The sequence below is a fragment of the Mastigoproctus giganteus genome, chromosome 2 (genome assembly GCF_048544385.1).
Source record: "Mastigoproctus giganteus isolate SK-2022 chromosome 2, ASM4854438v1, whole genome shotgun sequence".
Taxonomy (NCBI): domain Eukaryota; kingdom Metazoa; phylum Arthropoda; class Arachnida; order Uropygi; family Thelyphonidae; genus Mastigoproctus; species Mastigoproctus giganteus.
In genome coordinates this window covers 145,954,488-146,089,322 of record NC_143576.1, presented here as the reverse complement: position 1 = coordinate 146,089,322, position 134,835 = coordinate 145,954,488, and the positions used below count along the sequence as shown (strand labels likewise).

Genomic DNA, 134,835 nt, shown 5'->3' with positions numbered 1-134,835 from the left:
AGCTGCCATGAGGATTAGAAACAAGAAGTCTCCTGTATCTGATCTTTGGAGCCATAGATTGTCAAGAAAGCAGTCGAAACCATTCCAGAGGTGTTTCTTAACCTATGCAACTACTGCCTCAAAGAAGGCCTGTTCCCCCATACCAGGAAAACTGCAAACTTGTGCATCATCCCCAAAAGTCCCAAGAAACAACTGGACCTTCCAGGGTCGTACAGACCCATAGCACTCTTATCAGTCCCGAGCAAGCTCTTTGAGCAACAATTAAGAAACAGAATAAAAATCCATTACACTGCAGCTGACCTCCAGTCGCCCCTACAATATGGATTTAGGAAGGGATGCTCAACCATGAACGTCCTTGAAAACATTACTGGTGATGCAACTACCTCAGATAGATCAGAAATACTTTCTAGTCATAGCAATAGATTTTGCCGGGGAATTTGATACTTTATGGTGGCCAAGCGTCCTGGCCCAACACCGGAGGGTCAACCTATCGTCAAATGTGTACCAAGTCATAAAATCCTACCTGTCGAATAGGTGCGTGACAGTCAGAGCACCTGATTCTTCAGTAACAAGAGAAGTGTTCAGAGGATGCCAAAAGGGCTCAGTACTGGGTCCACTCCTATGGAAACTGGTTTTAGACGGCATTTTGACCCAGGAATTTGGCTAAGTCGTCCCCCTAGCCTATGTGGATGATTTGGTCCTGATGCTGCCTGGGGGATCTAGGGTGCAACTGGAGAACACCGCGACCAGAGCAATAGAAACTGTAGGGGGCTGGGCTAACAGCAATAACTTGAAGATCTCATCCTCGAATACAAGATCTATATTATTAAAAGGAACCCTAGATACCAGACGATCCCCTCAAATCAAGATATAATGTAACACAGTTAAGCTTACCACTGAATTAAAGCACCCTGGAGTCATATTAGACAAGAACCTGAGCTTACCAGGAGGTAAATGTGCAGTGAAATATGAAGTTCGCTGGTCAGTGCAGACGGGCTGCCAGGACAAATCATGGAGTCTTGTCAATAATATATAGGAATTTTGCTAGCAGGGACAGGAAGGTGATTATCCCGTTATACAAGGCAATGGTGAAGCCACACCTAGAGTACAGTGCACAGGACTGGAGGCCTAATTTTAGGAAGGATGCCGAGTTGCTAGAACGAGTGCAAAGAAGGGCAACAAGATTGGTGAGGGGAACAGAGGGGTGCTCTTTCCAAGAAAGACTTAAGTCCTGCAAATTGCAGCGCCTGGAGAGTAGGCACCTGTGAGATGATCTGATTGAGGTGTATAAGGCCTTGAATGGGTTGAGCAAGCTGAATGCTGATGGGGTTCTTCCTCTAGCTCAGACTAAGAACCTGAGGGCTCACAGTTTCAAATTGAGGAAAGAAAGTTGTAGAATAAACATGCAGAAATTTGCGTTTAGTCAACGGGTAGTTGATTGGTGAAACAGGCTTCCAACTTTTGTTGTGGAAGCTAATAGCCTAAATAAATTTAAGGCTGAGCTGGACAGGCATTTGGAACGAATGGAGGGGTGAAATGTGCTTTATTGCATCGTATACCTCTACTAATGCTAATGCTTTTGCGCGAATCACACACAAGGAATAGAACTTGAGGAAGAAAACACTTAGCCTCTATTATAAAGCTATTGTTGCGCAGGACGTTTTCTCCGTTATAGTATAAACTTGCTAGGGTTCCAACAATTCTCAGTTATGGTGTGATGTGTCAGTTAGGAATAAATGTTCTTTGCAAGAGTTACACTAATATTTACCTCCGGAGAAACCTGGCTTTCATGTAATCGTCTAGCAGTTAGTTAGGACAAATCCCGTGTTCTAAAAACTTACTCAGATGGACGTTGAGCAAATCTGCAACATCAAGATTGCGTTGTGATTTTCACCTTTGATTCCTTTCTATTTGACTAGAATCAAAAGCGCCGCCTTAACAAAGTTCTTAATAAGTAATCCATTCAAGGAATCATGTGTCATCAGAGAGTAATCATGAGGCAAAGGTTGTTAAACAAAACATGGTTTATTAAGCAAGACAAGTAAAATATACACTCAGTAAGCAAGTATAGTTTTTAGAATAGGGCATGTAACATTAGGCTTACTCCTCTTTACGTTAATACACAATTAGCCTCTTAATGTAAATTGACTAGCTGAATAGTAGTGGTAGTGTTGTTCTTCGTGTAGTTTCGTGCTTGCTGTCTGTTATAGAAAAAATTCCAAGTACGTCCCGTCGAGGCAAAATCATCTCAGTGGTTCATGTAAGACACTAATGACGTTTGTAGCATAACAATTATAGAGATCATAATGTTAAACTTATAATGTGATGTGTGTTCCTTAAGTTCAAAATATCGCTTATTCTCTATACTTAACAAGATAAGTTATTATGAGGAGAGAAGTCTATGTAAGGGTAAATAGGATCGCCTTTTACAATATCTAGTTCAGTTGTTTAATGGGACATGGAAAGTTGACTTGCCAGACTCAATCTGCATATCTTCAGGAGTTGATACTCTGGGAAGATCGTCAATCTTGGTCATTTCTGCTACTCTTTTATCCGTGGTTAGATCTGCTTTCTCTCGAACAGGATTCTGTATTTTCTCAGGAGCTCAGACACCTTCTCTCTTTTTCTCTCGTTCACACTTTCTCTTCTACTTTCAGACTTCGCTTCAACAAAACCAAACTCAGAACTGCCGAACTGTTAACTCCGAACTGCCAACTCTAAACTCGTCACGACCTGAACTCTCTGTGCTTTTCCCTAGGTTCGTATATATATCTCCCCCTTATCTTTTGCTTTCCCCTGCGTATTTGTTCTGGTTAATTTCAACGGTTCAACAACAACTCTGGGACTGTCGATTTTGGAGCTCTGCTCACATAAAATATTGGATTTATGGAGGTGGTGTGGAGGAGACTTTATTTTGGTAGGGTTTGTGCCTTCAGACTGGACAAAGGCCTGATGGCCACAAATTCGTTCACTTCCTCACACCAGACTTTCAAAAAACACAAACCTCCAGTGGATGTCTTATTCTGTTTATCCCAAAAGTGTCATTTGGAAGATGTAGCCTCGCATCTCCACACGAGAATCACGTTCTTTTGCTGTTTTGTCAACAAATGCGCCAGGACGCCTGTCCACTCCGCTCGGACAAACGACCTCCGGCTGTTAGATAGCAGGCGACCGGCGGAGGGCTGACGCTCCACGGGGTGACTTTCACTGCACGTGCGGGGACCAGAAATATTTCCGCCTTCTCCCCGCGAGCAGGTGTTGCTCTAAATATACAGCATAGCCACAAAAGTATGGGCACTTGTTCTCCTCATGAACGTCCCGTCATAAGTGAAAATGGTTGCATTTTCATACTATTTTCCTGCCAACGATTACATATGCTGCTGGAATATGGTATCGCAAGACCACCACTGCAGTGAACCGGAAAAACTGGAGACTACGCAGCGACCATACTCATAACCATGGCCAGTTTGAGAGTATATCAATGGATGGACACGTTATTTCGCACTCCTAATTTTTAGTTCTAAAATGTGTATTTTTTCCAGTATAAAGTTTTCTGCACACAGCAAGTTATCAACAGGTGGAACATTGTGGTTAGCATAGTTTTGTGAAATTCCTTGGGTATTTACCAGATTTCAACGTTTTTCTCTATTTCCTTTGTTTGTGAGACCGCATGGCCACCATGAGGCTCACAATGAGAACATAGGGAAGTGCACCAATATAACGCGGCTGCCGCGTTGAAGTCTGGACCTTGACTGGGGTGCTTCCGAACTGTGAGTAACTTTTGACCAAGTCAGAGTCCCATTTTTCACCGATTTAGATGCAAAATTTCCAAATAATGACGATGCTTGTGTTTCCCCCCCCCACACCATAATAAACCTTCTATGGTGTTATGCAAACTTTTCCCCAGTACAATACAGCATATTAGATGTCACCATTGTTTCTTGCCACCCCTAGAAACATCACAGGGAATTAGTCCCCTCCTTTAGGTGAATTTTAACTATCGGTTGCCGCCCTTCCAATCTGAACACAGTGGGAGTCAGCCCAAATTTTTGCTGACGAACTGCTCAGCCCCTATTTCACTTAGAAATACGCAACAGGTGTCAATCTCTACCGAGCTACGGGCTCTATAACAGGAAACCCACGAAACCTCGCTAAACTGGACAGTCTCGAAAATCCAGATTTTACTCAACATGGGGGAAAGTTTGAAAACACTCAGGACATTACGTACTGAGTTACCCCATTACCCCAGTACAATACAGCATATTAGATGTCACCATTGTTTCTTGCCACCCCTAGAAACATCACAGGGAATTAGTCCCCTCCTTTAGGTGAATTTTAACTATCGGTTGCCGCCCTCCCAATCTGAACACAGTGGGAGTCAGCCCAAATTTTTGCTGACGAACTGCTCAGCCCCTATTTCACTTAGAAATACGCAACAGGTGTCAATCTCTACCGAGCTACGGGCTCTATAACAGGAAACCCACGAAACCTCGCTAAACTGGACAGTCTCGAAAATCCAGATTTTACTCAACATGGGGGAAAGTTTGAAAACACTCAGGACATTACGTACCTGAATCCCAACGATGACCCCCCCCCCCATCATCACAGAAAACCAGGATGAAGCGGCGGACTCTCGCACTGGAGCCCCACATATTGGGAGGAGGAAATATATAAAGCTAACAGTGCTCAAGTTGGAGCGGGTGACGCGCTCGCAATCCGAATTGAAAGAACCGAAAGAAATCCAAGATAACCAGCTAAGCCAGAGAGATGCCAGCGACGAAAAACAACCTGAACCCCCCTCTCTACCCCTCCCTGCCGGAGGGCACCGTTCCCGAGAAGGCGATGTTCCTCAAGGCCGCCCTTGAAACCCTGTTCAAGGAACAGACCAACAGGATAACTACAGCTCTCAGAGGTTTTTTTTTTTTTTTTGATTTGGTAGTTGTTGGCGCATCAGCTTCTGTGGCCATATTGCACCTTCCAAGGTTTTTGCAGTACTTTGATCCAAGCCCGAGGTGGGAATCGAACCCGCGACCTTTGGGTTGCCGGGCAGGTACTTTACCCACTCGGCTAGCCCGGTCGGCCAGCTCTCAGAGGGCAAATTGTCAATCTCTGGAACAAGCTAGATACACTCCTAGCCGAAACATACATTGAGAGCGTAAGAGGAACAGCCAAGCTCCAGGCATATATTGAATGTGGTGCGAAACAAATGCAACAGCGTGCACCCACGTATGCAGAAACGCTGAGGAACTCCTCCAATGTACCCGACAATATACAAACCAAAAATCAACCTGCCAAAAGAAAAACTCTTCTGCCAACTCCCAATATTGTTGTGCTGAGACTACTCAACGCTGACGACACCACCTCCAGTGAAAGTATAAAGACCCACTTTATACAAGAATTATCTGATGATCTGAAATCGACAAGAATAAAAACGATCAGAAAAATGAGGAATGCGGGAATCGTCATAGAGACGGAAACCATCGAAGAAGCCAGCCAGATTATGACTAACCCCAAAATAAGAACTATAGGATTGAAGGCGGAATCACCGAAGGAAAAAGGACCCTCCATCAAAATATACGACCTGAATAGCAATATTATGCCAGAAGAACTGACTTCTGAGATATACTTCAGAAACCTGCAGAGGTCCCTCCGAAATACCAACATGAAATAACTGGTCACACCGAGATATGCTATTAAACCCATGACAGGAAACTCCAAGAACTGGGTCGTGGAACTTAGCCCCACGGCATGGCAAGTCCTTGCCAAGCAAACAAGGATATTTGTAAACTGGAGCACTCACAGATTTCATGAACACATCGTGGTCTCCAAATGTTATAGGTGCTACAAGTTTAGCCACACCACCCATACTTGCATAGTGTGACATAGTGTTTTTTGACAAGCGGCACCGGTGCTTTCGCACAACTCCGCATTTGAATATCTTGTGAAGTAAGACAGTACAGTACTGTCAAGGCCAGATATCATATGTTAGTGTATGTTCATGTTTGCTTAGTGCGGGTTATGTTGTTCATCTGGCCGCTTAGCCTAGGGTCTGTGGAACACCACAGACTGCTAGTTACCGTCAGTGGCACTGGGAGCCGGACCAGGTATGTGGAAAGAGAACTCTGGCTGGCCGACCCTGGGGTTAGCCTGAGCTTCCCAGGGAGGGCCGAAAAAAATAAAATAAAATAAAAAAAATAATAAATAAAATAAAAAATAAAATAAAAAATAATAATAATAAAAAAAATAAAAAAATAATAATAAAATAAAAAAATAATAAAAAATAAAAAAATAAATAAATAAATAAATAATAAAAAATAAAATAAAATAATAATAAAAATAAATAAATAAATAAAAATATAAAATAAATAAAAAAATAATAATAAAAATAAAAAAATTAATAAAAAAATTAATAATAATAAAAAAAATAAAATAATAAAAAAATAAAAATAATAATAAAATAAAATAAATAAAAATAAAAAATTAATAAATAAAAAATATATATATATATATATTTTTTTTTTTTTTTGAAATAGGAGAAGGGGTGAGAGATTGAGGAGAAGAAAGAAGGTAAGCAGAGCCCACCCTACCTCAGGAAGAAGAGAAAAGGTTGTGAGGTCAAGTGACCCACAAAGTCAGATTGCCTAATAGCATGATCCTGCATTTGATAAGTCAAATGCCAGTCCCACTCCCAGAGGAGTATTTATATGCGTTCCTGCACAAGTAGGAAAATCAGATATCGTCATACACCTTGAAGAGAAGAGGTGCCAGCAAGTGAGTGGGTCCCACAATGGGCAAGGGGCCCAGTGTCAAGCAATTTAATCTTCTTCATCCAAGGGTGACTTGTAGGCAATGAGCAGTGTCCCACACTGGGACTTGGATAATCTTCTCTTAGGGGATGAGAGGAGGCACATGGATTCATGAAGCTCAAGGATTGCTTGGAGTTCTTGTGGCTATTGTAGAAATGTCCTTTTTGGGTTCGTGGGTTTGTCAGATAGCTACCTTTGTGAACGTCGAGAGATTCCTGTTAGGTCATGACAAAGATCAATATTCTATTTGTGTTTTCTTGATTCCATTCAGGATATGTTCTGTGAATTGAGTTTTGGGTTCATTATAAGATGGGGTGCGTTGAACAGTTTGCTGTAGGTGAATTTGACGCATTTCAAATACAGTCTGGGCAAAAGTAGTGAAGGCTTTGTAGTTGGTTTCGTCAATTATGTAGAGGTGTTCCTGCCCACTGGGTATATTTCCAGTTTTGGTGATTAGGAGACTTCTGGGTAAATCATAAAGAGGGCAATTATACATGAGGTGAATCCAGTCTTCATTGTCACCGCATGTGCAGAGAGGAGAATCGGAGAGACCCAGGGCATGCAGCTTGGCCCGAAACGATCCATGACCAGTGAGGAAGAAGGAGACGTGAAGGCCTGGTGAGTACCACGGAGGAGGTTTTGGTGCAGTTATCATAACTTGTGGAAGAAATCTTTTAGTTGTTTCACCTTTGGTTGTTTGCTCCCAAGATCTTTGCCAATGCTGGAAGAGCTTAGAGTAAATCTGTTTCATTTCGTTTTTTGGATCGTTAGCTAGATCGAGTGTTATATCCAGAATGGTGGTGGGAATTCCTCTCTTTATGCGGTATGCAAGGCCGCGACGAATAACCTCCAGGTCCAGAGGAAGAGTGCCTGCTAAGACATGCAGGGCAGGATTACTGACTGTGCGGCATGCTCTAGTCACAGTGAGTAGGATATTGCGTTGAATTGTATGTAGCTTTGCTTTATTACGTGCAATGATGGCACGAGGGAACCATATGGCTGCATCATAGCACACAGCTGGTAAGAAGATGGTTTTATAATTTGCAACCAAACAATCCAGACATGTGGCCAGTGTGTCGAAAAAGGCCACGAATACAAGGACTGCCTAAGAAAGATGAACAACCAATGTGCGCCAACCGCAAAGGCGAAAAACTCGACGCGGCGCACTCAGTACGAGATAATAAAAGACCCATCGACATAAAAATCAAGAGTTTGAACCAATCCAGAATCGACTATGGCAGCACACCCTAAGCAATACAACACCACAATTGTCAAATTCTTCCAACACGATGAACAAAGGGAAAGGGCCGTAACAAACCAAATCAGACTCAAAGCTGATGAAGTAAATTCTGACATCATCATCCTGCAGGAACCGTATACCCACTCCAAACTCGTCAGGGATATCCCTTAAAATACTAAATAATACAGACAGAGGAAACAACTCCATGGGTTGCAATTCTCATAAGGAACCCCGATATAACAGCCATCAAAGTCTCCCGTCTATGCACAGCCTAGGCGGCCTGCGCCCAAGTTATAACTGCAATCTGAGCCTTCTACATAGTCTCACTGTACTGCAGGCCTGGAGAAGACATCACTACAGCCACCAGATACCTGGACCACGTCACCAACACGCTCCAAGGAGAAAAAATTATCATCGGAGCTGATGCTAATTGCAGATCCCCGGCCTGGTATAGCCACACACCTGACAGGCAGGACACAAGTAATGGACAACGACTGGAGGAGTTCATTGCGAGCGCTTCCATTGCTGTACTAAACAGGCCAAATCAGTTTCCAACATTTTGTAATCTAAGATGGGAAGCGACCATCGATGTCTCCCTCGCCACTCGAAATATAGGAGGTAACATTTCTGATTGGACAGTGTAGAATGCCTGGACCACAGAGTTCTCACCTTCCAACTCAATAGGAACCTCCACAGGCAGCCAACAGCTGGACGGATGCTCCATCGCTACGCGCTGCATACTGCAAACTGGGATCTATTTAAGGAGACCCTAACTGTTAACAAAAACAGAAGAACAATGCATCTAGAAAACGCCAGAAGCTCAGACGAATTGCAAAGGACAATCACAGATATCATCACTGACACTGCCAACACTGCAATAAAAAGAAAACGACATACATTTGGCGCTATGCCGTGGTGGACCCATGAGTTGCAACGACTCCGGAAAGAAGTCCAAAACAGGAGGAAAAACTTACAAAGAGCGAGATGGACTTGGCCCGCACAGGAAGTGGAGACACTCAGGGAACTCTATAGAGAGGAACGGAACTCATACACTGCTCTCATATGGAAAAACAAACAAGAATCATGAGAACGACTTGTGACTAACACGGAGAATACTGACCCCTGGCGCACCATTTATAAAATCGTCACGAACAAACTCCCCAGGGGAAGGTAATAACAACCACGATCACACCAGAAGGATACTGCCTTCTGCCCTCATGTGTACCCACAAACAGAGAAACAGATTAGGACATGTCAGGAAAACGACTCTTATCAAACTGAGGATGTGGACTCACAATTTTCTAAAGAGGAGTTTTTTCAGGCTGCGTCATATATAACTGCTAGAAAATGCCCGGGCCCGGACCTCCTGGAGCCGGAGATCATTAAGAAGGTCACTGAAATTGACCCTGATGTATTGCTCCAACTATTCAACCGATGCATGCTAAACGGGTCCTTCCCACTCGACTGGAATATAGCCAATGTAAAATTAATAATCAAAAATCCGAACAAACCACCTGAACAGCCATCTTCATACAGACCAATTGCCATTCTCACCATCTGCAGTAAACTCTGAAAGATTACTACTAGCAAGAATCCAACACTACTACCAACTAGAAAATCTACCTTCACCCAACCAATATGGATTCCCACAAGGTCGCTCCATTGTTGATGACCTTAAAAGCCTAATCACACAAGCACAGGAGACAGATAAAAAATACCTACAGGCTATTTACATTGATTTTGCCAGGGCGTTCGACACCCTATGGTGGCCGAGCGTCCTCGGCCGGCTCGGAGGGGCCAGGGTCCCCGGCAACCTATACAACGTTATCCAGAGCTACCTCGCCGACAGAACGATCATCGTCAACACCCCCTACAAGCAATACAGAGACCAATCTACAGAGGCTGCCCAAAAGGCTCAGTGCTGGGGCCAACTATGTGGAACTTGCTGATGGACGATTTCCTGAACAAGGCCCTGGAGGAAGTTCGTTCACAGGCTTTCGCAGACGAACTTGTCTTGACAATTGCAGCCAACTGCAGACTACAGATGGAGACCCAGGCAAACCACGCCATACAAACCCTTCAAAACTGGGTTGGACTTCACTTGCTCCAAATCTCACCCACTAAAACTAACTCCATACTTCTCAATTGAACGCTGGATATACGCAGACCTCCCCAGAATAAAATAAGAAATACAGCCATCCAATTCAGCAAAGAACTCAAATATCTGGGAGTCATCCTCGACACGCAACTGTCGTTCAAACCACACCTCAACCACCCGAGAAGGAAGATATGCTTCTGCGCTGCCCTGGTCAAAAGAATCACCCGACGAGGCTGTAGATAAAACCAACGCACAATGAAGCTGTATTACAAGGCAGCACTTCTACCAATAGCAACATATGCAGCGGGTGCATGGTATAAAAAAGCTGGCACCACTGTCAACCAAAGGATCCTGGATTCCACCCACAGAACTATGCTATTGTCCGCAACCCACGCCTGCAGCACGGTGAGCACACACGCACTACAGATTATCGCAGGAACCCTCCCCCTCGATCTTGAAGTGGTCAAAAGAGGCATGCTCTATGAGCTCACAAGGGGTACAGACTGCAAACACCAGGATTTCAATGCAAACCCTGCAATCGACCATGCTGCAGAAAAAAAGGAGGCTTCAGACTCACTGGCTGCGGGTGTTTTATTATTTTTTATTTATTTATTTATTTATTTTAGGCTGGTGAAATTTCAGGAAAGTAGGCAGCAGGACCTGCCAGAGTTCCTACTTAAAATATTGGTGTACCTGGTGTGCCTCCATGGGGTGAAGTGTGGGCAACGTTGGGCCTCAGTAGGGGTCCAGCAGCTAAATGGCTAGAAGAACAATGGTACATGACATTACACATTTATAATATCCGTACACTTTTAAATCTCTGGCCCTCCCCATGAACTGATTCACCTACAATGAAAGCAACGCAGAGATGGGGGGAAATCCCTGGTGCCGTTTGACATCAATATACTTTACACTTTACTCATAACCATCTCGAGAGCATGTAACACTGTAAGTACCCATGCATTTCAGGCGCTAACGGGATCCCTCCCTCTGGACCTGGAGATTGTTAAGCATGGGCTACTCTATTAATCGATCAAAGGCAGAATGACAACCTGCCTCGACTACACCACAGACCTGTCAAATGATCCCAAAGTAGAAAGGAACCGTCTCTCCGCTTACCTCCATGGCAGGCCTGCTGTGAGACCTCCAGCAAAGGTGCAATAACTAGAAGATTTCTACCAACATACGGCTGGTATATCTGGATTATCCACCATGGCTCTCACCATGACTCTACACCACCTACATGCTGATGGGACACGGGACCATTAGAGACAAACTACGAGGATTTGGACTGAGTGATACGCCACCTTGCCTCTGTGGTGAACGTGAAACGTGGGAGCACCTAATGTACAGTTGCCCACTATATGAGGACCCTGTTGCAGGTTCATCAGTAGAACACATCTTAACCTGCGTAATCAAGAAGACCTCGTCATAACTGAAGTCGACACATGGACATGTGGACATGTGTATATGTAAGTGCGGCACCTAGAACGTTTGTTCAACTCCGCCTCCTATCTCTATGAAGAACAGTATCACTACAATTGGGCCAGATGTGTGTGACGTCGGTTTGTGTGTATTATGTGTGTGTTCTCTTGTTCTGTTCTGGCTACCCAGAAGCATCAGTCACCTGGACAAATGATTCTGGGTACTTGTCCATACCACGGGAAGGTGGGCCAGTCCCAATAAAACATGTACCACCTCTAAAGAGACTCTGACCCACCTGGTGTTGTCAGCAGGTGGGCCAGGAACCTCTGGGGGCCAGAGGCAAGAGAGGAGAAAAAAAAAAAAAAACTACCCGTGGTGCAGGTTATAAAAAAAAATAAATAAATAAATAATAATAATAATAATAAAAATAAAATAAAAAATAATAAAAAAGCTAGTGATACCTGCAGGTAATATATTATAATAAAGGTAATACATTGTAATATATTATAATAATAAAGTGATATATTTATGTATGAGAAATAAAAATAAAATAAAAATTGATAGTGTGGCAAATTGAGCAAAAAAAAACCTAATAATAATTATATTAATAATAAAATAAAAAAATAATAATAATTATATTAATAATAAAATAAAAAATAATAATAATTATATTAATAATAAAATAAAAAAATAATAAAAATAAAAATAATAAAAATTAAAATAAAAAAAATAAATAAATAAAAATAAAAAATAATAATAATAAATAAAAATAAATAAAAAGTTGAATTTAGCCTTCCCCTTCACAAGTGTGAAATCTAAGCTGTAGAATTGTTTATCTGGTTTTCGTTTGCATTGACATACATGGTCTTTCGCCTGGTAAAAATGCCAGATGCAAAGGCCTGCAGGGAGCAAAGATTGTCTGGAGTCTGGATTAGTTGATCCACATTGGTTGGGGAGAAGTTCAGAATGTTTCCCCGAAGTTGATCTCTGAGATCCTCGTACAAGTCACAGTCAAAAAGAAGGTGGTACCAGTTTTCCTTACCTCCACAAAAGCATAGGTCGGTAGCGAGAAGCCCCAGTTGGTACAGCTTTTCATTCAGGGAGCCGTGGCCGGTCACCAAGAAGGACGTTTCAAGGCTGAGAGAGAACCAGGATCTTGCAGTTTTGGTTATCGCAAACTTTACCTCGGGGAGGAATCTTTTGGTTACTGTGCCTTGTGGCGACGTATTCCACCTGGTTTGCCAGATATTCACCAGTTGGCTGTAACATCTTGTTTTTTCCCACTTATCATCTGCAGTGAGATTAAGCTCAATACCCAGAATACAGGTTGGTATTTTCTTTCTGATTCTGAAGCAGAGCCCACGGAAGATCGTAAACAAATCAAGCGGGAGAGTTCCCGCAATTACCTGAATAGCTGCCGTGGAGACAGTCCTGCATATACGGTGGGTGGCCAGGATCGTTCCTCTTTGAATGGAGTTCAGTTTGTTTCTCATTTTTATAATAACTGCACGGTGGAACCACACACCGGCAGAATAAGTTACAATGGGTAGGAATACTGCTTTGTAGTATAGCGATAACGTTCTCTTACACAAACCCCAATCACTTCGAGAGACTCTGAGGTTGGAGGCAGAAAAACCTTTAACTTTGGTGCTGAGGTGTTGGAGGTGTGGGAAGAAGCAGAGTTTGTGGTCTATAGTAACCCCTAAGACCCTTGCTCACGTAACTAAAGGCAGTTGCACACCAGAGATCTTGATTTGCGGGGGTCTCCGCAGGTCAAGTTTGTTCTTGAAGATCATCATTGGAAGTTGACACATACAAAGCATTCGCGCAGCTGGCCCAGGACCTCTTCACAAAAAGAAGGACGCTCCCACAGCCTCAACCACTGCAGTAAACAACCACGCCGTGCAGACTAACAGAAAGCCTACACAACCATGGAAACCTACCCAGATGAACTGGACATGGCCAGGGGGAAAAAATCACACTGTGACAACTCGATTAGACAACCTCATCTAGCACAGGCATTTGACAACCTGATCAAGACAAGACCCCCATGCAAGGACTCAGAGAAATAACTGCAGCACATTGCTATCTATCTCTATCTATCTATCTGTGTATGTTCTTTTTCAGTGGCCCCAAAACTCTCGTCCAAATTCACCTCCAATCCTATCTACAACAAACTCTGAGTAGAGGCCCGAATACATGCCAAGCATGCTGCACCCAGGCGACACCACCACCACGAAGCAGCCAACACCCAGGCAGCTGACTCCCGGTGACCGTCGCCGACAAGTAGAGCCAGACGTGGGTTCACTATAGGCCTCACTGTGCAAATTAGCACCAACTCCACACCCACCTGAGGCAGTGCTAAACAGGTGGGTGCCAGCATCCTGCACTCAGGCTGCCCATACCTGATCTAGGTGACAGCACATTGCTACACCACCTAACCATATGGGGATCTGAGCTGGACACCATTACCAGCATGCTTTCACTCCTATTCCTTGGCAGGGGGAAGACGGTTCGCCGTCTTCTCCCCTCTCCTGCCACCCTTCTTTCCCTCTGGTGGGGCATGGGCATGCCCCATTGACTGCAGGGGCCATCTACCCTATCGGCCCCTTACTTCTCTTTCTTCCCCCAGCCTTCAGTCTCCCTACTCTTCTCTTGATTATACACCGAGAAAGCCCCACACATCCAAATTTAAATTAACACCAACATTATTGCCTGACTCATTAGGCCTCTAGAACTTGTCATCTTTGCGTTTTAATACCACCGCGACTATCAGATTTTTTTTTTAGGACCCAGCCACTGAAATCCCAGGAAATTAGGCGGCGGGACCTGCCAGAGTACCATATATTAGAGGTTACACCTGGCCAGCCTCCTCGTTGGCATAGTATGGACAACGTCGGGTCCCATCAGGGGTCCGATGGGCAATAGACCAGAAGAACAATGGGCACAACACATGATCCTCACACTTCTAAATCTCTGGCCTGACAGAGTAGTGTACTGTCCCTCGATACAGCGAACACTCGCGGAGATGGGAGAAATCCCTGGTGCCGTTTGACACTCAATACACTTTATACTTTGTACTTTGTTCCTAAACATCAGGGCTGACCAGGTACACCCTTTCATGACAATGGTCTTCCCCTCTGGCAGTGCCGTCTTTCAGCAGGATAATGCGCCATGCCACACCGCCCAGATTGTTCGAGACTGGTTCCCGGAACATGAGGAAGACTTCCAGGTATTGCCCTGGTCTCCAAATTCCACAGACATCAATCCCATCGAGCATCTGTGGTTTGGGTTGGAACAGCAACTCCGATCTGCGGCGTCTCAACCACGGGCCTTACAAGAGTTAAAGGATCTGCTGGTTACGTCGTGTTGGTACCAGATACCGGAGGCGCCTCCGTAGCCAGATGGGAAGGAGCAGCAGTGCGTAGCACACGCTTCTTGATTAGACCGGGGTTCTAGCCTGTCACCACTAAATACGGAGGATGCGGAAAGGTCAGGGAATGGCTACCGCATATTACCGGAGCAATATAGCCTTAGTTGCTAATGCTCCTAAAAACCAAAATAAATAAATAAAATAAACCAGATACCACATTTATAAATCTTGTAGTGTCCATGCCTCGTTGGGTACGAGCTGTTTTGGCTGCATGTGGAGGACCAACATCATATTAGGTAGGTGGTCATAATGTTTTGGCTCATTGATGTATATGCGAGAGAGAGAGAGAGAGAGAGAGAGACCTTTACATGCATTAAAAAACTAGTACTGTATTACATATGCGTCTATGCATAATACTAGGTTAGTGTGTGTTGTGTACAAAGCAACCGAGCCATGAAACAACAGTAAATAACTAATGTAATATTATGTATTCATCGCTCCGTTTACGTGTTTGCTGGATCAAAAAAACAAACGAATTTTTCGAAGATTCAACCATGCAACGGTCACCCGAGAGCGATTATCTTGATTATGAGGCCTCCAGACCTGTACGCAGTACTCAAGGTCAAATGCCTTTCCAAATTCTGTGGAATTATAGCAATCATAACTATTGCACTAATAGTGGGCTCCATTCGTGTGTACTCCAAAGAGGAATTGGGCAAGCATTTAAATATTCAGATATTAATTAACTAAACTCACACGCCAGCATTACAGTAACATATCATTGAACGGGTCAGTGTTTTTGCACCATGTTATCGACTTGGATAGTTCACTACGAACAAAACATGGTACAAAGGCACTGACCCGTTTAATAGAGAATTTAAAGCGTAGTCCCATTGCTTCATGCAAAATAATTGCCTTAGTTTATACTATTACACACCATCAGGCATCTCTCGTATTGTGGACTTATACTTCATAACTGGATTGTCACTATTGCAAGAACTGGGTACCTGCCCACCCGCCGATGAGTAAGCCAACAAGCTTTGAAACGGTGCCATCTGGGTGGTGGTACCCGCCGAGAATAAGAAACATTAGCCTTCTCCAGTGGTGAAGCGTTACTTATTCAAAGCAGTGCAATACCTCGGCTACATTTGAGAGTAGGAGTGTGCTATAGGCCTAATGACTCTGATGAGTATAATAAGAAACTGTACAGGGAAATAGAGTGGGCCAGTAAATCAGAGAGTCTTATAATGGGAGATTTTAAAGAGAGAGAGAGAGAGAGAGAGAGATAATCTTTATTACCCTTCACGGCCATAAAGTCAGGGGCTTTATGGCCGTGAAGAAATTAATTTCCCAGATATTGACTGGAATTTGGGGGCTGGTCACTCACACACTAGCAGGGCTTTTGTGGATTTATTGGATGATTGTTTTCTACATCAGCATGTTCGGGAGGCAACTAGAGGGAATACTACTCTTGATTTGATTATCAGCAGTGATTCTTCATGCATTAAGAATCTGCAGATAAATGAACCACTAGGTGGCAGTGATCACAGTGTGCTGAAGTCGGATTTACTCAAAGAGGTAACTATCATTAGGGGTAAAGGGAAGGGTTATTGCTTCCGTAAAGGCGACTACGATGGACTGAGACAGTATTTAAATTCTATACAGTGGGACCAACTGATGATGTTATCAACAGCAAATTCAAAATGTAAAGCATTCAAAGAACTTATCTTGGAAGCTACTAGGCTTTACATACCAACTAAGAAATATTGTTCAAGGTTTAGGCCAAAATGGATGTCAGATGAAGTAATGAAGCATATGGCAGAGAAGAAAAACGCATGGGATACTTACAAATTAACACATGACACAGAAGCCTATGATAGATACAAGTTGATATGCAACCAAGTTACAAAGGAGGTTAGGCAGGCGAAGGCAGATTACGAGAAATCCTTGGCAAGGGATGCAAAGAAAAACAGCAAAGAGTTCTTTACTTATGTAAACTCTAGAAGGAAGGGGATGAATCAGATTGGTCCACTTGATATTGATGGGTCAACTGTTGATGATCCTGCTCAGGTAGCTAACAAACTAAATGAATATTTTGCATCGACATTCACACATGAGGAGTTATTCAGCGAGGGAAATGCCAGAGGTGTATTCAACTCTAGCAGTTAGCTACAGAATCTTGAAATAACTGAGTAAAGTGGAGGAGAAATTGTTGAAGATAAACACAAGAAAGGCACCCGGGGTGGATGGGATCTATCCAGTTATATTAAAGGAGGCAGCAAAGGAAGTAAGCAAACCCTTAGCCATAATTATGAGAGCTTCCTTGGACTCAGGGGAGGTACCCATAGACTGGAAATGTGCAAATGTGACCCCAATTCACAAAGGAGGATCAAAGGCTGACACAAATAATTATAGACCTGTGAGCTTAACTTCTGTTCCAGGAAAATTAATGGAGGCACTGGTTAAAGAAGCACTGCAGGATCATTCAGACAAGACTTCAGTTATAGCTCGGAGACAGCATGGTTTTGTTAAGGGGAAGTCTTGCCTGACCAATTTGATTGGATACTATGATGCAGTCACAAAAGAACTGGATGCAGGGAATAGCTTTGATATTATATACTTGGATCTTAGAAAGGCTTTTGATACTGTTGCACATGGAAGACTGCTACACAAATTGGAGCAGTGTGACATTGGAGGCAAATTGCTGCTATGGATAAAGGGGTGGTTGAGGGGGAGAAGACAGAGAGTGGTAATCAATGGACACTGCTCATCGTGGACTAATGTTATTAGTGGAGTCCCTCAGGGCTCAGTGTTGGGTCCATTATTGTTTTCTGTATTTATAAATGATATTGATGATGGTATATCAAGCTTAATGTCCAAGTTTGCAGACGATACAAAGGTTGGCAGGGTTGTCAAGGACACTACTGACACTATGCTGCTGCAACAGGATCTGGAAAGGTTGAGCAGATGGGCTGAGAGGTGGCAAATGAAGTTTAACATTGACAAATGTAAAGTACTACACATGGGAAATAGCAACCCCAGAACAACGTATCAACTCTGTGGTACTACACTGACAGTGGTAGAGAATGAAAGGGACTTGGGGGTGGTTGTGCAGGCAGACATGAAGTTCTCAGAGCAGTGCAGACGGGCTGCAAGAGTAGCTCATGGAGTATTGTCAATGATATACAGGAATTTTTCCAGCAGGGATAAGGAGGTGATTATTCCATTGTATAAGGCAATGGTCAGGCCACACCTAGAGTACTGTATACAGATCTGGAGGCCTCATTTCAAGAAGGATGTAGAGCTGCTGGAACGAGTACAGAGAAGGGCAACAAGATTAGTGAATGGAACAAAGGGGTGCTCTTACGAAGAAAGGCTTAAGTTTTGCAAATTACAGTGTCTGGAGACTAGGCACCAGCGAGGTGATCTGATAGAGGTGTATAAAGCCTTGAATGGTTTAAGCATGCTCAATGCTGATGGGATTCTTCCTCTAGCTCAGAAAAATCACCTGAGAGGGCATAAATTCAAATTGAGGAAAGACAGATGTAGGATAGACGTGCGGAAATTTGCCTTTAGCCAGCGGGTGGTTGGTTGGTGGAACAGACTTCCATCCCTTGTGGTGGAGGTTGATAGCCTAAATAAGTTTAAGGCTCAGCCGGATAGGTATTTTGAACGAACAGAGGGGTGAAGTGGAAGTGAGTTTTTTTTTTTTTTTTTGGCTGATGCTGCATAAGCTTGCTTTCTTGCATCACATGCCTCTACTAATGCTAATGCTAATGCTAATCTTCTTTATATGTAACTATTTACCATTATTTTCATATTGGTTTAACACTTAACTTCTAAAAGTTAATAACACTTCAGGTCTCACAACAAACATTTAAGGATTACCACTTTGATATGACTGAGTCATTATACCATTTTCTTTTTAAGTAAATTCTCAAATTTCAAATTATTTGAAATTTTTTGGGCTCTTCTTTGTAAGTCTATCCTTAGTGTGCGGATATTTTGTCTAGGCCTCGCAAATTTATTACAAGTGCACCCCTGCATTAACACAAGTGCCTTCTCTGTATCATCTAGTTGTAGAAGTTATTGAGACTCAACAATATCATATGAAAATACAGGCTTGGCTGTTTTTTTTTAATGGTTAAACAAATATACGTTAAATATTTTTTCCAGTTCTACTATATGGAAGCAAACTGTATTTTCAGATATAATATTAAAAACCTGATGCAAGATTTTGCTTCTTAAAAATCAAGAAGATGGCGTACGACAAATAAGTTTTTTTTTTGTACTATTTGAATTAAAAAATATTGAATTAAAAAATCACATATTTAAAAATTTTCTAAAGTTATATGCTTTAATAAATCCAAAATATTATTTTCTATATAAAATATTTCTGCAGAATGGTCAAGTCTGCCTGCAGATTTGACCATTCATCCGCCGAGACATTTATCAGCTGCTGTATTGTGGTCTGTAGAGAACTGGGAAGCCGAAATTCTCTTTCCAATATGTCCTAGACATTTTAATTGAATACAGATCTGGAAAATTATTAGACCAGGTGAAATATTGCAAATCTTGGATATTCCTCGAGGCATAAAGATAAATTTTTTGCACAGTGGATAATTGAGTTTTCCTCTTGAAATCGCAATCAGGGTAAAAATGAAATATTTCAGGGTGACGTTGGTTCGATACGGCAGAAAGATATTCATTGGAGACCACTACCAACCAACGGCATGAGCGAACTAACAGAACATACTTAATACCATGATACCACCTCCTGCCGCTTGATTTGGACAAGAGACAGTCTGGATGCATAGCTTCACGAAGTTTACACCACGCCTTTACCCTACCATTAGTGCAAAAAAAAAAAAGAAGTGTAAATAGAGACTCGTTAGACCACATGATCTTTTCCCCTCTTCCACAGCACAGCCTCAGAGTTGGAAGCACCAATCCACTAGTATCTTCCGATCTTTTAAAGAAAGAAGTGGCTTTCGTATAGGAACACAACTAACAAATTCCTAATTAAACTCCCGTTGCATAGTTCGGTTGCAAATGGGTCTTTCTTTGACGAAATTGAAATTTTCAGTCAATTTCTGAACACTCGATCTACTGTTCTGACGCACAATTCCTTTTTAATTCCTACGGTATCATTCTTGGAAAACCGACTTTCTGCCATGATTTGCCCCTTTTAGCTCTACGTTCTCCTTTCATCTTCCACTCATTGCATACTTTTGAGAAGGTTGCTTTCGACACACCAATGATTTCCTTTCTCAATTGTGGCTCCTGCTAAACGTGCTCCAACAATAACACCTTTGTGAAAATCGGAAAGCTTACCTTTCTTCCATATGACCGGATCGACTAAGATGCCCACGAAAGCGTACAGTACCAAGGAATTTGTGATCACACAATGTGACAACTTATATTCTCTGTTGATAAAGTTGAAAAAGGTTTCTAATTTTTTGGCCTGTCAATGTATTTTCTTTCAAAGATTGTTTAGAAGGCCACAGTAGCTGAGTGGTCAGGCGCCCATGTGCATAAATACACGTGCCTTGAGTGACCAGTGTTCAAGCCCGTGACAGCTAAATACGGTGCTGTTTCTTATATTATGTCAATCTTGTGAACTCCTCTGACCGTTTGGTCGTCCCGGAGTATAAACGGAAAATTTATTATTTTATTTATATAATTAGAAATATTTAGGGTGAGACGCCTAGTCTTAGTCATGGTTATCTTTTAAGAGGGAAGATACCCCCTCAGTGTGATCACTGTAACACTGTGCTTTCAATTAAAAATATTCTTGTCGAATGCACAAAATATACAAGAGAACGCCAGAATCTTGATACTCCAGTCACAACAGAAGAACCGCTTACACTTACTTCACTTTTAGATAATAAAGCAAAGGTCTCGAGCATTTTTACATTTCTCAAATGATTAATGTATACCACCTCATTTAACTAGTTAAAAATAAATCTACTAGTACTAGTTTTGCAATTAACTCTATCCAAGAAGAAATAGCATGCACACTAACCACACGTATGGCGCACTATGGCCACAGATACCGATGCGCCTAATAAATCCCCAAACAAACAAACGCCTAATGTTAGTTTCCTAGGAACCTGCCTACTATGCTTATCAAATGTAATTGTACATGTGTATATATATGTGTGTGCATCGTCACTAACCTAACCTAACGGATTTTTTTATTTATATATTTTTTTTTTCTTTGTTTTTTTTAGGTCCTAGCCGCTGAAATCTCAGGAAAGTAAGCGGCAGGACCTGCCAGAGTAAAACTGGGTCTACTGGGTTCCTGGTCTGCCTCCACGGGGCGTAAGTGGGGAAACGTTGGACCTCAGCAGGGGTCTAGCGGCTAAATGACCAGATGTACAACGGTACACGACACTACACATGAACAAGTCCCTCACACTTTTAAATCTCTGGCATTTCCCAGCGAACTGGTTCACCCACAATGAAAGCAACGCGGAGATGGGGGAAACCCCTGGTGTCGTATGACAATAACACGCTTATCAAGTAATCGGCACAGGAATATAGTCTTCTGCTCCCCCACCCCACCAAATCTGAGGCAGCACTATAGTTTAGAATATTGGTTTATGAGTTAGTTAAATTAGGTTGCAAGAAAACTTTCGGGCCCGGAGGCAAGAACATGTTCGGGCCCCTACTTAATTAATGAAAACTGCAAAAACAGGAGACAGCCAAAGACGCCGGCCCCTAAAGTACCGGAGCCCGGAAGCAATTGCCTTGCCTGCCTACATGGTAGCTACGCCACTGTCTCTGACTATCCTACAGGCGTTCTGGACTGCGACTTTCTGGAGTTCCTTGTTCTCTGGGAGACCTATTGCCGCTAGGCTGTTATTTAGGGTTTTTGGCAGCATACCGGTGGTTGACGTGATGATCGTTACTTGTTGCATATGCCACATCTCTTTGATCTCCTGTCTTAGGTTCGTGTACTTCCTGATTTTTGTAATGGGTTTTCTGTAGGTTGCCAGTGTTGGGTACCGCTATGTCAATCAGATAGGTAGCATTTTCCTTCTTGTTCACAAGGGTTATGTCCGGTCTGTTGTGCGGGATTGTTTTATCCGTTATTATTGCGCGGTCCCAGTGCAGCTTGTGGGTTGGGGTATTTATTACTGCCTGGGGTTCGTACTTGTAGTACGGTACACTTTCTTAATCAACTGGTATTTCCTTGCTAGCTTCTGATGCATTATTATTATTATTAGCCATATTGCTGCACCAACTAAAAAAAGATTTCTGAGTTATCCTGAGAGAGAGAGAGAGAGAGAGAGAGAGAGAGAGAGAGAGAGAGAGAGAGAGAGAGAGAGAGAGAGAGAGAGAGAGTCGGAAGTAAAAGGGGAATCACCAAGAATGAGAAGAATGGTGATATCCAGCTCAAAACCCTGGGTGTGCCAAGCCCATACTCACCAGTTATATATGAATCCCTGGGGTTAAATTTAGATTTATCACATTATACATGTATTATATCAAGTAGTCAAATTTTCATTCCTAGAAAAATTTTTAGTGAAAATTTCCTGTAAATTTTTCTCAAATTAAATTACGTTTAAAAATTTTTACTTCCTGCTTTCTTCTTCCATAAATTAGTAAACAGCATGATCTGTACTGATTCATGCTGTTTTCAGGCTGGGACGGCTAGGCGGCGATTGTCGCCAATATCAATCGCCGTTGTACCGTGTTATCACTGCAAAAAAAAAAAAAACAATTAATTATAATTGTTAATTATAAAATTATAAAACAGTTAATTATAAAATGTATATATATAAAGAATAAAAGAAAATAAATAACACTTAATACACGATATATTTCAATATTATTTCTGGTTTTTAGTGAGAAATATCCTTAAAATTAGGTAGACTGCGTTATTTTTAAAAGGTTATAAAAAGGTTCTTTATTTAAAAAAAATTCAGGACCATGGCGTGACTTGACTTCGTTTTCTGGCGACGAATGATCATCAGAAGTTTATTCGAGTGCACTAATTTGCAATATTTACAAAATTAACTATTGTGATATTCCTTACTTTTCTGTTTTATAAAGTATTTAAACGTGCACAAAGAGATTGAGAGATGAACTATTTTAAGTTTTTACATCCAGCTGGCAGCAAGAGCTCTTTCAATGTTTACATAGAATTTTCGCAAATACAGAAAACTATAAAAAAAGTGTTACAATAGAATAGTACTACTTCAGGAAGTACAACTTGCCAGATAGAGGGCTAGGTTATGTTTAAAATGAATTACAGCATCGTATTCTTAACATTTTCTTTTTAAATACTGTAATAGTGTTACAGCTAAAAATAGAATCTCAAATGCTGCTTGTATCATCAAGGACAACAAACACGCACGACTCTAGTGATCATGTGACAGCAGGCACACTCACGACACACTCAACGGTGGCTAGCTATTAAGGGTAACTGGCATTTGCTCATAAAATCCCTTTCCCTAACAGAACCTTAGGGCAAAATCAGCGTACTACAACCGTGTTCAATACAGTACTAAAAATACTCCAGTTTTTTGAAGATTATATACTAACATCAATTTAGAATTAAAATAATGTATTAAATTAATACAATTTATATATAATATAATAAGTTAATTATAAAATGTATTTAAAAATAAGTCCTAAAAAATCGAAAAAAATAAGTAAAAGAAATAAAAGGATCGTTTGATTGTACACTCACTGGCAGAAAAAAAAAAAAAAAACCTTCTTGCAACTGATAATTAAAAGTAGGTATGCAAATATAAGCTGTTACACAGTACGACCACATGTTTCTTGGTATCAAATAATTATTGTGAACTTCTTAGTCGATCCGTGCATTGAGGAGACAGGTGATCTTTCGATTTTCAAAAGGTGTTAGTGTTGGAGCACGTTTAGCAGGAGCTAGACTTGAGAAAATCATTGGTGTTTCGAAAGCAACTCTCTCAAAATTAAACGATAAGTGGAAAACAAATGAAGAATGTAGAGCTAAAAGGAAGAAATGTGGCAGAAAATCAGTACTTCAAGAACGAGATTGTAGGAATTTAAAACCAACTGTGCATCAGAATACTTTTATTCTGATGTCCAGTGTGCAAAATAATTGAAAAATCCAATTTAGACAAAGAAGAACCCGTGTGGTCGTCCCAGAGTATAAACAGAAAATTAATTAATATTCTGATCAAGAAAGATAGCATTCTAGTACGAAACATTTTCCTCAAGTTTTCCCAAGATAGCTGGAAAGCGATATCGGAGATAATTCGGGGATTCTTGAAGCCAAGATTTTTGGCTTCAAGAATCCCCAAATCCCCAAGAATCCTTTGGCTTGAAGTGATTTTACGGGTGGCCTTGGTGTGAAACTTTACTTTTTTTTTTAGAGCGAACTGTTTGTTTGTTTGTTATTTGGTTTTTAGGAGCATTAACAACTAAGGCCATATTGCTCCAGGATATGCGGTGGTCATTCCCTGACCTTTCCGCATCCTTCATATTTGGTGGTGACGGGCTCGAACCCCGCTCTAATCAAGAAGCGTGTGCTACGCACTGCTGCTCCTTCTCACTTGGCTACGGAGGCGCCAGAGCGAATTGGTAGACACTTGCCACTAAGTAGCCTAATATTTTTCCAAATCAGTTTGATGTCAGGTGTCCTTGTCAACTGATGAAATAGATCGAATCCGGGAATCTTTTTTATTTTACTTTTCTGATGACCTGTCAGGCTTTTGCGCTAAGTTGTTTATAGGTTATGTGACCGATAACCTCAGTAGTGCGATATTTGCGTTACTGGTTCCATGCTTCGTTTTTATCCTTATTAGCTTCTGCACATTACTGATTCCACCAAGTGATTAGTCCATCTCCAGCGATTGATGAAGCTTGCTGCAACTATCATACATGGTTTGTTTCCGTGTCTGATCTGATTTTGTATGTGAACTGAAGATTGACCAGTTTGCCTGGACATTCAGTACGTAACACTCCTGGTTTCCTGCAGTTCGCACTCAGTTTAGGCCCGCCTCCTCGTGGCGTAGACGGGTATCAGGTGTGTCCTGATACGGGTATTCGTATCAGGACACACCTGGTGCTTGTTGCTTCCTGTTAGCAAAGTAGCCAGAAACAACTAAACAAACACATACATGACACAAACATACACTGGCGTGAAAAACTAAAGGATCAACACTATTTCTAAAGGTTACAACCACAAAATCTTTACCTAAGGTACTCTTTACTGATCAGAGTAGATTCAGTTCTGGAAGTCAGCTAATCTGGCAAGATGTTGGCACACGGTATCACCCCGCAAACATTACTGAAAGGAATCGATATGGCGGTCGAGGTGTTCTCGTCTGGGGAGGCATTATCTTGGATGGACGTACACAACTCCAGATACTGGAAGGCGGTACTGTAACCGGTGCACGCTACTGTACAGAGGTAATCCTTCCCCATGTGTGACTGTTCTGAGGTGCCAATGGCCCCGAGTTCGTGTTTATCGATGATAACGCCACACCCCATCGCACTGCAGCTGTTGATATGCTTTTGGAAAGTGAGGACATTATTCGTATGGATTGGCCTGTCCGTTTTACGATCTAAATCCCATCGAACACATATGGGACGTCCACACCCACCAACTGAAGATGGCGCTGACAGAGGAATGGACGATGTTACCGCAAGAACTTATCAACAACATTGGTCTAAGTATGGACAGGCGGTGTAAAGCCTGCATTGACATTAGGGGTGGCCATATCTCCTACTGAGGACCACCTCATCCCTTTGTTCCATCTTTGGCAGTGATGCATCTGTATGATGGCAATTTGGCAGTGATGCATCTGTATGATGGCAATTTGGCAGTGATGCATCTGTATGATGGCAATTTGGCAGTGATGCCTCTGTATAATGGCAATTTGGCAGCATGGCTATGTTGCGATTTTTGAATAACGTTTTTTTTCCGTTGTTGTGTCGGCGTTGTTTCCTTCATCGTTTCTGTACCTCACGAGGTTCCTTTTGTATGCTTTTCCCATATCCAGGCCACTCCTATGAGAAGCTATAGGTGAAAACCTAACTGGTCCTTAAATTTTGCACACCAGTGTAGCATTACACACATTCCTGGCTTTTCTGCAGAGTTTCTGTATCATCACACTGTACTACAGCAGAGTCGAACTAGCGTTTCGGAGCCGCCTTACATAAGATACAGTACTATACATGTCTACATGACCAGTTTGCCTTTATATATTGCCACTTACCGCAAGGTTCGCCATATTAGTGTTTTGTTCTTAGTAGTTTGCAGATTATTGAGAAATAATTACTATTTAATAGATCCTAGTGAACTGACTATTCGAAGTTTGCATACAGCGTGGGAGAGCAGATGGATCACCATCTGCTTTCATCAGCACATACATAACGCCTACTTAGTGGTAGCGTGCGTATGAACTGGCGCCTATATTGAGCAAGGTGAGGTGGACGTCTAATGACCTTTCAATTAGCTCCTCCTCCTCTATTTCGGAAGAATTGCATAAAGAGTAGTGTCCATTAAATTCTCCTAATATACAAATTGGGTATTGTTGTCTACATGAAAATTATCAGTCCTTTATGAACGAAGAGGTATTCGGCAGAAGGTAAATTTTAGCCAAAATGAGATCTGTGTAATAAATCACACAGATCTCACTCTAGATGGAAAATTGGAATTGATTAATATGGCAACACCACTATGAGCACATTGTTTCACTCCGTAGCTGAGTTACATGGATATTAAAGCTCCTGCACGACCAACAAGTCAGTGGAGTTTACAATAAATCAATCAATACAAATGTTAATCGTATTTAGCAGTTACGGGCTTGAACCCCGGTCCACTCAAAGAGCGTGTGCTACTGCACTTGCGCTCCTAACCATTCGGCTAAGTCAAGTTAGTCGGTCTCAGACGTAGATAGCATGGTTCCACTTCCCCACCCCCCACTCCGGAAACTCGAGTTTTAGTATTAGTAATGGCCACATGGTGAAAGTTTCTTGAATAATAAGCAGCATTAGCCTATGGCTTATGCAGCAGTCAAAAAAAAAATAAAAAAATAAAATAAAATAACAAAATATACATAAAAGAAAATAATAAGAATAAAAACAAATTAATAATAATAAGAAGAAAATTAAAAATAATAATAAGAAGAAGAAAATTAAAAAATAATAATAATAATTAATAAGAGAAAAGGAAATGGACAACCTATACATTTCCCTCCTTCCTTAGGTAATTATCCAGCTGCCCTTTGAATTTCCCCAGACTGTTAGCCTCTACCAACCATGCAGGTAACTTATTCCAGTAATTTATAAGTTTTTTTTTTTCCAGCAAAACAGGTAAATCGACCGGAGAACGCAGGCAATTTACAGACAAAACACACACAGGCAGATGAAGTGATTTTCTTAAAAAAAAAAAGAAAGACGGTTGGTATGAATTCATATCAGCTTAAATATGCGTCTCAACGATTAGTTATTTTTGATCTATAATTGTTATCTAGATTTCTATACGATTCTTTGGAATCAACAGCTGTTGTTGAGTCGTTTTTTTTTTTTTTTAATTTAGGATTTTCATTTGACGAATACCCCCTTGCCGAAGACATTGCTAAGGCGATGTTACAAGCTTACTCTGCGTTTGTTTGATTCATGAGATGTTTTTGTATCTAGATAAACATGCTGTCCAGTCAAAGACTGAGATGCTGGTTGTTGTAGGGTTTTAGGAGCATCAGTGAATGTAAATTGCACGTGTTCTGTGGTGGATTTTCTGTTTGCTGGACGAAAAACCCGAGTTTCCGGGAGAAAAACGATACTACCCTCGCCTGAGACCGACTAATTCAGCCGCGTTGTGAAAAAGGCCCACAAAAATTCCTCACGTCATCGACGGGATTCGAACTCAAGTCCTTTCAACCCGGTGTGAGGTGGACGGCCATTTTACTAACTGTGCTACCCACGAGTCGGGTGAGATGGAGAAGTCTTTCTGTTTTGCAACAGTCTACTGCTTTCTGCCCTCTTGGGTAGCACAGTTGGTAGACTCATTTGGGGGTATTTTCCTCCCCTCACCGGGCGGAAAAGACCTGAGTTACAGTCCCGTCGATGACGTGAAGAACTTTTATGGGCCTTTTCACAATGTAGCTAAGTTAGTCGGTCTCACGCGAGGGCAGAATGGTTTTTTTTTTCTCCCGGAACCTCTGGTTTTTTGTCCAGCAAATAGAAAATCGTCTTTAAAATCCCGCACATCTCAATCCCCGAGGGTGTCGGATTTTGAAGAATATAAACCTTTGACCATGTTACTGTATAAACATGTGTCCAATTCTGAACGGTTATGGCGCTATTTATGCCTGTTTGAATTTTAATAAATAGTTATGGAGTCTTAAATGACGAACAATAATAAAAATATAAAATAATAAAAGAAATAAATTTTTATTCTTTTTTAATAGACATAATAAAATTTATTATTTTTTACCACTGAAAACTCTATAGCCATTTTTTAAATTTCAAACATTAACAGCTTGTAGTTGTTCAGAATTGAACACATGTTTATGTAAAAACTGTTTTCTTTGTTTTCAGGTCCTTAATCCCTTTTTGGCTCATAGCAAGCAGGGCACAATGAAATGTCTCAAATGTCTCGAATTCTCTGATTATTGACTGCTGAAGTTCCAACAGAGACCCGTACTTGTTAAAAAATATTTATCCTTTAAGAATCTCTCAAAAGAAGTAATCTCAGGTATGCTAAATCCGGGAAGCAGAGTGGCTATTCAATTTCCAATCTATTGAGGAACTTTTCGTCTAAGAATTCGTAGGCAATTTTTGCATAATGAGCTGGTGCTCTATCCATCCTGTATAAAAAAGCAATGCTGAAAATTGATTTTGGACTGCATTAATGGAATAATTAGCCTTCTCTTTTCACGGTTCTCTAAAAGGAAACAAGAACCGAGAACATATCCTACATTTTAAATGGCAAATTGCAGCCCAGATTGCCAAACCAGGAGCATTTAAATCCTTGTTAAGGAATAAATGGGGTTGTTAAAGAGATTAATAAACAGTTTTGGCTATTAACAGTTGCATTTAGTTTAAATATAGCTTGTTCAGTATACAGGGCATTGTCATCAGTATCTGGGTTCGTAACACATGGCCAAAAACCGTTCGGATAATTTCAAACTTTATAGCAGCATGAGACTAAAAAACATGCATTTAAATTCCTTTCTTCTTTCTATTTAGCTTATTTTTGGTATTTTAAGTTCCAAACCTCTCTTTATTTGTGATTTTTGGGACTTCTTTCGATATCCTCTCTCACAAATTGGCAGATGTCTTTACGATAGAAAATCTATCAGTGTTTGGTAGATTGTACACTGTTCCCAAATTCATCAAACTTCACAACTTGCTTTCATGGCGCTTTATAACTCTGTTGTTTTTGCGCCATAAAAAAAAAAAAAAAAAAACTGTGGATGGTTTATGTCAAAAAAAAACCTTGAAGTGGCGTGAAACTCCCGCAGCATTTTCATATTTTGCATGCCACTCTACAGTTTCAATCCTCTCTTTCGTTCTAAGGCTCATGGTACTTTTCCTATGTTCAAATTAATCTGAAACAATAAAAAAATTATAAACTATTTTTCTATTAAGTTATTCATACAGTATTTACATTATTCAAAATATTTGCCTTACTTATGTACCACCATGAATATATACGCTGTCCAACCAAAAGTAGCGAAACACCCTTCTGATTACTGGAAATTTTGTGTAGCTAGGAAATATGCGAAAATTTTGGCCTCTCACGGTAAACAGCAGTTAGTCAGAAATTCGTTTCAGACGTATACACCGAACGATGGGTATACGAAAAACGCTAAGACAGTTTCAGTGGGGAAACTGGATTTATCTAAGTAAAATATCTGTACTTGCTATTTCTCTGGAATTGAACACCCCGAAATCGAAAATTGGCAATGTGCTGAAGAAACAGAACTGCAAATGTGATGCTGTACTTTGTTCAGAAAATAACAAGATAGGCGTAAAATCAGTGGCGTAGCTACCATGTAGGCAGGCAAGGCAATGGCCTCCGGGCCCTTTAGTAACCCGGCGTCTTTGGCTGTCTCCTGTTTTTGCAATTTTCATTAATGAAGTAGGGGCCCAAACATGTTCTTTGCCTCCGAGCCCGAAAAAGGGTAGATACGCTAGTGCGTAAAATACTAACTACTGTAACTTGAGACCGCTGGTTACCTATTGTCACCATTGGACAATTCGCTGAACTACAATACTGCCATTTCTGCCACTGCGGGGAGGCTTCGGCAATGAGGAGGACTGATAGCTGGTCAGGCATGGCTGTAAAAGGCATGAAAGAGCCGTTCGAGACTCTCGCGGGATGTCTAGAATTTGTAGTTTCGTCACTGCATGAGATTCTAGGCAGGGTTAGACAAACTTTTCGATCATATGATTTACAGTACGGAACAGTACTTTAAAGCAGCTAAACAAGGTCTTGTAATCGGCCTATCATAATTTTTTTGTAAATGGATCTCTATCTGAAATAAAGTACACTGTTATGTAGTTATTATATAATTTTTTAATAATTTTTACGTTAAAGCAAGTTAAAAAACACAAAATTTTGAAGTAAGCTTGAAAACCAAATTAGTCAACTAATTAATGAGATTTCAGGCGTCGGTATTCTCTAGAAGATTATGTTATGTTTTTATTTCTATGCACCGCGATCAATTAAAATATACTGTGCGATCAACCAGCCGATTGTCGTAATAGGTCATTTGATGGATCCAGGGACGTGTAAAGGGGGAATACATTGGATGTGACGCACCCGAGCCTCGATACAGAAACGTTTCTTAAATGGTGTAACATAGCTATAACAAAAGAAAGGGGGAACCCAATATCAGCCATGCGCCTGAGTTATCGGATACTTGCAAGGTCCGAGGCAGCCATACTGTGCAGATGTAAATTTTAGTTTTTCTTATTACTTTTTAAGTTTGTGTATGACCTTTCTATTGTGCTAGCATTCATTTAAAACAGTGTTGTTATTTACAGTCAAGCATGTTTCTTTACTTAAGGACCACACGGACGCACTGTCTAAATTAAAGGAAAAGTGATTATTTTAGACTTTTGCTGGGCCCAAAAAATCAATCTATAACTAATGTTAGATACATGATTATAGCTATTATATTCGTATTACAAATGGCAGCCATATGTATACTTTCAACAAGTACATGTACAGTAATGCTAAAAAAAAAAAAATGGCACCAATTTTAAAATTCACCGAATTTCTATGAAATTTGGCAATATATCATTTATGTTTTGCAACAGCATTACCCATCTCTGGCAAGCTCTCTTAGATGATGTCATGTATCATTCATGATTGTAATACCCTAGCAGCAGTATAAATACCGTGCATATGCCACAAGCCCAATATTCTGTGCTACATGTATTGCAGTGGCACGTAGGAAAAGTTTTGCGGCAGCACTGAATGCAGAGGGACGTTCTACGTATGAAATAGCTAAAAGGATTCACTGTAATCAGTCAAAAGTGGCACGTTTATTACGAAAATTAATCAGGAAACTGGCAGTCTAAACAGAAAGAAAGTGGACGTTTTCTGCAGCGAAGGATAGATTTCTTATCCATCTGTGTGTCCGAAATAGAAGATCCTCATCGACAGATCTCAAAACAGCATGAGAGGAGGATACGGAGTAAAGGCAAGTACTGCTACAGTACGTAGATGCCTTTTTTCATCGGGTTTAGTAGCACGTCGCCCAAGTAAAAAGCCACTTTTCAAGCAAAAATGAAAGCCCAGCATCTAAAGTGGGCAAAGGAGCATGCTACTTGGTTTGAGGATCAGGGGAAATGTTATTTTCTCTGATGAATCAAAATTCAACTTTCATGGTTCGGACGGCCAGTAGAATGTTAGACAAAGAAATATTTCATCCTGTCTGTATCGTCTCCACAGTGAAACATTTTGTATTTCAAATGGGCTATATTTACATAGAGGAGTTGGTTGTCTTGAATTTTTGAAAGATACAGTGAATGCTGAGGTGTATAAGGACATTGTTGAAACAAAATTACTTCCCACAATTAGAGATCACTATGGGGATGTTGAGAGTTGCAATTTTCATGTCGACTCTGTTCCACGTCATAGAGTCAATACCATAAGTTTTACTTCAAAAAATTAGCAAAAGTTTTAAATTTATGAAACGTCACTCCCTTGCTTAAATAAATGTAATTTATGTCGCTGTCTTGACTGTACACAGGTGCAAAAATGGTTGAAGGATAAATCAATTTGCACAATAACATGGCCTGGACGCAGTCCAAACTTCAATCCTCAAATGGCAATTCGACCATTTTTTTTTTTTTTTTTTTTTTATATTTCAAGGGAAAAGTTACTTCAGACAGCTATTCAACAATGTTTCAAAATTTTGCTTATCCTAAAAAATTAAAAAAAAATTTTTTTTTTAATGCAGGATGGTCAATCCGGATTTAGGCATAAGTCAAATAAGTCATGGCTTGAGCCTCCTCGTTTCTTTTTCTGTGAATAATGATTCATGATTACATATTCTGGAGCCTTTTTCACAATTTGGGACTAATTATGTCTTGCTCTTAGAAAATTCCAAAAAGAAAAATATCAAGTGGCTGGTCAGGCAGAGGAAAATACTTTATCTATTCCAGGAGTAATAAAAAAAAAAAAAAAACCCTGTATTTTTGAAATTAGGCTAAAGTACATCATTTTGAAGTTTAAAATGCCTTTATATATGTCCATAATCATGTTTTTTTTGGGAGGGAGAAGAAGTGTGAAAGAATAAAACTTTAGTTTCTATATACTTTTTCTAGGGAATTTAATCAAAATAAAAGTGTACCCTAATTTCTCGCTCACCTAATATACGTTTTAAATAATAAATTAATTCGACATAAAAGAATTTTTAGATTACTTCAGTTTATACTTATATATATATATATATATATATATATATATATATATATATATATTTACATCCTATAAAAGAAATACGAAACTGTAACTTAAAATCAGCACATACTAATTGTACCTTTTTATGTTATCCACATTATTCTTTATATGATAATCTATAGAAGACAAATATTACGGAATTATATGCAATTTTTTAACTTTTTTATTTGACCTTCTAATTTTTTCTGTTATATTGCGCATATATTTTATGATATATGCAACTTTCCAATTCTGAATTACAGCGAAAGTGATGTTGGTGTCACTCAAGCAGTGATGTGACCCTCTCTGATGATGCAAACGCAATAGAACCGGCTAGAACCGGATCCAGTAGTTCGCGCCAATTTGAAGAGCGAAGCACGTTGTTACCGTTCTCGTACTTTGTTCTGCGTCTAACCGTATCTCGTCGGCTGCTCCGCTCCCAGTGCTCTACGGTTGCTGAAATCAGAAATGGCGGCTAAGCGAGGGAAGCGTGGTCGTACTACTGCATCCAAGAAGTCAAAATCTGCAGATAAAAAAACTGCCGAAATTAAAGAAAACCAGGCGGGATCAGAAGAACAAGACAGCCCACCTGAAGGTGATACTAAAACAAAGGGTGGTAAACAGGAGAAACCGGACGCTGCTTCAGACAAAGAAGTGAAGACTGATAGCGAAGCAGGCGAAAGCGGGCAAGGGGATGCCGAGACCAAAGGCAGCCAAAGAGGGAAGCGAAAGCAAGCACAGAATGATTCCGATAAAGCAAGTGCCAAAGGAAAAAGGGCAAAGAAGGCCGCTTGAGTCGCTTGTTAACGAGAAGTTGGTTATTGGGTAAGTAATTTCGAACTATTCACTTATATACGTATATAATGTTTAAACTTATTTTTTTCCTTTTAATCGCGAAGGAAAGCCAAGTGCTCTGTTAGTTTTCTCATTACCAAATAAGTGCAGCTCTTCTGAAATAAACTTTTTATGGTTAGAGACGGATATCACGTAACAACCCAGATTAATATTGACGAAAAAGAGCAGCGGAAGAAATGGAGTTTATTTTGTACTTTGTGAAAAAGTGATACGTGTTTTCTGTTTTCGTCACCCCTTTGTAATTGGCTTGTTCAAATTTCAACATTCATGCGTGCGTATATGGCCGCTGACTATTTTTTTATTATTATTTTTTTTTTCATGAAAATGGCGTCTTTGGCATGACAGGAGGTCTTCTTGTTTTAATTAACCACAGTCAGAAAAGCGCGAAGGTAACTTTATGGTAATATATATATTTAAGTATGAGATTCTGAGATGAAGTTGCAATGATAAACCTTCCACCCCACTAGTTCCAAGTGTTTTCTCGTGATTGGCGAAAGATCGTGACGTCATCTGCATCCTTTGAGACCCTTTGAAGCCATTGGCGTTGTGAGGTCATTCACCTTATTTCTATAAATATCAGATTTGAAGAGATAAAACGTATTGTGTATTTGACAGAATAAACTTTTTAAACCTTTGAAAATTAAGTTGTGATAACATTTTCTTTGCGATTTATAGTAATAGAGAAAGCATTGTAGGTCTGATGGCACATATTGCTCCTTGTTTAGTATTCACAGTGCGTATTGAGCGGTCAGTAACCGTTTGTGGCGTTTGGATAAAATGCATTATTTTTATTTCGATTTCGTGTGGTATCATTTGAATTAATAACGGCAACAAACAAATTCTTGCAGGAATTGAAGAACTTCTAATAAATTATATTATGCTGTTTTGTGTGATTGCAAAAACTGTTTCAAGCAAATGATTCGCGCTTAGTTGTTTCTTTCCCTAAGGGTATTTTTAGACCTGTAATTTATAAGTCAGTAGCGGATCTAGGAGGAGAAACGAACTGCCCCCCCCCCCCCCCAAGCTTTATTAATTAATAAATACTGTGTATGTTTTATTATGGTATCCTTGTATGGTTACAATTCTTGTATGTATATTATTTTTAATGTAATTTGGCGCTATTCTCCAGAACATGGTGCACCTTCAGCATGCCATGGTCTTGGGGTGTTTATTCCCCCCCCCCTCCTGCTGTTTTAAAATAGGAAAACGAGTTCCCGATTTTAAAACAGCGGCAACGGTGGGATAAACACCCTAACTAATGCTAACCATAGCAGGTTAGGCACGTGATTTTCAAAGGGGCACCGTGGTCTGGAGTTTTACCCCTTATCCTAATCAGGTGGGATCTGGCAAGGATCCTGAAACATCACCTTTGTAATAAGTTTAGGAATTAGGTTAAAGCACTTAATAAAATAACTTTGCATTATCCATGTTGTATAGCAATGGTTCATTAAAAAAAAAAATCCATATATTTTTATTCAAGGTGTGTGTATACTGAGTGGTCACTTTATTAGGCACACACTTAATAGTGAGTAGGTCCCCTCTAGTCCTCGTAACAATCTGAATTCATCCTGACAAGATATCCAAAGCCTGCCATATGTAGACTTAGTGGCACCTGACAGCCGTTGCAAATGTCTATGCTGAAGAGCTCATTCCACCTCATCTACCAGGTGCTCACAAACTGGGTGACTGGGAAAGCCACTACAGTAGGCTGAATTCACTAATCCTTGGAACCAGTTCTGGCTTTGTGACATGGCACATTATCCTGTTGGAAGTATTCATATGTAGATGGATATATTGCAGCCACAAAGGGATTTGCCTGGTAAGAAACAATTTCCAGATAACCTGTGGCATCCACATGTTCTACCAGTATGAAGCGACTCCAAATGTGCACCACAGAAACAGTCCCCACACCACTACACTGCATTGTTGACACCTGGTAGAATGGGTCCTCCTCTCAGGTGTCAACAGTGTAGGATGTTTTCACTATATATCTGCTATATATATGCATGGGTTTGTTAAGGGGAAGTCTTGTCTGACCAGTTTGATTGGATACTATGATGTGGTCACAAAGGAACTGGATGGGTGAAATGAGGGATTTTTTTTTGGATAATACTGTATAAGCTTGCTTTCTTGCATCATATGCCTGTACTAAAGCTAATGTTCTGGTCCTCCCATCGGTATAAAACAGCAGGGATTTGTCAGACCAGGCAACATCTTTCTAATTCTCCATTATCAAGTGTTAGCATTCCTGAGCTCAATATAACAGCACTTGTTTTTTCCTAACAGGAGTGGAACCACGTTTGATCATCACTTATGATATCCCATTCATGCCAAGGTATGATATGCCTCTTTGGTGACCACTGTTTATGTGGTTGTTATGACTGATTGTAGGCTTTCTGTTACTCTGCACAAATCCTGTTAGTTTTTCACATTAATGAGCTGTTTCCAACTACAGGACCACTGTTTATATAATGTTATTTGATTGTTGGACCAATCTTGATACACCTGAGATATACATGAAAATACTATCAGAGTTGCAATTTCTGAGATATCTATGATGGAGCATCTGGCTCACACTACCATGGCATGATTAATCACTTATCTTTTGTTTTGCCCATTCTTTCACTGAATTGCAAGCATACAGCCTCTGGACTCCTCTTTTATATTGCATGATACCAACACTATGAGAAGGATAAGTGTACCTAATACAGTGGCCACTCAGTGGATCAAAGCTGATTAAAAATTTGAATATTTCAGATTACTGTCAATCACATATATTATCATCATCATCATTATATTTGTCTCTTGTAGAAAAATAGTCTGGATATGCCTCTGGCATGTATTGTGATAATAAAAAACTTTTAGAACTGCATCTTAAAAGAATGGTTAATGTTGAAATATTAACCTTACTAGTCGAAGTAATGGTACATGTGACAGAATTCTTTGAGATTGCATCCCAATGTATGAGGGCCCACATTTGATACGCAGGGATGTTGACATTAGTAAAAGTGGTAGTTTTTATATTGTATAACTCAATAGTAAAGCCAGTATGAAAAACTAATATTAAAGACTAGTATTAAAACTAATTTTAATTTAATAAAAATTTTAATCCAATTTAATGCACTGAGACAGTATTAAAGGCTAATTTTCAAAGAAATGTGCAGGGTAACAACTCCTCTGACTTATGTTGCTGATAGTGTCTAGAAATACAAGCCAAAACATCACCTTCCTTCTTGTCAATAAGTTAGTTAATGCCCCTTTCCTTGTCAATTACAATTATAAAAGATCAATGGGAGATGAATACAGAGGCAGTACGTTATGAATATAGGTTGATGGATGACAAACTCATGAGTAGTATGCCACCACAACATGACAAACTTTACATAGCAAAAGCCATATGACTTTATGAATAAATTTGTTAAATTGTTGGCTTATAAGTCAGTTAGCTGCCAAACTATCATAAATTCCCAAGGCTTTTGGACACATTAGATTAAATATTATTTAACTTAACTTAAATATAATCATATTTAAGTTCAAATAAGTAAGAACAGGTGCATGTACACCAATGCAAGGAGCATAGTAAATAAATTTGATGAATTTTAAGTGCTGGTAAAGATATCAAAAGCCGATATTGTTGGGATATCAGAAACATTGTGTCACACAGATATAAGGAATACGAATTGTGAATTGGGGAGTACAATGTGTATAGGAAGGAAGAGAGGAGGAGTTATGTTGTTAGTTAAGAAACACAAAATCTAAGGAGATACATCCAGTTGACATAGATGGACAGTGCAATATTCAGTCAGTTTGGTGTAACATAAGCACTGGGAAAGCAAAAATGAGGGTAGGAGTTTGTTATAGGCCTCTGATGAGTACAATGTACAATTATACAGAGAGTGGGCCAGTAAATCAGTGTATTAGAATGAGGGATTTTAACTTCCCAGATATTGACTGGAACTTGTGGGTTGGTCACTTGCACACTAGCAAGGCTTTTGTGGATTTATTGGATGATTGCTTTCTACAGCAGCATGTTTGGGAGGCAACAAGAGGGAGTAACACTCTTGATCTGATTATCAGCAGTGATTATTCATGCATTAAGAATTTACAGATAAAAGGAATCACTAATTGGCAGTGATCACTGGGTACTGATGTGGGATTTACTTAAAGATGTAACTAACATCAGGGGTAAAGGGAAGGGTTTATGCTTTCGTAAAGGTGTCTACAGTGGTCTCAGAGATTTTTTAAATTCTATACAGTGGGACCAACTGATGTTACCAACAGCAAATTCTAAATGGAAATCATTCAAGGATGTAATTTTGGAAGCTGCTAGACTTTTTGTTCCAACTGAGAAATACTGTTCAAGGCTTGGGCCCAAATGGATGTCAGGTGAACTATTGAGACTTGTGGCAGAGAAGAAAAATGCATTGGATGCATATAAATTATCAGGAACACAGAAGCCTATGGTATATATAAACTAGTTTGTAATCAAGTCACAAAGGTTAGGCAAGCGAAGGCAGATTATAAGAAATTTTGCAATGGATGCAAAGAAAAACAGCAAAGACTTCCTTACTTATATAAACTCTAAAAGGAAGGGGATTAATCAGATTGGTCCGCTTGATATCAGTGGTTTGACTACAGATGATCATTCTCAGATAGCTGCCAAACTAAATGAGTATTTTGCATCTCCATTCACACGAGGAGTTATTCAAGGAGAAGAGGGCCAGATGTTTATCATACTCTAATGGGAATTAAATGATTTTGTAATAACTGAGAGCAAAGTGGAGGAGAAATTGTTGAAGTCAGACATAAGAAAGGGGTGGAATGGGATCTATACTGTTATATTAAAGGAGGTGATCAAACCCTTAGCCATAATTATGAGAGTATCCTTGGACTTAGAAGTCCCCACGGACTGGAGATGTGCAAACGTATCTCCAATTCACAAAGGGGAATAAAAGGGTGACACGAGTAATTACAGACCTGTTAGATTGACTTCTGTTCCAGGGAAAATAATGGATTCACTGGTTAAAGAAGCATTGCAGGATCATCTAAACAAAACTTCAGTAATAATTCAGACACAGCATGGGTTTGTTAAGGGGAAGTCTTGTCTGACCAATTTGATTGAATACTATGATGTAGTCACAAAGGAACTGGATGCAAAAAATAATTTTGATATTGTATATTTAGATCTTAGAAAGGCTTTTGATACTGTTGCACATGGAAGACTGCTGTACAAATTGGAGCAGTATAGCATTAAGGGCAAGTTGCTGCAGTGGATAAAAGGATGGTTGAGTAGAAGACAGAGTGGTAATCAATGGATACTGCTCTTCATGGACTAATGTCATTAGTGATGTCCCCCAGGGTTTGGTGTTGAGACCATTGTTGTTTTGTATATTTATCAGTGATATTGATGAAGGTATATCAAACTTAATGTCAAAAGTTTGCAGATGATACAAAGATTGGTAGGGTTAGGCAGTTAACAGTTGCGGCAGCATACTGTTAATAACAGTATGCTGCCACAACATTATCTGGAAAAGTTGGGCAGATGGGCTGAAAAGTGGTAAATGAAGTTTAATGTTGACAAATGCAAAGTAATGCATATGGGTAGCAGTAATCACCAGAGAAATGTACTAACTGGGTGCTGTTACACTCAGGGTAGTGGAGAACGAAAGAGACCTGGGAGTAATTGTGCAATGTTAGTTGTCTGATGGCACCAGGGGTTTCCTCCATCTCTGTGGGGTAATTGTGCAGTCAGATATGAAGTTTTCTGAGCAGTGCAGACAGGCAGCCTGAGTAGGTCATGGGGTCTTGTCAATGATATACAGGAATTTTGTGAGCAGGGATAAGGAGTGATTATCCCCTTGTACAAAGTTTGTATAAGGCAATGGTCAGGTCACACCTTGAGTACTGCGTACAGGTCTGGAAGCCTCATTTTAGGAAGGATGTAGAATGAGTACAGAGAAGCAACAAGACAGGTGAGGGAAATAAAGGGGTGCTCTTACAAAGAAAGGCTTAAGGTCTGCAAATTGCAGCGTCTGGAGACTAGGCACCTGTGAGGCAATCTGATTGAGGTGTATAAGGCCTTGAGCGGATTGAGCAGGATTAATGCTGATTGGATTCTTGCTCAGATTACAAACTTGAGGGGGCATAAACTGAAATTGAAAAAAGACAGTTGTCGAATAGATGTGTGGAAATTTTCCTTTAGTCAGCAGGTAGTTGATTGCTGTTACAAACTTCCGTCAGTCGTTGTGGAAGTTGATATCTTAAATAAAATAAAGGAAGAACTGGACAATATGACGAACAGGTGAAGTTGGTGGTTTTTTTTTTTTTTTTTTTTTGGCTGATGCTGTATAAGCTTGCTTTCTTCGCATCATATGCCTCTACTAATGCTAATTTGGAAACTCAGTTTATCATCCAATAATGACTTAATAATAATAAAATCTTAATTGATGGTACTCACCTCAATTGATTTGCTTAGTTACATGGTATTGAAGTGGAAATGAAGTTTAGAATAAATAAAGATGGAACTAGTAATTAAAATTTGTTCAAGGAAGAAGTGCACCACCTCGTCCCTGGTTGTCATTTATAAAATATTAATGTAATATTAATATAAAAAAATAATAATTAATATTTTATAAATGACTACCAGGGACGAGATAGTGCTTCTTCTTCCTTGAGCAAATTTGCTCTTATTGCTATTATTATTATTAAGTCAATTACATAACAGTACATTAAGAAGCTCTATAAACCAGCTAAGTGTCATCCAATAATACTATTTAAGCAAGCCTTTTGAACCAAAATTAAAATGAATTGATTTTATTAAAAAAAAATTCTAATACTTCTCAATATTCTTGAAGATAAAGAATTAGATATCTTACAGTATTGGTTCTGTTAGTTCTTCTCTTATAATAATAAAAGAAGAAAGAATTGATGTATAGTGTTTGGTTAGGGAACTTGACAGGTTGACAAAGCCAGATGTAAAAAAAAAAAAACTGCGTTAGATCTCTTTATGGTTGTGAAGTTTTGGAAATGCTCTTGACAGCCAAACTAAACAAGGGCCATTGTTATAAACGCTGGCTCAATATTTTTGAAGTTGGCAGTGTCTGCAACAGTATATTTCTTGAAGCTATCTTAATCAGTTTGTCCTCACAGACAATTCCAAACAAAAATCCCCTAGATGAGCCAATATTTAAAAGCATGCTGTACTGGTAAACAATCTGATGACTGTATTTTAATACAAAATATGCCATGTTGTCAGTGAAATTTGATTTTCGGTACAGTTTTGACTTCAAGAATTCTTGTGTCCATTCCAAAAATCTCCCATTTTCCTCTTGCTTTCAGTTACCTGATCTACTGCTTTCATCTTTTCAAAAGTTGATAGCTATATGTAAGTGTAAATAAAATGTTCTAAGTTTCACTTTTAAATTATTGAATTTTTTTATGATACGGTTCTGATCAATTTATATTATTTATATGTGCAAACAAAATTTTAGTTTAATTTGGTACTTGAAATGATTTATTTTTGCTCAATAAATAACCAGTTATACCAAATAAAACTATAAAAAATAGCTATAGAAAGCATTAAATAATAATAATAAACCTGAGATAAGCAAATGCAGTCTACTCCAGAGACATCTAACATCAGTGCAGCGTACATGTACTATTGAGTTTTACATGCCTTTTCTAAATGGTTGAAGGACTGACTGATTCTAAGTAAAGCGATGGTGAACCTTTTCTGGGCTGTGTGCCAACAAATAAGTTGAAACAGAAATATAACAATTTTTGCATTCCATAAAAAAAGTCTAAAATTAGTAAAGTCTTTATTGATATTATAAAAAAAAATTAAAAATACTTTAAAATGAAAACTTTGTTGTTACATTAAATGAGAACTTAATTTTCACTGCTGCTAGACTATAAAACAAATAATGCATTCAAATAAAAACACATTTTTTTTTATCATATAAACTGTTTGTGGTTGGGAGGGGGGATTGCATGCCTGTATATTTTCTTGTGTGTTTCACTGGTTTGCCCTCTTAGTACTAGACTGATTCAGTGTTACACTGATGTTTTCCATCCATGAATCTGTATGCTTCCTGATCAGAAGCATGACTCTTCCTCTTGTCTTACTCAGATACAATGGATGTACTTGCCTTACATCCATTGTATCTGAAGTACAGGAGATGACTGATACCAAAATTCGTACTGTAATAGAGAACACATAGTAGTGAGTAGCAGAACTGTAAAAGAGGCAAGACTGAAAGACTCATGGCTATATTTCCATGAAATATACAAAAAGGAAACATTGCAAAATAAATGTAGAAGTCAATTCTTTGGTTAAAAGATTGTCAACAGTCACACTTTTTAAAGGTCATCACAGCTCTGTTTCCCTGAAACAAAGGAATGTGAAGGTTGATCAGCTGACTTCTTTTGAGTTTACACTTTGTGAACTGAGTAATGATTTGCAAAAACAATACAAAGCATATACAAGTTTCTGGGAGTATTCGCACCACAACTTAGCAAAGTGTTATTTATCAACAGATGTGCTATTTATTGGAGTACACAAAAATATTTGGTATAAATATATAAAAAGTTATAGCAAAGTATACGGCAAAGGAGGTTACGGCAAGTTGTTTGAAATTATCCTTAGGTGTGTATTATGGTCATACAGATTTGAACCACAGCCAACTCAAACACATGTACTACTGTACTTTTGCATTGACCACTTTGTAATAACATAATACTAAAACCACTACATTTCATGCAGTGGTTTTGGTGTTATGTTCCGGCTGTGTCTGGGAGATTCATGCATGAACCTCCCAGACACAGCTGGACATCATGAACCTCCCCAACACATCATATTTTGGTCCATGTTATTTTTGATGGACCAAACTATGTTGTTGAGCTGGTTTTTTTTCCCAGTTGGAACATAAAAATCTTGGTTAGGTATGGTTCCAGCCAGATGGCATGCCTATCCATTATTTCATCTTGTGCGTGCGTGCATCTGATATTACTTGTCAGAGACTCCATAATCTGAATTTTTTTTTTTTTTTTATATCTCCTTGGGCTCAAATCTCTTCACCACATGCTGTAAAATTTATTTGTTTATTGTTCACAATTCTAGGTGACTTCAGTTATCTAATTTTAAAGACTAAGAAAAAAGAACCTTCGAAGAGATAAGACTTTTGCTATTATGAATGACCTCACAATTTGTTAATTTACCAACTGGAAATGACAGAAATGTCTGTGATTTCTATTTCTTTTTTTCCTTAATTGGAATAGTATTGTGATCATAATATTGTTCAGATCATGTCACTAACCACACATCTTACATTTTTCTCAGATCATTCCTAATCATACACCTTGCATTCTTCATTCTTTTTCACCACGGTACACAGTTTAATGCTGTCTTCTGGCTTCCTGAGATCACACCTTGATGATTGTCTTTTCTCCAATGGCACCTGCTGCTGCTATGCTTAACCTTATGTCATTTGGCATTACAATAATGGATGATTTAAGTCAGAAGTTCTCAAATTTTAGTGACACAAGGACCCCCTTCTTAGCTTGAAGAATTTAACAGGTTCTATAAATTCTTTTAGTTTTTAAATACAGTATAAGAAATTTTTTTATTATTTCTGTGGAACCCCAGAAGTTGCGGTTGCCACAGATATCAGTGACAGGAATGGAAATCACAGACATTAGTTCCTCACAGTGATGTCTGTGATTTCTATTCCTCTTTTCCTTAGTTGGAGTAGTATTGTAATCATCTGATCATAGTATTGCCCAGATCATATCTCTGAATCAAGCATCCATAGCACATTTTTTGGAAAACTGGTTTTCCAAAAAATGTGCTGTGGATGCTCAGGATAAAAATATCCTTAGCAGTCATCTTTATGTAAAGATCTAGCTGACTTATTAACATCTTGCTTCTCTTCTATCTCTTGCTTGAGTGATCTTGATAAATCTCCTGCCATACTGAACATGGTCATTTAGTGGCCATGTTATTGTTGAAAGACAAAGGATGGCATTTAGTGCCTTTCGTGGTCTTTCAACAGAAGATCATTGAAAGGTTCCTGAAGAATCTCGGTGTGACAGGAAGTCCCCAGGTCATTATAGCGTTTCTTTACTTGTTCTTAAAACCACTGTTTCAGAGTTAACTCCTGTTTTGTGTCACCATTTTACATTCCCTTTTTCCTAAAAAAAAAAAGAGAGAGAGAGAGACACACAGACAGATTCCTCTTGCATCATCTTGTTTATACTCCGGCACGACCACCAGGTCAGTGGAGTTTACAATAATCAATCAATACAAATGTTAATTGTATTTAGCAGTCACCGGCTTGAACCCTAGTCCATTCAGAGCATGTGCTACTGCACTAGGTCTTCTGACCACTCAGTTATGTCAGGCTCTATTGCACATATACTGCTCTTATACTGTCTTGTTTGTTTGTTATTTGGTTTTTAGGAGCATTAGCAACTAAGGCCATATGCAGTGGTCATTCCCTGACCTTTCCATATTTGGTGGTCACGGTCTCGAACCCCAGTCTAATCAAGAAGCGCATGCTACTCACTTGAACTGCTGCTCCTGCCCACCTGGCTACGGAGGCACCTATACTGTCTTAAAATCTATCTTATTAATAACTACTTGTATGGATCCCATTTTATGGTCTGCCTTCCATAATTTGCAGAACTTGTTGCTATATGACATCAACAAGTTCTGCCCAAAATTTTGGAGAAACTGAAGAAGTTGCCTAGATAGTTCTAAGACTTTCACTCGTCTTTGGCATAAAGATCATCAATGTAAGCTTCCATTTTATGGTCTGCCTTCCATAATTTGCAGTTTGGTGGCTATTTTTTTTTCTCTACCTGCTCATATCATGACTTTATCTTCTAACTTCTCAGTTGATGCTGGAGTTCGCAAGGGTCCACCCCAATCTTTTCCTTCGTATTAACCCTGAGTTAGTTGCACAGGGGTCAATTTGTTCCTGACAGTGTTTCAGCAATTCATTCTTTATCTCTTCTGCCCACACAGTTGAAACTCTGAATAGCTGCTTCTGAGAATATTTTCTTTGAATTCTTCATTGAAAATTCCAGAAATGTCTGTAAATTATTGCACATTTAGGAAAAATTCACGATTAAGTTAAAATGAATGATAGACATGTGTTGATTGGCATCTGTCATGTCAACACATGCCTATCATTAATTGCTTTACTGCCACATGCATTCCTCCATTGAGTTATGTTCCCCAGCTTTATGATGTTGATGTACCATCTGGAATCAAACAGTTGACACGTGCACTTCATGTTTCATGCAGCAAGCACTCCTGTTACTGACAGTTAGGCGTCCAATTGTGGCATTTGTTAAAGCAGTTCTTAAATTTTCATTCACTCACCAACAGGTCTAAAGGGTTTTAATTTCAAAAATTTATTAAAAATATGTTTTTAATAAAGAACTCGGATTTTTCACAGTTGTGTTCAGAAAAGATTGAAAATAAAGGTGGCATCAAAAAAATTAACAATTTTGAATTATTTTTTGCTGATTTTTTTTTCAAAATTTTTCCATCCTTGAGGAATTTCAAATTTTTATCTGTCCAACTCAGTATTAATAACCCTTTTCCATTGACTGAAAATACTATTCATAGTTTTGCTGTTGATAATATATTTCTGAATTATGTTCTCCATTTCAATAAATCATGTTCTGCATAAACTACAACTTTTCCACCATTTCTATAGTAATGCTGGTCTCTAGATTTTTTTCTACCGGGGAGAAAGTGGCTTGGTTAACTTCAACCTTTCTAAATCCTAGTCTTGTTTTATTTCTCGTTTAAAAAAAAAAAAAAAAAAACACGAATCTGCTGCTACCATACTCATTTTCAACAACAACACATTTCCAGACAGAATCACGTATCTTTACTGGGGATGTTATTACAGTTTTTTTTTACAATTGTATCTCTGTATTAAATAAAATGCACTTCAGAATTCTTATAATTTTAAAACCCACATTAATTGGCTATGTAAAATGTTGAAGTAAACAAAGCAACTAAGCCAAAGGCAAGTAATTAATTTATGGTCAAGCATGCCAATATAAGATTTCTTATGTTGGAATATTTGACCATAAATACATTATGAACATAATGAAGTAAAAATAGTTAATGCAACTTTTAACAGTACAATTCATTACAACACTTCTTATCTTTTTAAACACAACCAACAGTGAAGAACTGTACTACAGCCAGCCAGCAAAATGTGCACTTTGGGATTCCATTAGCTGACCTGGCCAATTACACCCATTCATCTGCAGACATAGGTGTTGACGATGGTGCTTTATTGTTAGTGTTGTGCATAATATTTAATATTAATGTACAAACAAAATTTAAAATACCTACAGAAATTTAGATATTGGTTTTTGGTAGAATGTTTCTGTGTTTTTTTTTTTTTTTTTTTATGTAGCTCTGTTTTTATTTCATGCACCATGATTGAGTATATTCTGTATTTTCTCAGGATCTTTAGCACCATGATTGTTTTTTTTTTTTTTTTTTTATGTAGCTCTGTTTTTATTTTATACACCGTGTCTGAGTGTATTCTGTATTTTCTTAGGATCTTTAGCATATTAGTACCTTAGTTGCAAAATGATGTAGAAGCTTATACAATATGGGTAAAAAAAAACCCCACTTTGTTTGCCCATACCAACAAGCAAACTAAAACTTGTTGGAATAGGCCTTCTAATTTGTTAAATTCTCCCTTAAATTTACTCACCTGCCCCTGCTATAGATACATTCATGGGCACTGTTCTTCTAAATTAGCATCTGTAATTCTGCCACTTCCTTCCAGATCAATCAGAACTGCGCATCAACTAGTCCAGGAGTGGCCTACTTAATTTGTGATGTGATCTACTTGTTTCCTTCAAAATGTGCTGTGATCTACCATCTCAAAAATTACATTGCACAAGGTGCACAAATCGAGGTATGACTGTATATTTAAAATTCGTCGTGATCAACCGAAATTAAATCCGCGATCGACTCGTTGGCCACCTGAACTGGTCAATATCCATTCGTAGTTCAATTCCAAACTAATCTCTTTGTTATTGCAATGAAGTACATACAAGGAAAGATATACTGTCTGAAAATTATAGTTCACAGGAATTCTATCTTCAGTTTTTGAGCTACACTCTGTACTATCGATTACAATAACTCTCATGTATCAGTGAAAGCTCTGCAACTCTGACAAGCACTATTTGATTGGTTAGCTGGAAATCCCAGTCTCTTTTTTGTATAATTCATTCCTATTTGAATTTGTGAAAGTCTTTAAACAGCACTGTTGCACAAGAAGAACTGAGTCAGTAAAAATGGTGTTTGCATTAGCAACTAGTTGTAGAGTTGCCATCATCCCCAAGTCAAACTTCAAAATCTCTGACCCAGAGGTGATGTTGGAAGGGCAGTTATATTGAAGGGAATCATGAAATTTTTTTCATTTAAAATACACAATTTTTAGATTACTCTGTAATGCAAAAATTAATTAATTTTTTAAATGTTATTTTTATTAGGAAAAAAATTACTAGAGACTATACTTGTACAGATTCTAATTTCCAATTTAGGACCTCATTAATGCCATAGTTTAAAACATTGTAGTACATGATATAAAAACACTATTAAATTGTTTGGTAAATTCTATACATTCTAAAAAAAAAAAAACAATGTAATATCATATTTGCCTGAAAGTGGAATGGAAACTTATTTTTTCTGTCACTCTGTGACCCAGAAAAATGATGAAATACAGAAATGTAGGCATAAACCTCGAGAGATGGCAACCCTAGTTGTGTCATGCAAATATTGCAGAGGACCTGACATTAAATTATCATATGCGAAGGAGCTGATGTATCTAAAGCAGTGGTTCACAAACCGTGCACCACAAGCTTTCTGAAATTATTTTTTTGACGGATTCAATAAATGTGTGGACTTATTTTAGCAATCAGTAAAGAGAACTGCATAATTGAATTTCTGTTCATAAAAAATTACCTGAGTTGAAAGAGAAACTTTGTGGAATTTGGCCACTTGCCTCTTCAGTTCAGATAACTATCATTCTACTGTAAATGAAATTCAATAGAATTTCTTTTTCGGTAAAGCTGATTCTCTCGACTGATTTCTTCTCTGCCAAATTTATGTTCATAAATTTGGCAGAGATGAAATCAGTTGAGAGACTCTAATTTATGTTCATAAATTTGGGGCCTATGTTACCCTGAGAAAGTTATGGGCCTGTTTAAGGTGATGAGGATCATAGTGCATAATAATTTTAGGGTACCATCAGCTGAAAAAGCTTGAGAACTGCTGGGCATTCATTGTGAAATGATAGTTTCACACTGAATGATTTAGACACCTTCAAAACATGTTGCAAGTACTTCTGTTGGTATTTGTAATGAAATATATAATATCACTAATAATAATAGTGCTGACTTGTCATTTACTTGTGTCACTTGTCATTTTGTTTCTTGGAGTGACAGGAAGTCTGAGTGTATACTGTATTTTCTCAGGATCTTTAGCATATTAGTACCTTAGTTGCAAAATGATGTAGAAGCTTATACAGTATGGGTCAAAAAAAAAAAACCCCACTTTGTTTGCCCATACCAACAAGTTGTAACAAACTGTCAAGTCTTTCCTTAAATTTATTCAAAACACTCACTTCCATAACATTAGTTGGAAGTTTATTCCAACTAATGTTACGGAAGTGAGTGTTTTGATTTTCATTTTGAAAGCAGATTTTCATATATCTGACCTATAACTGTCCTTTTTCCTGTTTAGTTTATGTCCTTGAATGAGCGTTGTTCAAGAAAGAATAATGATATTGTCAGAATTTGCTTTATTCAACCCGTTTAAAGTGTTAACACTTCATTTAGGTTTCCTTGTAGATGCCTAGTTTCCTGACATTAATTTACAGAATTAGTCTTTCCTGGTAAGAGTAATCCATTGTGCTCCTGACTAGGTCTTGTTGTGCTTCTCCACACCCACTTCAGCAGACCTACATCCCTCCTAAAAATGGGGCTACCAAACCTATATGTGTTGAAGAGACAAGTGATGTATGAGAACATATTGTTAAGGTAGGAAGATATGACTGCTCAGTTCTCTCTGCCTACTTCAGTAGGGACACAGCGTGATCATGATGATGATATTTAATAATAAGTAAAAATTTAATGGGAGCATTGTGGTTGAAGCTGCTCGACAAGTTCTTTTATATCTACTTTGGTGTTTGTTGTTGCAAGTCAAAGTATGTATTCAATTGTGGTGTTTCCTTCATGCAGCTTCTGTATTTTGATTTTATGTATTTCATATTAGAAAATACTTGCATGCAGAGATATGTACTACCAAACACAGATGTTATTTGTAGTCCAGAATATTTTTTCTTTGGATAGAAGTTTAAATAATTCCATTCCAGTTTCTATACTAAATACAATAAGTGGGTCTGCCAGAAGCTTGCATAATTCTATTTGATATTGAGGACTTGCTGTTTAAATATCAGCAATAAAAAGATTATTGAATAATCTTATGCTTTCTTTAAGTACATACATAAAATTGAGCAACACTTGTTAAAATCTTCAATTAGGGCCTCTAACTTTGGAACAAATAAATTTATAATTTTATCTAGATCGATCATTTCATTGAAAATCTCTTTGCAAGATTCAAAATTAATTTTTTTTTTTTCTGCAAATTTGATTTTAACAATAGCAGTTTATTTCTGAATCCAGTGATATGGCCATAAAGATGCCAAATGTTTTATCTTTTCAAATGACAAATTAATTGTCATTTAAATAACTTGTAATATCTGTTAAGAAAGCAAGTTAACTTAGAAAAGTGACATCAGCAAGCTGTTAAAATATCATATTCCCCTTCTGTTAAAAAATATATATATGAATTTATTTTTGAAGTTTAAAAACTCTTTTTAAGCATCCAAAAAGTTGTAAATTTTCTGCATGTAAGAGCATGATTTGTGTGTGGGGAGGGGGGGATAAAATTGATAATTTTAACCTTTTCCATTGTGCTGCATTCCTCTACTGCACATTTTAATTTGCTCTAAATGTCCTCTCCTTTTGCTGGTCCATGCAATGGTGCTAATTTTAAAAGTTCTTAGAATAACTAAAATTTTCATCTATGGTCCTTATAAGCAGTTGGCTTGCATCAGATATGTCTGTGCTTTCATGCAAAACAGCAGAAAAATGGCTATATTTGTTATTAATGTTTTAAAATTTTTTACTGTTGTGCATATTTATCTCTACAATGTGTCTACTTAATGTCTGATGAGAGAGTGAAATGGCTTGAAATTTATTTTTACTATTTGTTCTTCGCTGAAAGCTTGAGCCATTTATTGGCACATTTTTTTTTATTAATTCTCCCTCAGAAAATGGCTTTTTTTTTGCTTTTGCTATTTCTAGGACAGCAAATGAAGCAGCTACTGTTGCTTCTTGTGATTTTGATACTGCATTAAAGAATGTTATTTGTTTATTCTGTTGATTTTTTTCAGCTTTTTAACCAGCACTTTCTAGCATTGGCATTAGTAGAGGCATATGATACAAGAAAGCAAGCTTATGTAGCTAGTGTCACAATGCAAGAAGAATACTGTTTTTTGATACAATGAAAGATAATGAAGCTTTAAGTTGTATTCCTTATAGCAACAGTCTGTAAACATTTCAAACACTGTGAAAGTGTTTGAAATGTTTTCAAACCTTGTGAAGAATGAACAGATATTCACTTTCCCATTCATCTTGCAATTTGTGATTTTCACTGTCAGTCTTTCCTTTTTTTATTTGCATCCATATTTTTGGGTTAATTTTATTAACCATTAAAAAAAATTTCTGCTAAAAATGTATAATGTTAACGGTACATATGGAAATTTCACAGAGCATACCACAACAAACACAAATTGTTACTGAATACTGAACATACATACACAATGAAGACAAACAACTATCAACGCCACCTATCATCCAGTAACAAAAGGTGGGATTGATGACAGTGATCTAATTCTAGCACAGACTGCCATAGCATATGCAAGTATGTGTCTGTGCACTGTTTCCTGCTTAATTAATTTAGTTAATTAAAAATATTTAATTTACCATGTTAAGAAGTTCAGTAGTAGTGTTAAATATTTCTTTTAGGAACTGTACACACTGAGTGAAGCAAAATAAGTTAACGAAAGTATTTCATTTGTTATTGAACAAAGCATCTAAACACAGATTACATAATTTCCTAAATTTTTATTAAAATTTGTTTTTGTTCACAGGCTGCGATTGGACAGTGTCTTATACAATAGGATTATCACTCTGCTCAACTTTGTATTACAGCAAACTTAGACATTCAACTTGATATGATCACATCAGTCATTAATAACTATTAAAAACAGTAAGGAGCCCCAATACAAAACTTTGAGGGACCCTATATATAATTTTAATCCATGAAGAGCAGTGACCATTAATAACCACACTCCATCTTCTGCCACTCAACTATCTCTCTATCCATGGCAGTAATGTGGCTCTAAAGCATTCCTGAAATCTAAATATACGTGTCAAAATTTTGCATCCAACTCATTTATGATTAGCTCTGTAGTAGCTAATCAGATTAGTTAGACAAGTTCTTCCCTTAATAGTCCGTGCTGTGATTGCTGGATTAGTGCATGTCTGGTGAGATGATCCTACATTACTTGCCAGTACACAGAAGTGAAACTTGGAGGTTTCTAATTATTCACTTTTCTCTTTGGTCACTCTTTTTGTATAGGTTATTGACATTTGCATAGATATACATATTTGTGCATCTTCAGTCTGTAAAGACATCCTGAATTCAAGAATGCCTTCATAATTAACAGTTTGCTTACTTTGATATAACTGAATACTAACTGCCTTTTTTACTTTTATCTTCAACAGTTTCTGTCTTTCAGTTGTCATAAATCACTTAACTCTCAGTTAAAATTAGCTATACTTCTGGTAGTCCCTTCCCTAAAAACATTTTCACATATGAATGTAGATGCAAAATATTTATTAAGCTTGTCAGCAGTCTGTACAAATCATCACTAGCTATGCCATTCATATCCATTTAACCAGTGTGGTTCATCGCTTTCCTGCTAGTGTTAACAGCAACAAAGAAACATTTGTTACCTTTTTCTGTGGTCATGGCTAAAAACTTCTCATTCTCTGCTTTAGCCTGCCTAATCCTCTTAGTAGCTGTTGATTTGGGACTAGTTTATATTTAGCATAGGTTTCTGTGTCCCGTGATAATTTCTTATTATCTCTTGCATTTATCTTCTCTGCCATTAGTCTCATCACTTCATCTGACATTCATTTGGGTCTAATTTGAACAATACTGTTTAGTTGATATAAAAAGCTTAGCAATTTCTGCTGTTACTTTTGTGAACACTTCCCATTTAGCATTTGGTAACAGCATCTGTTGAAGAAGTTTAAAAAATGTCCAAGACCTTTTTAATCACCTTTGCAAAAGCAAAATCTGTTCTTTTTATCCTTGGCAGTAGTTATATCTTTAAATTAACCACATGAATACACTAATCACTGCCACCAACTGGTTCTCTTACCCGAAGAATCTTCAGGTAATATGCTGAAAATCAGATCAAGAGTATTGCTTTCTTTGTTGCCTCTCTTAACAGTTTTCAGTTGTTTGAGCTTGCCACGAACTTGATTGTCCACTTCATTAGACCCATATTTAAAGTTTTTGTATGTTCATAAGTTTTCAACTGCAATAATTTCCTTTTGATAATCAAAAAGATCAAACCACTGCTAGATAAAATGAAATAAATATGTATAATGATATATACTATTAATAATTTAGTATTGTTGTTAAGTAATTTTTGATACCATATGTCTTATTTATTATAATTTCACTGTGTAGTGATTTTATTTCAGTTTTGTCATATGGATTCTCTGGACCTACTGATTTTAATAATTTGGCAGTTATTTATTTATTTATTTATTTATTTTTTTTGTGGTTATAGGTCTATTGTGAATGGACTACCAGCTTCTCTGTTAGTGTTTCTGTTGAAGAGTCATGCTTACATTTCATCATCTTTTATAAAGAAGCCAATTTAGCAGGAAGTGTTCTATTGTTTATGGGAATCTTAGGCTTGTTGCTTTAGATATTTCTTTAATAATGAACATCAGTTTTCAATGTTCATTCTCCATTGTCTATATCCTAGTGTAATAAAGGTTTCATGATGCTGTCCTAATTATTTTTATTTTTATCACCAGAGGGATATTCGTCATGCCTATAAATGTGTGCATTCTAGCTGCTTTGCGTGTTCTATAAAATGAAAAACTCCAACCATTCCATAGAGAAACCTTTTGACTTTGCCTGAGAATTGCTGACTGCAGTTTTCAGTGAAAAGACTTAAGAAATTCTTTCCTCCAGTCTTCAAAAGGATTTGAACCCAGGCCTTTTTAGAAACATGTTTTGGAAATAGCAGGGTATTAGCAGATTTGTTTTCTCTTCAGAGGCAATTTTGGTTACTATGGTATGATTGCTGAAAACATAAATAACCAACTAATGATACCTAGTTAAGAGGCTCTTTCCATTTTACAGGAAATGCTGCTTGTGCAAGATTCCTGTAGTGAATTCAGGAGGAATTATGTGGTAAGGAACTAACTTACTATTCAGCACTTGCTTCTACATTGTCAAGAGGGTAAGGAAATGTAAAGTACCTTTGCATTCTTCATACAGGAAACCTCATTAATTTGAAATTCAGTGGACCTAAAAATGGCAGCTTTGAAATAAAGGAGTTTGAATTGTCTACATTCACACATAAACAATGTTGAAACAGTTACTGCTTTTTATAGTAAAGAATCTCACCTTTATATTTGTTACTACAATGTAAATAAGCAAATCCTGCAGCTGAAAATTAGATTTCTCTTTATTTTTTTGAAGCATATTTATCTTTTGTTAATAGTATTGAGCATGTGAGAGTAGACAGTTAACTAAATTAAGAGAAATGTGTAGAAAATTACTTTTGTAGACTCGAATTGTATAAATCTGTGGAGAAAAAGATCCCAGACTTCTATACACAAAGTTGACCTCCCACCTTCATTAAAAAGTTCTGTGTACTGCATACTGAAGAATGATGGCTTATAAATCCCTATAATTTTCATTAATGTGTAGCTTTTTGTAGGAATGTAAATAAATTTAATAATAAATGTTAATTTTAAACTTGTTTTAACTATTTTCAGTGTAATAGATCATTTTTATATCTTTATGGATATAAATAAAATAATTTGTCTATAAAATCAGAAAAGGTTTTTCTTAATAGAGAAAAAAAAAATGACAGCTAGTAGAAGCTCGTTGTACTGTTTTGGTTATCTTTATCCGTGCATGTGGAACAACAAACAGATTGAATCACATTTTAAGTATTAAGATATATACATAGATTGGAAAAATTTACTTCATTATAGTAAAGAATCTCACTTTATATTTTGTTATGCAGGTGAGATACTTTTTATGTTTATACTACAGTTAAATAAGCAAAAATTTGATGTTGACCAGTGGAGAATTCCAAAATTTTTAACATAACTTGGTATATTTTGTACTTATTTATTTAAGACTGATTGGCAAATGTAATACACCAAGCACATGCCATGTGTGTGTCTCTTCTAGAGTTATTTTGAATGTGTGAACTGAGTGTTTATAGGTTGATCAAGACGAAGGGGAGGGAATTGGAGTTCTCCCACATGTGTACCTTCAACAGTTATACCTTAAAGCAAATTCTGGTATCTGTTTTGGTAAAATACATTATTCTTACTTTACGTTACAATGGAGACAAATATTAAATATAAAATCTCCTCTTTTTGTTATTATTATTATTATTATTATTATTTATTTTTTTTTTTTTTGAGATGAAGAAGCCTGCTTTAAGCATTTGGTTTCACCTCTGATGGCACACATTTTCTCACAAGACCTTGGAAAAACCAATGCTCTAATTTAAATCAAATCTGTACTCAGCTTTCCAAGGTGATCGAACTCGAGAAACTCTTTTCTTGTTGTTTTTGTTAAGGGTTCAGCCTACAGATCATTTGTGGGAACATGATAAATGAATTTTTCTAAAAAAAAATTTAAAAAAAAAAGGACTTAAAAAAAAATTAAATGTTAAAAAGTATATATTATAGCTATTAACCTAAATTTTATGATTTTATTGATAGAAGTAAGGGAATTTTCTCTGAAAAAATTCATGAAAATTATTAATATGTAGCTACATTATAAATGTTTGGAAAGTCCTGTTTTAAAAATTCATTTTCATAAAGCCTATAGTGTTGCTGTACTCTGTTAAAATATTTATTATGCTAAATACTTAGTGCTAACATTCCAAAGTAGCTGAGATCAGTTGATCTCACTATGATATTGGACAGTCCATTAATAATTATTTCTTTGAAAATTTAAAGCTTTTAAATTTCCTTGTGCCATTAACTTTTTATCTGTGTTAATTATAAATGATCTATTATCTGCATACTGAAGGGGGAAAAATCAAAACGGCATGCAAAATGATAAATTAATTTTACTCTTCGATTTACGGCCCCTCCATACAAGGACTAATAGATTAACAGTAGCCACTGGCAGAGGTGAAAGTGATTCTTGCACTGCTTCTATTGGAATGAGCCGCAGCCTGGAAAATAAGATGCAGGATATTTCAGAGACTGCTGGGAATCATTGGGGTACAAATAAACACATAGGTTGTGTTAGGGTAGCTAAGAAAAAGAACAGGTGCATGTATACTTGCGTGTACACCAATGCTAGGAGTTTAGTAAATAAATTTGATGAATTTGAGGTATTGCTCAAAACATCAAAGGCAGATATTGTGGGGATTTCAGAGATGTGGTGTCACACAGATATAATTAATGCAGAACTGGAATTTGGGGAGTACAATGTCTACAGAAAGGATAGACAGGGTAGGAAGGGAGGAGGGGTTATGCTATTAGTTAAGAAATACATAAAATCCAAGGAAGTGAAGCCAGTCGACATTGCTGGACAGTGCAGTGTCGAGTCAGTTTGGTGTGACATAAGCATTGGGAGATCAAAATTGAGAGTAGGAGTGTGCTATAGGCCTAATGACTCTGATGAGTATAATAAGAAACTGTATGGGGAAATAGAGTGGGCCAGTAAATCAGAGTGTCTTATAATGGGGAAATTTTAATTTCCCAGATATTGACTGGAATTTGGGGACTGGTCACTCACACAGTAACAAGGCTTTTGTGGATTTATTGGATGATTGTTTTCTACATCAGCATGTTCGAGAGGCAGCTAGAGGGAATAATACTCTTGATTTGATTATCTGTAGTGATTCTTCATGTATTAAGAATCTGCAGGTAAATGAACCACTAGGTGGCAGTTATCACAGTGTGCTGAAGTGGGATTTACTCAAAGAGGTAACTATCATTAGGGGTAAAGGGAAGGGTTATTGCTTTCGTAAAGGCGACTACGATGGACTGAGACAGTATTTAAATTCTATACAGTGGGACCAACTGATGATGCTACTACCAACAGCAAATTCAAAATGGGAAGCATTCAAAGAACTTATCTTGGAAGCTACTAGGCTTTACATACCAACTAAGAAATATTGTTCAAGGTTTAGGCCTAAATGGATGTCAGATGAACTAATGAGACATATGGCAGAGAAGAAAAATGCATGGGATACATACAAATTAACACGTGATACAGAAGCCTATGATAGATACAAGTTGATCTGTAACCAAGTTACAAAGGAGGATAGGCAGGCGAAGGCAGATTACAAGAAATCTTTGGCAAGGGATGCAAAGAAAAACAGCAAAGAGTTCTTTATTTATGCAAACTCTAGAAGGAAGGGGATGAATCAGTTTGGTCTACTTGATATCGATGGGTCAACTGTTGATGATCCTGCTCAAGTAGCTAACAAACTGAATGAATATTTTGCATCGACATTCACACATGAGGAGTTATTCAGCGAGGGGAATGCCAGAGGTGTATTCAACTCTGGCAGTAAGCTAGAGAATCTTGTAATAACTGAGAGTAAAGTGGAGGAGAAATTGTTGAAGATAAATACAAGAAAGGCACCTGGGGTGGATGGGATCTATCCAGTTATATTAAAGTAGGCAGCAAAGGAAGTAAGCAAACCCTTAGCCATAGTTATGAGAGCTTCCTTGGACTCAGGGGAAGTACCCATGGACTGGAGATGTGCAAATGTGACCCCAATTCTCAAAGGAGGATCAAAGGGCGACACAAATAATTATAGACCTGTTAGTTTAACTTCTGTTCCTGGAAAATTAATGGAGGCACTGGTTAAAGAAGCACTGCAGGATCATCTGGACAAGACTTCAGTCATAGCTCAGACACAGCATGGTTTTGTTAAGGGGAAGTCTTGCCTGACCAATTTGATTGGATACTATGATGCAGTCACAAAAGAACTGGATGCAGGGAATAACTTTGATATTATATACTTGGATCTTAGAAAGGCTTTTGATACTGTTGCACAAATTGGAGCAGTGTGGCATTGGAGGCAAATTGCTGCTATGGATAAAGGAGTGGTTGAGGGGGAGAAGACAGAGAGTGGTAATCAATGGACACTGCTCATCGTGGACTAATGTTATTAGTGGAGTCTCCCAGGGTTCAGTATTGGTCCATTATTGTTTTCTGTATTTATAAATGATATTGATGATGGTATATAAAGCTTAATGACCAAGTTTGCAGATGATACGAAGGTTGGCAGAGTTGTCAAGGACACTACTGACACTGTGCTACTGCAACAGGATCTGGAAAGGTTGAGCAGATGGGCTGAGAGGTGGCAAATGAAGTTTAACACTGACAAATGTAAAGTACTACATATGGGAAACAGCAACCCCATAGCAATGTATCAACTCTGTGGTACTACACTGACAGTGGTAGAGAATGAAAGGGACCTGGGGGTGGTTGTGCAGGCAGATATGAAGTTTTCTGAGCAGTGCAGATGGGCTGCAAGAGTTGCTCATGGTGTATTGTCGATGATATATAGGAATTTTTCTAGCAGGGATAAGGAGGTGATTATTCCCTTGTATAAGGCAATGGTCAGACCACACCTAGAGTACTGTATACAGGTCTGGAGGCCTCATTTCAAGAAGGATGTAGAGATGCTGGAACGAGTACAGAGAAGGGCAACAAGATTAGTGAATGGAACAAAGGGGTGCTCTTATGAAGAAAGGCTTAAGTTTTGCAAATTACAGTGTCTGGAGACTAGGCACCAGCGAGGTGATCTGATAGAGGTGTATAAAGCCTTGAATGGTTTAAGCATGCTCAATGCTGATGGGATTCTTCCTCTAGCTCAGAAATATCACCTGAGAGGGCATAAATTCAAATTGAGGAAAGACAGAAGTAGTAGTAGTGGTAGTAGCAGTGGCACATGATGCAAGAAAGCAAGTGTAGGAGCTTATGCAGCATCAGCCAAAAAAAAAAAAAAAAAATCACACCATTCCCTCCAAATGCCTGTCCAGTTCCTCCTTAAATTTATTTAACCTATCAACTTCCACAACGACAGATGGAAGTTTGTTCCAGCAATTAACCACCCGCTGGCTAAAGGCAAATTTCCGCACATCTATTCTACATCTGTCCTTTCTTAATTTGAACTTATGTCCCCGTAGGTTGGTAATCTGAACAAGTGGAAGGATCCCATCAGAATTCAGCGTGCTCAACCCATTCAAGGCCTTATAGACCTCAATCAGATCACCGCGCAGGTGCCTAGTCTCCAGCCACTGCAATTTGCAGAACTTAAGCCTCTCTTGGTAAGAGAATCCCTTCATTCCCCTCACCAATCGTGTTGCTCTTCTCTGTACACGCTCAAGCAAATCTACATCCTTCCTAAAATGAGGCCTCCAGACCTGTACGCAGTACTCAAGGCGTGGCCTGACCATTGCCTTATACAGAGGGACAATCACCTCCTTTTCCCTGCTAGCAAAATTCCTATATATCATTGACAAAACCCCATGACCCGCCCTAACAGCCTGTCTGCACTGCTTAGAAAACTTCATATCTGACTGCACAATTACTCCCAGGTCTTTTTCATTTTCTACCACCTTAAGTGTAGTACCACACAGTTGGTACGTTTCTCTGGGGTTACTTCTACCCATATGCAGTACTTTGCATTTGTCAAGGTTGAACTTCAGTTGCCACTTCTTAGCCCATCTGCCCAAATTTTCTAGATCCTGTTGCAGTAGCACACTGCCATTACTGTCATTAACAACCCTGCCAACCTTTGTGTCATCTGCAAACTTCGACATTAAGCCTGATATACCTTCATCAATATCATTGATAAATACACAAAACAACAGTGGACCCAACACCGAACCCTGTGGGACTCCACTAATAACATTAGTCCACGAAGAGCAGCACCCATTGATTACCACCCTCTGTCTTCTCCCACTTAACCATCCTTTTATCCATTGTAGCAACTTACCCTTAATACCATTCTGCTCCAATTTGTACAGTAGTCTTCCATGCGCAACAGTGTCAAAAGCTTTCCTGAAATCCAAGTATATGATATCAAAATTATTTTTTGCATCCAGTTCCTTTGTGACCACATCATAATAACCAATCAAATTTGTCAGACAAGACTTTCCCTTAACAAACCCATGCTGTGTTTGAATTATTGCTGCAGTCTTGTCTAGATGATCCTGCAATGCATCTTTAACCAGCGACTCCATTATTTTACCCGGAACAGAAGCAATGTAGGATAGACGTGCGGAAATTTGCCTTTAGCCAGCGGGTGGTTGGTTGGTGGAACAGACGTCCATCCCTTGTGGTGGAGGTTTATAGCCTAAATAAGTTTAAGGCTCAGCTGGACAGGTATTTTGAACGAACAGAGGGGTTAAGTGGAAGTGGTTATTTTTTATTTATTTATTTATTTATTATTTTTTTTTTTGGCTGATGCTGCATAAGCTTGCTTTCTTGCATCAAATGCCTCTACTAATGCTAAAGACATGCCATAATATAAAAATACAATGTTTTTACAAATGAAAGGTCTTTGAATATTTGTTTATTTTTAACTGATCAATTAAAAAACATCATTTGTGGTATTGATGTTGAATAAGAAACTAATTACAAAATTCTCTCCAGGTATCTTTAATTTTCATGCTTTACTTCTCTGTTTGATCAGTTACTTTTTATCTGTTTTTGTGGAGAATTATGAATGTGTGGTTATGTCCTAACAAAACTCAGATACAATCGGTTGGACTATTATTTTTTTGCTTCAACTAAATTCACTCCATAAAATAATGCTCTTGATAGTTCAGAATATATATTAAAAGCCCTTGCAGGTAGCACAGTGGTTATAATTGTCATCCTCTGATACCAGGTGTAAAAGGCCTGTGTTCAAACTGCCTTCCACACACTTTTTTTTTTTTTTTAGATCTTTTATGCCCTTAGCCAGACACCAGTGTGTGTGCTATGTAAAAATTCAAGGTGTTTTTAAAAATTTAGCACATTCAGTACCACCGTCAATCTTTGCTAATATGTGGCAACTGATCTCTTAGCCCATGATTAGCTTAGCTCAGTACAGTGCACACCACAGAATATATTTTAAAGTATTTAATTCTGGAAATCATAGAGTTCTTAATGTATTTTGTAGAGCTAGTTAACTGGGCTGGTTTTATTCCCGGAATTTTTTTCTTTTTGTAATACTAGAGTTGCAAAGGGAAAAAGAAATTTTTGATCATCAGTGATCCTACACTAGTTGCTGTAGAAGAATTGTAAGGCTGTGCCAAAAGTAGTGCAGATAATGCTATTGTTCTTAATCATGTTGTAATTGTATTCACAGTGGATAGTTTTTGGTAAAGAAAAGGAATTACATAAACAGTATTGACAGAAGTCCATCATCTGAACGAATTGTTATTATACACTTCTCTGCTTTGATCAGATATTTTTTATTTTTTCTGAGAAGGAATATGGTAAAAAAGGTAAAGTGCAGCCATTATCAACCCACTGCAGGATGGAAGCCTCCTCAACAATTCATGCTGAGGGAAATGGACCATAATTTGCCATGCTGGTCCAGTGCGGTTTGGCAGATCGACCATATTCAGCAGTCAGGGGCTTGAACCCCAGTCTACTCAAAGAACGTGTGCTACTGCACTCCCGCTCCTGACCACTCGGCTATGGAGGCCGTTGAAGGAATTTTTTGCAGTCCTTCCACAGAGCCCTTCAACTTGTATCAAATCTTAAGCCCGGGAAATGAAAGAACTTATTGTATTTAAATATAAAGATACAGTTCTTCCAGGGTGCTGCAAATTTGGTTCCCTCTTTAATGGTCATTTAATCCACTCCAGAGAGCATTCTGGTCTCTTGCGAAAGCTATTGGCCGCAACTTTTGCCCATCTCTGCTCCCACCCTTGTTCAGACCAGATGGTTCTGTTGTCACTTCAGCCAAGGATAAAGCTGACCTACTAGCATCCCATTTTTCTTCCAACTCATGTATTAATGATCTTGGTAAAACACCTCCCACCATTTCCAACACGCTCCATTCAATGCCTCCTGTGGTCTTCCGTCAAAAGGATGTCAGAAGAATTTTGATGAATCTTGATGCTAAGAAAGATGCAGGTTCCAATGGTATTTCTCCACTTGTTCTCAAAACCTGTGCTCCCAAACTTATTCATATTCTTTGCTGCCTTTTTTCACTTTCTTATTCGAAAGGTGTTTTTCCTTCTGCTTGGAAATTTGCTCATATCCAGCCAGTTCCTAAAAAGGGTTACAAATCCCACCCATCCAATTATTGTCCCGTTGCAATTAATTCCACTCTTTCTAAAGTAATGGAGAAATCAATTAACCGCCAACTCTTAAACTACCTAGAAACCTTCCGTCTGATCAACGATCACCAGTATGGATTCCGTCAATGTCGATCTACTGGTGATATTCTGGCTTATGTTACCCATTTATGGAAAAGTTTCGGTGAAACACAAGTAGTTGCTCTTGACATCTCAAAAGCTTTCGATCGTGTTTGGCATAAAGGTCTTCTGAACAAGTTTCCATCTTATGTGTTGCCAACTGTTTTTAGTAATTGGTTATCCAGGTTTCTCTCTGATCGCTCGCCGAGGGTGATGGTAGATGGCTCTCTGTCTTGTAACTTCTCCACTAATGCTGGTGTCTCCCAAGATTCAGTTCTTTCCCTTCCTCTTGTATATTAATGACCTTCTTCCATTGATTGGAAATCCCATCCATAGTTTTGCCGATGATAGCCCATTGCATTCCACTTTCCATTTTGAGAAACCCTGCCCTGCTCAATCAGCTTCAACTTCTCGAAAATCTGCTACCAATTCCTTAAATGCCGATCATCAGGTAATTCTCCAGTGGGGCAAAGACAACTGCTCAGCCTGTATAAATCGCAAATCCGCCCTACCATGGAATATTGTTCCTACATCTGGGGTGGTGCCCCCAAAATCTCTCTCGCTCTCGGGCTTCTTAATTCCATTCAGAAGAGGGCAATTAGGTTAATTAATGATTCATCTCTAACAGAGTCTCTCCACTCGCTGTCTTATAGACGTACTGTTTCTGCTGCATGCCTCACAGATATTTCCATGGGCACTGTTCTTCTGAATTGGCTTCTATAATTCCCGTTCTCTCTCTCTCTCTCTCTTTCAAAACAGTCCGAACATGTGCAGCCACCAGCCGACATCCATTTACTGTGCCACTTCAAACTCACAGAACCAACTTTTCATCTTCCTTGTTTATTCATTCAACTGCCATTTTCTGGAACAACCTTCCTTCATACGAATTTCCTGAAAATTACAGTCTACAGAAGTTCAAGTCCAGTGTCAACAAATATCTTCTTTTGTCTTCTCAACCTCCAACCCAAGCACAGTACTAAGTACTATAGGTTCTAATACCTCTCGTGTTTGGGGTTTACATTAAAAAAATATAATAATAAATAAAAATAATAAATCCTAAAAACAGCAAAAATTGCCACTTTTTAAAACTTTTTTTTTTTCTTCTGTGAATTAGTAAAAATTCAGAGCTGCAAGGCTTAATAATTTCTATGATTTTTCGATATATTAAATAAAGAGAAAGAGATTACCTCAATCTTTTTTGTAGAATGCTTTCAGTCAATGCTCTCCAAATATAACAAATAAAACAAGATGAAAAAAACGGATAAAAATGTTTTAATGAATTCCTTTACTCATAGACCAATTCGAAGCAGAACGGAATCAAAAGCCGAGAGCCCCAACCCGACCCCTAAACACATCAAACCACCACGGCAAGACCATGAGTGTGAGAAGACGTGTCGGAATAAATAATTAAAATCACTATTAAAATTAAAAAGATTAAAATCACAATTAAAAAGTTAAAATCACATTTTAAAATTTGAATGAACACTCAAATTAAACGAAATCCACAACTGTTTCCCTTCCTTAAGCAGACAGTGCTTTTCAGCTGATCGCCGTGTTCACAGGATGGGAATATCGTAAAGTGTGTGTGTGTGTGACTCTTAAATGGAGAGATTATTTGTATTGACGCATGCGTAAAAAAGACCAGAAATCAAAATTAGGTAAGGACATAGCACATTGATAGAATTTTCAAGCGTTTCAGCAATCAATAATTTTATGCAATTATGTTTAAAATTTCCGCTTCATTGAATAGGAATACGTGACCTTCATTGACAGCATGAAAGGCCAATTCCGACACGGTTGCATGCGATGTGCGGATGGAAGCAGCATGTTGCTTGACACGTAAATCTAAAGCAAGAACTATGATTTTTGAATATATTATGGAGCTTCTGCATAGGCCTGGCTATAATTTTGAATTCTGTATTTCTATAGAGTTTGAGTTGCTTGTACCATTGTTCGACATATGGAATGGAAATAAAGTGTTTTTTTTTTTGGTTTTATTAATAGATATCTTATTTGCTGTCTTATTTTAGCCTGTAATCTGATTTGATTTATAACGGAGAGAGGATAGCCTCTATTTAAAAACCTATCGGTTGTTAGTGTATCAATTTCTAAGTGTAAGGTAGGTTCAGAAGTGGAATATATGCAAGCGTTGAAAAACTGGTTAAATATTATGAATCTCTTATAAGTGAATGGATGATAACTCCTGTAATGCAGGTACATACCCGAATTGGTGAGTTTTCGGTAAATGCTAAATTGTATTTTTTGCATGTCTTGAGTGAGAGTGAAATTTAGTGCTCTTGATTCTATATGCTCTTTCTCCAGTGTAAAATGTAGTCTTGTGTGAATATTGTTGAATACCTGTAGAATGTCCTGAGTGGTGTTATGATCCGTTATAACAAATATATCGGCGCCTCCGTAGCCAGGTGGGAAGGAGCAGCAGTGCGTAGCACACGCTTCTTGATTAGACCGGGGTTCGAGCCTGTCACCACCAAATACGGAGGATGCGGAAAGGTCAGGGAATGACCACCGTATATCTCGGAGCAATATGGCCTTAGTTGCTAATGCTCCTAAAAACTAAAAGAACAACAACAAATATATCTCCCATAGTAAGTAATGCGGGGGAGAAATGGTGTTAAATGAATGTGCTCGATATTAGCAAGATAGATTTCTGCTGTAAGACTGCTCAGGTTCAAACTCATCAGTAAACCGAAAACCTGCTTGTATATAGCATCTTTAAACACGAAATAGTTAGCTTCAAGAAGAAGCTTGATTAATTTAAAAATTTATTTTTTGGGTAATTTTGTGTGATTCATCGCGATAGTATCGTTATTTAACAGTTCTCAAACTACATCGAGAGCATAGTCTACATTTACATTGGTGTACAAGGAAGTAACATCTAATGAAATAATTTATCATTAACACCAAGCTTAATATCTTTAATACTATTAGAGTGTCATAGTTTTTATGCCAAATTTTATCAGCTGTCCAAATAGTTTTGTGATGTTATATAAGTGTGCAGCTAAGTGTGAAAACGCTGAATTTTTGTATGATACAATAGGGTGTATGGGAAAAACGGGTTTAACCTCTCTAAAAAGTACAGGGATATTATAAGTCCTCACTTTCTGCTCTTTTAATTGGGCCATTTTATTCGTTACATTTGGAGAGCATCGACTGGAAGCATTCTACAAAAAGGTTGAGGTAATCTCTTACACTTTTTTTAATATATTTAAAAATCGTAGAAGTTATTGAGCCTTGCAGCTCTGAATTTTTACTAATTCCTACTTGAATTATCTCTCCCCCTTGACTTTGCCCTTAAGTAATTCCACTCTCTCTCTCCCAATAATCTATCAACATAAAAAACACACATAATTTAAGATTGAATATGAGAGATATTTTGTACAACATGGTGCAAAATTACATCAAAGTGACATTGAAATATTCCGCACAAAAATATATTTCTTTTATGAAATAATGCCTCCTTGAAAATATCATGCCAAAATTCGCGAGGGTTAATTTTAATCATAGATGTTGTGGTATTAAAGAACTTGCTTTTGCCACGTCGCGACATATTATTAAACTTGCAATGAAGAGGAGTTATTATTCTCAGGTTACTGCACTTTGTGACAAAATAAAAAAAAATATTTATATTCAAATAATTGGACGTTTTGAAATCCTTCATAGATTTGAGGCAGAATGCATTGGCCACTGACATAAAAATTAGGCACTCGAATACGTTAAATGCTTTATTAATAGTTTCAAATCAGGGTCAACCCCCTTCCCCTATACAGATGCAATATACCTACTGACAACCCGGACATATTTATGCAAGCAGATGCTCATATACACAGGAGCATGTCTACTATTTCTACACATAAAGAGAATGGGGCTGCACATAACATATCCAGCTTACATACATTCTTCCCCATCATATCATATGCATAATGAGGCGACATATAAACAAGTTACTAGTTTGTCTTTATACACGTTATCTGAGGATCATATCTCACTCCTTTTGAAGGGTCTGAATTTTAATTTATCCCCTTATAAACTCCACAAGAAACAATTTGTGATATACTTTGAATATTGTCTCTGCAACATTTCGCAAAAAAGGCTTATTGGTCCAGCAAGTCAATCAGGTAGTCAATAACTCCAAAATTCTTCGGGTACCCAGACTGAATAAGAATGAAATTATATCATTGCGTAGTCTTAGAGGGAACAAAGATATTGTTATCCAAAGAGCAGATAAAGGGGACACTGTAGTTATTATGAATAAAACAAGACTATATTAGCAAATTGGACTCTTATATCGGACAGTTCCACTTACAGGGAAATAGACCCATCTGTATTTACAAATTTAGTAAACCAATATAACAAAACTCTAACTGCATACCATAAGAGTGATTTTATTTCTATGGCCCAATTAAAAGAGCTGAAAGTGAGGACTTATAATATTACAAACCGTTTGGACAGTGGATAAAATTTGGCATAAAAAACTGACACTCTATTTAATAGTATTAAAGATATTAAGCTTGGCATTAATGATAAATTATTTTTGTTAGATGTTACTTCCTTGTACACCAATGTAGATGTATACTACATTGGTGTACAAGGACAGCAAATACGATACCCATTAATAAAACAAATAAAAACACTTTATTTCCATACTGTACATTGAACAGTGGTACAAGCAACTCAGTAAACTCTGTAGAAATACAGAATTCTAAATTATAGCCAGGACTATACAGAAGCTCCATAATATATTCAAAAATCACACAGTTCTTGCTTTAGATTTACGTGTCAACATGCTGCTTCCGTCCACTCATCGTGCACAACCGCGTCGGAATTGTCCTTTCATGACATCAGTGAAGGTCACGTATTCCTATTCAATGAAGCGGAAATTTTAAACATACAACATAATTACATAAAATTATTGATCGCTGAACCGCTTGAAATGAAACTACACGAAAATTCTATCAATGTGTGGCATTCTTACCTAATTTCGGATTTCTGGTCTTTTTTATGCATGCATCAATACAAATAACTCTCCATTTAAGAGCCAAATACACACTATACAATATTCCCATCCTGTGAACACGGTGATCAGCCGAAAAGCATTGTCTGCTTAAGGAAGGGAAACAGCTGTGGATTTCATTTAATTAATTTGAGTGTTCATCCAAATTTTAATTGTGATTTTAATTATTTATTATCGGAAGTGATTTTTCCGATTTTAATTATTTATTCTGACACAATGTCTTCTCACACTCATGGTCTTGCTGTAGTGGTTTGATGTGTTTCGGGGTTGGGACTTTCGGTTCCATTGCGCGTCGTAACTCTGAGTGAAGGAATTCATTAAATCATTTTTTTATCTGTTTTTTTTTTTTTTTTTTCCATCTTATTTTATTCATTACATTTGTAGAGCATTGACTGGAAGCATTCTACAAAAAAGATTGAGGTAATCTCTTACTCTTTTTTTTCTATGAATACAGAAAAGGTCCACTTGTATCATTTAGTAATTCTAATACTAACTCAGATATTTTATTAACTTTCTGTCAGATATGCCCTTAATTAACAAGATGTTCCCATGTTACATCTGTGAGACACCCCTTTTTATTTTAATTATAAAAAAAATTATTTTTAGCTTTTTTATGAAATTGATCTATTAATTACAATTTGCCAAACTAAAAAAATTGAATGCAAATGGAACAAGAGAAACCAATGATACTGCACAATTTTTTTATTGTTTTTTAGAATTTTCAGTGTCACATATCATCCATATTGAAACATTCTCATGCTTTTTGGAAGACAGATCGTGAAATGTCCATATGTATCATAATTCATAGTTTATTGAAATGAAAACAAAAAAAAAAAATGTATAATCAGTTTAGAGAGTATTGGTTAAAGGTACATGGGAGGATCTGATTTTATTTATAAATTTTAAAAAATAACAAAATAAAGAAGTGGCTTCTGTCTAATGCCATACTAGCAGAAGGCTAAACTATAAAACAAATAGATCTTGGTGCAAAATAAAATAGCTTTATTTATAACATTAAATTACTATTTTTCAATTTGGCTAAGATTGTTTTTATTAAATTTAACAATGATTTTTTTAGCATAAAATCTTTTAGCATAATTAGCATAAAAATTTTTTTATATAACCATCAAGAGCAGTGACGTCTTTTAATTTTTTGATGTATTGTACAGCCTTCTTTTTTTTACACTGAGTTATAATTTCAGTAACTTGCATATCTTAATTATTGCTGGTAAATTAAAATTAAATCAATCCACCAACATGTTCTACAAATTGCAGTGTCTGGAAACTAGGCACCTGCGAGGTGATCTAATTAAGGTGTATAGAGCCTTATATGGTTTGAGCAAGCTCTATGCTGATCGGATTGCTCTTGCTCAGATTACTTACCTAAAGGGACAAATTCAAATTGAGGAAAGACAATTGTAGAATGAATGTGCAGAAATTTGCCTCTAGCCATCGGGTGGTTGATAGTTAACAGAAACTTCTATCTGAAAGTCAACAACTTAAATAAGTTCAAGGCAGAGCTAGACAAACATTTGGAGTGAATAGATGGGTGAAATGGAAGGGTTTGTTTTTTTTTTAGACTGATGCTATATAAGCTGGAGGCAATTTGCTGCTATGGATAAAGTGATGATTGAGTAGAGAAGACAGGTAATCGATAGACACTGCTCTTCATGGACTAATGTTATTAGTGGAGTACCCCAGGGTTCATTGTTAGTATGTTGTTGTTTTCTGTATTTATTAATGATATTGATGATGGTATATCAGGCTTAATGTCTAAGTTTGCAGACGATATGAAGGTCGGCAGGGTTGTTAATGACAGTACGCTGCTGCAACAGGATTTCGAAAAGTTGAGCAAATGGGCTGAGAGATGGCAACTGAAGTTTTTAATATTGACAAATGTAAAGTATTGCATATGGGAAGCAGTAACTCCAGAGTAATGTATCAACTGTGTGGTACTACACTGACATGAGGTATGTCCGTTTGAGATGGCACCTGGGATTTCTCCCATCTCTGCATGTGTTTGCCGTATTGAGGACAGTACACTGTCAAGCCAGAGACTTGAAAGTGTGTGGGCCATGTCTGTGCAGTGTGATGTGTTGTTCCCATTATTTGGCAGCCAGGGCCACGTGGAGGCTAGCCTGATGTGTCCACTATCACAACAAGTTGCTCTGGCAGGTGCTGCCACCTAGTTTCCTGGGATTTCAGTGGCTAGGACCTAAAAAAAATAATTACGCATTTGACATTAATGCTTAGTGGGATTGCCGTTGGGAAATCGCTGGTTGGGGTTGAACGCTAGAGAGATGTGTTAAAAGGCCTAATAAGTCGGGCAAAATTTTGATGTTATTAAATTTAGACGTGAGAGGCTATATGCTAGATAAAAGATAATAGTGTTAGTTGTCTTAGAGATTTACATGAGACGGGTAGAATTTAGACGTTGATTAGAATTTGGCACATTGTTAAGGGTGTACTCAGTCGGTTTAGTGAGGGGGGGGAGACTGAAGACTGGGGGAAAACAGATAGAAGAATAGGGATGATCAGAGTAGGCATCCTCAAAGAGATCAGTGGAGATAAGCTCCACCAGGCAAAGTATGGGGAGAGACAGAGACCTGTCTCCTCCTTCCCCTGCCTTGGGATGGGATTTTAAAGGGAACCGGGTTAGAGAACCCAGTTCAGATCACCAATGGCGTGTGAGCAGCAAAGCCACAGTATGTCTTTGTCGGTGATGGTTGTCATGTCCATGTAGTGTCGAATCCAGTAAAAAGGTCAACCTGCCCATCCCGCTCTGGGGGTGGAATATGTTGGCTGGCAGCGGGAACCCACCAGGCGAACGGGTGGGTAGGAGAAACACATTTACTTCATTCATAATCTGCATTCTCACTCTACTTGCATTCTATTTTTTTTTATATTACTTTTTTCTTATTTTATAATTTTTTTTTTCCAAGTTTTATATATATAATTTTTTTTTTTTTTTTTTTCATTCACACATTCATCTTTTTCTCACACCAGGGGATGCAATGATGTGTAATGTAAATTTAAATACTAATTAAAACTAGGGTTAGTATGTACTTAACTGTAGCATTTATAGTTTGTGTTCTTTTTCTCACACACTTACACTTTCGTTCATTCTTCTAGCTCTCGTTTCATTTATTCGACTCTTGCTTTCTGCACTGCACTCTCTGGGCACCTTGACTTATTGTTATTATTCAGTTGTGGTTGTTGTTATTTGGTTTTTAGGAGCATTAGCAACTAAGGCCATATTGCTCCGGGATATGCGGTGGTCATTTGACCTGACCTTTCTGTATTTGGTGGTGACGAGCTTGAACCCCGGTCTAATCAAGAAGCATGTGCTACGTACTGCTGCTCCTTCCCACCTGGCTTCCGAGGCGCCAGGGGGAGTGCAGTGATAGTGTTTATGTGGTTAGTAAATGTTTGTTAGTATATATAAAGTAGTGTAAGTTATTTTTAACTTTGTATTCTTTTGGCCAATTATATTTGCTCTTCCACTCATTCCCATTCACTCTCTCTTTCCCTCATGCTAGGTCACTTTCTTTCACCAAAACTGCCATTTATTCCCTTTTACCATAATTCCTAGTTCACTCAGTGCCCAAACAACCTATTCATTCTACAGGGTGTCTCAAAAATATTGGTACAAACGTTTAGGGGAGGTAGGTAACATCTAAAGGAATGTGAATCGCATAGGAACCCATAACTGGAAATGTCACGGGAAAGTAGTAGCAGAGGCACAAGAAGCAGAAATGACACAAGACAGTAATTAGTGGCAAACATTTATTTGACATAATATTAACAATGGAGTACGAGATGCGATGCATGCGTGACACCGACGCGGCATGGATTAGTGGACACGATCAAACACACCTGGAGTTTCTTTGACAGTAGTAGCAGCACAGACGAGTCTCGCCACAAGATCCATTTCCATCTCCACGGGCGATTCATACACGATAGATTTGCCCCCCCCCACACACACACACAGAAAGAAATCAAGGCTCGATAAATCAGGTGAGCTTGGGGGCCAAGCAACAGGTCCACCCCGGCCAAAACGCCTGTTCAAATGGTCACGAACACACCTTCCATAATGGGCAGGCACCCCAACATGTTGAAACCAAATGTTGCTGGAACATCGTCAAGTAACCCTGGTAGAACTTGTTCAAGAAAGATCCAATATTTAGCAGAGTTCTTGCAGGATGGTAACAGGTAGGGCCGACTAAGCAGTCACCGACCATACCTGTCCACACATTTATTGCGAAGCAGTGTTGTGCCGCATGGGGGCGCACACCGTGTGGGCCCTCTGCTAATCCATACACTAGGTGCATGTCTGCCAGCTCACAGTTCGTATATCGATGCATGCTCTTCATGCGGCGACTACTGCTTGAATGAGTAAACCAGAAATTTTTCCTCTCCCGAACTGATGAACAGCACCGTGTACCGACTTACAGTGACGTTTCCGGTTATGGGTTCCTATGCAATTCACATTCCTTTAGATGTTACCTACCTCCCCTAAATGTGTGTACCAATTCCTACACATGACAGGGTAGTCCTGGGGAGTTTTGTCATGTCAGGTTTCTGTCAGGGCACAGAATACTGCTGTCCTGACAGTTTTTAAGTCATTGTCTGGGCAGGGTGGGAAACGTGGGCAATTTTAACTATTGATTATTGTTTAATTGCTGGGGGCCTGAATTACCATTCTTTGGATTGAGTGCACATTTCGAATACTTTCTGTGTGAAAGATGCAAAGGCTTTATAATTTTCCTCTTCTATGATGAACAGATGTTCTTCTCCCCTGGGAAGGGATCCAGTCTGTGCTATTGGCTCTGTTTTCATTATGTCATATATTATACATTCATATAGAATGTGTGCCCAGTCTTCACTCTTGCCACAGGTATAGTTTGAGTCATCAGTCAGCCCTAAGGAGATTAGTTTTTCCTCTAGGGACCTGTGATCTGTCAATATGAATGTTGTAAAAAGTCCAGGGGCATACTATTTAGGTGGCTTTGGGTTAACCATTGACACCCGTGGCAGAAACTGTTTGGTAACCAGACCTCTGGTTTCCTGCTCCCACATTGTTTGGCGTAGCTCATGGAGTTTTGTGGTTATTCTTTTTTTTTTTTTTTTTTTTCCTCATCATTGAAAGTGTTGGTTGTATCAAGGGCTATCCCCAGAAATTCTGTGGGTATGGCCTTCTTAAATCTATAATATAAGCCTCTTTTGGCCACTATCAGGTAAAGTGGGAGACTCTAGCCAGCAACTGTAGCGCAGGTGTGCTTACTGTGCAATATGCTCTGGTAATAGTGAGTAGTATTGTCCTATTCTAATTTATTCCTATTTCTTACTGTGGCCGAGCGGGTGAACCACGCGCCTTCTCCATAGGTGATAACAGGTAGGAACATTGCACGGTATATGATTGCCAGGATCTTTCTTTTGAGTCCCCAATCTGCTCGACTGATCCTGGCAATCATTCCTGCATAATTTCTCACTTTCTTCACCAAGTAGATCAAATGGGGGTAAAAAGTTAATTTTGCATCAAAGACCACTCCAAGATATTTTGGTTCTGTTACCATTTTTATAGTGGTTGTGTTAATTTTGATTTGTGGACGTCTTCTTATGTCCAAATTGCCTTTTTAGAAGTATTTGTTTGGTTTTTTAAGGCGATATTTTGAGCATGTGCATTTGTGCCCACTCCTGCAGCTGCAAGAGGGCGGCATTTGATCTTTGCTCTACAACCACTCGCGTGTTACCTTTTACAAGGAAAATCATGTCATCTGCAAAGGCCAGGCTTTCCACGGGGTCCAGAACAATGTTCCAGAAGAAAGGGCCAAGGATTGAACTCTGTGGGCAGCCTTTATTCACAGGGCTTGTCGATTCCTGGAACCTTGTGCGTACTGACACACTTCTGTCTGTAAGGTAGCTGTTTATTACCTTATAGAGGTTTTGTGGGGCATTTGCCTGGCGGAGTCTCCTAAGGACACTCGGCCACCAGAGTGAGTCAATGGAGATTGCCAGCATATATTTCTCCTCTGTGTTTTTAATTGTTGTCAGTAGGTGATGCATGGCATCCTCCATAGAGTTGCCCTGCTTAAAACTATACTGATTGTTGGAATGTAAATCTGCTTCTGTGTAATATTGGGCTAATCTGCTGTATATTAGTCTTTCATATATTTTCCCTGGTACAGGGAGTAGGGCTATTGGTCTATATGATTTGGAATCAGTAGGGAGTTTTTCAGGGTTTTTGAGAATTAATCTTAACACTGCTTTTTTCCATATTTTTGGGAATATACCTTCTGTCATACAGTTATTATATAGTGCTATTAATTTGTCTGGTGCTATTTCTGCTAATTTTTTGAAAATCTCAACCTCTAAGAGAACCTGGGCATTTATTGTTTTTGGTTTTAGATAGTGCTATTTCTAAGTCTTGTATAGTGAACAGAGGTTCAATATTGGTATTGTCATATTCAGTGGTTTATTTTATAATGTCCAGCTGGGTGGGGGAAAGATCCCCAGTTTCAGTTTGAATAATACTGTCTAGGATGTTATTTACAGAGTCTGCCCAACACAGGGTTGGGATTCCATCTGGTTTGACAGTTTCTAAGACATCTCCTCTTGGCAGCTTGTTGGTCACTATTCTGTAGACAGGTACTACACTGACAGTAGTAGAGAATGAAAAGGACCTGCATTGTGTAGTCAGATATGATGTTTTCTGAGCAGTGCAGATGTTCTGCTAGAGTAGCTCATGATGTCCTGTCAATGATATATGGGAATTTTTCTATCAGGGATAGGGAGGTGATTATTCCCTTATATATGGCAGTGGTCAGGCCACACCTTGAGTACTGTATACAGGTCTGGAAGCTTCATTTTAAGAAGGATGTAGAGCTGCTGGAATGAGTACAGAGAAGGACATCAAGATTAATGAATAGAACAAAGGGTTGCTCTTACAAAGAAAGGCTTAAGTTTTGCAAATTACAGTGTCTGGAGACTAGGCACCTGCAAGGTGATCTGATTGAGGTGTATAAGGCCTAGAATGGTTTGAGCATGCTCAGTGCTGATGGGATTATTCCTCTTGCTCAAAATAATCACCTGATAGGGCATAAATTCAAATTGAGGAAAGGCACTTGTAGGATAGATGTGTGGAAATTTGCCTTTAGCCAGTGGGTGGTTGATTGCTGTAACAGACTTCCATTTGTTGTTGTGGAAGTTGGTAGATTAAATAAATTTAAGGCTGAACTAGACAAACATTTGGTGTTACCGGATGGGTGAAATGGGAAGTTTTTTTTTTTTTTTTTTTTTGGCTGATGCTGTATAAGCTTGCTTTCTTGCATCATATGTCTATGCTAATGTGAAATAAATGGTTACATTTATTTCACATTTTGGTAGATTGTTTTCTAAGTTCAAAAAGTTCTTTACTTGAGCAACAAAATAGCTCATGGTAGAATTGAACACAATTCATCTTGCTTTTTCTCATTTGGCACATTTTCATGACCCACACCTGTTCAATAAACTTAAATTCAAAATTTTGGATTTGGGCAACTTCTGATCAAGAGGAACTTTGTGAAAAAAATTTATAGAGTTTAACAGTTCTGATGTAATAGTGTTACTATTGATGTTTGTTTGGCCTAAAATATACAAGTGTTTCCTTCTAAAATACTTCCACTGTATAGTAGTATTAAACTGCAAAGTGGTAAATGTGTTGTTTTTACAATACTTCTTTGCAAAACGCATCAAAATGAACTCTTCATGGACTAATATTATTAGTGGAATCCCCCCGAGTTCAGTGCTGGGCCCATTGTTTTTTTTATATTTATTAATGATATTGATGACAGTATATGAGACTTAATGTCTAGGTTTGCAGAGGATACAAAGGTTGGCAGGGTGGTTAATGACAGTAATCAGGGTAAGCTGCTGCAACAATGACAGTAATCAGGGTAAGCTGCTGCAACAAGATCTAAACAAATCAGGCCAATGTGCTGAGAAATGGTTAACATTGATAGCACCTCAACACTAGGCACTTGCAATCTTAGTGCCAATGCCATTCTTGGCAAACTACACACGATGTGACATAAATTCAAATTGAGGAAGGATGGTTGTAAGATAAATGTGAAATGTGCCTTCAGCCAGTGGGTGTGGTTGACTGTTGAACAAACTTCCACTATCTGGTATTGTGGAAGCAGGCAGTTTGAATAAGTTCAAGAAAGAACTAGACAAATTATGAAAGCAATGTGCCATTGCTTTAATTGATGTTACTTGCTCACGTTCCTTGTTGCCAATTGTTGTATTGGTATTCCATTGTCTAATAGCAGTAACAGTCTCTGTGTTGGAAATGCCAGTATCTTTGCTATATATTTTTATTGCATATTGTATTGCTGTTTATATTATGTGTTATGATATCATTATTTACCGATGATTAAAAAAAAAGAATACATTGTAATCTATTTAGTATACTGATGAAAATATAGCTAGTTGATTTGCCTTTTTTAAACCAGATTTTTAAGAAACAAATATTTCCAAAAATGAACAGAAACGAATTTGCTGACAACAAAATGCTTCCTTAATACAAGTGTTATTATCTCTTCAGCGACTGAATACAGTGCTTACTGTCTGTTATATTGTTGCTTAATAGAGGGTTTCATACGAGGGATTTAGGTAATTCTTTTTAGATAGAAATCTGCCACTTAAGGGAGGATGGAGAGGGCCACTTAAAGCAAACTTTTACTGTTTGACACCATGCTGTGTATAATAATCAAAGTTACTGCATATGGTGATCCAGATACATTTAGCTGGAGTGCAGAGCTTGCTATTTACAGTAGCAAACCGATATGCTTGCATGGTGTAGTAACTGCTTTATATCACTTTCTTATATCACTGGTTACCAATAAAGCATTCGTAAGTTGAAAGTAAATCTGATCTAACCTAACTAATGTATATTTATTTAACATAAATATACACTGGTTATGTTAGGTTAAAATTACTTTTAAGTTATACTGGGTATTAGACAAGTACTATGGCATCTCCGACAGAAATCAAGACAACTTTTAATTGCTTTTGTTCAATTGTTAATGTAAGTGAAAATATTTTATTACTGTCCTGTCCTTACAAACTTTGAAATGTTCTTATGAGTGGCAACTCAGATATTTTTCTTTAATTCAAAAATATTTTTGAATTAAAGGTGCAAAAAAACATCTGGGGTGTCTTGTACTTTTAATTAAACAAACTGAGTAAAAAAAACCAGCATTTTTTCACTCAATGTAGAAATCTCAATCCTGTGCATAGTTAATTGATGAATGTAATACAACACAAAATAAGAAAATGATTAGTATAGCCTTACAATTTAAAATACTAGTGTTATATGTGTGTTTAGATTGTTTATTTCTAAATTGAATTTTTTATTTTTGCAGCAAACATTGAAAATGGCCTCTTGCAGTCTAGGAGTTACACAGGATATTCAAGCTCCATGTTTGCCATAAACAACCTGAAACTAGTTGTAATTTGGAAATAATTTGTAATCCTTTCCATATTTCACTGTATGTATTACAACTCCTTTCCTGTTTGTGATTTTCCCCTTTCATACTTATTGCTGTTAATCCTAATGTATGCCCATCACAAGTCAGTCATTTCATCATGTTTAGTTGTTTTGTATACAGTGTTTTTAAATATAAATATGTGGACTTTATCATCATGTAGTTTCTATATCAGGAGTTTACATTAAAATAATATCAGAAACTTGTTCATTATTTTTGTTCCTTTTATTTGTTGATGTTTAAATTAGAATTTTTTTTTTTTTATTGGTATTTTAACAATTTATTGTTTATTTACAAGCACAATAATGACACTGATATAAAACTTCACCACATAATTAAATTGTTATCTGTTGAATTTCAGGATTCTTTGTGAATCCTGTCTGAATATTTTGAATATTAACCAGTAGGGTCCTGTAAGTAACATCTTCTTACTTAGCCCCAATTAAGTATGATAATAGGATTCAAAAAGAATCCAGAAATGTTACCTGGTAACAATTTTGTATCAGTATTGTGCTTGTAAATGATATAAGTATCAACAAAAACCTTTTTTGTTTTTTTTCCCAGTCTACATGGTACAAAAGTGTCATGATACATACACTCCAGCCTAAAAGTTAGGAACCACAGCATATGACAACAGTTTTCATTAATTTTTTTGAAATTAGCTATGGCAGTGTAAGGTTCAATATAAAAAAACAATTCACTGCAAAGTATTTTAAGATTTTTTTATTAAGCATTGAAAAATTTAGAGCAAAAATATATACTGAAATGATTAATATTAATTAACAACTATACTGATTTTTCATCAAAATATCCTCCACAATATTTTATCACTGCCTTACACGAATGTGAGATTCTGGTGATTAATTTTGTAATAGTGTCTTGACTGACATTATTCCAAGTGATCTGGAAGGTTCCCTATAAATTTTGCAAAGGTGAACAGACTTCACAGACTTGATGATCTAGATCAGCATTTCCCAAACTGGGGGTCCATAGACCAGTTCCAGAGGGTCAACGAAACATTCAGAAGGTATCAAGTAATATGTGTTTATTTTCCTAAAAATATGCTGATAGAATCGCAAGGAGTTTCGTTATAGAACATTACCTATTTTCGATATGATTCATATGTATACAGCATGTCCAATTCCTGCCACTAGTGTGCGTTTACACTTATGCATGTATGAATCATTGATGCGGTCAGCTAATAGAAAACAACTTAGAGTTGTTCTGTGACTTGCAGACCGAAGCAAACCTTTGGCACTGTGCATTATTTAATGCACCCTTTTAAGTACTTCCTAATACTTTTATTACTCCCCATAACTAATTGATAAAATTTAAACAAAAAACTAAGTATCTCTCTGCAGATTTGAACAGTTTCGAAAGTAAATTTAAAAAAATGTCAAAATTATTGTTATTTGTTACTCTGTGTCATTTAAAATTCTTTAGATATTGTTCAAATTTTGGGGTCTTTCACGAAACCTGCTTCTGTGTAGTATTGAGGTAATCTGCTATTAGCATTATCTGAGGCATATGATGCAAGAAAGCAAGCTTATACAGCATCAGCCAAAAAAAAAAAAAAAAAAACTTCCCATTTCAACCATTTAGTCACTCCAAATGTTTGTCTAGTTCAGAATTAAATTTATTTAAGCTGTCAACTTCCACAACAACAGATGGAAGTCTGTTCCAGCAATCAACTATCCGCTGGCTAAAGGCAAACTTTCGCACATCTGTTATACAACTGTCTTTCCTTAATTTGAATTTGTGTCCTCTCAGCATTGAGCTTGCTCAAACCATTCAAGGCCTAATACACCTCAATCAGATCACCTTGCAGGTGCCTAGTCTCCAGATGCTGCAACTTGCATAACTTAAGCCTTGCTTCATAAGCACACCCCTTTGTTCTTCTCACCAATCTTGTTGCCCTTTTCTGTACTCGTTCTAGCAAGTCTGCATCCTTCCTAAATTGAGGCCTCGAGACCTGTACACAATACTCAAGGTGTGGCCTGACCATTGCCTTATACAAAGGGATAATCGCCTTGTCTCTGCTAGAAAAATTCCTATACAGTAATACCCCGACTTACGCGAACTCGGAGTTACACGGTTCTTGATTTTTTCGTTTGGCAACACTGCCGCCCACTATCTTCAAGGTCGTTTTTCATATGTTATTGATATACGGTGCGACGGCAGAGAGTGAGAGCGAAAGATGAACAAAATTCAACTTTACTGCGCACGAGCTGTACACATATACAAGAATTTGTATTCCAACTGCCATATTTATATGTGTGCATTCGAATTTCGTGCTCAATGTTTGTCGGAAATTACATCGTTTTCACGAGAGAAATGGATCGCGTCGGTCGAGCCGTATACAGTCAGTCCTCATATAACACGTGTTTACACTACATGAATTCGATGATACACTATTTATAAATACGGTAACGATATCTTATAATATAACACGAACCAAATTGGCTTATGCACGATTCGCCTTTCTGTTTACAAGAAATGGCAGTCGAACGCAGAATCACCCCAACCGAACGCAACACGATAGGAATGAAGAGAATATTCTGAAAATGTATTTGTTTTAGGGGAAACACATTTCACCATAATAACGTAAAAACCAACACAATTCCAGCTATCAGTATGCAATTAGATCGAGTTTACTACCAGTTTATAACAGATTCCAGTAGCAGAAACGCAACTGGATTTTTATTGTTTTGTGGTAGTAACCCCTAGAAAAGTGAGGTGTTAATAGTGTATTATCTCTGCCTTTACGGTGTTGTTTATTCATTTGCTACATGCGCGCAGCTTTGTTTATGCATATCAAGGGTGCCTCCTCGTTTTGTAATTGTGCTTTATTCCCTAAAAATGAGTAAAATACTTAAAAGGTGTGAGAAGGAAGCATCCTGGTGAAGACACTGCACAAAAAGAAAAGCAATTATCGATAAACAGAGGCAGACTGGGTCAAAAATTCTTACCCAGGAAAATTTATAGTGGCCTCATACTGTGGTTTATGGCCAAAATCACACAGGCCCACCGGGGTTTCCCCGGTAAGGCTTATGGCCAGTCCGCCTCTGTCGTTAGAGAAAAAATATGAAATTGTGAAACGCTTTGAGCGAAATGAAAGACCATGTGATATTGTATGAGCTACAGGCCTAAATGAAGAAACGGCGAAAAGCACATGACAATTGCAAACTTGACAGAAGGTCAAAAGGGCTTAAAAATTTTAGAAAACATAGACTACAACGAAGAACGCGTTATAGCTACGAAGAAATTCTGCGTGAAAAAAAGAAATCTCTGTGTCGTCAGACGAATTTGTTAGATTTTATGAAGCCATCGACATTGAAATAACTTTTTTACGTAAGTCATTTATTTTTTTAATACATATTTTGTATTAATATGTATAAAGAACTGCAATTTTATTAATATTTTTCTTCTAAACTAGTGTTTTTGTTAGTCCTTGGTCCCAATTAAACAAAATTTATATGTATTTATATGCAAAGTTGTACCCCGACTTACGCGAATTCGACTTAAGCGATTTTCGTCGGACCCACCTATCACGTAACTTCGGGGTATTACTGTATATCATTGACAAAACTCTATGACCTGCTCTGGAAGCCCATCTACACTGCTCAGAGAACTTCATATCTGACTGCACAATTACCCCCAGGTCTTTTTCATTCTTCACCTCCCTGAGTGTAGTACCACACAGTTGATTCTTTTCTCTTGGGTTACTGCTACCCATATGTAGTACTTTGCATTTGTCGATGTTAAACTTCAATTTCCACTTCTCAGCCCATCTGCCTAACTTTTCTAGATCCTGTTGCAGTAGCATACTCTCTTTAGTGTCATTAACAACCTTGCCAACCTTTGTATGATCTGCTGACTTGGACATTAAGCTTGATATACCTTCATTGATAAATACACAAAATAACAATGGACCCAGCACCAAACTATGGGGACTCCACTAATAAATTAGTCCACATAAATCAGTGTCCATTTATTGCCACTCTCTGCGAAACTTGCAATCTGTGTAAAGATACACTTGGCCAATAACGTTATATTTCATTATAATAGTGTTATTTTATTTAAACATATAATTTAAAAAATTTATTTTATTTTTAAACCATAGTATGTCCGTTAGATTTTTATTACTACTAAAACAATACTGCTTAGTATATATTTGTCATAACTTTTTTAGGAACAGTAGTCATGCCTACCTGCCTTTTATTGTGCTTACAATTAATTTTAAATTATAATTTTAATTTGTTTTGTTTCCTTGTTATATATATAGGGATCCACAAACTTTGATTTTTGAAGGGTCCATAGATCTCAGTAGTTTGGGAGCTGCTGATTTAGATGATCCCATAAAAGCTCTTGGGTTTAAGCCGAGCAACTGGGATGGCCACACCACAATTTGGAGTACTACATTCAATTTTACTGTATTTGAATTGCAATTTTTTTTTTTAAATGGTAGTTACAGAAAGGTAATGTAATAAGTATTTATATTCAGCATTAGTTTCAAAATGTCTTGGGATACTGTACCCTTCAATTAAAACAGGCCACCCAACAGTTTTCTGGTGATGTCTTAAGCCATAGCATAGTGCCACAGAAGTCAAAGATCTAAAGGGAAGGGTTTTTGCTTTTGTAAAGATGACTACAGTGGTCTCAGACATTTTTTTAAATTCTGTTCAGTGGGACTAGGGCTTACAATTCCGGGATCCTGGTCATTTTTTTCCATTATTCAAATCCCGGTATTGATACAAAAATACAGGTTTTTCGGTACTAATTTAAAAAATAATTATCCATGATTTATTCACATAAATGTTATAAAATCGATAGCAGTAAATCATTAATACTGCTGAATTTGCAAAGGAGAGATTGTTATACACTACAAATGCAATGGAAACCTGAAAACATCCATGAAACTGTAAGACAAAATCTTAGAAGTATATTTCTCCTAGTAAGTATGGTGTATGTAAGTAACGAAAACATCATTACAGAAATATTTCCATTAGTGGCAGTAGGCCTGATAGCGCAAATAAGGAATATGGTGAACAATGATATGGCAGGTGCAGAAGGGTTAAAATTAAAAGCTTCTGAACACTAGTTTAATCCCTCTATTACACCGCTACTTGAGGATGCGACACTTAGTGCATTTTGAGAAAGGGTGTCTGTATGGAGCAGTTCAAAGGTATTGTGAACAGGATCTTGAGGTAAAAGATGAAAGCGTTTCGTTGTGTAGGGAAAATATTCTGTTTTTCCCACCAAAGGAAGAAGAGTGAGTTTAAAGAATAACACCGTGATTGGGTGAGGTTTAAATTAGATAGGGGGAGATACGTAAATGCTTGCAAACCCTTCTGTGGTTTGCACATAAGCTTGTGTATAAAAAAGTAGTACAAGGGATGATTGTAACTTCTTTTTTTTTATGAATACCCAAACACGAGAGATATTACGACCTATAGTACTTAGTACCATGCTTGGATTGGAGGTTGAGAAGATGAAAGAAAATATTTGTTGACATTAGACTTGAACTTCTGTAGACTGTAATTTTCAGGATATACATATGAAGGAAGGTTGTTCCAGAAAACGGTACTTGAATGAAAACATGAGGAAGATGAAAAGTTGGTTCTGAGTTTGAAGTTGGACAGTAAATGGATGTTGGCTGGTGGTGGCACGGGTTCGGCTGTTGAAATAGAGAACAAGAATTATAGAAGCCAATTCAGAAGAACAGTGCCCATGGAAGTATCTATAGAAAAGACATGCAGCAGAAACAGTACGTCTATGAGACAGTGAGTGGAGAGACTCTGTTAGAGAGGAGTCATTAATTAACATAACTGCCCTCTTCTGAATATAATCTAGAAGCCTGAGATGAGAGAGGTTTGGGGGGGCACCGCCCAAGATGTGGGAACAATATTCCATGGTAGTGTGGATTATTGATTTGTACAGAGTGAACAGCTGTTTGAAAGAAAAGTAACGCCGAGAGCAAAAGAGAAAACCAAGTTTTTTAGATGCAGAGGAAGCAATATTTGTAATGTGCTTGTGCCAAGAGAGATTAGACGTCAGGGTAATCCCCAAAAGAGATATATCATTTTGCCTAAAAATCGGAGTGTCACCAAAGATATGCATAGGTGCAGAAGAATCCTTTTTGCGAGATATAAGACAAGACTGAGTTTTAGAAGGATTGAAATCAACTAAGTTGTCTGTGCCTCACTGGAGAATTACCTGGAGATTGATATTTAAGGAATTGGTAGCTGATATTCGAGAAGTTGAAGCTGATTGAGCAGGGCTGTTGTTTGTTATTTGGTTTTTAGGAGCATTAGCAACTAAGGCCATATTGCTCCGGGGATATGCGGTGGTCATTCCCTGACCTTTCCGTATTTGGTGGTCACGGGTTCGAACCCCAGTCCAATCAAGAAGTGTGTGTGCTACCCACTACTGGTCCTGCCCACCTGGCTACAGAGGCACCTTGAGCAGGGCAAGGTTTTTCAAAATGGAAAGTGGAATGCAATGTGCTATCATTGGCAAAACTATGAATAGGATTTCCAGTCAATGGAAGGTCATTACTATACATGAGGAAAAGAATGGGGGAAAGAACTGAACCTTGGGGGACACCAGCATTAGTGGAGAAGTTAGAAGACAGAGAGCCATCTACCATCACCCTCAGTGTTGTTTTGGAAATGGTACTTAGATAAAGTGGGAGATTATTTTAGAGTAAGGTTGAAGTTGAAGAAACACAAGAAATAAGGAAATGTTTAGTATTGAGTTGGTTTATTGGTTGAAGTTGTAAAGAAAATTGATATTGCTAAATTAAGAGAGAGAGATTACATGGAATTGTTAGCAACTTATGGATTGCTCTTGTGAAGAGAATTGATATTGGTGATTAAGATTGAATTAGTTTAGTGTTTGAAGCTGTAGAGAGAGTTGAGATTGTTAATTGAGAGAAATTTTATGGAAATGATAGCACGTGTTAACAGATTAAATGAGAAAAATGAGTAGATTAGATGTAAATGAATACCAGTTATGTATTGAAAGTAGATTTGTATGATAAATGACTTTTGTTTTATGTTTGTGTCATTGCTCTTGAGAAACTGACAGCTCATATATAATATATATACGATATATACTCGTGGGGAGGAATATCCCTCAGCCCCTGGAAATTCTAATTTTTTAATGCAGTCAGGTAGCTTGTGGGGCTTAATACTTCATGGGAGTTGCTGTACGAAAATCATAGTAGTGGCCAGGGAAATAAAAATTAATAAATAAATAAATACTCTCCCCCACAACCTAGATTTGGTTTCCTCACCAAGCTAAACTGTTAGTCCCTTTCTTTCATTAATAAGGATGTAGTGCCATAAAAAGTCAAAGGAAATATTTTTTATTTTTTATAAAAAGGAAATAAGATTTTTTGAAGATGAGGAAATAAGGAGGAAGGGTTTAAACTGCAACTGGTCTACAACTATCTCAGTACAAAGCACCAACCAGCACAGAATCCAAAAGGACATTTTCTGCCACGTTAAATATGTGCCAAAATTAGATCCAGTTTAAATGATTACAATATTGAGTTTCTTAAGAGCTCACTTCATTCGGGCAGGTAGTGTAGATGCTTATTTATTTTTATTTTTTTCAGTATGTTTAATAATTTTTTCTAGAATATTTATTATTGTAATAAAAGTTTGATTTAAAACGTGAATTCAAGTAATTACTTGTTTTTCCTTGCTTTATTGCGAAAATTTTTTTTTTTTTTTTTTTTTTTATGGAACACTGGTATTAATACCGGTATCCCGGTTTCGTAAATTAAAAATACCGAAATACCAGTATTGAGATTTTGACTAGTATTGTGAGCCCTAAGTGGGACCAACTGATGATGTTACCAACAACAAATTCTAAATGGGAAGCATTCAAAGAATTAATCTTGGAAGCTACTAGGCTTTTAATACCAAGTAAAAAATACTGTTCAAGGTTTAGGCCTAAACGGATGTCAGATGAACTAATGAAACTTGTGGCAGAGAAGAAAAATGCATGGGGTGCATTTAAATTATCAGGAGACACAAATACCTATGGTAAATATAAGATAATCTATAATCAAGTCGCAAAGGATGTTAGGCAAACAAAGGCAGATTATGAGAAATCTTTGGCAAAGGATGCAAAGAAAAACAATAGACTTCTTTACTTAAGTAAGCTCTAGAAGGAAGGGGATCAGTCAGATTTGTTCACTTGATATCGATGGTTCAATTCTGCTCAGGTAGCTGACAAACTGAATGAGTATTTTGCATCTACATTCACACACGAGGAATTCTGTAGGAAAGTGGAGGCCAGAAGTTTATCAAATTTTTAACATGGAGTGAAATGATTTTGTAATAACTGGGAGCAAAGTGGAGGATTTGATTTGATTTTTCTGGTGCAAAAACAGCAAGGTTATAGTGCGCTGCAAAGTGGAGGAGAAATTGCTGAAGTTAAACATAAGGAAGGCACCTAGGGCAGATGGGATCTATTCAGTTACATTAAAGGAGGCAGCAAAAGAAGTAAACAGGCCCTTAGTCATGATTATGAAGGTATCCTTGGACATGAGAGGTCCCAATGGACTGGAAATGTGTAAATGTATCCCCAATTCACAAAGGGAGCTCGAAAGGTGACACGAGTAATTACAGACCTGCTAGTTTAACTTCTGTTCTGGGGAAAATAATGGAGTCACTGGTTAAAGCATTGCAGGATCATCTAGACAAGACTGCAGTTATAGTTCAGACAGAGCATCGGTTTGTTAAGGGAAAGCCTTGTCTAACTAATTTGATTAGTTACTTTGATGTGGTCACAAAGGAACTGGATTCAGAAAATAATTTTGATATCATAGACTTGGATTTTAGGAAAGGTTTTGATACTGTTGCACACGGAAGATTACTGTACAAGTTGGAGCAGTATGGCATTAAGGGCAAGTTGCTACAATGGATAAAAGGTTGGTTGAGTGGGAGAAGACAGTGTGGTAATCAAAGGACACTGCTTTTCATGGACCAATGTTATTAATGGAACTCCCCAGGGGTCCTTGTTGGGCCTATTGTTTTCTGTATTTATCAGTGCTATTGATGACAGTATATCAGGCTGCAAGAGTAGCTCATGGGATCTTGTCAGTGATATATAGGAATTTTACTAGCAGGATTAAGGACTTGATTATCCCCTTGTATAAGGCAGTGGTCAGGTTACACCTTGAGTACTGCATACAGGTCTGGAGGCCTCATTTTAGGAAAGATGTTGAGCTACTAGAAAGAGTATAGAGAAGGGCAACAGGATTAGTGAGTGGAACTGAGGGTTTCTGTTACTATGGTAGGCTTCAGTTCTGTAAATTGCAGCTTCTGGAGATAAGGCACCTGTGAGGTGATCTGATTGAGGTGTATAAGGCCTTGAATGGTTTGAGCAAGCTCAATGCTGATGGGATTCTTCCTTTCTCAGTTTGCATACCTGAGGTGGCATAAATTCAAATTGAGGAAAGACAGTTGTAGAATTGATGTGGAGAAATTTGCCTTTAGCCAGCAGGTGGTTGATTGCTGGAACAAACTTCCATGTCATTGTGAAAGTTGACAGCTTAAATAAATTCAAGGTTGAACTAACAAACTTTTGAAGTGAATGAATGGGTGAAACAGGAAGGGTGTGTTTTTTTTTTTTTTTTTGGGTGATGCTGTATATGCTTGCTTCATTGCATCATATGCCTCTACTAATGCCAATTATTATTATTATTATTATTATTAGCCATATGGTGCAAGGAAGCATGAGGCTTATTCTGCACCAGCAAAAAAAAATTTCTGAGTGAAAGAGTCAGAAGTAGAAGGGAATCACCAAGAAAGAGAAGAATGATGATATCCAGCTCAGGACCCTGGAATGCTGAATCATCCAGATTGTGTTGACAGATGGATAAATATAGTAGTAGTAGTAATAATGGAAAATGATGCAAGAAAGCAAGCTTATATAGCATCAGCTAAAAAAAAAAAAACAACAACACAGTTTACTTATCCATACCCCCCCCCAGGAATTTGTCTGGCTCTTCCTTGAATTTATTCAACCCATCCACTTCCATAACAACAGGTGGAAGCCTATTCCAACAATTAACCATCTGCTGGCTGAAGGCAAACTTCTGCACATCTGTCTTGCAACCTACATATAAATTTCTTATACAGCAATAAAGTGTACTGTGCTAGGCAAGAAGCCATATACAACGGTCAGGCACTTATCACTATAAACTTGTCATAAAGGAAGTATAAGATTTCTGATTGCCTCTACTATTTTAATTTCCAACAACTTGCTAAATTATTCGAATTACTCTGAAGAAAGGAATAATCTAATCTGAGATATTGGTATGCTGATGATATTGATGACTGTAAGACAACAGAGAAAAAAAATTAAAACCAGCAAACAAGTGAATTTTTAACAAATAAGTTAATAAGCTTTAACAAAATATGAATTTTATGAACTTAATTTTTTTTTTTTTTTTTTTTTTTTGAGCCTTTGATTTTTGCTTATATGTTGCAGGCCCATCCCCTGACCTCCCTCACATAATGCTTTCATAGCAGCAGTATGTTTTACAACTGGTACAAAAATATGCTGGTTCAATTACTTGTCCAACATACTGGTCCAACTCAGCCACCCAGTACAGCATAGTGACTACACTTGTGCATCAGAAAACAATGAAATCACTCCCTGGCAGAAAGCACTGGTTTCATAGGAAATAGCTGTTGTCAGAGGAACAGGAAATATATTTTTTAAAAGGATTGGTGGAATAGGATCAGGGTATATTTACTAGTGGCAAAAGTTGACAGAAGTTGTAGAGCAACTATCGTCTTTTAAGGATACAAAATATGATGTCGTACACATCGTTATTAATGGTATTAATAATGGTAGGTCTGAGGATGTACTTAACAAGTACAGGGCATTGTTGAGAAGTCATGAGCTCAATAAATTTGAAAGTGTTTGCAATTCTGCCAAGACACGATAGGAGTAGGAAGTAAGATGACAGCCTTATCAATCAGTTCAGCCTTGGAGAAACTGTACAAGGCTTATAGGGTAGAATTTTTCCCTGCATAACCTGTGCTTGTTAATGAGGGAGATTGTTTTTATGGGGATAGGATACACTTAAACAGAGGAGTGCAAGAACATTTGCTGATGGTATTGAAGCAGTGTTTGGTGGGTCAGAAAACTGCTATTGGGGGAATATACAGACTAATAGATTAACAGCAGCTTAAGCAGAAGTGAAAGTGATTCTTCTAATGGAACACCCAGCATCCTGGGAAAACAAAATGTCAGGAATTTCAACAAATGTTGAGGGTCTGCATGGGACAAGATGGTGGAAGTTGGTAGTTGGAATAAATTTAAGGAAGAATTAGACAAATTATTATAAGGGATACACAGGTGATATGTGAAGTGCTGTTTATTTTATTTTATTTTTTTGACTGATGCTGTATAAGCTTGCTTTTGAGTTAATTTTTGCTTATGAGTTAATAAAATTCTCTATTTGAATTAATATGTGAACATTTGTAAATGCTTGTATTAAACAACTATGGCAATCTAATCACTACTGTATATTATTCGTATTAGTACGTATGCACTATTAGAGTAATTTAATATAAGATGATCAAGAAACCATGCAACTCAAATTTTAAGTGGCTGTATATTTTTATGAATATACTATAACATGCTGATATCTGCTGTAAATTGTGGTTAGTTGTAATCACCTTGTGGTGTAGACAAGTACTAAGTAGATTTTCCAGGTGAATTCCTAAACAAAACACCACTGCAAAAACATATTACCCAATATTTGACCCTTTTACAGAGTTCTCCATCATCACCATGCGGAGTTGAACTGGCATTCCAGAGCCATCCTACATATAAGACAGGATAGAATTTTTCTCATCGTAGTCTGTGCTTGTTAACAGAAGACTCTTTCTACAGGGATGGGATAACTTTATACAGAAAGGGTGCAAGAATATTTGCTGATACTGCTGTGGCATTGTTAGGTGGGTCAGAACATTGCTGGCATTGTGGGTACACAGAATAATAGATTAACAATAGCTGCAGGCAGAGGTGAAAATGATTCTTGCAGTGCTTCTATTGGAACAAGCAGCAGCTCGGAAGCAAGGTGCTGGGGATTTCAGGGACTGCTGGAAGTCATCATGGAACAAGTAAATACAATGGCTGTGTTAGGTTTAACTAAGAGTAAGAATAAGTTCAGGTGTACAACAATGCTAGGAGCATAGTAAATAAATTTGATGAATTCGAAATGCTGGTCAAGTCATCAAATGCTGAATTGTGGTATCAGAGACATGGTGTCACTCTGATATAAGGGATGAAGAATTTGAATGTGGGGGAGTACAATGTACAGACAGGACAGTGTGAGGGGATTATGCCCTTAGTTAAGAAGTGCAAAATAAGAAGCAGTGTATCCAGTTGACATGGTTGGCCACTGCAATGTTTTGAGTTAGTGTGGTATGATATAAGCACTGGGAAAACATAATGAGAGGAGTGCGTTATAGACCAAATTACTGTGATAAGTACAATGAACAACTCTACAGAGTAATAAGAGTGCACCAGTAAATCAGAATGTCTTATAATGGAGGATTTTAACTTTCCCGATATTGACTGAAACTTGTGGGTTGGCCACTCACACACTAGCAAGACTTATGGATTTCTTGGATGACTTCTCCTGCGGCATGTTAGACAACAAGAGAGAGCAACACTTTGGATCTGGTTATCAGCAGTGATTCTTGACACATTAAGAATCTAAAGATAAAAGAACACTAGGTGGTGGAGATCGTAGTGTATTGATATGGGATTTACTTAAAAATGTAACTACCATCGAGGGGAAAGGGAAGGGTTTTTGCTTTTTTAAAGGAGACTACAGAATTCTCAGACAGTTTTTAAACTCTGCAGTGGAACCAACTAATGATGTTACCAACAAAATTCTAAATGAGAAGCCTTCGGGGAAATAATCATAGAAGTTACTGGGCTTTTCATACCAATAAGAAATACTGTTCAAGACAGACCTAAATGGATGACAGATGAATTGTTGAGACACACCAGAGAAGGAAAATGCATGGGATGCAAATCAATTAATTAGGTAATATAGGACCTGTGGTAGATGTAAACTACTCCGCAATCACAAAGGTCACAAAGGAGATTAGGCAAGGCAGATTACGAGCAGTCTCTGGCAAAGAAAGCCAAGGAAAAGCAGAAATACTTTACATGTATTAACAACAGAAGGAAGGGGTTGAATCACATTGGTCCATGTGTTGATGAGTCTGCTCAGATTGCTGATAGGCTGAATAGGTATTTTGCATCTACATTTAACTTATTTAACAAGTACAGGTCAATGCTGTAAAAAGTCATAAGTTAGGGTTAAATTTGAAATTGTCTACACTTCTGTCCAGACACGGTAGGAGGGAGTACATGATGAGAGCCTTGTCGATCAATTCAGCCCTGGAAATATTGTGCAAGGCTCATTGGGTAGAATTTTTCTCAGTGTGCTCTGTGCTTATTAACAGGAGAGACTGCTTCTGCAGGGATGGGATATACGTAAATAGAAAGGGTGCAAGAATATTTGCTAATGCTATCGAGGCAGTGTTCGGTGGGTGGAAAAGCTGTTAGCTTGTGAGAGGGGGGCCAATACACAGACTAATAGATTAGCAATAGCTGCAGGCAGAGGTGAAAGTGATTTTTGCACTGCTTCTATTGGAACAAGCAGCAACCTGGAAAGCAAGGTTACAGGGATTTGAATAACTGCTGGGAGTCATCATGGAACAAGTAAATACTTGGGCTGTGTTGAGTAATTAAGAGTAAGAACAGGAGCATAGTAAATAAATTTGATGAATTTGAAGTGCTAGTCAAGACATCAAAGGTGGATATTGTTGGGATATCACATGTCACAAATAAGGAATGCAGAATTGGAATTTTGGGAGTACAAATGTGTACAGAAAGGATAAACAGGATACAAAGGGAGGGGTTATGCTGTTAGTTAAGAAGCATAAAATCTAAGGCAGTGCATCCAGATGACATGGGTGGCCATTACAATGTTCAGTCAGTGTGGTGTGACAGCACTGGAAAAGCAAAAATGAGAGTAGGAGGATGTTAAGGCCTATTGACTGATGAGTACAATGAACAACTGTACAGAGAAATAGAATGGGCCAGTAAATTAGAATGTTATAATGTATTAACTGGAACTTGTAGATTGGTCACTAACAAGGACTTTTGTGGATTTATTGGATGACTACTACATGTTCAAGAAGCAACCAGAGGGAGTAATGTAATACTTTTGATCTGATTATCAGCAGTGGTTATTTATGCATTAAGAATGTGCAGATAAAAGGACCACTAGGTGTTAGTGATCAAAATGTATTGATGTGGGATTTACTTCCAAGATGTAACTACCATCAGGGGTGAGAAGGGTTTTTGCTTTCGTAAAGGTGACTACAATTATCAGTTTTTAAATTCTATATAGTGGAACCAACTGATGTACTAATAGCAAATTCTAAATGGGAACCCTTCAACGAATTAATCATGGAAGCAACTAGGGTTTTCATACAAACTAAGAAATATTGTTCAACACTTAGACTTAAAAGAACTATTGAGACGTGGAAGAGAAGAAAGTGAATGCGATGCATATAAATTATCAGGCAAAACAAACCTATGGTAGATATAAGCTAGTTTCTAATCAAGTCACAAAGGAGGTTAGGAAAACGAAGGCACATTACAAGAAATCTTCGCAAAGGATCCATAGATAAACAGCAAAGTCTAGAAGGAAGGTGGTGAATCAAATTGGATCACTTGACATTGGTGGTTCAACAGTTTGATCCTGCTCAGGTTGCTTATAAGTATTTTACATATACAGTACATTCATTCACACATGGAGAATTCTTTAGAGCAGTGAATGCCAGAAGGTTATCAAACTGTATGAGAGCTAAATAATTTGTAATAATTAAGAGGAAGGTTATAGAAATTTGCTTTTCCATAATTATGCAAGGATAATCTCCTTGCATAATTATGGAAGGGAAAGAACCTGTGAACTGGAAGATATGTGAAGATATCCCCATTCACAAAGAGGGAAAATGACAAGTAATTACAGACCTGTTAGCTTAACTTCTGTTCCAGGGAAAATAATGGATTCACAAGAAGTAATGCAGCACCATTCTAGACAGTAATGCATTTATACCTCAATCACAGGTTGGGTTTCTCAAGCAGTGATCTTATCTGACCAATTTGATTGGAAACTTTGTAACAATGGAACTAATTTTGATTTATACTTGGATTTCAGGAAAGTTTTTGATACTGTTTCACATAATAGACTGCTGCACAAATTGGAGCAGTGTGGCGATAAGGGAAAGTTACTGCTATGGATATAGGGATGGATGTCAATGGACAATGCTCTTTGTGGGCTAATGTTATCAGTGGAGTCCCCCAGGGTACAGCTGTGGCACACTGTTGTTTTCTTTATATATAAATGATATGGATGAAGGTTATATCAGGCTTAATGCCCAAGTTTGCAGAAGATGCACAGGTTGGCAGGGTTGTTGATGACAGAATGCTATTGCAACAGGATATAGAAAAGTTAGGCAGAAGTGGCAACTGAAGTTTAACATTGAAAAATGCAACATACTGTATATGGCTAGCAGTAGCCGCAGAGTAATATACCAACTGTGTGGTACTACGCTCAGAGTAGTGGAGAATGAAAAAGACCTGGGGGTAATCATGCAGTTAGATGTGAAGTTCTATGAACAGTGCAGACAGGCTGCCAGCACAGCTCATGGAGTTTTGTCAGTGATATACAGGAATTTTGCTAGCAGAGATAAAGAGGTGATTACCCCTGTATATAAGGCAATGGTCGGGCCAACATCTTGAGTGCTGCATACAGGTCAGGAGGCCTCACATTAGCTGCTGGGATGAGTACAGAGAAGGGCATTGAGTTTGGTGAGGGGGAACAAAGGGGTGCTGTTACCAAGAAAGGCTTCGGTTCTGCAAATTGCAGCATCTGGAGACTAGGTGCCTGTGAGGTGTTTAGAGTTTTAAATAATTGGGCAAGCTCTGTGGATGGGATTCTTCCTCTTGCTCAGACCAAACACGAGGGGACCCAAATTCAAATTGAGGAAAGTCAATTGCAGAAAAGATATGTAGAAATTTACCTTTAGCCAGGAAGTGTCTGATTGCTGGTATAAACTTCCATCTGTCATTGTGGAAGTTGGTAGTTTAAATAAATTTAAGGAAAAAGTAGACAAACTTTTGGAGGGAATATATAGGTGAAATGGGAAGTGGTTTATTTATTATTATTATTTTTTTTTTTTTTTTTTGGCTTATGCTGTATAAGCTTGCTTTCCTGCATCATATGCCACTACTAATGCTAATACACTGTGAACTCTGAATGTATCTGAATATTATTATTATTATTAGCCATATGGTGCAAGGAAGCCTAAGGCTTTTGCTGCACCAGCTAAAAAAAAAAAAATCCCGAGTTACCCCTGTGTGTGTGTGTGTGTGTGTGAGAGAGAGAGAGAGTCAGAAATTGAAAGGAATCACCAAGAAAGAGGAGAAGAAGAATGATGATATCCAGCTCGGGACCCTGGGTGTGCCAAGCCCATACTCACCAGGTGTGAGCCCCTGAGGTTATACACTGTGGACTGAAAAGTGTGAATGTATCCCCAATTCACAAAGTGGAACTAAAGGGTAACATGAATAATTATAGACCTGTTAGCCTAACTTCTGTTCCAGGGAAAATAATAGTCACTGGTTAAAGAAGTAATGCAGGATCATCTAGATAGGAGTCTAGTTATACTTCTGTCACAAAATGGGTTTGTTAAGGATAGATCTTGTCTGAACAATTTTATTGGATACTATGATGCAGTGACAAAGGAACTGTATGCAAAAAATAATTTTGAATATATACTTAAATTTCAGGAAAGTTTTTGATACTGTTTGACATAATAGACTGCTGTACAAATTGTGTCAGTGTGGCAGTAAGGGAAAGTTGCTGCTGTGAGTAAAGGGATGGTTGAGTGGGAGAATACAGAGAGTGGTTATCAATGGACACTCTTTGTGGACTAATGTTGAAAGTGAAGTACCACGGTGTAGTGCTGAACCCATTGTTTTTTCTATATTAATGATATTGAGGATATATCATTCTTAATGTATAAGTTTGCAGCTGATATAAAGATTGGCAAGGTAATTACAGTAATGAAAGTTTGTTGCTGCAACAAGATCTCGAAAAATTAGGCAGGGTGATTGAGAAATGGTAACAAGTTTAACAATGACAAATTCAAGGTACTGCATATGGGTAGCCATAAACCTGGAACTACACTCAGAGTAGTTGAAAATAAAAAGGACCTGAGAGTTATTGTGCAGCCTGATATGAAATTCTCTGACGGCAGACAGGCTGCTAAGACAGCTCATGGGTTTTGTCAACGATATACAGGAATTTTGCTAGCATGGATAAAGGTTATTATCCCACTGTACAAGGCGAAAAAGAAAACTGGGCTTAAACCAGTCAACAATCTGGATGGGATACTCTCCCAAGAAGGAAGGAATCTCTGGACTAGACTACTACTTGGAATGGACACTGAACTAAAAAGGAAAACTATCGGACTTGACCCAACTATTTGACTTCTACAACAGACTGACTTGGATAGCAGCTATGCTGCACATGCGTCATCGGTGATCCATCATAGCGACCACTCTAGGACTGACCTGTGGTACAGGATCAGACTGACTTTCTGGACGGGACTTTGTCCTACCTTTGGTAACACCGTGATACTGACTTTGCTGAATTGGAAGGAAATGCATTGGATTCGACCAACTGCAGCTGCCTATGTGCCATTTGGCGATAAGTACCCTGCTCCTTTGCGAGGTACCTTTATTCCCCTTCCTTGGCAGAGGGAGGAGCCAAACTCCTTGCTGCCCTCTTTTTCTTCTGGTGGGGCATGGGCCTGCCCCACTGTCACTATCCTGGGGTTGTCTTCTTTATTGACCCCATATTTCTGCCTTGCCCCCAACATTCAGTCTCCCCACCCCTACTCTGTCCAAATAGCAAATGCCCCATACAGCTATTAAAACCCATAAAAATTAAAAAAGTCTAAATTTAACCGCATCTATAAACTCTTGGTCATTCAAATTCTAACACTCAACTGACTTTTTTTTTTTTTTTTTTTTTTTGGACTAGGCCCTAGCCATTGAAATCTCAGGAAACTAGGTGGCAGGGCCTGCCTCCATGGGGCTAAGTTGTTTGGTTTTTCGGAACATTAGCAACTAAGGCTATTGCTCTGGGGATATGCAGTGGTCATTCCCTGACCTTTCCGCATCCTCCGTATTTGGTGGTCACGGGCTCGAACCCCAGTCTAAATCAAGAAACGTGCAATGCACTGCTGCTCCTGCCCACCTAGCTACGGAACCTATGAGGCTAAGTGTGGGCAATGGTGGGTCCAATCAGGGTTGGCTAAATGGCTGGATGAACAACGATACACTATACATACATAGCCCACACTTTTAAATCACCTTTAGAGCGAACTGTATTGCACCCACAATGAAAGAAACAGAGATGGGGGAAATTTCCTGGTGCTGTAAGACATGAAAACACTACAGTGTACAAGGCAATAGACTGCATCTTGAGCACTCCATACAGGTCTGGACACCACATTTTAGGAAGAGTGGTCAAGAAAGGCATCAGTTCTATAAACTGCATCATCCATAGACTAGTCACTTGCGAGGTGATCTGATTGGGGTGTTTAAGACTGAATGGCTTGAGCAAACTCAATTTTAATGGGATTCTTCCCCTTGCTCAGACTGCACGAAGTGGCATAAATGAAGGATGGTTGCAAAATACATGTGCAGACGTTTGCTTCAGTCAATGGGTGGTTTATTTCTGGAACAAGTTTCCATCTATTGTTATGGAAGTGGGTAATTTGAATAAAATTCAAAGAAGAATTAGATAAACTATAGTAGGGAATGAATGGGCAAAATGGCTTTTTTTTTTGACATGCTGTATAAGCTTACTTCATTTTCCACTATTAATACTGATATGTCTGCGTATGCGGCCATAAGTATGAAGTGCCCAACGATTTTTTATCAATTGTTTATGCTTCTCTGGTACAATATCAGTATGTCCATGACCCATAGGCAAATATGGTTTATCAGGTGATGAATAGGTTGACTGCAATGTCTACCTAACCTTTGTCTTAGGAAAAATATGACAAGAGTAGGAAGATCATCCATCTGAGCTGTGAGAACTTTAGGAGGCTGAGAAGTTTTTTGACAGCTACGTGGAGCTTAATATAAGGACATAGCGTTTCTCGCCTAGGTGGTACTAGACAAATCTGTCAAATATCATTTTGGAGAAGCGTGGATGCTGATAAGCCAGTCATTAGTGTTACATAGGGTTTGTCTTTAGTGTGGTGTCATGTTTGTGTTGTATCACTGAACTGTTGCAATCGGCCATTAGCAGTCACCAGAACTGCTCGCTAGTTCATATCCCTGCCACGAGAAACAGGCCATCAACTCTGTAAGGTTTGGACTGCAAGTCCTTCAGGCTTTTTCTGTTTAGTGAAACCTCTGACTGGACCTTTTATTCTCGCTGTGGCTGAGGTAATCGGTCTCAGGCGAGAATATCAAGTTTATTCTGTCGAAATCGTGGGTTTTTTCGCCAACAAAGGCACCGATCAGAGAAAGCACAATTTACGGAAATAAAGCACATGGGTGTCTGAGTTTGTCCTCTCAGACAAGAGTGATGTAAGCCTATGAGAAAGTAAAGGCAGTTAATAATAGCAGAGAGAGTTTGGATAAAAGAGGAAAGTGTAAAGGGAATGTTAAAAGAGCCATATCTATGTGAAAGTAGAGCTTAGAAGCGCTTGTAATAGTAGGTGGGCGGGAATCCTAAAGGCTTTAGGAAATTCACATGACAAAAGTACAAAAGCATATGGCCACACGTTGGCCTACAAACATGGATTTGAAATGAACCCACACCAAGGAAGGACTACTTGGTGTCAAACATTCCCACTCCTGGATAGCCAGGAATCAGCAAGTAACGCTCCAGAAGGTTGTAAAGCTCCAGAACATAGGAGGCCAGAGACCCTGGAGATCCAATGCAATGGTAGCGGGAGAACCCTGGTATCAGCAGAGAAGTGGAACCGTCATAAGAAAGGAAAAATCCACATAACGGGACAGCCCGAGCCAGCAGAAAGATGAGAAGAAAATCCTACCCCAGAGGAGGTTTAGCAAGACTCCCACTCAAGAGGAAGTTTCAATATAAATAGTATCCAAGCTTGATGGCAAATAAATCCCACAATGTAGAGTCCATTGTCAGCAGATCCTACCCAGTAGAAAAACAGAATTTGCATTGTGGAAGTAAATCGAACCCAGATGAGACAGGTCTATTTGGATATTAAGAAGAGAAAATGTTTGCATTTTTTCCTTTAATGGGAACTGGTGTAATGAATCTAAGGATATAACTTGTTGGTAAGGGTAAGATTGTAAAAAACCTGTTACAACCAGTGCTCTTGGAAAGGTGAGATTTTCGCCCCAAGTTGTGAAACCGAGATTGTGTGGAATGAAACCCTTTGGATCTGGTCGCCGTTTATGAAGAATTTGGATATAATTCCTTGTTCTCTTTGTTATTGGCATTTGAGCCAATTTCAATTGGTTACTTCTTTTAACGTAGGCAAAGCTCCTAGATTTCTAGGCGCTTTGCCTACGTTAAAACATGTTCATTAATGATTTCTATCGGAAGGTCTTTAGAAAATTACAAATACGTTAATGTTATTGGCATAGGAGAAGAAATCAGGATAAGTTACCAGGAACTACTTCAGGACAGTCACGAATACGTCTTCATTAAGAGTCGGGAATTAAAATAAATTTTCAACTAGGTGTTTGTTTTGTCTGTGTCATATCAAATTAGTCTAATAGTATTAGTAGTAGCAAATGATGCAAGAAAGCAAGCTCATACATCAGCTACAAAAAAAAAAAAAGAGAGAAAAACACTTCCCACATCACCTGTCACCCTTTTAATAATTTTTCTAGTTCCTTAAATTTATTAAAACTTACTACTTCTACAACGCCAGATGGGCGTTTATTCTAATAATCAGCTACCACTGACCGAGAGAAAATTTGGGCACATCTAGCCCGCAGCCATCCTTCCTTTTATGCCTACTTATGTGTATTCTGAATAAAGATAGCAAGTATTTTTAGGTGAGTTCGCAAAATCCATAATGTTCCTGGTGTCTTCAACGTGTTCGTGAATTGTAACATGTCGACCCTCAGTGGACTGATTTTCGTCAAGTTTTATATTTGAATCTTTTAGAAAGATCTGACATCCAAAATTTCATTAAATTAGGAACAATGCAAACCTGACGGTTTTTTTTTTCTTTCTTTTTTTCATGCACGTATAGTTTTCTGTAAATAAATGAAAGTATCTTTTAGCTTTTAGACGTTCTTGCTTTCGTTACTACAGAAGAAAAAGATGCATTGCCACCAATTTTAAGAGCATCTTTCGTTGGTCCATGTAAGGGTTTTAGGTCCATTTTCGATTCCAATCTTCGTGATTTCCCTCTCTAAACAAACATATATAAATTTTAAACAATAACTCTGATCCTTTTCAAAACTAGAACTTATTAAAATGATTCTTAGAGATCTTCCTATTTAATTTCATGTCGATAATTAAACCCATATCCGCCTGTGCACGTGTTCCCTGTCCACCCCTCATAAAAAGAACTGCTACATAAATTGCACTTCACAGCTACCCACGACATGAGCACCATGTGGTGAAGTTTTGGCAAACACTTCTTGAGCGCAATGTATAAGTTTTTAACCCCTGAAGTACATTACTGTTAATTGTCAAACAGGTCTTTTGCGTGCATTACATAACTTGTCTACATAATATCGGTGTCCTCGCCAAAATTCAATTTTTTTTTTTTAATCCCTGTATTCTGTGATAACATTACAAGATCCTACTTCAATAAAAGAAACTCTACAGCCTTCACAAACATTTACCTTTCCTCACCATCCCACTATACTGCTCTATTTCAGTTGCTTTTCTTTACAAACATGTTCGCCTTAGCCATCAACTTCCTACTTTCAGTTTTGTTCTCAATTTGTTTTGAATAACATAAAACTTACTACCGTTTATGTTGGATGTAGTATTGCAGTAAAATAGCACCTCTCAAAAACTTGCTACCATTTTCTGTGCAGTCTTTATGCTGCCTTATAACACATAAAAGCCGGCACTGATAGGTTTGCTCCAAGCACCGCATTGGCTTTCAAGGACATTCCTGGCGATCTGAAAATCGATATCAAAACGCGCAGAGGTCAGGTGAATAGGATGTTCTGTTGGTCAATGTGAACCCAGGTTCCTTAAAGTGATCTTATAGACTGAAAAAAGGGTATCCTCTAAGAATGAGAAAATTGATGGCAAAGAATAGTCCGGATGCCATCCTTTACCTCATAGTCAATGCTCTCTCTCTCTCTCTCTCTCTCTCTCTCTCTCTCTCTCTCTCTCTCTCTCTCTCTCTCTCTCTGTGGGATCGATAGTGATCATCCATAGAAGCGGAAATTTTCGATCTTAAAATTGCGCCGCTTCAGGAAAAATTCGTTTGACTTGTTAGCCTTAAGAATCCGAACTTAGCGTTTTCACGGTAACCTTCACGGCAATACAGGTAGTTGGTATCAGTAGTCGAAGTGGAAAATATTATTTTTGGGAACTTGAATGTAACTTCGCACTTTTTAATAAACGATAAACGTAGGTTGCTTCTTCTTCTTCTCTCTCTTTTTTTTTTTTTTTCCTTTTAATTTTTTATGCTGCCTCATTCGAGTACCACCTGTTATGATCTTGTGAATAGCAGTGATCCTTGAGACTAGGAAGTCATTTGTTTCAGGTACATTAATTAGATTTTTTAAAAAATTTTCTCTGCGAAGTTGGCCTACTTTTACAAATACGGAGTTATTAAGAAAAAACAAAAAAAAAAAAAAACAGAGAAAAAGATGAAAAAAATTCCAGACTAATCAGACAGGCGATCGCTTTTATAAGGCACAATATAATCATTTTTATTATGAAGATCACTATAAAGTGACTTCTCGTTCTATTGCTGTGGAAGCTGCTACGATACTAATGAGCAGCATGGAATTTTCGTCTTTTATGGAATGCATTAAAAAAATAAAATTCTTTTACATAACCTACTTTGGGGCAATTGCGATCATATGTATCAGAGAGGGGTAGCTGTCCCTAGGCCTATATGGGGTATATGAGGAGCAGAAAACTACTTTTTTTTTGGTATTTGTCTTGCGAAAGTTGGAGAGACAGTAATTTTATTATCTAAATATTTTAATTTTAAATCTAAGCAAAATACGATTAAGGCACAAATTATAGTTACGTCATAGAGTAGTTGTTAGTTTTGCACTGACTGTGATGCTCGGTTACCCACTGATGAAAGGGTAATAATCCCCAAAATGGCCTTCCAGATAATTGTACACATTACAAATAAATAACTGTGCGCATGTACTTGATAGGATATTATGATGTGGTTACAAAGGAACTGGATGCAAAAAATAATTTTGATATCATATATTTGGATTTCAGGATTTCAGGAAGGTTTTTGACACTGTTGCGCATGGAAGACTATTGTACAAATTGGAGCAGAATGGTATTAAGGTAAGTTGCTACAATGGATAAAAGGATGGTTAAGTGGGAGAAGACAGAGGGTGGTAATCAATGGGTGCTGCTCTTCTTGGACTAATGTTATTAGTGGAGTCCCACAGGGTTCGGTGTTAGGTCCACTGTTGTTTCGTATATTTATCAATGATATTGATGAAGGTATATCAGGCTTAATGTCGAAGTTTGCAGATGATACAAAGGTTGGCAGGGTTGTTAATGACAGTAATGGCAGTGTGCTACTGCAACAGGATCTAGATAATTTGGGCAGATGGGCTAAGAAGTGGCAACTGAAGTTGAACCTTGACAAATGCAAAGTACTCCATATGGGTAGAAGTAACCCCAGAGAAACGTACCAACTGTGTGGTACTACACTTAAGGTGGTAGAAAATGAAAAAGACCTGGGAGTAATTGTGCAGTCAGATATGAAGTTTTCTGAGCAATGCAGACAGGCTGCCAGGGCAGGTCATGGGCTTTTGTCAATGATATATAGGAATTTTGCTAGCAGGGAAAAGGAGGTGATTATCCCTCTGTATAAGGCAATGGTCAGGCCACGCCTTGAGTAGTGCGTACAGGTCTGGAGGCCTCATTTTAGGAAGGATGTAGATTTACTTGAGCGTGTACAGAGAAGGGGAATGAAGGGATCCTCTTACCACGAGAGGCTTAAGTTCTGCAAATTGCAGTGGCTGGAGACTAGGCACCTGCGCGGTGATCTGATTGAGGTGTATAAGGCCTTGAATGGGTTGAGCACGCTGAATTCTGATGGGATCCTTCCACTTGTTCAGATTACAAACCTAAGGGGGTCATAAATTCAAATTAAGAAAAGACAGATGTAGATTAGGTGTGCGGAAATTTGCCTTTAGCCAGCGGGTGGTTAATTGCTGGAACAAACTTCCATCTGTCGTTGTGGAAGTTGATAGGTCGAATAAATTTAAGGAGGAACTGGACAGGCATTTGGAGGGAATGGTGTGATTTTTTTTTTTTTTTTTTGGCTGATGCTGCATAAGCTCATACACTTGCTTTCTTGCATCAAATGCCACTGCTACTACTACTACTGAAGAAGAAGTAGTACTGCTTATTTGTAGTGCTAAAATTTGCTTCACAATATGAAATATCTGATACGTTTTGTAGCAAACTAAGCCTCATAATCTTTTATCACCTATGTTTTTTGGTGGTCTGTACAGATAAAAGTGGTTAGTGATAAAATCCTAATTTCTGTACAGAAATTAGGATTTTATCACTTCGTATATTTCTTCATTTATTTATTTTATTATCTTTTTTTTTTTCAACTACGGGAGATCATTTAGTAAATTTATTTTCGAATTTAAGTGGGTCGAAATGGAATGTGTTACTCGGATTGTGTCAAGAAAAAAGTTTTCGATAAAAGTTACTTTGGTGAGTAATGGGCTCTTTTGTAGCTGCGAAAGTTCGATATTTGTTAAAATATTTATAACTAAATAGTGTAAAAAATTCAATTAACACTTTATAGTTATAAAAGATGCCAAAGCCAGAAGTTATAGTTACAACTTCTGGTATACAAAGTAGTGTTTTTTTTTTCTTTTACTTTTTACTTATAAAATCATATTTAAATGTCCTTTGATTAAAATTAACATGGTGAGGAAGACGCAGAAGAGCATATAATATCCAATACAAATTTGGATATTACAAATCATCTGGATATTACAAAAATATCCAGATATTTCAAAAAAAAAAAAAAAAAAAATTGGATATTACAAATAAGAACAGAATAGAAAAAAGGAAGGCTTGCTGGAAAATAAGAGATGAATAGGTGCAGGAATTAACTCTTATCCTTGGTTGCTATGATCCCTGCATAACTTTTCTTATGTTTCAGTACGATATGAAAAATGAAAGAGCAGATTAACGAAATAATCTTAGGTGCAATTGGTGTTGAGAAGGAGGGAAGAAAGGACGTTTCAAGTCGCTACAGTTTTTTTTCTAAACGTGGCTAAAGTGAATTTTTTTTAATTTAGTTTTCTTTAAATTCCTACACTTTTCCTTTCCTTCACAAATGTTATACGCCATCGAGTAAATCTCTTATTGGTCAGTTGCTAAACAATGCAGTGATAACTGCATTGGAATGGAAATTGGCTCATGAGATCTTTACTCATCAGATAGGGAGGTCATAATGCCACTGTATAAGGCAATTGTAAGACCACATTTGGAATACTGTGTTCAAGTATGGATACCTCATCTAAAAAAACAGACATCGAGCTTCTTGAAAGGGTCCAAAGACTGGCAACTCGAATGGTGAGATCGTAATTATGAGGAAAGACTGCGATTATGTGGACTACAGAGCTTGAAAACTAGGCACCTCAGAGGTGACCTGATTATAAGGCTCTGATAGGAATTAGTAAAAAGAATGAAAGTGGAATTCTCACTGTTTTAAAGAATTTCAGAGCTAGGGATCATAAAATTCAAGTTAGAGGGTTTGAGGTTTACATTAGATTGTAGGAAGTTTTCTCTGAGCCAGCGAGTCGTTGATAGCTGGAACAAGTTTCCCTCGCAAGTAGTTGAGGCTGAAAGTTTGAATAAATTCAAAGGCAATTATATACTTACTTGTGTGAGGAAGGTCTGCGCAGTTAGCACAGTGGTATCGTCACCGTCCTCCCCCAAACCGGGTAGAAAAGGCCCGGGTTCGAAGGCCGTCGATGACGCGAGGAACTTTAATGGGCTTTTTTCACTCCGTGGCTGAGTTAGTCGGTCTCAGGCGTAGATAGCAAGGTTCCTCCCCCCCCCCCCCCTAAACTGAGGTTTTTCGTTCAACAAAACAGACAAAACTGGGGTTTTTCGTTCAACAAAACAGACAAATCGACCATAGAACACATGATGCAATTAACAGACATAAGACAAGCACGGCGACACCCACCGGCACAACCACCCGAATATAATTATTCGGGTGGCCTAAAAATAATAGTTTGGTTTTTTTTTTTTTTTTGTGTGTGTGTGTGTGTGTGACGAGGGAAGCATAAAATTTGTGTTTTCTTATCTACTTGGTTTTTTTTTTTTTTTATTGCCAGTGCAGCAAAAGCCTGTGGCTACTCGATAATATATATTAGTTTTATGTCAGTATTAGAATAAGCAGAGTTCACAACAAACCAGCGGTTAGCATAGGGGTTATAAATAAATAAATTGTATGTTTATACTCCGGGCCAACTGCCCTCGCTGGTAGCAGAGTTGATATTATCACCGACCTCAACACACCTGGCAAGAACGATGTTGTTGTAGTAGGGTTATAGGAGCATCAGCGACTAAGGCCATATTGCTCCATTATACTGTCTGTAAATTGCGAGTCTTCTGAGATCGATTTTTTGTTTGCTAGATGAAAAACCTGAGTTTCCGAGAGAAAAACCATGCTACCCTCGCCTGAGACCGACTAACTCAGCCACGTTGTGAAAAAGACCCGTAAAAATTCCTCACGTCATTGACGGGACTCCAACTCAGATCTTTTCCACTCGGTGTGGGGAGGACGGCGATCCTACCAACTATGCTACCCACGAGGGCAACTAGGTCTTTCCTAAAAGCAAGCTACTATAGCTGTGCCCACGTCATTCCTGAGATATGTTCATAAAAAAAAAACTTATCGCTGGACCTTCAGCACGACGAACTCTCTGAGTTAGTGGCGAAACTATAAATCTTGCTCTCCCCGCCAGATTTCGAAGCGCTCCTCACGTGATCTTTAGCGATCGTACCAAACCAGCTCGTCGGGTTTTCCCGACTCCTCTTCTTTCCCCCTAATGGTGCCGGACCTGGCGATATGATACTGTCGCCAGTGATCTAAGTGGCTCCATCAGTTCTAATCTATATATATTATAGATTAGCTGTTATCAGTTTGCATTGACTCAGTAGTGTGTAGTTGTTTGTATTACTCTGCTTTTCCTTTTGAAGTTGTTCTGTATTTTTGTGTTATTTAATTTTTATTTATTTATTGTCATTTATCGGATTAGGCAGACTACTTTACCTTGATGATGGACTCCACCCTATTCAAAATATTCGGCTCATTTCCTGTACAACTTTTTCAGTGTACATGTATATTATCAATAAAAAATATTCATGTCTTTCTCTCCCTCTATCTTTACTTGAAACGAATTTGGCTGGAGAACGGCGACGTTACCTTCCACCCTCTGTTTTAAGCAATATCGCTCATATCGTGAGCATCTGAAATTGTATTAAAGACTTGGCTGAAGAAAATGGAGGATTCATTGTGATGGTATTTTATTATTCTATTCAAACGATTAAGTAAATAAAAGCACGACTGTCATTCCAGTAAGTTGATTTATTATCCATCATATAATTGATATGTTTTAAAACACAGTTATGTCATGTTAAATAATTTTGTGCGTAGAACAGCCTTATGTGAAATTAGAATTTCAGTGACTAATAAATTTCAGCTAAAATATAATATGCGTAGAGCATATTATTTATATTTAAATATACAAGGCTAATAATAATTTATTTTTCCCTATTTTATGTTACACTTTATGGGAGATAGCAGCAAAAAGGGAGGGAGAACACATAAGCCAAAGGCCTTTTAGGGGTGTTCCCTTAAATAATACACGGTTATAAATATACAGTTATAAATACATATTTATAATTATAAGTATCTTAAATCCCTTAATTTGTAAGCGTTGTACAGCCAGCATATTACGTTAGCCTTCCGTATACGCCTTGCTTAAAGTGCGCGTAACACTTTTTGAAAGAAACTAATACAGTATTACTATTTTTAGCTAGAACTTTCGTTTCTGTATAAAAATAAAATTTATCTAAATTGGGTGGGGCATGAATGTCATAACTCTCTAAAACTGATTTTGATGGGGGAGGGTGTTTGGATTATATTCCGTTTCCTTCAATGAATGAATGTTGGATGGAATATATTTATAATACCATGCCCCAAGTTACAGAAATCTTTACATATTATAGATAATTTTTAATTAACTAATTGTTGATACCATGCTCAAGTAAAGTATAGCTTTATGATTAAAATAAATTTGTCTAAGGTTGTCTATCTAAACTTATCAATACGAAGTAAAGCATAATTTTCATAACTTATTTTCTTTAAATTTAAAAATATAACTTTGAAAATTAAAATTATAAGAGAAATTGAGGCGATATTTCGATCATAATTAGAAACCCTCGTAGTTTCGATGGTACCGCTCAAAACAAACTGTTCAATGATCTCTTGGTATTCCCCAAGTGATCATTGCTGGTTGGGGTTCCCTATTTTTTGTTATAGCAATTTTTACAAGCGTTTAGCCTCTTCTTGGGCCCAGGGGGTATAACAATAGGCGAGTGGGGCTGGACGACATCTTCTGGATGCAGCTGTATAAACACGGGGAGGGAAGACTCAAAAATACCATTTAGCATCAAATTTCAGCTCAGAAACAGGAACGCAGGAATTAATCATTTACTCTGGGTATTGTAACCCTTTCTGTGTCAGTGCAAGGCTACTTCCCGCCCACCGCATCCCCTTTTACAGAGGTCAACTCAGAACAAGGAGCTGAGCCTTTTAGCCTTAAAATTGCATAAACATAATAATTGCTACTAGGTGTTGTCAGCGTTATGTTTTGCCGTCTCGATAAAATGAGGTTAAGTTTATCCAAATTAGAACAGGAAAAACGCACCTATGGTCATTCATAATTTTACAGGAAAGTAAGAGATATTTATGTATATGTATGATGGAAACGGTACTCTAAGATATGCATAACGGGAAAAAGCGTTTTCAAACTACTGATCTTTTACTTCCTCTCCGTTTCAATCGCCCTGGCTATGTGTGTTAAGCGCCACAGCAACTAATGCTATGAGGCATCAGTATATTCAGTGTGCAATTGCGTTATTCTTCAGTCGGTTTACCAGACGAAAAACCGGAGTTCCAGGAGAAAAAGCTCATGTAGCTCTCGGCTGAGAGTGACTAACTCGGCCATTTTATACATGCATATATAAAAAAAAAAGCCGGTAAAATTCCTCATGTCATTTGAGAACTGTAATTATAATCACGTGTTGCTAGCGAGGGTCGGTTCTTCGTGACAGTCAGGGGCAGATCCAGGTTTTGTGGAAACTGAAGCATATACAATTTTTGGGGCCCCTCTTTAAGAAAAATAAAAAAAAAATTACGAATACAAAATTAGGTACGAAACTGAATATTTATTTAGGAGAAAAGAAATCACAACAAATTACAAATTTAAAAAGCTGACAAATATCACAAAATCCAGAAAAATAACATAATATTTTTATTAATTAACTACCTGACACACCTCTATAATACTTTTTTTCCTAAAATTTTTGGCTGCATACATTTCGATCGTCTCTTCATATGACAACGATTTTGTAATATCATTTTCTATAGAGAGAATAGTAAGATAATATAATCTTTCCTCTAGCATGGTTGATCGAATTTTGTTTTTATTATTGATAGTTTATGAAAGTTTCTTTCAGCTTCACGATTCGTTATTGGTAATGTCATGTAAATTTTTAGGGTTGTTGTCAAATTTTGGAAACCTCGATAAATTTTCTTTAATAATATGACTTGTAAGATTTCAGGGCATTTCAAGTTTTCTTGTGCAGTCACTAAGTTACTAACCTACATGGGTTAGAGGGTGACAGTTTGGAGAAATTCAAAGATCAGCTGGATAGTTACCTATGGGAGGAAGGAAACGCATAGGTTGTCTATTTCCTTTTCTCTTATTAATTATTCATTTTTAAAATTTTCTTCTTACTACAGTATTATTTTTGGCTGGTGCAGCATTAGTCATAGGCTTTCTTGCACCATGTGGCCATTGCTAATACCAATAGTAATAATTTCTGTTGCTTTCAACGCTCATCTCTATCGCTTTTGTTTCATATTTCATTAATTTTTATCTGAATTTTCTCTCAGTTCTTTAATAAATAAATTTAAAGATGGCAAAAGAAGGTACCGTTCATATACGTCCTAATCAGGAGTCTGTAATTCTCACTTGTTTCCTACACCGGGACGGTTAGCAATAACTTAACTATACAAGGAAGTGACTTTCAATGAACGACATAAATATATCCCTCTAAGCTCAAACTAAATGTATCTCAACTGTACTTCCCCCTAGTCAGATCCCAAAAATTCCCACGGCCACTCCAATGCGACAAGAGGGGAAGCGTGACGGATGGGAAGTCAGAGTGGAAAGAGACAGCGGTCTTAACCGGTTGTGGTTAAAATATCTTACTTTTGCAAATTTTACGAAAACATATGCCCATGTAAACACATTGCTAGGGCCCTTCTCAGGGCCTTGGAATGGGCCTGTGAAAGCGAGGGCCCCGGAAGCTTAAGCTTCATTAGCTTCACAGTAAATTTAGTGACCATATAGTGGTTTTACCACTTGTCACTCGTTTGGATTCGAGTCCCGTTATGGACCAAAAGGAGTTTCTACAGGCAACTTAATCGGCGCTGTAGCTGGGCAATCTCAGGCGGAGAGAGCGCGTTTACTCGTGAGTTAATGTCGGTCTGCACCCCGTACGACATGAGGATTGGCCCGTGAACACACTTGTACAGACATAATACACAATGGCTTAATATGGCATTAGTTGCTGATACGTATGAAGACCGATAAGAACTATGTGTCAGTGTTGTTTACTTTATAAGTATAATCAGGGCCGTGCAAATGGGGAGTGCATTGGATGCGCTGTACCAGGCCCCCCGAACTGGGGGACTCCAATCGAGAGAGTCATCAAAGTCTCAACATAAATAAACCAGGTCCCTTTTGCATCCGGGCCCCAAGTACCTTTGCACGGTCCTGGGTATCACACTGTGTAATTTTTATATTAGTATGAAGTTATTGCATAAACTGATTCATGATAGATATTTAAATACAAAATAATGCGCCTGTTACTTATAACTGTATTTAATAAAAATTAGTTATTTTTTTTTTAGATTGGAGCACATTAAGAGGATATAATAAATTCAACATTTGTAAATTAGTTGTTTAGTAGATTAAAAAAATAAAAATACAGAGTTTAATGGATGTAAAAAAATAATCAATCAATAACGTAATGCCAAGACTTGTTGATTTTGCGTTTACTAAAAGTATTAGCAGCTGAAATATTGAGTTACTTCAAAAAAGATAAAATTCAATCAGAAATTAAGGTCATTGCTGAACAGACTGTTTCGGAAACGACTTGCTTAACTTTTCATTCCTTTGACTTCCTTCCTTCCTGACTTCCGTATCCCAAAAGGGAAGTTTCGTCCTTAACTGGGCCAGTCTGCTTCCCTGATATGTTTTGGCACAAACATATTGCGGTATATATTCTGAAGTCATGCCTAGTGCCATTAGTAGACAACGTGGGCTGAAAATAAAAAGGGTTTAAGGAGACATCCCAGCTCAAAAGTACCATAAATTCAGTGGAATATTAACTACAGAAAAGTGTTTCTGCTTGCCCTCCACTGAGAAAGTATTAACTACTTTTATTTTTTTTTTAGATTGGAGCACATTTGAACGAACAGAGGGGTGAAGTGGAAGTGGGTTTTTTTTTTTTTTTTTTTTAAGTTAACCATACCGACTCCCATCTGTTTCCAGCATTTGGTACAAAGGATGTTTGTCTCGTTTTAAAAGTGATAACTGTTTATTTAAGAAATGGAGCAACTAATAATTGTTAATAATAAGCGATAATTGTTTATTTAAGAAATGGGGCAACTAAAAATAGGGAATTAATAGCTCAGTTAAATTGCGTACTGTTATATATATGATCATAAAATTGATAAATTTTATAAGATTTCATTTTTAATGTACATTGTTCTGTATTTAAATATTTGGCCTTCCTTTCAATTTATCTTTAGACATATCTTCAAATATCTTCTTTACAAATATCTTCTTTCGTCTTCTCAACCTCCAACCCAAGCACGGTACTAAGTACTATAGGTTATAATACCTCTCGTGTTTGGGGTTCTCATAAAAAAAAAAAAAAAAACATGTAAAGTCTGATAACGTTAAGAAATATGCAAAAATAGTATATTGGCATTATAAAACACAAAGAAAGAAATCTATAAATATAACAAGAAATTCTAAGTTAATATTACTTAAAGTATACTTTATAATACTTTTATACTGTTTTATACTTTGATACCGCCACCTAATAACAAATGAAGTTTACAATTTCACTGCAGTTGTTTTTAAGGCAAGAACTGTATACATATACTCTATATTACCTGAAGTATGAACGCCCCTGAGAGATGTGGAAAAGAAATCATACGCGCCATTCACATCTGGAAAAGCATCACCTCATCTGGAATAGATGAGGTGATGCTTACTAATTGACTTCCAACGAGTACCGAATATACAAGGGTGGGTCAATAAGCAACGCATTATACATAAAATACAATCTTTCAACTTCGTGAAAATATCACTGAATGTAAACCGCCACACTCGCTGCATTATCTCCAGCGTTTTTTCATGCACTTTGGTAAAAATCAGGAGACTGACGTTTACACCAATGTTAAACGTTAGAAATGAGTTCTATATCACTTTCGAACACCTTACCACAGAGGTATGCTTTCAGTCTACCAAACAAACAAACAAAAAAAAAAAAATCTGAGGGTCAGTGCTATAAGGTGGGTGAGGTATTATGCTCCACTCTAGCTGGGCGATCTTTGACAGCGTCATCTATACTGTGTGCGGCCTTGCGTTATCTTTAAGAAACTTTATGTCCTGCTGTTTTAGTCCAGGTCTTTTGGTTTTCAGAGCTCGATTAAGCTTTTCCATGGACAAGCAATATCCTTCTTCGTTGATGGTTGTTCTACTTTTCAAGAAATCGATAAAAACAATGCCATTTTTGGCCATAAGTTTTGTCGATGATTTGAAAAGTTTTGGCTTTACAGGTGATGACTGGTGTGCCCATTTCACGGACTGTCCTTTGGTTTGTGGGTCATAATGGAAGAGTCATGTTTCATCACATGTGACGACCCTTTTAAAGTACAGTACTCATGATTTCCGGCACCCAACCTCTCCAGAAGACTTTCAGAGAATTCTTTCCTCTCAGCCATCATCTCTCGTGCGTGCAGCTTAGGCACCCACCAAGAACAGATTTTTCTGTATACCCCCAATCGATTGATTATGGTTAAAACACTTTCCTTTGACATTTTCGCAGCGCCCATGACTTGTCCGGTGGCTATGCACCTGTTGTTTCGAGTGAAACAAAAATGAGTTGGGCAATGAGTTCTTCGTTTTCATTGTCCGCGACAGAAGATGTTGGGCTTCCGGCTCTTGGTTTGCCCTTTACGTCGAAATCGTTGGAGCCACCTCTGTACTTCGATCAGTTGTCTCTTCCCCATAGACTGTTGGAGTTTTCGATAGACAGATGTGGCCAACCGATCACCCGATTTGAACAGGAACTCCATCACACACCGTTGCCGGAAATGGCTGTCACTTTGTCCATCCATATCTTCAGACCTAAAGACACTAGAAAAAGGATATTAGGTGCGTTAATGTGTAATTGGTAGTAAAACAGTTGTACCTCATAATTCCTCCCCCCCCTTATGCACATTCGTGTGTGAGTAATTGAGCATTACTTATTGATCCTCCCTTGTAGAATTCCATGTAGGCAATTAATCTGTTCGTGCTATTGCAGATAAACTGCAACACCCTATCAGGGCTGTACCTCGCTGGTTTAGCGCATTACCAAACAGTTCAGATTGCACCTTACAGAGTTAAATTAATTTTATTTATATAATTTTTTCGCATTAGTAGAAATGCTCCTCTCCTCATGCTTTGGCAGGGCTTGTACCCTACATTAACCGTTGCTGACAGCATCACTAAACGGAAACGACATTATGCTACTACAGCCGGAACACGTTTGGGTAGACAGCAGAAACTGATGGAAAGGGACTGTAAAGCGACATGTGTGCTAAGCACCAAAGAAACTAAGGCTATGAGGAGTCAGCACCTTGTATCTGTAGGTTGTTCGCTAGACGAAAAACCCAAGTTTAGGGTTCGTCATTCATAAAACATTCTTCTCATCATTGACGAGATTCGAATTCAGACCTTTTCCACGCGTTAGGTTTGTTTGTTGTAAGGTTTAGATGCATCAGCGACTTAGAGCATAATTGCGCCGTATATATTGTCTATAAATTGAGTGTGTTAAAAAAAAATAAATTTTATGTTTATACTTGGTCGGAGGAGTTTACAAGATACAGTGAATACAAGAAACAGCATCGTATTTAGCAGCCACTGGCTTAAACCCCGGTCACTCAAAGTACGTGTATATAAGGTGACTAAAACCCGAGTAGTCAGGCACCAAGGTGCCTGACCACTTGAATTTTAGTCACCTTCTGTAGTCGATTTGCCCGTTGACTGGAGGAAAAAACCCCGAATTTCCGGGAGAAAGAACTGTGCAATCTTCCCCTGAGACCGACCAACTCAGCCACGTTGTGAAAAAGATCCATAAAACTTTCCCCCGTCTTTGACGCGATCCGAACTGAGGTCACTAGGTGTAGAGAGGACAGCAGTTCTAAAAACTGTGCTACCCACGAGGATTTCTGGAAGGCATCTTATTCGTTCTATAGTTTATTTAATCTATCTGTTTATTTAAAAAGTCTGTTTAATTTTCAGTACCATTATGTGTATTACATTATGTGTTATTTAATATCTGCCTATTGTGTATCAATGCGCAAAAGCTATTTGCCATCAAGAAACTGCTGCTAGAAATATTCAATTCATTAGCGATTTTGTATTTTAAAAGTGGCAAGTCCACTGTTGTAAATGTAGATTCGACAGAAGCCATTTAACTGCTTTTTTTCACCTTAAAATCTTTAAAACCGTTCATACTGCTGGATTTTATTTTTGGAAAAAAATATACCACGTGTGTTATTCGCAAAACAATTTGCATATTGTGCAGGTGCAAAAACTGTGCTCCCTCCGTATGAGATCGGCTAACTACGTAGAAACAATTCATCTAATCACAGACGGGAACCGAACACCGACTACTTCACAAACGAGTGAAGGAAATTCTGTTTAAATATTTGAAAACTAAAACACTTTCCTAGAGACTTTTTCCAGACTTAGGGCTCAAAGAGAGTGTTGTTGCAATGCTTACAATTGTAAGAAGGATTCATAAATTAATGCAGCCTTCTCATATTTTGTTCTTTCATTTTCTTTTCTATTTCAGTAAATTTGTACAAAAGTAGCAGAACTACATTTCGAACTACACAATTATTACCCCCAGTTCTCTGAGGGCTGATGACCTCCTATGTGCGCGCAATGCGACACCATTTTATCCGTCCAACACATTTTATGTGATTGTACCAGTTTTATAAATGCTCGTTTTACTGCTTTTACCCAGCTGACTGAGCCATATACACTCAGTCAGATTTTAAATGACAACGACAAGGTGTCAGCAGTTTTTAAATATTTAAAGTCGATCAATATGTATATACTCGTATGAAATATACAATTTGCTTTTATCATTGTACTGATTTTATTTATTGATATGACTGTATGCATCTTTAGACGAAGTAACCTTTTTACAAGTTACCAGTCTTACCTTTTTATATTTTAACCTGTTCCTGGCGCACTATAACCTTGCTGTTTTTGCGCCACAAAAATCAAATCAAATCAAACCCCCAGTTCTCTTTCCTTCTCCACCACCTTGAGTATGGTACCACCCAATTATAACAAGGTATACTTCTAATATTTCCACCCCTAAAAATTTTCTTAAGTGTGTACGTGGACACAAAATATTTAGTCAGTTTGTCAGCAATATGAACAGGATCATCGCTAGTTATAAAATTCATCTCTAGAGCGCCAATGTGGTTCATCTTGCTCCTTCTAGTGTTAGCATAAGCAAATAATTCTTTGCAATATTAGCCAAAGACTTCTGCAACAGCTTGCCTTCGTGACTTGACTGCAGACTATAGTTTATATTTATTGTATGTTTCTGTATCCCTCTGGTAATTTATAATCATCCTATGAATTTTTGTTGTCTGCCATTAGTCTCATCAGTTCATCTGATGGTTTAAACCTTGAACAACATCTCTTTGTTGGTATGAAAGCTTAGTAGGTTCTACGATTACTTCTCTGAATGCTTCCCATTTAGAATTTGCATTTGGTAAGTAACATCATGAGTTGGTCCCGCTGTTAGAATTAAACTCTCTAGGGACACTGTAGTTACCTTTACGAAAACAAAATCTTTTCTCTTCACTTTTGACGAGTAATATCTTTTAGTAACGCCTACATCAAAATGTTATGATCACTGCCGCCTTGTGGTTCCTTATGTAGAGATTCTTAATACATGAATGGACGTTGGTGATAATCACATCAAGCGCATTGCTTTCTCTTTTTGCCTTTGATATAGTGTATAATAGAATCCATTAACTCAGAAACGTCCTGCTACTGCGTCAGTGACTAACACACAAGTTCTGTTCAATATCTAGAATGTTAAAATTCTCCCATTAAACAACATTCTGATTTACTAGTACACTCTATTTGTCTTCATAGTCGTTTATCACATTCATTGGAGTTCTTTATCCTATAACATACTTCTGCTATCATTTTCATTTTCCCAGCGCTTACATCACACCAAACTGACTCAACCTTACATTGGCCTCTCATGTAAACTGGACGGACTGCCTTAGATTCTATATGATTCTTAACCAGAGCATACTCCTCACCCTTCCTGTTCTTTCTGTACACATTATACTCCCTATATTCAATTCTGCATCCCTTTTGTCTGAGTGGCACTATGTTTCCGATATTCCTATGAAATCAGCATTTGATGACTTCAAATTTATACTCCGATACTTCAAATTCATTTGCCATGCTCTTAGTGTACTAGGAAGTATATATTTGAGAACATGCCCTATAGAAGCAGCGGAAAAATTGTATGTGTGTGTTAAGCGCCAATTGGCTGTAAATTAAATATATTCTGCAGGTGATTTCGGTTTCTCTGTTTGCTGGAAGAAAAACCATGAACCTATGCCTGAGACCGACTGATTCAGCCACGTGAAAAAATACCATAAAATTCCTGGCAAGATTCGAATCTACTCTCTGTACTCTGTATGGCGATTACATCCACTGTGTAACTTGCGAGGGCTGCTCAAGAATTAATTTCGCCTTTGCTTGTGGCTACTGTTAAACTATTAATCTGGGTATTCTCCCTCAAACTAGCAGTTTACCCCCTCCACTTAACACTGCTGCGATAGCATCAGTAAATATGGTTGACCGTGGTCCTGTTCCACTTCCTTTTTACACACAGTATTTTCCGTTTTCCTGACAATACGTGTCATTCAAAACAGCTACTTCTGGGAGCAGAGCTTCTACCTTTGGGCTTCCATTGTGTCAGATGTAGCGTTGAGGTAGACAGCTGTGTGTTTGATGGGTCCCTCGTTTTAATTCCTTCGAGGGCATCAATTGTGTTCTTCAAGCGTTCGTATTTGCTCGGAACGCTGAAATTTTCCCCTTTGGCTGTATTTTGTTCCTATACAATTTGTTCGCAAACATGCATCTAATAGTGCACTTTATTAAAGTAGAAATTGAAGAAGTTGATTCGTAGAAGTCACCGGTTTCTTTCCGAGCTCAAACATTCCCAATACTTAGAGCTCTTTGTTTTGCTGCTCCAGTCTGAGGCATGACTTTTGCTTAAATTTATGAAAAACTAAGATACACAAGTTCAATAATGATGTTACACTATTCCCAGGAATATTATTGGCTTGGGGAGGATTACTGGTATATTCGAAACCAATATTGCCCTCGTCGGTAGCGCAGTTGGTAGGATCTCCGCCCTTCCCTACACCGGGTGGAAAAGACCTTAGTTCGAATTCCGTCGATGGCGGGAGGAATTTTTATGGGTCTTTTTCACAACGTGGCTAAGTTAGTTGGCCTCAGGCGTAGGTGGCATGGTTTTTTCTTTCGGAAACTCGGGTTTTTCGTCCAGTAAAACAGAAAATTGGCCTCAGATCACAGACAATATACACGGAGTAATATGGCCTAAGTAGCCATGCTCCTAAAATCCAATATCAACAACAACAACAACAACCAGGCCTATTTCCTTGTGTTATTATCTATACGGGCCACTTAAAATCATCGTGTAGACAGGCAGGTTCAGAACTGATGGCGAAATCAAAGCTTATATTCTAATGCCTAGGTCCTGCCCAAAGTATGTGAGGAACGAATGGACACATGCCTAGCATATATACGAGTACCTAAAGTCCATCTAACTTCAGGCTTTCCGTAATTCGTTACTTGGCAACCGTATCACCATGTTAGCACAACGTTGTAATCATCTGCCAAATATTATAGTTATTATATATACGTTTCTGTGGAAGTAGCATCAAATGTTAACTGAGAGGCTATATACTAAACGTAAATGCATACATTGATATAAAGATTGCGTCAGCAGCGCGTGCATGTATTAGTTTTGTATATATGTAGACTTTTTATAAAACCGCAAAAACTTGTATCTTTATTAAAAATAATAATAATAAATAAATAAATAATAATAAATAACTACGAAATTCGGATAAAAATTATTTGACAAATAGTTACCATTTATTACATATACTGTAAATTCGATTTCTAATAAACTTGACCTTGTCGCACTTCCAAACCGCCAATACTGCATCGTGCCACCAATCATATTTTGAAACTCCGCATGGTTAATATTCATCAGAATATGATAATAATTAATGCGGAATTAATTATAACGTAGAGTTGTCTACGAATATTACGTAAAACATGCCCTTTGAATCATACCGTATTCGAACAAAAAAGCTGACGTCAGAGTACTCTTGCAAAATATACTTTGGAGGAAAAATAATTCGCAACGTACAGTATTCTAAAGAACAGCTTATCTGAGTGGAATAAATTTGCAGTTTCCCAGTCCTCTTCATAATAAACTTCAGTCAAAAAAATTCAAAATTTATAAAAGTCAAGGTTCAACCGGATAGAAAATTATATCTCTCTTTCGCCAAGGTTTTAGTCCAATAAAATATAAATTTTCTGATAAAAGTGTGCTTTCCAGCAGAGAGAGAGAGAGAGAGAGAGAGATCGTTAGTAACCAGTATGAGTTGTAGTACGGATCTTACGAAGTTCCAAGCAGCAATTTGATCAGTTTGCAATAGTGCACCATTTGAGTTTTTCAAAGTAGACAGAGCGTGGTTAATGTCAAACGTCACTAGGGGTTTCCCCCATCTCCGCGTATTATATATTGTGGGTGTGAAACAGAACACTGTCTATGCCAGAGGTTTAAAAGTGTATGGATTTTGTACATGTATACTGTCGTGTACCGTTGTTCCTCTGGTCATTTAGCCACTGGGCCCGTAATGGGACCCAAGTTGTCCACACTCTGCCCAGTGGAGGCAAACCAGCTACACCAGTATTATAGTTATTTACTCTGGCAGGTCCTGCCACCTAATGTCCTGAGATTTCAGTCGCTAGGACCTAATAGAAGATGAACCCCAAATCAGTGAAGCAGGCCCATGCCCCACCAGAGGGAAAAGATAGGCGGCGAGGGGGAAGGAAACCAGGAGTCATCTCCCACTCCTGCCTGGGGAGTGGAGGCAAAGGACCACGCAAGGGAGCGTGGCTAGGAAGGCCTAACGGCAGCATGTGAGCTGTGCTGGTGGTTGTCTCACTCCTGGGATGAACCAAGGAAGGAGTTGTATGGCACTATTCCCGGGGAGCTTTACGATTGGGGTAAAGTTCGTTGCCTGGCAAAAAGGTCTTGGGCAAACTTGGAAAAGGCGCGGTAGTGTTGCACGTGTTCTAGAAGATGGTTTTCTCGATCCTTCGGAAGGTAATGAATCTGTGTAATGAGAATGCGCCTGAAATCTTCGTATAGAAGACTTCAGTTATAGATGGGACACAACACGGGTTTGTTAAGGGGAAGTCTTGTCTGACCAATTTGATTGGATACTATGATGTAGTCACAAAGGAAATGGATGCAAAGAATAATTTTGATATCATATATTTGGATCTTAGAAAGGCTTTTGATACTGTTGCACATGGAAGACTGCTGCACAATTGGAGCAGTGTGGCATTGGAGGCAAATTGCTGCTATGGATAAAGGGATGGTTGAGTGGGAGAAGACAGAAATTGGTAATCAATGGACACTGCTCTTCGTGGACTAATGTTATTAGTGGAGTCCCCCAGGGTTCAGTGTTGGGTCCTTTTTGTTTTCTGTATTCATTAATGGTATTGATGATGGCATACACAACTTTTTTACACAATCAAGATTATATATACGTACTGTATATCATGCTTAATGTCTAAGTTTGCAGACGATACGAAGGTTGAGACTAATGACAGTACGCTGCTGCAACAGCGTACGCTACTGACACTAATGAGTACACTGCTGCAACAGGATCTAGAAAAGTTGGCCAGATGGACTGAGTGGTAGCGACTGAAGTTTAACATTGACAAATGTAAAGTACTGCATATGGGAAGTAGTAACCACAGAGTAATGTATCAACTGTGTGGTACTTCACTGACAGTGATAGAGAGTGAAAAGGACCTGGGGGTGATTGTGCAGGTAGATATGAAGTTTTCTGATTGTGCAGACGGTCTGCAAGAGTAGCTCATGGTGCCTTGTCAATGATATACAGGAATTTTTCTAGCAGGGATAAGGAGGTGATTATTCCCTTGTATAAGGCAATGGTCAGGCCACACCTTCAGTACTGTATACAGGTCTGGAGGCCTCATTTTAAGAAGGACGTAGAGCTGTTGGAATGAGTACAGAGAAGAGCAACAAGATTAGTGAATGGAACAAAGGGTTGCTCTTACGAAGAAAGGTTTAAGTTTTGCAAATTACAGTTTCTGGAGACTAGGCACCTGTGATGTGATCTCATTGAGGTGTATAAAGCCTTGAATGGTTTGAGCATGCTCAATGCTGATGGGACTCTTCCTCAGAATAATCGCCTGAGAGGGCATAAATTCAAATTAAGGAAAGACATTGTAGGATAGATGTGCGGTAGTTTGCCTTTAGCCAGCGGGTGGTTGATTGCTGGAACAAACTTCCATCTGTCGTTGTAGAAGTTGATTGCTGGAACAAACTTCCATCTGTCGTTGTAGAAGTTAATAGCTTAAACAGATTCAAGGCAGAACTAGACAAACATTTGGCGCGAGTGGATGGGTGAAATGAGAAGGGGGTGTGTGTGTTTTTTTTTTTTTTTTTTGGCTGATGCTAATGCTAAAGCAGGCAGTGGTACATAAGGTGGTTCCAGGTTTCCTGTGATCCACAGTTACACAGAGGGTTGTCTGTTGTAATGGAGAAAAGTCAGTTTTGCACGAATGGAACCGTGCCCTGTGAGAAGGAAGGTGGTTTGTAGGCCCGGGGAGAATCATGTCGGGCATTTGGGATAAACTGTTTGGACTTCTGGAAGAAATTTTGGGGTTATGGCCCCCTTTGTTGACTCCGTCCACCTAGTCTGCCAAACCTGTGTTAAATGGGTGATAAGTCTCTTTTCTTCTGCAGTTATTATTATTATTATTATTGTTAACAGCCACAAAACAGCAAACAAACGTGCCTGAGGGTGCAGCTACAAAGCATTATTACACAGCTTCAAAGCAGAAGCTTGGAGTATACATTTCACAAAGTAAAGAGAAAAGTAAATTTACAGATAAAATAAAACTAAATAAATAAAAGTAGGACTCATCCGTCCTATTTAAGTGAACAGATAGGAGTAAGGCAGAGCACTGGTATTTCTTCACGCACATTACACAATCAGAGTCTTAGAATTTGCAAGAAGAGTCCATTTTAAGTCAGGTAACGGGTGAGGTTATCAATTTCAGTTGCCTCTTGAAGTGTACGGGGTGTCAAATATCTCCACATTTCCTTTGTTCATTGATCTTGCAGTCCTGTTGTAGAAGTTGTAGTATCCATAATTTGTTCTCGCATAGGATGGTTTCAGCAGTGGATGGTTTCTTAACGCTCTTGTCGGTGCGTTGAAATTTATTTGTGAGACGAGATGAGGGCAATTCAGGGTACCATTTAACAGCTGGTTAAGAAGGAGTAAGTCGGCTTTATCTCTTCTTTTTTCCAGCGTTTCGAGTCCAAAGAATACACACCACTCTTGGTAGGATTTCTCATTATATTCAAGGCCACTTTTAAAGCAAACGTACTGGATTGCTCTTTTTTGAATATTTTCAATTTCTAATTTTTGGTAAGCAACATGGGGTCCAGACCTGTGAGGCAAATTCTAGGGCTGGCCTAACATAAATTTTGTAGAGAAAGATGAAAAGTGCCAACTGATTGAAGTCTCGGTTAATTCTTTTCAGGAAACCTAGTTTTTTGCTAGCTGCCTTCACAATGTTAGAGACATGGACATCAAAGGAAAATGATTCTTTAATAAAGATACCTAAATTTTTGGCTGTACTAACTTTTTTGATTGCCTTGTTGTTGATACAATAAGAAAAATTAAGTTTGTTTTTCTTGTGTGCATTAGCAAAGCTCATCAGCTCACACTTGTTTTCATTGACTGCCATTTTGTTCTCCTTCAGCCACTGAATAACACTGAATAACTCGTTGAAGAGCTTCGTTTAGGATGATGCAGTCATTGGTACTGCGAATTGCTTTATAGATTTTTATGTCGTCTGCAAATACGTTGATTTTGATTTGGTAGTCTCCAAGGGTGCTTGGCAGGTCGTTAATGTAGATAAGAAATAATAGCGGGCCTAAGGATGAGCCCTGTGGGACACCAATTTCGGGACTGAAAGGATATGAGGTTTTACCTTTAAATGTCACGGACATTTCTCTACCTTCCAAGTAGTTTTCAATCCAGTTTAGTGCTTGTCCTCTGAGACCATAGTGATGCAGTTTGTTGATTAGTCTCTGATGGACTACCTTGTCGAAGGCTTTGCTTAAATCAAGGAAGATGGAGTCGACTTGTTTTCCTTCGTCAAGCGCCTGGGATATATTCGAAACAAACGAAATCATATCTATGCAGGTAGAATGACCCTTGATAAATCCGTGAGAGTAATCTGACAAATTAAGTTTCATGAAGTTAAATAGCTACTTCATTACAATTGATTCAATTATCTTTGAGAGTGTATGCAATTGACAAACTGGTCTGTAATTGTTGGGTGAGGATAGGTCTCCTTTTTTGTAAAGAGGGGTAACAAATGCCTTTTTCAGTTGAGCTGGATAGATTCCACTCTCAAATACCAATTTTATTAAGTGAAGTAATGGCTTTACAAGTGTGGTTCCACATTTTTTCCATAAGAGAGTAGGGATACCGTCCGGGCCTCGTGTGAGGTCCTTTTTCATACTGTGGATTGTGCTCAATAATTCTGCTTGGTTGATTTCAAATGCTGTTAGTGTATCAATGTAGTTGAGAGGGAAATTTTTGTTACCTTCCATCCCGTCATCTGCTGTATCTGTTTTGTAAATTTCTTCAAAGCTGCTAGCAAGGTAGTCTGCCTCAGACAAAGATGACAATTCACTGGGAATATCTAGCGTGTTTACAGCCGCATTTTGATTTTTTGCTTTGAAATAGCTGAATATAGGCTTCATATCTTTTGCCTCGAAGACTCTTCTTTCGACAAAGTACAAGTATTTGTTGTAGTCCTGTTTTAATGTCATTTTAACCTGTCTTCTTAAGGAGGAATATTTATTTATTGTAAAGGCATATTTCTTTATTTGTCTTAAACCTACTATGCATTTTTCGTTTTTTTTCCAGTAGGGATTTTAGTTCCTTAGAGAACCAGTGTGGGTAATTTGGATCAGGAACACTATAGCATGGAACAAGGTTGTTAGTTACTTCATTAATGATTTGGTAAAAGCAGTCCACTGCTTCTTGAGGATCACTGATTTTTAATAGTAATTCCCAATTACAGTTATTAAATGCATAATTCATATCAGGCCATTTCACTTTATTGAAATTGAGCTTCTGTTTTTGTTCTAAATCCGTATCTTTAACTGATCTTTTCTTGATGGAAAAGGCCACGGGAATGTGATCTGATTTGAAAAGATTAGTTGGCTTAAAGACCACCAAAGGAAAGTTGGTGAAGACTAAATCCAAGTAGTTTTCATTTCTAGTTGGAAATTCACAGATCTGATTCAGATTTAGAGAGATAAAAATTTTTTGAAATCTACCCTTAAGTGTCCAGACATTAGTTGGATTGGCATTACATCCATTGTAGGCATGTGGCATATTAAAGTCCCCTAAAATAATTAAATGGTCTATTCCTAGATGTTGATCAAGAATTTGGTCGATAGTGTTCTCAAATTCCATCATAAGAGTGTTATCTATAGGTGGTGGAAGGTAGACAAGGATAACATAGCAGATATAAGAGCCACTGCCCAAATCAAATCAAATTACTATATTAGGGTTACCCGTAAATGATTACATTAACCCGTATTCGTGTCTGTAAATTGAGTGTGTTCTCTGGTCGATTTGCCTGTTTTGCTGGACGAAAAAACCTCAGTTTCTGAGGGAAAAAAACCTTGCTATCTACGCCTGAGACCGACTAACTCAGCTACGGAGTGAAAAAAGCCCACTAAAGTTCCTCGCGTCATCGACGGGATTCGAACCCGGGCCTTTTCCACCCGGTGTGGGGGGGACGGTGACGATACCACTGTGCTACACACGCAGACAAGAGCCACTGCCCAATTGGAGAAAAATTCCTTCAATGTTAGCCAAGACTTTAATTTTTGAGACAGGAATCTCTTTTTGGCAGACGATCATGAGCCCGCCGGCTCTCTTATCCAGTCTATCCCTACGAATAACAACAAAAGCCCTGTGGGACCAATTCACTGTCCTTAACATCCTGAGTGAGCCATTTTCCACTAAAAAGTAGATGTCGTAGTCTTCTTGTAATATAAGGGAATAGGTGTCTTTATAGTTGCTATTGTTTGGACATTGCACGTTTTGATAGTAACATAGCAGATTATCTTGTAAATTATTCTTATTTTGCAGAACTGGAATCCTATTTTCCTGTATTTTCTTGATTGTCTGTAATTGCTATTTATTTCCGTTTTCAATATTCGTAGGTGAGGATGGGTTTGTTAATTTTGTCCTTGTACTTACATTCTTGTGGAAAGGCAATATCAGTGTTCCTTCAGTCCAGTTATTAGTGTCCAGAATTCTTGCTTCGTTGTCCTCACTATATGAAACTTTAAAGGATGAGTACTCCTGTGGAAATCTTGCTTTCAGTTTGGTTACCTGAACATTTGACTTACAAAAGCTGTTAACGTATTCTTGTAATTCTCTTTCAGTTGTGTCTAGGGTCAACCTTAAAACAAATATAGCCTTGAGCTTTGGAATAACTTTAAGCTTTTTGTTTTTTGAAGTCCTGATTAGTAGCTGAGAATTCTGATTCCGGTTTTTTTTTCTGCTAGAGTAAATTCTTTCAATTTTGTCTGTGTTATCCGCTTCCTCCTTGTCGCCGCCATTTTCCATATCCCTTTTTAATATTTCGGCATAAGTATGCTTTGTCTGTGCCTTGGCTGTATATGTTTCTTTCATGTCGGTGTGTGCATCAATATTTTCCTCATATTTATTTACATTCTCTGAGATTTGAGTCTTGTTTCGGTGAGTTACACTTTCCAACCGACGCCCTTTGCTGGTTTTGCATGTTTCTAAGGTTGGGTGTTCAGCTTGTGTTACTCTTAATTGAATTGGTCCTTTCTCGTTTCTCTTCTTTCACGTTAGTTCATTTGATTGATTTGTTTGGTTACATTTATGCTCATAGAGTTTCACCCCTGATTCTGGGGTATTTAAGGCGGATTTGTTATTTTCTCTTAGTAATTCCGAAGGTGTTTGATTGGAGCCGATAATCGGTGGATCGTTAGCATCATTACAAATTTGGACGTCGCCTGCGGGCGACATTTCTTGACCTTTTAAGCCAGATTCTCTGATAGTTAACGGCACCTTGCGTTGTTCGACAGGATTTGTGTTTTTGAAACAATTCGACTCAGGAGAGCAACGAATTGTATCATCGATATCCGCGTGATCACTCGATGCAGCTTTCGGGGTCTCTCCCGAGTTGTAGTTTGTTAGTAGTTTCGTGTGTTGTCTTGTAGTATTAGTTAGCAAATTCGTTAATTCAAGATTGCGCTTTTTACAATCGGAAAGTTCATGTAGCACACCTTGCAACTTTTCGTATAGCTTGTCATACCCATTTGCCATAGATTTTTGATAAATAAATATCTCGGACCATTTGTCGTATAATCCACTAATCTGGTTTGCAAGATATTGTCCCTGTGACTGTAGGTCTCTCTTGAGCTCTTTAAAGTCAGTGACGAAAGCGAGAAACTCCTGTTAGATATTAAAATTTAAGTTGAACCCTGGCGTTGGGGCATCATTCAGCATCGAGTATGGCAAGGACAAGAAGTTGTGCATGCCATTTGAGAAGACTGGGTAGGTATCAAGTTGAGTCTCGTTATTAGACATTTCTTGATATTCTTTACTACTCCTGTTATTGAGTGGGTGAGAGGTGAAGTCTAATACTGTGTCTGATTTTCCTTTGGAAGTTGATAGAGTAGACCTGTGCGGACAATTTCGAGCTCTAAACGTAGTACACCTGCTAGGACTTGCAGGCATGGGTTGAGACTGTGCGACAAGCTCGTGTTATTGTTAGGAGGATAGTTTGTTTGCTATTTGGTTTTTAGGAGCATTAGCAACTAAGGCCATATTGCTCCGGGATATTTTTACATGCGGTGGTCATTCCCTGACCTATCCGCATCCTCCGTATTTGGTAGGAGGATAGAGGGCTGGATAGTTTCTAGCGTTAGGCGATTGACGACGGTCTGCGTCTTTGCGAACCACACTCCGGAAGCGTAAGTGATGGCAAGGATGAAAACTGCCTTGCAGAAGAGCGCCAGGTTACACTTTTTGAGGCCCCAGTCCCGCCGGGTTATCCGGGCCACTAGGGCAGTGTAGTTTGTGATCTTTTTACGTAGGTTGACAAGATGCAGTAGGAAAGAGAGATTTTTGTCGATGACTACTCCAAGGTATTTCATTTGGGCTTGCAGTTTTATGGTAGTGCCATGGATCATTATCTGCGTCGGTCTGGTTGGTGCAAGCGTGCCCTTCAGTAAGACAGAGCAGGTCTTAGCAAGTGAGATGTTCAGTTGGTTATGAGTAATCCATACTTGTAGCACTGTCAGTGCACGATTTGCATAGATATCTAAGAGAGCTCTGGAGTCTGTCCCCAACATCAAGATCAGGTCATCCGCATACGCTTGTGATTGAACTTCTCCAAGGTCGATGTTCGAGAAATCATCCAAGACATAGTTCCAGAGCAGGGGCCCTAGAACGGAACCCCGCGGGCAGTCTTGGTATATATTATTATTATTATTAAATCCGTTTATTAAAGTAGCAATTGTTTATTTTCATCCCTTATACACAGTCGACCGGCTAGAAGGGTGTACAAAAATGCAAGAATTGAAATTATTTACAATATAAGAAGGGTGTACAAAAAATGCACGATTACAATTATTTACAACATTTACACAAGTGCATATATTTACAGTATTGTTTACAAAACTCAATTATTGACAAGATTATGGTTGAAGTAAGCTGTGCGCTTCAGAGAGTCTCTTCACTCTGTACTGCTTGCTTTTGAGATATTTCACAGGGTCTATTGCCAATGAATTGAAAAGGTTAGCTGCGTTGTTTGGGAAAAAATTCTTCAGGCGGCACAGGTTGCACAGTATAGAATGCAACGGTAGGTAGGGGTTGTCATTACTGCGTCCAGCACGTGGAGTAGAGATAAGTCCCCGAAGACTGGGGGCGTCAGTCACGCCGGTAAGCATCTGAGAAAGAAGAATATTCCTGGATGCAATGTGAACTCTCCAGGGAGTGATATTTAAGTTGGTATATAAAACAGCCCTGGCGATAGTGAATGCGTTGCCCGTGACCCTGTTCATCCATCGCATTACCCACTACTCGACTGCCAGGAATCTGTTTATGTACAAGGTCGGTGCAGAAGACCAGATTGGCGATGCATATAGTGCGATAGGTTGTAGACACCGCTGGACGTATCCTCCGACCACATCGACGTTCAGTAACCCCGTCAGCCCTTGTCGAATTGCCCACATTGCCGGGAAAGTCTTCGATTTCATGGTCGAGAAATGGGTCTGAAAAGTGAGGCCCTCGTCCCATGTCATGCCGAGGTCGGTGTTATATTTCGCTTTCCTTATCTGTAATCTGTTGTGATAGGCTGTGATGTCATTTTTGATTCTCTTTTTTGTGAAGGTAAGTTGAGCTGATTTTGATACATTTAGTTCCAGACCTATTTGCAGTAGATAGGCTACAAGGCTGTCAATCAGGACGGAGACTCGCTGATTTGTCAGGTGAGTTTGTTCAGCTTCTTTAGATGTTATGCATAATTTGAGGTCGTCTGCATATGATGAGAAATCAGTGTATCTTGCGAGGAAAGGTACACTGATTTCTTGTATTAGATCAGTGGCTCTCTCGGAGTCTTGAACACTGTCATCGTATAGCATACGCAGATGATTTGGTAATTTGTGTTCCGGGGTCTTCAAGGCTGGTCTTGGAGACAAGGATTAAGGAAATATTGGAGGATCTGTACCAATGGGTTACATTACATTAGTTGAATATCTCTATAACAAAAACTAAGCTGATGGTTTTTAAAGGGGCTTTCAATTATGATCGTCCATCTACTGCACGTATATATAATAAACAAATAGCGTATGTTAAAACCAATAAGTATTTAGGAATAACTATAGATGATAAGTTAAGTTTTACAGAACATGTGGAAAATTTAGCGAATAAAGTAAGAACTTTTAGTGCTGCTATAATAAGGATAACCAGAACAGAATTGGGGTTAAATAAAAAAAACCCTTAGATTGTATTATAAGGCTGTTTTCTTGCCAATTGTTTCATATGCTGCTGGTATTTGGTATAGGAGGGCAAATATTGTTAGAATAAAAAATAAATTAAATTCCATACAGAGGGTGATGTTATTAGCAATTACTCGAGTATGTAGGACAGTTTCAACGAATGCCCTTCAGGTGATAGCTGGGGTGTTACCCCTGGATTTGCATGCGATATATAGAGGGATAGTGTATCATTTAAAGAAGGGTAGGGAAGTTAGCTATATGGGAATAACTTCTAATACATCTGTTAATATGAAAATTGAGATAAAAAGAATATTAAATGAATTATAAAATATATGACAATGTAGGTGGAACGATAGTACGACTGGTCTAGTCACCAAATACTTTTTACCAGATGTTCGCTATTTGTCATTAAACAAAAAATTAGATTGGTTTTTCCCAGCTATGACGGCTTCTTTTATACTGACAGGGCATGGATCATTAAAGGCAAAACTGTTTCAGTTGGGTATAGCGACAGATAGTTTTTGTATTTGTGGGATTGAAGAAGATTGGGAACATGTATTATTGGATTGTAATCTGTATACTGAAGAAAGATCTTTGTTCTTTCAAACAGTTTTAATAAGTAATGCTAATGAATTACACTTGCTTGTCTCAGATAGAGATAGATTTAATGTTTTTCAACAATTTTGTCTTAGTGTCTTTAGAAAAAGACAATTGCTGCAAGCCACTCAGTAATATCTCTCTCTTTCTTTTTTTTCGTACCCATAGTTTGGGTTTTTTTTAAATTAATTAATTTATTATTTATTATTATTATTATTTTTTTTTTTTTTAGTTATTTTTGATATTAACTTTTTTTTTTTTTTTTTTTTTCTCTCTGGTACTCAGGATTGGGCACCCTGAGTGCGGGATTTGCTGGCATCCACTGGTATAATACTGATACTCGGGGTCCTAATACTGATACTCGGGGAACCCCACTTCGTACATCAATCCAATCTGAGGAATAACTATTTATCACAATCCTCTGCCTCCTTCCCTGAAGTTATCCTGCTGTCCATCTAAGGATTTTCCCTGTGATTCCAACCTGTTCCAGCTTATAAAGTAACCGCTCATGTGGGACTAAGTCAATGGCTTTGCTGAAATCCAAATAAACAATGTCGAAATTAAACATGGTTTTCCCTTTACAAAACCATGCTGAGTATCCTTCAGAATTCCATTTCTATTTAAATGATCCTGAAATCTACCCTCGATCATTGCCTCCATGATTTTCCCTACTACTGAAGTTAGAATGATCGGTCGGTAATTTTCCACTTCACTCTTAGAATAGTCCTTATCTATTGGAGATAGACTGGCGCTTTTCCAATCCAACGGAATCACTCCCGAGTCCAGTGATGCTCTCATAATTAGCCTCAGTGGTTCAATGGACTCACTTGCTGCCTCCCTTAAGATTATAGGCTATATGCCATCAATCCTAGGATCTTTACTGACCTTTAGGCTCGAACGTTTTTCATTAAATAATCATGTGAAATTTCAATATCATTAATTGCATATTTTTCAACTTCACTTCCATAATTTGTCATTGACATAAAGCTGGATGAAGGAGTGGTTGGATGGATGAATGGAGACATTGGATGAAGGAGTGGTTGAATGGGAGAAGACAGAAAGTGCTTATCGATGAACATTGCTCTTGTTGGACTAATGTTGGATAATTCAGAAGGAAGTGTAAGAAAAATTGTTGAAGTTAAATACAAAAGGCACCTGGAGCTGATGGAATCTGTCCAATTATATTAAAAGAAGAAGCAGAAGAGGAAAGTAAACCCCTAGCAATAATTATGAGCGAATCCTTGGATTCACTCATAATTATAGCTAGGGGTTTGGATTGGAGATCGGCAAATGTCTCTTCAATTCATAAGGGGGTGTAGGATCAAAGGGAGAAGTGAGTAATTACAAACCTTTTATCTTAACTTCTGTTCCAGAGAGAGAATAACGGAGAGAATGATACTAAAGATGTAATGAGGGACCATCTAGACAAGGATAAAGGTGTAAGGCAATCACATCATCGATTGTTAAGGGGCGATCGTATGTGACCAATCTGATCGAGCGCAATGACCAAGTAAGAAAGGAATGGAATGCAAAAAATAAATTTTGTTCGTATACTAATATTTGAGAAAAGTTTTGATACTGTTCCACATGATAAACTGCTACATTGGAGCAGTGCAGAATTAGGGACAAGTTACTGCTTTGGATGGAGGAGTGGTTGAATGGGAGAAGACAGAAAGTGCTTATCGATGAACATTGCTCTTGTTGGACTAATGTATGTTTTTAGTGGAATTCCCAGGGTTCAGTGCTGAGCCCATTGTTGTTTTCAATATTTATTAATGATATTGATGAAAGCATTTCAGGCTTCAAGTTTGCAGGTGATACAAAGGTTGGCAGGGTGGCTATTGAGAGTAATCAGGGTATGCTACTACTGAAACAAAATCTAGAAAAACATAGGCAGATGGTCTTAGAAGTGGCAATTGAAGTTTAACATTGACAAATGGAGAGAAGTAATCCCAGATTGACATAGTTGTGTGGTACCACACTGAGGGTAGTGGATAATGAAAAAGACCTGGTGGTGATTATGCAGTCAAATATGAAATTTTCTGAGCAGTGCAGACATGTTGCCAGGACAACTCATGTGGTTTTGTCAATGATATACAGGAATTTGGCAGCAGGGATAAGGACATGACTATCCAATTGCCTTATACAATGGTTAGGCCACATCTTGAGTACTGCGTTCAGCTCTGAAAGCTTCGTTTTAGGAAAGATGCGGATCTGCTGGAATTGGGTGCAGAGAAGAGCAACAAGATTAATGAGGGTACCAAAACTCATCCCAAGAATGGATTTAAAAATTCTGCCAATTGCAGCGTCGGGAAACTAGGTAACGGCGAGGAGACATGATTGAGGTGTTTAAGGCTTTGAATCGATTGAGTAAATTAAATGTTGATGGCATTCTTACCTTGAGACAGACAACACATCAGAAGACATGAGTTTAAACTGAAGGATAGTGTGCGGAAATTTTCTTTCAGCCAGCAGGTTGTTGATTTTTAAACAAATCTAGGAGATAGACAAATTATTGGAGGAGATGGACAGCTGATGAGGGAAGTGTTTTTCTGTCTCCCCCCCCCCCCCCCAACACTTTTTTTTTTTTTTTGGCTGATGCTGTATAAGCTTAGTTCCTTGCATATTTGCCTCTACTAATATTAATTTGAAGAATTGTAATTAATGGAAATACATTGATGTATTAAAAATTCTTATATAGTTTAATTTTATGCACGCTAGTTACCCTTAATGCCGTTAGTTTAGCTGACAAACCTCTAAATAGGTGTTCTCAAACTTTGCAATACTATCAACCCCTAAAATGATAAATGAATTTGTGCGATCTGCCGGAGCTGCGCACAAATTCATGAATAAAACTAATGATTTCATTTTGGTTAGAGTTAGCAATAAATAAATACTTACTATCTAAATAATATCTAAATTTTAATCTAATTAAATACTGATACAACATTACAACTTTATAAAATAAAACCTTTTCAGCGGAAATAAACAAAAAAATATATATAATTAAACCTTGAAGCAAAAGAAAAAAAAAAAAAAGAAATTTAAACCCTCCCCTGGAGGGCCGGGATCCACAGTTTGAGAACCCATTGCTCTAAATCATTCTAAGATTACTTTGCTACTTAATAATGTCATGAGCTCTTATTTCACTGGGCAGTCATCTGTTCGTACGGTGAAACAAAACACCATGCAAAAACTGAGGGTTCTTTAAGTTTCCTAGCCAATATTGGTTAGATTGTTAGTCCCACGTAAATTTTTAATAAGCTATCTGTTTCGGAAAATAATCGCGCAATAGATAGCTGTTTTGCTGGATTAAAGAGATTAATTTCACTTCAAAAAATATTCCCCTTTGGGCTAATTATCTCAGTTTATTTTATAAGGTTTTTAATAATTTCTTAGAATTCTTTTAAATCAAAGAGTATGATGCTTAAGTAATTGGTTCTTTTTTAAAACGGCCCTGTTTTCCTGCCAATTAAATATAGTTTATTCAAATATCTGGTTCATAGATATACTTCTTATTGCAACTTGTATGTAAAACATATTTCAACAGATACAGTGCTGATTTTTTAGATAGAAAATGAATATAATAATTAAAATATATCGAAATATAAATAATAAAAAATACTTAGTATATTAAAGCATAAATAATATAATTTATAATGAACGTAACTATGGTTAGAAGAATAAATATTGTACAGCTAGAACCCAGTTTCCGTTAATAACTGAAATCATTCTCGGTAGAGGGCGCGGTATGTGTACATCTGTCACTTTGAAATGGCTCGGTTCCTGTTTGTATTGTATCAGTTACAATGGTAAATAAAAGAAAAATGGTGACCAGACGAGATAATAGACGCCCAAAAGACCTAGGCCTTGCATGTATAAAGGAAGTTAGTGGGTTATTAGAGGTCATTGAGAATAAATTTTGGCAAAAAGGTAGGGAGAGAAGTGTCCTGTACATTTTACAGGAATATCATTACAAGTTGTAGTTAGGTTAGTTTAAAAAACACACAGAAAAATACAGTGGTTTGACTACTCGAAGACCGGTTAGTCTACTGCTTTTGATGCAAAGCTGACATGCTGGGAGAAATTGAAGGTGTATTGTCTTTGGTGAGTTCGTTGACATTTCTTCATTCTAACTGCTTGTCCTTTGGCTGTAGTTAGTGACGCTAATTGCCAACAACTAGAGCGTGATGATATTGCGTGATTCTGTGTAAACACCAGCAAGTCGGTGCAGTACAGGTAGGCCTGTCAAAGACCAATTGGCCGGTAAATAATCGAGAGCACATCCATAGGCTTTTCAATTTACTTTAATCCTCTGAGGGTGAACTACTCCAGATAAAATCCAGATTAATGTGTTAGCAAAAGTCGCGTGAAGGTAATAAAAATAAATTATATTATACACTCACAGCCGAAATATCCCATTTATTTCTTTCCTTATTAAAAGGCAAAAATCAATTATTTAAATCAAATTGTTAATAGCGTTATAGGAACAGCGAGTTGTTTACCACACCAGCCTTGCAATTAGGGACGTTTTATTTCTTCCATAAACGTAAAATGAAGCAAAATTTCAAATAAATGGCTTGAATTAATGCCTTTTTGATTTTTAGTTCTGTTGTAACAGCCGACTGGCAAACGACAAAGTAGCACTGTGTTCTGGTTTGGAAACAGCAGACGAACACATGTTTTTCAAAAACATTTTCCAAAGATATCGTTTGGCACAGCTTTCTGTGTAACGTTTACATAAAAAGTTAAAATCATGTGCAGATTAGGACATGACAGGTGTAATGTAAACTGGTATAACGCAAATGGTTTTGAGCTTTCCACTCTGTAAGAATTAAAATAACAAAAGTCTAAATGAATGACTGAAACAAAATTAAAACTGAACTTCAGAAAGTAAGTTTTAAAAGTATATTTGTCCGAGTGGTAAAATAGAAGAGATGGATTACAAGTGTTGGCATAATCTCGAGATATAAAGGGCGAAGTCGAGTTTAAATGCTAATCATTAGGCGTTCCGGAATGTACACTTCGGGAGTGAACCCCGCCTCATAAAAGACTTAGGTTTTAATTATAAATAAAACGAACGTAATAAATGTATATCCAGTATCACTTCGAGAATGTCCTCTTTCATTCGGTTCTTATTCAGACTAGAAAGGAAAGGCCTTGGAAAACTACGGTTACTTGAATAATTTTAATGCAAAGCTCGGCCTTCTTGAAGTAGAGCAATGTAACGTACCAGTAACTGGATGTATTTTTAGTAATAATTACACAATCAAGCATAATGTGAACCACGTGCTGAAAAGCAGTGAGTCAACAAAAGATCAAGACGTTAAAGAAGTTCGCTATCTCCTCACAGTTTCTTGTCTAGAAACATACTAAAACATGCTTTCAGTAGAATTAATCAATTCTAGAGATAAAAAAAAAAAATCTATGATTTTGTTTATCTCTAGAATTGATTAATTTTACTGAAAACAGATTTTCGGACAGCACGTGGACAGACTACGTGCCAAAAGTATTGGGGGTACTGAGAAAAGCAGGTTAAATATCACATTTTAATAGGGATAGGGCCTCTTCTGGCTTTTAATACAGCATGCTAAATCTTAATAGAATACTTTCCTTCCATTAAAAGATTATCATTGCCATTCCACCTCTAGAAAAAGCTTAATTGAGCAAATGTGTTAACTTCAGCATCAATGTCACATTACTGCCCAGCTTTGAGAGAGACAACAACGTTCTTTCGTTTTTCAACAAAAAAAAAAAAAAAAAAAACCGAAAGAAATATACACTGAGTGATCACTGAATTATGACCACCTACCTAATACTTAGTAGGTCCTCATTTTGCCCTCAGTACAGCAGCTATTCGACGTGGCATTGATTTATCAAGATGTCGGAAGCGTTCAGGAGGTATGGCCAACCAAGCTGTGTGTAATGCGATCAGCAGTGCAGGTATGGAGGTGATTGGTGTATCCAGACGCTTGATATGCCTTTCCATAGTGTCCCACAAGTGCTCTGTGGGATTGATATCGGAGGAGTTCGGAGGCCAATTGATATGCTGGAAGTCAGAACGGTGTTCCTCAAATCATTCCTGCACAACAAGTGCTCGATGGCTCGGCGCATTGTTATCTTGGAAGACACCATTAGCCATTCGGGAAAAAGTGTAACATAGCGGAGTGTACACAGTAAGTAAGCAGTTGACGATAGGGGAGACCAGTGATACGTTATTCCACATGCACCAGGGGTCCAGGGGTCCAAGTTCCTGCTAGTAAAACATGCCCCACACCATGCAACCGCCTCCACTGGCCTGTACTTTTGATACCATGCATGATGGATTCGGAGCAATGTGGCATTAGTTGCTAATGCTCCTAAAAACCAAATAACAAACAAACAAACAAACAGCATTATGGATCAAGAGCCTCATGTTGTTGACACCAAATCCGTACACGACCATCCACGGTGTGAAGTAAATAACGTGACTCATCCGACCAGCACACCTTCTTCCAGTCTTCTAACGTCCAACTTGCATGCTCTTTGCGCCAGGCGTGTCTTTTACGCCGATGAACTTTGGTTAGGAGAGGATGCCGTAGGGATCGTCTGCTGGTATAGCCCATACGTGCGAGCGTGCGACGCATGGTTATGCCAGATATTGTTCCGGGTTGGCCCATGTTGTATTGGGTAGTCAACTCTTTAATAGTGCTGCGCCTGTTCACCTTTACGAGTCGTCGGACCCTGCGCTCACCTCTAACATCAACCTTTCGCTGACTTTTGCAGTTTTGCCGTCGGGTTCGTTGTTCGACCATTTAGACGCCAGTCCTGGTACACTTTAACTACGGCGTCTCTTGAACACTCCACCAGTTCAGCTGTTTGGGAAATCGAGGCACGAGCTCGTCGAGCACCCACAATCTGTCCTTTATCAAAGTCCGATAAATTCTTCCTTTTACCTATCACGCTCGGAATTTTACTGTATACTGAACAACTGACACCTTATCTATGCTACGTAGTTCGACTAATTGCGCACTCTCGTACCTCACGTGTTCAACGGGTCGCATTCAGTTTTCATAGGGGTGGTCATAATTCAGTGATCACTCAGTGTATGGCGCCATAATATTGCACTAGTATCAGAAGAATAGCGTTTTCAAGAATATTACAATATTGTTTCTGCTTCATGGTACCATACACAAAAATCATTGTTTCAGCTGATGATTTTTGTGGATGAATTTTCGCTCCAGAAGTATGGTGGAAGTTGTACCATACTTCTAGAGCGAAACAGGCCGAAACCATTATCGTGTTACCATCCCACTGTTGTCACTGTAGGGTATTTAATTGCATATCGATCTCCGGTTTCAGATTATTCGCATGTTCATCCATATGATTAAAAAGTTAAGTCAGGTGAGCACCAAAAGAACTAAGGTTGTGAGGCGTCAATATATTGCATGTAACTGCTTGTATTTCTGGACGAAAAGCCAGAGTTTCCAGGAGGGGAAAAAGCCCATAAAATTCCTCACACAATTGACGGAATTCGAACTAGTGGAATTTTCCACGCGGTGTGGTGAAGACTGTGATTATCCACGCGGCTACTTCACAGGGCAACTGATTAAAAAAAAAAAGATAAAATAGTCGTGTATATCGACATTTATCGTTTCTCTGGGTAGCAGTTGTCCCATGGATCCACTATTTTGCAGCGCTCTGCGTTCAACTGCTCTTCTGCACTCGGGGACTTTTTTGGCGATGTTTTAGCAGTTGGTACACTGTTTTTTCGTAAAACACGCTCGGATACACAGATTTATTATTATCAAAATACACAGTCTCCCGGTCAATGTTCACCGTTGGCATGTTCCACACAGAGATCTTCAGAATGTTCAAACTCTGAGATCTCTCATATGCAAGTCTTGTTCTATGCAAGTCTTGTTCTGAGGTGGTTTCCTCCTGACATATCAATAGTAATTATAAGCGTTCTGCATAATTTACACCTTTGTGCTGTCACGCTATCCTCCGTAATATTTGTATTGGCGTAACTATTAATTTGCATAAAATGTGCTTATTCGTTAGTGTCTCTTACCGACCACTTTGTTGAGGCCATGGAGGTTTGAGCTGTATTGAAAAAATCTGTGTAAAATATGTAAATTGGAAAGATCATAAGATGTGTGTAGTGTGCAATAAAGAGCTATAAAAGCGCCATGTGACCCAACAAGTGTCGAAATTAGTTCACCGGTAAAGGGGGGACAGCGTTTTATGCACTTTTAAAGAGGTAAGACTGATGGTGTTCGTTTAGCCGATGCCAGCGGAGAGGACAGTTGCACTAGTTGAGTCTATAACGAATGTAAAATCGCCCGGATAACATCTACGTGGAACAACTACGTCTATCCACGGATATTATGCAGGAATTGAGGACAATTTAGTTACATGAATGGTCCAATATTCCTCGTGTTACTTTTCAACGCCTTGTTGACTACGTGCTACGTCGTGTCGGAGCAGAAATTCCAGCCAAAGGCAGTCAAACACATAATTAACTCATGGTCCTAATAAAGTGGTCAGGCAGTATGTTTGATCTATCAGATATGAGTACCTTTAACAAACAAAATGTTCGCATTGTTTCAAATATGTGTTTACATGCCATTCGTTCACAGGAATACAATTATAAATGACATCCATTTTTTTCCCTCAGAGTTTGTGTTTTCTGTTGAACCAGTATTTGGATTGTGAGATGCTATAAATTTCTGGACCAGCATCTT

At 38.1% G+C, this 134,835-nt stretch overlaps 1 protein-coding gene across 1 annotated transcript; it reads left to right on the top strand.

Moving 5' to 3' along the window:
* The first annotated feature begins 33,201 nt into the window (after positions 1 to 33,201).
* Positions 33,202 to 76,311, top strand: pzg (putzig). Its single transcript, XM_090368707.1, has 2 exons — positions 33,202 to 33,672; positions 75,976 to 76,311. Exon 1 carries the CDS (start codon positions 33,316 to 33,318, stop codon positions 33,640 to 33,642), a length of 327 nt encoding a protein of 108 aa, XP_090224833.1. The 5' UTR covers positions 33,202 to 33,315; the 3' UTR covers positions 33,643 to 33,672; positions 75,976 to 76,311.
* The last annotated feature ends 58,524 nt before the right edge of the window (positions 76,312 to 134,835 follow it).

Excerpts from the sequence above, each read along its gene's own strand:
- pzg (XM_090368707.1), top strand. The coding sequence starts at position 33,316 with ATGGCGGCTAAGCGAGGGAAGCGTGGTCGTACTACTGCATCCAAGAAG.